General features: G+C 38.4%; 9 protein-coding genes across 15 annotated transcripts in view; 7 read left to right on the top strand and 2 right to left on the bottom strand.

Moving 5' to 3' along the window:
* Window positions 1-1,775, top strand: part of lcmt1 (leucine carboxyl methyltransferase 1) — an 11,904-nt gene extending 10,129 nt beyond the window's left edge. Inside the window, exons 9-11 of the mRNA XM_041815854.1 lie at window positions 376-467; window positions 864-961; window positions 1,175-1,775. Coding sequence (XP_041671788.1) covers window positions 376-467; window positions 864-961; window positions 1,175-1,197 — 213 coding nt within the window. The 3' untranslated portion in view covers window positions 1,198-1,775. The remainder of the gene's footprint in view (window positions 1-375; window positions 468-863; window positions 962-1,174) is intronic.
* A 7,871-nt stretch (window positions 1,776-9,646) lies between these two features.
* Window positions 9,647-18,392, top strand: LOC121528243 (aquaporin-8-like). The gene is made up of 5 exons (XM_041815573.1): window positions 9,647-9,970; window positions 10,364-10,490; window positions 13,207-13,415; window positions 13,837-13,971; window positions 17,766-18,392. Exons 1-5 carry the CDS (start codon window positions 9,717-9,719, stop codon window positions 17,806-17,808), a joined length of 768 nt encoding a protein of 255 aa, XP_041671507.1. The 5' UTR covers window positions 9,647-9,716; the 3' UTR covers window positions 17,809-18,392.
* A 4,298-nt stretch (window positions 18,393-22,690) lies between these two features.
* aqp8a.2 (aquaporin 8a, tandem duplicate 2) lies at window positions 22,691-26,371 on the top strand. The gene is made up of 5 exons (XM_041815574.1): window positions 22,691-22,950; window positions 23,103-23,229; window positions 24,673-24,887; window positions 25,867-26,001; window positions 26,124-26,371. The coding sequence occupies exons 1-5, from the start codon at window positions 22,691-22,693 to the stop codon at window positions 26,167-26,169; spliced, it is 783 nt and encodes a 260-aa protein (XP_041671508.1). The 3' UTR covers window positions 26,170-26,371.
* A 94-nt stretch (window positions 26,372-26,465) lies between these two features.
* On the bottom strand, window positions 26,466-27,545 carry hbae5 (hemoglobin, alpha embryonic 5). Its single transcript, XM_041815575.1, has 3 exons — window positions 27,381-27,545; window positions 26,959-27,166; window positions 26,466-26,689 (listed from the first exon to the last, which is right to left on the bottom strand). Exons 1-3 carry the CDS (start codon window positions 27,473-27,475, stop codon window positions 26,561-26,563), a joined length of 432 nt encoding a protein of 143 aa, XP_041671509.1. The 5' UTR covers window positions 27,476-27,545; the 3' UTR covers window positions 26,466-26,560.
* A 4,893-nt stretch (window positions 27,546-32,438) lies between these two features.
* Window positions 32,439-33,373, top strand: LOC121528668 (hemoglobin subunit beta-1-like). The gene is made up of 3 exons (XM_041816204.1): window positions 32,439-32,594; window positions 32,678-32,900; window positions 33,141-33,373. The coding sequence occupies exons 1-3, from the start codon at window positions 32,503-32,505 to the stop codon at window positions 33,267-33,269; spliced, it is 444 nt and encodes a 147-aa protein (XP_041672138.1). The 5' UTR covers window positions 32,439-32,502; the 3' UTR covers window positions 33,270-33,373.
* A 564-nt stretch (window positions 33,374-33,937) lies between these two features.
* Window positions 33,938-34,829, top strand: LOC121528666 (hemoglobin subunit beta-1-like). The gene is made up of 3 exons (XM_041816202.1): window positions 33,938-34,096; window positions 34,178-34,400; window positions 34,613-34,829. The coding sequence occupies exons 1-3, from the start codon at window positions 34,005-34,007 to the stop codon at window positions 34,739-34,741; spliced, it is 444 nt and encodes a 147-aa protein (XP_041672136.1). The 5' UTR covers window positions 33,938-34,004; the 3' UTR covers window positions 34,742-34,829.
* A 136-nt stretch (window positions 34,830-34,965) lies between these two features.
* LOC121528667 (hemoglobin subunit beta-2-like) lies at window positions 34,966-36,273 on the top strand. Its single transcript, XM_041816203.1, has 3 exons — window positions 34,966-35,382; window positions 35,481-35,703; window positions 36,063-36,273. The coding sequence occupies exons 1-3, from the start codon at window positions 35,291-35,293 to the stop codon at window positions 36,189-36,191; spliced, it is 444 nt and encodes a 147-aa protein (XP_041672137.1). The 5' UTR covers window positions 34,966-35,290; the 3' UTR covers window positions 36,192-36,273.
* Window positions 36,274-39,644: 3,371 nt separating this feature from the next.
* Window positions 39,645-47,554, bottom strand: zgc:163057 (uncharacterized protein LOC563335 homolog). Of its 2 annotated transcripts, XM_041814878.1 has the most exons (4): window positions 47,072-47,554; window positions 46,245-46,355; window positions 43,797-44,001; window positions 39,645-39,932 (listed from the first exon to the last, which is right to left on the bottom strand). In XM_041814878.1, exons 1-4 carry the CDS (start codon window positions 47,161-47,163, stop codon window positions 39,804-39,806), a joined length of 537 nt encoding a protein of 178 aa, XP_041670812.1. In that variant the 5' UTR covers window positions 47,164-47,554; the 3' UTR covers window positions 39,645-39,803. The 2 variants fall into 2 exon arrangements, with proteins under 2 accessions (XP_041670812.1, XP_041670813.1); XM_041814879.1 differs by lacking the exon at window positions 46,245-46,355 and having other exon boundaries at window positions 47,072-47,542.
* A 7,685-nt stretch (window positions 47,555-55,239) lies between these two features.
* LOC121527970 (myoferlin-like) lies at window positions 55,240-105,050 on the top strand. 6 transcript variants are annotated; one of them, XM_041815022.1, is made up of 55 exons: window positions 55,240-55,483; window positions 56,268-56,323; window positions 56,616-56,707; window positions 68,245-68,353; window positions 68,431-68,524; window positions 68,625-68,782; window positions 70,473-70,601; window positions 70,766-70,828; window positions 70,913-70,963; window positions 71,067-71,097; window positions 71,850-71,965; window positions 72,056-72,182; window positions 72,717-72,820; window positions 75,117-75,185; window positions 75,546-75,589; window positions 76,079-76,161; window positions 77,763-77,801; window positions 78,104-78,228; window positions 78,349-78,462; window positions 79,981-80,158; window positions 80,263-80,387; window positions 80,577-80,686; window positions 80,895-81,087; window positions 81,211-81,366; window positions 83,003-83,134; window positions 85,722-85,885; window positions 86,689-86,803; window positions 88,609-88,711; window positions 88,908-89,050; window positions 89,196-89,366; window positions 89,628-89,721; window positions 89,818-89,895; window positions 89,988-90,169; window positions 90,257-90,415; window positions 91,626-91,727; window positions 91,818-91,979; window positions 93,699-93,864; window positions 93,963-94,039; window positions 94,174-94,230; window positions 97,052-97,063; window positions 97,157-97,255; window positions 97,385-97,513; window positions 97,645-97,800; window positions 97,890-97,981; window positions 98,078-98,248; window positions 99,371-99,519; window positions 100,559-100,698; window positions 102,419-102,507; window positions 102,578-102,673; window positions 102,909-103,050; window positions 103,170-103,269; window positions 103,355-103,548; window positions 103,793-103,902; window positions 104,012-104,159; window positions 104,392-105,050. In XM_041815022.1, exons 1-55 carry the CDS (start codon window positions 55,396-55,398, stop codon window positions 104,425-104,427), a joined length of 6,222 nt encoding a protein of 2,073 aa, XP_041670956.1. In that variant the 5' UTR covers window positions 55,240-55,395; the 3' UTR covers window positions 104,428-105,050. The 6 variants fall into 6 exon arrangements, with proteins under 6 accessions (XP_041670956.1, XP_041670957.1, XP_041670958.1 ...); XM_041815025.1 differs by lacking the exon at window positions 55,240-55,483 and adding an exon at window positions 56,030-56,106; XM_041815023.1 differs by lacking the exon at window positions 77,763-77,801.
* Window positions 105,051-105,798: the final 748 nt, after the last annotated feature.

The raw sequence follows: 105,798 nt of genomic DNA, 5'->3' as shown, positions 1-105,798 counted from the left end.
CATCTGGAAAGGCACTGGAATGTATAGAGAGGTTTTAGAGCAGCACAGGCTCCCATCCAGGCAACACCTCTTTCAGAAAGACCATGCTAAACCACATACCACCCACATCCATCACAACAGCATGGCTTCACAGTAGAGGAGTCCAGGTGCTGAACTGGCTAACCTCCAGTCTAGAACTTTCACCAACAGAAACATCAGGACTGTTAGACAGCTAAAATCCTACTTCACAGCTGCTGCTTTAAAATTCAAAATGAGCTAATATTTTTCATGAAATGGTAAGATTTCTGATATGTTGTTTATGTTCTATTTTTTTCAGATTCTGGGTTTATTAGATTTATAAATAAATTAAGTTTTTAAATGCCTTATTGTTTGCAGAAAGAGCGCTTTCTGAAGACAGGCTGGGAGCATGCCGATGCTCTGGACATGATGACGGTCTACAGTATGCTTCCTCAGGATGATGTGGCCAGGTAACAAAGGCCAAACAACAATCAATTTTTGCCACAAGTATTGCTTACAGTTAAAATGGCATTAAACTAAGCTGAACAGAAAACAAAGGGTTTTTAGTGACAAACTTCGATATCTTGTTGAATTTTCTCATTTACTAGAAGTTTAACTTTTTGAATTAAATCAGAGCAAAAAAATGAACTTTTTTATGGTATTCCTTTTGTTTTAGATGCACCTGTACATTGGTTTTCTGCTAAAAAGTGGTTTTGGGGTATAATTGCACTTCAGACACCAATGTAAAACTATAGATTTGTGACAGCTGGCAAGGCCTTTACAGGCTTTTAAATTTACTACTTAACTATTAGTCTTTTTCTTTGATAGTCTGTTAAATACAGATTACAGTTTTTTTGTGTTTTCAGAATTGAGAGTCTGGAGTTTCTGGATGAGAGGGAGCTCTTACAGCAGCTTCTTCAACACTACAGTATCTGCTGGGCCACTAAGGACAAGCTCAACCTGGGTAATGTGAAACTGTACGATAAAAGAAATGGATTTGTTAGATCAAAAGCATCAATGCATAGTGTCAAGTGCCCAGCATGGCGCCATGCTGTCTGTTAGTTTGTTTGCTTTGTGTTACTCATATGCATTAGATTTTTCATATTTCCATTCATCTGTCCAATTTGAATGTCTGCTGAGGTGATTTACCAGAACAGGTCATTTTCTGTTTCCTCAGGTCTGTCACAGCTGGGATTTTGAGCACGAAACTGCTCCACTGTTGGACTTGCTTCACATTGCGCATATGCCAAAATCAACAACTGGAGAAGATGTGTAAAAGGGAGTAATTGGGAAAGAGGAAACCACCTTTCTCCATGAAGCTCTTGTCAGGGAGCCATTCTGGTGTGAAAACTCCCAACATCAGCAGAATGTGGTTTTTCAATGAGCGTCTTCCTGTGACCCAGAGCATGCAGAGGACAAGAAGTGATTATGTAAAAGCTGTGATGAAGTCAAAGCCTACACTGGCACTGAATTGTCAAATGTAAAGTAAATCGTTTGTTTTATCCGTTGAAAGAATGTATGAAGTTTGAAGAATGCAAATATGGGGTATTTGTCCTTGTATGGTTTTATGTGCCATTCTGATGTTATTTTTTAATCAGCTGTACCTTCCAGACTTCTTTAAAAAAACATACTGTACATGCATGCAGTAGAGGTGGCATTTAATGGCAAGAAATGCAAACTGCTTAATTAATATTTGCCTGTAAAACATTTTCTAAGAGGACAGTACAGATTAGTTTTGTGACGGACTATTTTGAGGGTGCTGGCTAAGTACAGTTGAATAAAACTGTCTCTTTGTGTAAGATGGAGTTACTGTGGTCATTTAAGTACTCTGTTATGAAAGCCTTACATTGTTAGTGTGGTAATCTTGTATAACGGACAAGCAAGGGCAGTTATACTGAGTTATGTATCTATTTCTGTTTCGTGTTGTTGAAAGATCCTTTCATAAAGAGACCAAGGTTTGAATCAGAATCAGCTTTATTGGTAAAGTATGCTTACGCGACAAGGAACTCGACTCTGGTAGCCTTGCTCTCAGTGTACAGGGATTGTGACTGCTGAATGGTCATCAACTAACTCTGTTAATATTGAATGGTCATCAGAGTAACTCTGGCTGTTGAGTGGTCATCAGAGTAACTCTGATTGTTGAGTGGTCATCAGAGTAACTCTGATTGTTGAATGGTCATCAGAGTACCTCTGATTGTTGAGTGGCCATCAGAGTAACTCTGATTGTTGAGTGGCCATCAGAGTAACTCTGATTGTTGAATGGTCATTAGAGTAACTCTGATTGTTGAGTGGTCATCACACCAAGTCTGACTGTTGAGTGGTCATCAGAGTAACTCTGACTGTTGAGTGGCCATCAGAGTAACTCTGATTGTTGAGTGGCCATCAGAGTAACTCTGATTGTTGAGAGGCCTTCAGAGTAACTCTGATTGTTGAATGGTCATCAGAGTAACTCTGACTGTTGAGTGGCCATCAGAGTACCTCTGATTGTTGAGTGGCCATCAGAGTAACTCTGATTGTTGAGAGGCCTTCAGAGTAACTCTGATTGTTGAATGGTCATCAGAGTAACTCTGATTGTTGAATGGTCATCAGAGTAACTCTGATTGTTGAGTGGCCATCAGAGTAACTCTGATTGTTGAATGGTCATCACACCAAGTCTGACTGTTGAGTATTCATCAGAGTAACTCTGACTGTTGAGTGGCCATCAGAGTAACTCTGATTGTTGAATGGTCATCAGAGTACCTCTGATTGTTGAGTGGTCATCACACCAAGTCTGACTGTTGAATGGTCATCAGAGTAACTCTGATTGTTGAGTGGCCATCAGAGTAACTCTGACTGTTGAGTGGCCATCAGAGTAACTCTGATTGTTGAATGGTCATCAGAGTAACTCTGACTGTTGAATGGTCATCAGAGTAACTCTGATTGTTGAGTTGTCATCAGAGTAACTCTGATTGTTGAATGGTCATCAGAGTAACTCTGACTGTTGAGTGGCCATCAGTGTAACTCTGATTGTTGAATGGTCATCAGAGTAACTCTGATTGTTGAGTGGTCATCAGAGTAACTCTGATTGTTGAGTGGCCATCAGAGTAACTCTGATTGTTGAGTGGTCATCACACCAAGTCTGACTGTTGAGTGGTCATCAGAGTAACTCTGATTGTTGAGTGGCCATCAGAGTAACTCTGACTGTTGAGTTGTCATCAGAGTAACTCTGATTGTTGAGTGGTCATCAGAGTAACTCTGATTGTTGAGTGGCCATCAGAGTAACTCTGACTGTTGAGTTGTCATCAGAGTAACTCTGATTGTTGAGTGGTCATCAGAGTAACTCTGATTGTTGAGTGGCCATCAGAGTAACTCTGATTGTTGAGTGGTCATCACACCAAGTCTGGGTGTTGAGTGGTCATCAGAGTAACTCTGATTGTTGAGTGGCCATCAGAGTAACTCTGATTGTTGAGTGGTCATCACACCAAGTCTGGCTGTTGAGTGGTCATCAGAGTAACTCTGATTGTTGAGTGGTCATCACACCAAGTCTGACTGTTGAGTTGTCATCAGAGTACCTCTGATTGTTGAATGGTCATCATAGTACCTCTGATTGTTGAGTGGTCATCAGAGTAACTCTGATTGTTGAGTGGCCATCAGAGTAACTCTGATTGTTGAGTGGTCATCACACCAAGTCTGATTGTTGAGTGGTCATCAGAGTAACTCTGATTGTTGAATGGCCATCAGAGTAACTCTAATTGTTGAGTGGGCATCAGAGTAACTCTGACTGTTGAATGGTCATCAGAGTAACTCTGATTGTTGAGTGGTCATCAGAGTAACTCTGATTGTTGAGTGGCCATCAGAGTAACTCTGATTGTTGAATGGTCATCAGAGTAACTCTGATTGTTGAGTGGTCATCAGAGTAACTCTGATTGTTGAGTGGCCATCAGAGTAACTCTGATTGTTGAGTGGTCATCACACCAAGTCTGGCTGTTGAGTGGTCATCAGAGTAACTCTGATTGTTGAGTGGCCATCAGAGTAACTCTGATTGTTGAGTGGTCATCACACCAAGTCTGGCTGTTGAGTGGTCATCAGAGTAACTCTGATTGTTGAGTGGCCATCAGAGTAACTCTGATTGTTGAGTGGTCATCACACCAAGTCTGACTGTTGAGTGGTCATCAGAGTAACTCTGACTGTTGAGTGGCCATCAGAGTAACTCTGATTGTTGAATGGTCATCAGAGTAACTCTGATTGTTGAGTGGTCATCAGAGTAACTCTGATTGTTGAGTGGCCATCAGAGTAACTCTGATTGTTGAGTGGTCATCACACCAAGTCTGACTGTTGAGTGGTCATCAGAGTAACTCTGATTGTTGAGTGGCCATCAGAGTAACTCTGATTGTTGAGTGGTCATCACACCAAGTCTGACTGTTGAGTTGTCATCAGAGTGACTCTGATTGTTGAGTGGCCATCAGAGTACCTCTGATTGCTGAGTGGCCATCAGAGTAACTCTGATTGTTGAGTGGCCTTCAGAGTAACTCTGATTGTTGAGTGGCCATCAGTGTAACTCTGATTGTTGAATGGTCATCAGAGTACCTCTGATTGTTGAGTGGTCATCACACCAAGTCTGACTGTTGAGTTGTCATCAGAGTAACTCTGATTGTTGAGTGGGCATCACACCAAGTCTGACTGTTGAATGGTCATCAGAGTAACTCTGATTGTTGAGTGGCCATCAGAGTAACTCTGATTGTTGAGTGGCCATCAGAGTTACTCTGATTGTTGAATGGTCATCACACCAAGTCTGACTGTTGAGTATTCATCAGAGTACCTCTGATTGTTGAGTGGTCATCACACCAAGTCTGACTGTTGAGTATTCATCAGAGTACCTCTGATTGTTGAGTGGTCATCACACCAAGTCTGACTGTTGAGTATTCATCAGAGTAACTCTGATTGTTGAGTGGCCATCAGAGTAACTCTGATTGTTGAAAGGTCATCCGAGTACCTCTGACTGTTGAGTGGTCATCACACCAAGTCTGACTGTTGAGTTGTCATCAGAGTACCTCTGATTGTTGAATGGTCATCAGAGTACCTCTGATTGTTGAGTGGTCATCACACCAAGTCTGACTGTTGAGTTGTCATCAGAGTAACTCTGATTGTTGAGTGGGCATCACACCAAGTCTGACTGTTGAATGGTCATCAGAGTAACTCTGATTGTTGAGTGGCCATCAGAGTAACTCTGATTGTTGAGTGGCCATCAGAGTTACTCTGATTGTTGAATGGTCATCAGAGTAACTCTGATTGTTGAGTGGCCATCAGAGTTACTCTGATTGTTGAATGGTCATCAGAGTAACTCTGATTGTTGAGTGGCCATCAGAGTTACTCTGATTGTTGAATGGTCATCAGAGTAACTCTGATTGTTGAGTGGCCATCAGAGTTACTCTGATTGTTGAATGGTCATCAGAGTAACTCTGATTGTTGAGTGGCCATCAGAGTTACTCTGATTGTTGAATGGTCATCAGAGTAACTCTGACTGTTGAGTGGCCATCAGAGTAACTCTGATTGTTGAATGGTCATCAGAGTAACTCTGATTGTTGAGTGGCCATCAGAGTTACTCTGATTGTTGAATGGTCATCAGAGTAACTCTGATTGTTGAGTGGCCATCAGAGTTACTCTGATTGTTGAATGGTCATCAGAGTAACTCTGACTGTTGAGTGGCCATCAGAGTAACTCTGATTGTTGAATGGTCATCAGAGTAACTCTGACTGTTGAATGGTCATCAGAGTAACTCTGACTGTTGAGTGGCCATCAGAGTAACTCTGACTGTTGAGTGGCCATCAGAGTGACTCTGATTATTGAATGGCCATGAGAGTTACTCTGATTGTTGAGTGGCCATCAGAGTTACTCCGATTGTTGAGTGGCCATCAGAGTAACTCTGATTGTTGAGTGGCCATCAGAGTAACTCTGACTGTTGAGCAGTCATTAGAGGTACCCAGTGACTGTTAGCTATTCAACTGAGTAACAGCCTGGTGTACACAGCTCTTTCTGTGTCGGGTTGTTTTGGCGTGCAGCGCCCTTTAACGCCTACCAGGAGGGAGGAGTTTAAACAGTTTGTGTCCAGGGTGTGTAGTGTCGACACTGTTTAATCATGATTAGCATCCTATAGTGGTTCTAGCCATTCGTAGGCCTCATGCAAAGAGCAACATGAGGCCCCTCTTCATTTTGTGTAAAATAGTTATCAGGGATGCACCAATGATCAGTTTAACATACAGTAGATATCATGAATGAATATATCAGTTATAAAGGTTTATTTGTTGTTTCCCATCAATTTTATGCTTGCATCTGATGTGTCTAGGTGCCGAAGACGTGTGATGTTTTTCATATTTCCAGTTTGAACGTCAGCTGAGGTGGTTTTCAAGAACAGGTCATTTCCTGTTTCCTCAGGTTTGTCTCTGCTAGGATTTTGAGCACGAAACGTCTCCAACGTTGGACTTGCCTCCCAATGTTTATGTGCCAAAATCAACAACTAGTGAAGATGTGTTACCTTTTAACACATCAAGGAGTAATTAGGAAAGAGGAAACCACCTTTCTTCACAAAGCTCTCATCAGGGATACTTCGCAGTGTGAGAACTCCCAACATCAGCAGAATGTGGTCTAAGGAGCATCTTCCTACGACCTGTAGCGTGCAAAAGAAAAGAAGTGATTATTTTTAACCTGTGATGAAGTCAAAGGCCACACTCCCTGATAGCAGAAGTCCCTTGGCTCGGATATGGTCCAGATGGACAGCAAAGATGTGGCCCGCATTGGGGAAGTGAATGACAGCCAAAATCTGGCCCAACTCATGACAGCAGTATCTGAAACACAATAAACCAGACCTCTGTTACGACTCCACCAAATAAAATAGTTGATATGGCTCATAGGCCGGCCTCATATGGAAAACCTATTTGAGATATCAGCTTTTAGTAACGTAGCACATTTAATTTCCATTCTTCACTGTATGCAAACCTTTTTCGACATCTCAGGTATTGAACTTTGGTGTTCTGAGTTCTTTGGCGTTCATCTGATAGCTGATAATAAACAGATATGCAAGGAAGGTTGTTGTCAGGGTCCTTGGGTTCACTCACACTGTAAGGGTCATCTTGACATTGCATAAGATTAAAGGAAGACAATTGTGTTTCTAATGATGCATGAGTGGTTAAAAACTAGTTCAGTCTTTTCATAGCTCAATGTCTAAATTCAAAGGAATTACCAATTTTAGATGGGTTTCCCAGAATATAAAATCAGCAAGTCATAAACTGGTTGATTTTAATAACACTGCATTCAGAAAGTATTCAGACCCCTTCTCTTATTTTTCAATTATGTGTTGTAGCCTGATTCTATTGTCATTTAAATTCATTTTTATATTCATTTATCTACACTCAGTACCCCATCATGACAAAGTGAAAAGGGGATTTTTGAAAAATTTGTTTGCAAATGTATTGAAAATAAGACAACTGTAATATCACATTGACATATGCATTCAGACCACTCGAAATTTGGCTCAAGTTGCTCTCATTTCTACTGATCTTTGCTCAAATGTTTCTATACATTGATTGGACTCCACTTGTAAATTGAATTGATTGATCTCTATAGAAGGCCTCTTAGCTGAAAATCCATATCAGAGCCAAAACCAAGCCATAAGGTCCCAGGAACTGCCTGCAGAGTTTAGAGACAGGATTGCTGCAAGGCACAGATCTGGGGAAGGCTTAAAAAATTTCTGCTGCACTGAAGGAACCTTAGAATGGAACAAGTTTGGCACATCCAGAACTCTTCCAAGAGTTGGTCGTCCTGGCCAAACTGAGAAATCAGGAGACAAGGGCCTTAATAAGTGAGGTGACTTGGAACCCAGTGGACTAGAGTCCTGAGATGGAAGCCTCTCAGTGCAAACAAATAAAGGCCTGCTTGTTTTTGACATGGATTTTTTTGCAAACTTCAGGCGCCCCCTCTTTCAGACCACGCCGTTGCCTCTGGCAGGTTGGACATACATGCTTAAACTTTCAAAATAAAACTGGATTGGACAGCTGGTTAGGTTAGGGTAAGGGTTACAGTAAAGGTAGGGATACCAAAAGCTCAAAGTCAGAGACCTGACCTGCAAAACCTGATTAGAAATTCTTTAATAAAGCTGAGTGAACAGTCTGCTTACTGAAAAAAGTTCTTCCTCCATGAAAATATTCTAACGCAGTAAGCGTAGCTTACATAGCCTTGTAGCTACACAAGTTAGCTTTAGCTACGTTTGTTAAAGTTCACATTGCAAAAGCTAGATTAGACATACATAACAGAGCTACAGAACTAACAGCTGAAGCTAAGCTCACAAGGCAGCTGTGTAAGCTACACAGATATATTCTCTACATAGCTATATTAGCAATGTTTGCAAAAGCTCATGTGGCTAAAGTTAACTTAGGTGCATTGGCTTATGTAGTAACATTAATTACCTAGCTAGTGTAGCTATGTTAGCTTAATGCTTTTCTCTGTTTTGTTTATGGAATCTTTCTTGTCTGTAGTCTTTGCAGTGTGGTCATTTAGCTGCCAAACTTTATTAATAAAGTTGAAGTTTGAACAAAATAAATAAAATTCCAAACTGGAAACTTTGTACTGGGAAATTATGGCAGTTCCTGTCTGAGATACACAGCGTCTCAGATGAACGGTCTGCAGCCAGACCCGTTTCCCATGAAAACTGATACAGTTAACATGTAGCTAATGTTAAAGCTAAATAAGCTACGTTAGCTACATAGGTACAATAGCCAAGGATTGTATACCTGTTACAGTTCTGCAAATGTCATAAACCCATATTTTACTATAGTTACATAGCTATCAAAGCTAAAGTGAATGACGTTATGTTAGAAGTTGTTTTTTGTTTTCCAAAGCTAACTAAGCTATGCTAACTACATGACCTACATAGCTTATGTAGCTACATTAGCATTAGCTACATTTGCTGAAGCTCATGTTGCTAAGGCCAAAGCTCCACTGGTTTACATAGTTACATTAACTAGGTAGCTAGCATAGCTACTTTAGCTAAAGCTAGCAAAGCCACTGTTTACGTAGCTACTCTAAAATGCGTCTACATACATACTTTAATCTCTGATCTGACCTCTGACCTTTACTTCTGTTTTATTCATGGACTCTGTCTTAGCCTGCCATGTTTGCAGTGTGGTTGTTTCATGAATGTAACCGCCTGTTTATGATAAAGTTGAATTGAGAAGAACCAGATGCCCTTTGCATTTTTAGCTAAACCAGAGGCATGGCAGGGCTTAGGTTAGGTTTGGACCCACAGGACGTTTTGTAATTTTAACATTTAATTCCTATTGTGTTAATAAGTTATGATAATGGGAACATGTCAAAAATCCGTTTAATTAGGAGAGTGAATCTTACACAGTCTCCATGTGTATCAAATGAATGTAGTGATAGAAAACTAAAAGATGTATCACCAGTTAAACCTGCTGACAAGTGATAACACTTATCTGTGTGTTCCTCGTCATCCGATAACAGTACTCATAATTTTATGATCCTTACATGATGGAGTGTCTTGGGAGTATAAACAATAGCAGGAAGGTGGAGCATCAGTGATGAAAAAATGGGGATGTGCGTGTGTCCGTCATTGTGAGAATGGCTTATATACCAAACTGTACGTCCATCACACCAGGTAGTCACAGGCTCAGCTGCACCAAAGGGACAAGTACACCTGCAACATAGTAGAGTTTAGATTCTAAGCCAGCATGTCAGGGGAAGAAACCAAGGCTGAGGTCTTCACCATAACTGAGGAGACAGAAGTGAGACACATGAGCAAGAAGAGCTGCATCTTTGAGAAGTTTGTGCAGCCCTGCCTGGCCGAGCTGTTCGGGACCAGCCTGTTTGTGTTTGTGGGGTGTGCGTCTGTTGTTGGAAATGCAGGGACTGTGGGTGTCATCCAGCCTGCTGTGGCACATGGACTGGCGTTGGGGGTGCTGATCATGGTGTTTGGGCAAATAAGGTAAAGGCTGAAGATATTTCATTTTGCAGTTTGTTTAGAATTTGGGATAAATTGTTGCTTTGTGGCTACATTTTTCTTCTTACCATATTTACAAGATCTAATATTTTGAAAATCCTTCTTCATTCACTCTCCTTAAGTTTGTTAAAGTTAAAATTTCCATTAAAATGTTAGAAAATTGACTGTATTATAAACAGAATTCAACTGACAAGCACAAAAACATAGTTTCATGTTTGTTATAATTTTTAGTCAATCATTGATTCTGCTACTCGACATGACAAAGTTAAGTACACATACCAAGAATTCTGTTAATCCCATCACAGATAGGTGTTATCATTATCTGTTCAAAACATCCCTGGAGGGATAAAGAGTAAAGTTTATCTGGTTTTATTGCAGCGGGGGGCACTTTAACCCCGCCGTGTCTCTGATGGCGTACCTGTGTGGAGGGATGGAGCTGCCTCTGCTGGTGCCTTACATCATGGTTCAGATGGTCGGAGGGATGGCCGGTGCTGGTTTGACCAAGGTGAGGAAAGTGTACGGAAGCCCAGTCCTGCCAAAAAAGGAGCTTGTGAAAGAACAAAGCAGGGCTCTAATAGTTTTGGATTTTTCATTAGTCTTCATTTTATTTAGTCTTTACCTTTGTTAAAATTTCAGTTTAGTTTTTATTAGTTTTTACTGCTGGTTTGTTAGTTAAGTGTAGATTTTTATTTTGCAAAAATGCTTTGTTTTAGTTAAGTTTCTTTTAGTTTCAGTGTTAGTTTTACTTTTTTGGGAAACATGGGATACTCTTCAGGGCCCTGACCCAAAAAGGGTCTTCACTTTTCCTTTAATTTATTTAATTTTAGTTTCTGTATAACACCTAAGACCTAAAATTAACCATTGTGTTAAGTCTTCTAAAATCAAATCGGGCCACTCTACTCTCTCCAGGCTTAGTCAGTCTGCTGCTGGCAAAGACTAAAACTAAGGAGATTTTCTCTCTAATTATATTTTATTTTAGTTAGTCTCGTCAGCACAGAACTAAGTTTAAGTTAGTTTTCATTTTTCTTGTAAAGCTTAGTTTTTATTTTTTAGTTTTGGTTATTTGGTTAGTTTTAGTTAACTATAATAACCTTGGAAGACAGGAAGTCTATCCACTTCAAAATATTAAATAATAAAATTTTAGTTAAAAATAATTTTTAAAAAATATTGACACAACTGTCTCAGTTAAGCTTTAATTTTTATGCATTTTTAAAATCTCCTATTTATTTGAGATAAGCAGGACATGATAATTATGATAACTGAATATTGTTTTTTAAACAAGTAGTTTTGAAAATGTATGTCCTCATATTTTACTAAATAACAAAGGAAAGACAATTTTTAGACACTGTTGGCAGTTCTATAAAACAAGAGTAAAACTGAGTTGGAAATATTCTTAAATAAAAAACAAAAAAAGTTCCTATTTTTTAAAAATGTCTGCATATCCATAAACACTTAAGGTACACATTTTTTTTCTTTTAACAATTTTTTAAACTTAAATCTTGCTTTATATTTCCACATTTTCCTAATGTTTTTGTCTTCAAATTCTTCACTCCTGACAAATTTGTTCTTATGATGACATTTTTGTATGATATTTTTAGTTTTTAAGTATTATGTTACTTAAAAACTAAAAATTTAGTTTTTTATGTTATTGTTATGTTATGTTTATTATGGTTTTCTATTTGTAAGTACATTTTTTGTTGTAAAGACATACATTTATTTGAACTGGTTTCAAAGTCAAGGGTTCATTGGTTTGAATCCACGTTTAATTAAAATAATTTAAAGTTAAAGTAGCAACAGCACTGTTTCAGTTGTGACAGCAGTTATGGTAGAAATAATAAATGTGTTTTTACTAGGGCTGTCAAGATTAATCAAGTTAATTGCAATTCACCGAGGGCTACAATTAGTGAGTTTTTAAAATGGTGATTGATCGCAGGATTTATTGTCCCTTTCAGCACACTTTTGTTAAGTCTCTGCAACATCTCTGTGCAGTCACAGTGCCACCGAGATGTAAAATAAATCCACCACTGCTTCTTAATTTCTCACGTCACTTTTCTGTTCCCTTATTTTCCTGTTTAATCCATAACAAGCTCCTTTTTCAATGGTTAAGTTCATGGCATAATCCTTGTTCTACCTATAAAAGCAGGTGTGATTCCAGACAGGAAGTCAGTGACCTTCCATTACAGACAAGAACATTTCTGAATGCAAATAGTGGAATTTTAAAATGCTATAAAAAGGGTGCGATTAATCATGATTGACAACAGAAATTCTAAGATGAACCACAAATAAAAATTGTAATCTTTTGACAGCCCTTGTTTTTTCCTTTTTTTTTCCTTTAAAACACATCAATTAGGTATTTTTAAAAAGTGCAACATAAAACTTTGCAAAATTTTTATTTTTATTTCTTGATACAACAAGTTTACTTTTTTGTTAAAATTTTATCAAGTTCTTCAAAACAGTAAAGTATAGTAACCTTCAGTGGAAACACATTTGTACATTGTAATTTACTCTGTTTTCCCATGATGGTTTTTTTTCTTCACGTTTATTACTCATTATGTTGGAATAACAACAATAATATTCCTCCAATAAATAGTCAATTTAAGTTTTTTCTTACTCAAGGTCCCAATAATTGGATTGAGAACCCTGGTAGATGATCTTGGGAAAAGAACCAGAAAAACAGAATGAAATCTAATGAATAGGAGTCCACTTAGGACTTCCATACAAGAATGTGTTGAATTTTTATACTTAAATTATGAGATAATATTTAGTATTTAAGTTGCTTTCTCCTTATTTTCAAAGTAAGGGGAAATCAGAGTAAATAACTTAAGAATACTGTCTTAATGATTAGAAATATTGACTTTATTGTCCCTTTATTCTGACTTTGAAAGTTAAAATCACAGTCATGAGGTAACTCATGTTCATGGCCTCTTTTTTCATTTGAATTTTTCACCTTTTAAAACAGTCCCCTGTGTTTTAAATGAAACATCTGTCATGCTTTGACCAAAATATAAAAAAAATGAATATTTTAATATGGACTGTAGTCCAGAGTCCTTGAATTTGTAGCCAACCTCTGGTTCATGTCTACATTGGCTTCACTTTTGAACACTGTTGCTCTACTTTCTGTGTTAAATTGGCATACTTTGCTGACTCAAGAGTTAAAGCTGAAAAGTTTCCCTGTATTCAAGCTAATCATTTACTGAAAGCTTAATTTTCTCCCTTTCCAGGCGATTTACCCTGATAGCGTGTATGCTGCTTCCCTTGGAGGAGCCTTTGGCGTAACCGCCAACACTCAAGCTGAAACCACGCTGGCAGAAGTGATCATGACGATGTTTCTCACCATTGTAGTGTGCATGGGGGCCATCAACAGCAAAACCAGCTCACCATGGGCTCCTTTCTGCATCGGCCTCACTGTGACAGCCAACATACTTGCAGGGTAAGAGCTTCAGCAGAAAACCTTCTGTGATCCTATTAATGCTAAACAGGTCATAGAAACTGTAGTATGTTTTAAAAGATCATGACAGCAAAGGGTTGTTTTTTCTATTAAAAGCATTGTTGCTGTTAAATTATATTTTCTCCAAGTTTTATTGAGGTTTTATTGAAAACTACAAGTGAATACATTCTAAGTGTCTCTGAGCGTTCTCTCTTTTAAACCTTTTTTATAGACTCAGTGATGTGACAGTGCTTTATAGGTTTTGGCTGTTACCTTTACAGGGCTGGCTGAGGATCAAAAGAGTTTATGGTGCATTTATCACGCTTTGCATTATAAACCTGTTTGATACAGGCAGCAAACCCTCTATTTTGATATATAAATGCAGGTAAATTGTGTTGTTGATCTGTGCTCCTTGTCGTTTCAGAGCAACGATATCTGGAGCTTGTATGAACCCTGCACGAGCCTTCGGTCCTGCAGTGGTTGCAAACCACTGGAGCCATCACTGGATCTACTGGGTGGGACCAATTTGTGGTGCACTGCTCACTTCTAGCTTTATCAGGTATGTATCATGTAAACCACACAGTAGACAATGTTTCTCTGTCTTCTTTTGCTATAAAAAGAAGTCAAAATACCCCCATGGGCACTGGTGATCTAATTTAGATATTGTGTCATTGTGTCACATCCACTGCTTTATAAAATAAAAAATAAACAATGAATTAATTTCTCAGAAAAAATTGAAACTGAACAAACCCAGCATGACACTTAAGGTCACAGAAGAGTCTGGGTTGGACACAAAAATCTATTTAACATTTATTTTAATTCTATGCTTTGACCCATGTACTGTACCATCTCTACCATCAGGGATCATAAACTAGCCACCTGGGGTCCAAATCAGGCCCCCCACGTCTTCCCATCTGGCCCCCAGAACATTATGATTCAAAACGTGCAGAAGAAAAAAAAATTGTATTTTTTTACTCCATATAAAACAACCCCAAAACAACTGAGATTGCAAAAATGTAATCAGGAATGGCTTTGTTTCATCCATTTTTCAGAAATCTACCCGTCAGCCATTATTTTCAAATATAATGCATGTTAAACACGTATTTATCAGTGCATTTTTTATTGATAAAAACCTGCTGTTTTCTGTGGAAACAGGTTTATCTGAAGTGCAGTTTTTCTGCTTGGGCTTTTCACTTACCACCACACAGCATATTAGCATCAAACCCAGTGAGAGACAACATGACAGCTGCAGCAATATTCAACTAAAATAACTCAATCGTCCCCTTGTGGCTGGCTGCTGATCTCAACGTTAGAGCCTAAAAAGTACATGCATTTGAAATAAAATACAAATGATATGTCGACTAGACTATTTTTAAAATTTATTTGTTTTAAATCGAGAGTCCAGACCCCCAAAATGCCTGATTAGGAAAAAGCTGGCCCTTGTACAAATGTAGTTGATGACTCCTGGCCCAGGGTGCGGTCCAGGCTGGTAATAGGGTTGCTTCCAGCCCATGTTCATACTGTAGATGTTCCAGGACCTGAAAAATGGTGGCATATCACTAGGGTTGAAAAAGCCCAGACAAAAGAAATAATGTTGAACTTCACCTCATGCGTCAACATGTGTTAAGCTTGACTCTGGCTGCCCTTAAACTCTCTCCAGGTTTATGGCTCATCGAGCCATGTGATGAATCCTGAGGGCCCTACATGTGGAAAACTTATTTACATAACTACAGTTTATGTTTTTGCATGCAGAAAGCAAATATAAATACATTGCAAATATTCATGAAAAATTTAACCCAATTAACTGATTTTATCAAACCTTGATGATACTTAACATCTGGTTTGGTGAGAAATATTAACCATAAAAAAGCAGGCACCCATAAACAGAGGCTACAGTCCTCAATGCACAGGTTGCGGGGCAAGACAGGAATCAATTCTGTGAAAACTTCAACCCCATAAAATAAGATAAAACTCAATTAAAACTTGAAGCAGAAAGTGCACTGTTAAAAATGCGTTTTTGAGAGAGATTTAAAACAGTAGGGATCCTGTAAGCCTGACCTCTTAGAGTAATTTTGGTAGGCTGGCCACTCCTGCGAAGGTTCACCACTGTTCCAAGTTTTCTCCATTTGTGGATAATGGTTCTCACAGCAAGTCCTGAAAGTGCTTTAATAAATTTTTTTTTTTTTTTAATTTCTACAATAGAGTGGGAGGCAGTGAAGGGAGGCTGAAATAGGAGTTATATGCTCTTTCTTTCTTGTTTTGGTGAGGAGTTGCATTGTAGAGCAGCTTTAAGGCTTTGTCATCAAAATCAAGGATATACATATATATACATATATATATATATATATATATATACGAGATACGAGATATATACGATTTACAGTCGTCCAGATGGGAGGAAATAACAGGGTTCATTCCAGAGTAGTAGAAACGGTTGTAAAAAAGTACAGATAACATGGTTACTAATATGCATATGTCAGGGGACAACAGCACAGTTCATTCGTCATTGATATCATTATTCAGCACAGAGAGGTTTCCAGTTTTCAGTTCATATGCTTCACATGATGCTGAAAGGTCAGCGTTCTAGGTGACTGTCTTCTACAGATAGAGAGGAGCTGATAACTAGCTGGTTCTAACCTGAAAGTTATGAAGCATATTCATCCCATATGTTGTCTCCAAGTATCCACTGAGCTTCAGTCTTACAGTACACACACAAACTGTGATGCTTTAGCTCCACCCAATGAGCTTTGGGGTTTATGACAGCCTGACCTCCTGCCTACTAAGTGTGTTGCCTGCCTTGTGGACATTGTTTGTATCTTTGTAGTCAGTTTGTGTCTCTTTAAAGCTTTATGTCTCTTTTGGGTAGTTTTAAGTCTTTCAGTTGTTATTTAAATCTACAGGTGATTATTTGGTGTCTCGTTTTGGCTGTTGTATACCTTTTTGAGTTTGTTTGAAACTGCTCTGTAGGGTTTTTTTTTCTCTTTTACAGCATCTACAACCCCTTGGTTAGTTTACCTTTTTGTTGACTTCATAAATCAATCATGGCTAATAGAATTTGTTGTTTTGACCCCAAAATTAAAAAAAAAAAAACCCACTGCAATATCAAAGTGGAAACAGGTTTATACAAATTAATGTCAGTTAAATGAAATAATGTAAAATAAGTCGCTGCATAAATATTTATCTTCTTTAAAGTGACTTACCTAATTCAACAGAGGTCCAGCCACTTACTGCCAGTAGTCTCACAATGATTAACAAATGTGTCTCAAGTGATTGTAGTATAAAGACACCTGTGTCTGGAAAACCCAGTCACTGGTTAATCAGTATTCCTAGCTGCCATTACACCATGAAGACAAAACAACACTCCAAGCAAGTCAGGTAAAAGGTTATTGAAAAGTATAAGTCAGGAAATGGAACCAAAAAAGTTACAAGGCCCTGAACATCCCCTAGAGTTCAGTTTAATCCATCATCAAGAAATAGAAAGAATGTGGCACATGTGCAAATCTGCCAATATCAGGCCGCCCTCACAAATTGAGTTACAAGCTTCAGCAGCTGAGATGGGAGAGACTCTGCAGACAACAACTGTTGCCCAGGTTCTTCACCAGTCAAAAAGCTTTTTAGGAGAGTGGCAAAGAGAAGCCACTGTTGAAGAACTTACTCTAAATCTGGAGTATAGTTTGCCAAAAGGCATGAGGGAGACTCCATGGTCAAGAGGAAGAAAGGTCTCTGGTTTGATGACACCAAAACTGTGCTTTTTGGCCATCAGACCAAAGACACTGTTGGGTAGACACCAAACACTGCACATCCCCACTGTGAAGCACAGTGGTTGTAGCATCATGCTGTGGGGATGCTTCTCAGCGGCCGGCCCTGGAAGGCTTGTGAAGGTTGAGAGAAATATGAATGCTGCAAAATATAGGAAAATCTTGGAGGCCAATCTTATTCAGTCTGCAAGAGAACTGCGGCTTGGGAGAAGATTAATTTTCCAGCAGAGCAAAGTAAAACATCCGAGGGGGTGAATTCTTTATTGGTACCATTTAGTTGTTGAACATCTTTATGTTGTTATTTCATCCCTGTCTCTGTAATTTGACTTTAACATCCACGGGTAGTTGCGTTACACCTCACTTTTCCCTTTTTTAAACTTCATGTTACTATGTTGTATATTTTGGGGTCATTTTGTTTGTGGCCTTTTGTTGAGTTTCCAATCAAATAATGATTTCAAAACAGCCCTGGGCCTGTTCCTCATACACGCCTCTTCAGAAAGCCTTGTTCTATTATGGCTCATGCTGCTTAGTTATATTAACTAAGTGTCATTTTAAATCAAATATAATAAATTTAACAATTTTATTTTTCCTGCAGGTTGTTGTTTGGTGACCAGAAGACCCGAATTTTATTGAAGTAAACAACTTATTAATTGAAGAAGAAGAAGAGCAAGAGGACCTCTCAACTGATATTTTATAACTTTTATTTTATTATTCATACATCTCTCTATCATTAGGATGTAAAATTGAACATTTTAAGAAAAATGCACAAATATAGTTTTCTCATAGGACTAGATTGGTCTGATGATGTCTCTTTGACTGTCATACTTGTAATTTGAAATGTATTTTTTATGATTTTTTTAAGGATTTTTGTGTTTGTTGATGTGCCTAACATTAAGTTACTCTTAAATATAAATTATGTCAGTTAGAAAATATCCAATGACATTTGATAATAAATTCCATACATAAAATTTAATAGGACTGATGACACTTTGTTATCTATTCACTGTCTTTTTGTACCCAGTGTTTGGGTCAAAGTCCTGATGGGGAAAATATACTTTAATGGCTTTATTACTTGAAAAATGGGGCAAGGACAGGACACTGAACTATACAATAAAGCTAGGTAAGAATCATTAACAACTTAGTTTCCATAATCTGAAATAAAATGCTGTAAAGTATCCTAAAGATATGTATTTTATCATTGAGATTTAAAATATAAAACACTGAGAAATAAGGCTGCAATAATGATGAATTGATTACAGTGAATGTGCAGCTGAAAGACTTCAGCATTCTCACAAAGAGACGGCATATCACAGTTTTTGTGAAATTAAGAATGAGTGATAAAATGCCATGGTGGTGTAAAAGAAATGAGAAGGTCATGGATGTCAGGATGAGAAGGGGGGAATGACTCCCTGCAGAAAGCTTAGGGTTAAACCTTAGATGCTGTGATAAAGGTCTGAGTCTTACATTTATTAAACCAACACTTTAACAGGTGAGCAACAAGCGCATCCAGATCTGGATAAATCACAAAGCAAAAAGCTAGAAACCTTTTTGCTACAGGTTATAAAAAAAGACTTAAATTATTACTGTTGCCTCTAACACAACCTACAAAAGAAGACAAGACCTTCCAATGACAGGACTGATCTTTCCTGCTGTTGAATTACTGAAATCACCTCCATGCAGCAGGTGTCAGATAAAAGAACTTTAAAATACAGCTAGTAGGGCCTTTCAGTCACTAGACATAAGCCCAACCAGCGTGAACCTTTTTAGCCCTGCTAACAGAATGTCTGTCGCTGTAGGTTTGTGCTAAAAAAAAAAATCCTAACTGGCTTATACGTGTATCGATACAGATGTTACAGAATTGGTATGGCTGCAAATGCTGCAGTTACAAAATAAGCATCCCCTATAGTGCGTTGAGCAAAAAAAAGCCAATAGGTGGCAACAGATGTAATGCTACATGATGCAGTGCATGTTTCAGATCAATACGGGCCAGCATGCAGAGAAAGTTAATCTCCTGGAGGCAAAGATAAAAGATAATTTCAGGTTCTTTTAAAAGCAGAAAGCTGGTTGTAAGACATGAGTCATGCAATATGAAAGTGGTGCAAAAGCAAGGTAAAATCCTGCAGCAACACAAACATTCATTCATTCTACGTATGACAAGGCACCAAGCTAATTAGCAGTTAGCAACGACAGCCATGCTCACTACACTGGGCTGATTTGTGCTGTCACAACAAGCACTGCATGATGCAGTATTGTCAAAATTTCCCTAAACTTCCAAACAAGATCAGAAAATCATAGCTGCCCTTGAACACCTCATTTGTAAAGACTTGAGCCATATAGCATGGCTCCTGTCCACAGGAGCAATTTGGCACTTTAAACCCATTGTTGCCATATTTTGCATTTGTCCTACTTTTTTGCCACTTTCTGTCCATCTTTTTTTTTTTTTTTTTTTACTTTTCTGCCTCTGTTAACCCATTTTTGCTGCTTTTTATCAATTTATGCTGCTTTTACCAATTTTTCCACACTTAACCAATTTTTGCTACATTTTTGCCACCTTTATTTTTTTTTTGCAGCTGTACATTCATCTTTACCACTTTTTTCCCACTGTTTATTCATTTTTACTGCTTTTTCCAGTTTTTTAATCCCTTTGTGCCTCTTCCCCCCAACTTTTGCCACTACTTTTGGTCATTTTAACCCATTTTGCTGTTTTTTTTTTCTTTTGCTTCTTCTTTTTTCCACTTTTAACTCGTTTTTGACAGTTAATTGGCACTTTTATCCTGTTTTGCCATACTGTGCCCATTTTGGCCCCATTTTTTGTCACTTTTAACACTGTTTTGCTAACCTTGCAGAGCAAATGGATCCGCCCATTTCCTCATTTTTCACTGGCAAATCCATCTTGCAAAGCTCCCGTCTGAACTGTTTGAGCCCGGTTAGAAAGTGACAGGACCAATCAGTGACGAGGGGCCGTATTCTCTGGCGTGGCGGAGTCGTGACATAAGCAAGCAGCAACAAGAGGCCAGACATCAGTGACATCAGTGTGGATGCTGCTAAAGCGCCAGATTTATCAGAACCTGATGACATTTCTTTGTTAAAAGAAGAACAAAGAACAGCAGTGACAAAAGTTGTGTACTGACATGTCTATAGCGGCCATGGTTCGTGTTACTTCTTGGTAGCTGCGCACGCACACCTTGATAGCGGCTACATCACATGTTTTGTTGCTCTGGTGACCCGTCAAAATGTGACAGACAGAACGTTCATCCAATCACACTCCTAGTGTTTTTTCAAATCCTCTGCCCTTTACCAAACGCTTAGTATTAAAGGTTTTCCAAATGGATGTGTGAAACACATCCATCTGGCGTGTCAGGTTACTTTTTTGCTGCTTTTTGCCATATTTCTAAAATCAGTTTCTGCTGCTTTAACTATTTTTGCCACTACTTTTTGCTACCTATTTTTGCTGTTTGTGGACCTTTTTTGCCTTTTTTTGGCCACTTTAACCTTTTACGCAACTTTCCTCTAATTTTTTACCACTTTTCACCCATTTTTGCCTACTTTTGCCTTACATTTACAATAATCTTATTCATTTTCTATTTAAGTTGTCTCAGTTTTTCTGCTGTATTGTCTGGCATCATGATATTTGTTCACGTCATGGTTTACCTTTGAACTCGGTTGCTTTCATTAAGTCCACTTTGGCTGAAACAGCGAAGGATGGTCTGTTCTGACACTGATGTACCTTGACCTTGGAGTTCATCTCTAATCTCTTTGGAGTGGTCTCTTTGGTTACCATTTGTTTTTTTCAGTCTCTTCAATTTGTCATCAATTTTCCTCTTGCAGCCGTGTCCAGAGAGCCTGGCTACAGTCCTGTGGACGTTAATCATCTGGATAATATGTGCAGCTGTTGTCACAGAAAGATCAAGCTGCTTGGAGATGGTCTTACAGCCTTTACTTTTAACATGCTTGTCTATAATTTTCTTTCTAATCTCCTGGGACAACTGTCTCCTTAGCTTTCTGTGGTCCATGTTCAGTGTTGTACACAGCATGACACCAAACAGCAGTGACTACTTTTCCCCCTTAAAATAGGCAGACTGACTGATTACAAGTGTGAACACACCCCTGATGCTAATTAGAGGACACACCTTAGATTAACATGTCCCTATGGTCCAATTATTTTACAGCTTTTTTGGGGGTACCATCAATTTTGTCCAGGCCAGTTTCATTATTGTGTTTTTTAAAATGATTCCATTGAACCACAGTTAAAAATCAATGTCTGATTTTCATGAGTTCATTTTCAGTCATTTTTTATTAACTTCAAGTTATTTTAGTGAGCATTGTGGGTTTTCTTTCTTTAACCAAAGGGTCCCATAATTTTGTCCATGTGTGAATAGTGAATAATTAACAGTTGTAAAGTAAACGCTTATGCTTAATATATATGATAATCTGACTGTTGCTCTAATAGGGTTTATGGTTGAAGTAAATAGCATATAGAATGAATGAACTACTAGCCTTCTGTATTGTGTTTGCATCAAAACTAGTAATATTACTGTACCCTTTAAGCCATTATGTTTTTTAAAATTCTCACAGTGCCTTCACTGGCTGCGCCTTCTTTCATTTAAATGTGTCTATGAGGGGAAGGTGTGCAGGCACTACAGGTGTTTGATGAAAGTGCATTAGCACTCAGAGACCTTTGCTTTTTGGGTGCCAAAGTGCACCAAAAAAATCAGCAAAGAGGTACATCATTGTGTTTTCCACTGGTGGGCTCCAAAATTAGTGCTAACTGAAAGCTCTTTACAGGGGCTTTAAATAAATATAGAAAAAACAATTAGGATATTTATCTATTAATATTCTTATAGAGGAAATGTTAAGTCAAATAAAATCAAAATCTACAACTATTTAAAAAATATTTCAGTTTACTCTTTACATGTGGGGCTTTACTTTAAAATAAAATAACATATTCTAATGTTGGTGAGTGCAACCTGCTGAGAACACACGTGGGTCTTCAGAGTGAAGATTACAGAGAGCTGTGAAGTCTATGGTCCAGCTCTTATCTAAATGTAAGTAAGCTAATGGTGTTAACTCTAGGAGGGCCTATGAACTCCAGTGAAAAAAAAAATCGATGATTATATGGACTTCTTGAACCCCTCGAACTCATCTGGCCTCACCGATTGAGGTAAAAAGCATTTTTATCATACAGATCTCACAGGCTCTCTCCTTGAGAATCTGGATTACCTGGCTTTACTAATCTACAGGTGGAGCAGTGCAGGTGACAGAGAACTTGTTTGGGCGGAGATTGTTATGCTAAAAGGAATCATAAAAAAATCCTTCACCTTTAATGTTTTATGGCGCTGTGAAGCAATTCAAGTTCAGTGTTACAGGTACTGGTGATAATTTTAAATGACCACAACAGCTCACAGGGACCTTGACTTAGTCTGCTGACTGAACACCGTTGAGGTACCAGAGGTGCAGTTAGACTGTCTGCGGTATTAATCCTGTTACAGAAGTCCCTCATAGAAATTCAAACAGACACCAATGGGAATCCAGAAAATGGAAATGGAAGACACAGATGCTACTCTGATGGAGAAGGGAAGGAAATCAGCAGCGTCCAAACCTCCAAACAAATATGAGAGGCTGTTTCAACCTTGTCTGGCTGAGATAGTGGGGACCATGTTCTTCGTATTCATCGGATGTGTGTCAGTCATTGAGAATGTGCCTGCAGCTGGACGGCTACAGCCAGCGCTGGTGCATGGACTGGCTGTTGCTGTGATGGTAGCCATCATGGATAAGATAAGGTAATTTTGTAGTAGTTTTAGTGTGAGTATTTTTTGTGCTTGCTTTGTTTTTTGTGCAAAAAATGCATCATATTTGACATATTTCAGACTGCTCTGACTGTTATATTACCCAGTTTGATTTTATATTTTCTTTGTTTCCTCTCTACCTAAAGTGGTTCCCATTTCAACCCTCCCTTCACTATTGCCATATACCTGTGTGGAGGCATGGAGCAGAGGCTGGTGATACCCTATTTGGTTAGCCAGCTGATTGGAGGAGTGCTGGGAGCTGGAATGGCCAAGGTTAGAGTGTGTGAGTGAGTGAGTGAGTGAGTGAGTGAATTGAGTGGACTTGAGTTAAGTTAAATTAAGATGAGTTGAGTGGAATTGAATTGAATTGAATAAGGAAAGGTTAAGTTAAGTTTAGTTAAGTTAAGTTAAGTCTGGTTTGATTAAGGTGAGTTGAGTTGAGTTGAAGTTGAATTGAATGAGGACAGGTTAAGTTTAGTTAAGTTCAGTCTGGTTGAGTTGAGTTGAGTTGAGGTAAGCTACGTCAGGTAAAGTTGATCTGCGCTGAATTGAATTAGGAAAGGTTGAGCTAAGTTTAGTTAAGTTAGGATAAGTTAAGTCTGATAAAGTTGAGCTGGGTTGAATTGAGTTTAACTGAATTAGTAAAAAGGTTAAGTTAAGTTTAGTTGAGTCTGGTAAAGCTGAGTTGAGTTGAATTAGGAAAGATTAGGTTAAGTAAGTTAAGTCTGGTTGAGTTAAGTTGGTTTAAGTTGAGTTTAGTTGAGATGAGTTGTTGAGTTGAGCCGAGTTGAGTTGAATTGAACTAGTAAAGGTTAAGTTTAGACTGATAAGTCTGGTTGAGTTGTGTTTTTAAGTTGAGTTGAGTTAAGTCAGGTAAAGTTGAGTTGAGTTGAGTTGTTCAGTTGAATTTAATTAGGAAAGGTTATGTTTGTTAAGTTTAGTCTGATTAAGTTGAGTTGAGTTGAATTAGGAAAAGTTTAGTTTTGTTTAGTTAAGTCTGGTTTAGTTGAATTGAGTTGAGTTGAGTTGAGTAAAATGAGTTAACATAAATTTAGTCCAGTTTACCTGCATTGTGTTGAGTAGAGTTGAGATGAGTCAAGTTGGGGCTAGGTTAGGTTAAGCTAAGTCAAGTCAGGTGAAGTTACTTAAAATTAAGTTCAATAAGATCAGTTAAATAAAGTTGAGTCAGGTTAAGTTAATTTGCAATGAGGTGATGTTTGTTGAGTTAAGCTGACTTACGTTAAATTAAGTTGAGCTGACTTAAGTCAGGATTAGGTTAGGGGTAGGTTAGGTTAGTTTAGGTTAGGTTAGGTTTACTCTAGTCATGTTAAATTACGTCAATAAAATCCAAGGGATGTCAAGTTGAGTTAAATCTAGTTAAGTGGAAAAAGAGCCAGCTCATTTTAGGACAGGCTAATTATAGTAAAACTAAGTTAATTCAAGTTTAGTCAAGTCACATTCAATAAGTTGGGCTAATCAAAATTACTGTATGTGAAATAATATTAATTTAAGATAAGTTATATTAGAGAGAGTCATATAACATTCTTTACTGTTCCCTGTTGCATGATGAACATCTTTAGTTGTTCTTTAACTTGCTGTGGGCACCCACTGTGCAATAACTCAAACTCTTGGCTCTTTTGGACACACATAGTATGCAATGTTGCATGTCCATTAATACCTTATTGATTAAAAGCTCACCCCACCTTCATTTCACAGGTGATGACCCCAGCAGAGCGATACATGAATGCCACAGGAGCAGCATTTGATATCATCAAATCAGAGAGTCAGCTGACAGGGGCCATCTTTGGGGAGGTGGCCATGACCTGCCTGGTTACCATGGTGGTGCTGCTGGTGGCAGTCAACCGCAAGACCAAAACCCCACTGGCTCCTTTCCTTGTGGGCTGCACTGTCATCATTAACATCCTGGCAGGGTGAGATAAAGGAGGGGCTCATCCATTGTGCGTCAGTCTTGCCTTAAGCTGTTACACTGGACTTTAGTGAAGGTCAGTTAGCAGCTACTTTCACTCAGAAAAAGCATAGTGTGCACGCAGAATATCATCTATTGCAGAAATTTATAATTAAATATAAGGGGGGAAATGTATGTTTTACAAAGGAAACTCAACTTGAACATGAACTCTGACCTTAACTGAGTCAAGATGATCTAAAACCTTTAAGTGTGACTAATACAGTGCCTGTGAAAAGTATTCACCCCCTTGGATATTTTATCCTATTACTGATTTTAGAAACCAATTATTGTCATATGGCTTAAATGTTTCAATGATAAGTTATTTCTTTTTGTGTTTTAGTGCTTTTTAGATGCGGTATTCAAGGATATTTAAAATCTTTTTTTTAAGGAATATTTCTTATCATGTCATATGTAAAGTATTTGATAATGATTTAGATTATATTATATTATATTTAGATTATATATCCTTTAAACTTTTGCTTTCGATTTATTTATTGATTGTTTAGGAGGATATATCATTTTATTTTTTGTTTGTTTTGTATTATTTTAATTTATCTTTTTGTTTTAGTTTTGTTTGTTACTTTTTGTTTATATATTATGTATGTTTTGTGCTATTATATTCTGTATAAAAAGATATTAAAAATCTTTTAAAGGGAATATTTCTTACCCGTGTAATACAATAATGTGAAAGATTATTTTCAGAATGTATTCTGTAATAAATAAAACTTCATGTAACTTTATTATTAAGATAATCTTTTTTAACTTTTGCTTTCAGTTTATTTATTTATTGGTTAGTAATATATATTATTTCAAATTTGATTTATTTGTTTATTTTGTATTTATTTTTATTCATCTGTTTGTTTTAGTTATTTTTTTTCTTTCTTTTTTTATTAATCTATTTATTTTTTAAGTCTGTATTTATTCATGACTTTATTTTTACGCAGGGGTGACGTTTCAGGGACGTGCCTGAACCCAGCCCGAGCTTTCGGTCCGGCTGTGATGGTGAACTACTGGACCTATCACTGGGTTTACTGGGTGGGGCCTGTGGGAGGGGGTCTGGTGGCCGCTGCTCTGCTCAGGTGAGAGAGACCCCCCCCCCACACCACCACGACCACCACCTATTTTTCTGTCCGTTTGAATAAAACCAACATTGTCTAGTGAGCTCCACACCAACGTTAACAATGTGTCTCTTTGTTTTCAGGCTCCTTCTCGGGGATGAAGAGTTACGAGTGGTTATGAAAACATAACAGCCTGCCTGTGTGTTGACTTTTTTATATGGAGACGTCATAAAAACTGTAAACTGTCTGTGTAATGATACAACGGAACGCAGTCGATCCATGCAATGATGACATGTGATCACTGTGATTTTCTTGTCTTTTCTTTAAATGTCAAACTTTATTCGATCCTTATCTTGTGGATTCTTTGTTTTGAATTAAAGTTGTGAACACATATAGTTTTTTATTTGTGCCCTTGGCACTAAAAAAAATGTGCATGTATGAAGACGCATGACAAAAGACACAAACGACAGTAGGCAGGGGCAGTATGAATTTTAGGCGGCATGCAATTTGATTTTTATTTCATTTTCAAAACGATTGACATGCTCAATTGTTGCAGTCTGCATCCTGCACTTCTGGCAGTTTAGCGGTATTTATCAGAGAGAGCCAGAGAGACGCAGGTCAGGAATTTATCCAGGGAACAATGGACCTCAGGGGTGAAGTCATTCGGGTACATCATGGCCATCACCACAAGAATGCAGTGGGACAGGATCTGCGGATAGAAAAAAAATGTCTTACAGCCCGAAATCCAAATTTTGAGAATCATCTTCTCAATATTTAAAAAAAAAATGAAATTTCCCCTCAGTTGTTTACATTAAAATGAAATAATTTTCTTCCATAGTTCAAATTTCTTTAATACAAATGCGTAATTTGTGCGTAAAATCAATTCTGCTCGTGCGTAAATCACATCGATAGGCGCATTTATAGCCCGGATCTCAGTCATGGAGTCAGAGTAAAGGATTTAATATGTCACTGACTCACCCTGAAGTTGGCCGGATCCACCTTAATATTGAAGGCGTGCTGCTCGCTCAGGTCCAGTAAGCCGCTGGTCAAGTCGTCTATCTTGGACACGGCCAGAGCAATTCCACCCATCACCTTCTTTCCGTGGGTCTTCACGGGGGCAGAGTTGTAGCTCAAATCGGGCCAGTGGGAGAAGTAGGTCTTGGTCTGGGGATAGACCCAGAACATCCTGTGGGATTATCATTAGTAGTAGTATTAACAAACTATAAGGATAGGAGTATTTTCCTTCTCTCCATTGATAGTTGACTTCAAATTATTAAAATTTACATCAAACGCATTCACCTGATTGTAAATTTATAAAAAGAAAAAAAAAAGAAATAACATTACCACATATCAATTTAAAAAAAAAAAAAGATAACAGACGACATGAAGGTAGCACGTACCTGTTAAGACCCTCAGTGCCGATGGCATCTGCAGACTTGGAGATTTTGCTCCACAGTGCCCTGACTGTGGCCTTGTCTTTTTCAGTCAAACTCATGTTGTCTCGGTTGTCTTGCCTGAGTCGTATGGTGATCTCTACGGCCACTTTGGACCTCCATTTAAATTCAGTTGCTTCACGAGTCCCACCCACAAGAAAGGATGCCAAGCCGCGCGCGTTGACGCAGATCGGGGCCTTCTGCGAGTCTGATAGAAACTATCAGCAGCTCACATCGTGGGTGGCGATTGGCACAGGCTTTAATGTATGACGAGTCCAAAAATTAAAGATTGTCAGGAGTTAAAGGAGTGACGCAGAATTTCTCTGAGGGTATCTCAGGTCACCGTAGACTCGTGCAGAAGATGTAACTGCGTAAAATTACGCACCAGATTATAACTTCAAGTTTTATATTGATAACTCTCATCAAAAGGGTAGATCACAAAATTGATCATTTACAATAAGTAAGAAAAACACAAAATCGTGAAACTGATGAAGCTCTTAGATATACAGTGCTTAAAACATTTATTAGACCACCCTAACCCTAACCAAAGTAAGGTTTATGCCACAGCTGCTCTAAATTAACAGCATTGGTGATTACCAAAATCATTTTTGATGGTTCTGCAATGGTTAATGCACCAATATGTAGAAGCTCTTTAACCAAAATGATATTTTTAATGCTAAAATAGAATTAATATTGTTATCCATGAATTTTCAAATTGACTGATTTGCAAAAAAACCTGAAAAAATAGTAAAGCACATTAATATTTCTTGATGAATATGTCAAATTATAGTTATTTACTTGCATTCCTGAACAGAAAAATGAGTTTTAGTGGTTGAATGTTATGCTTGATTCATTTCTGACTTCTCAGAGAAGCCCAGTGAGCCGGCTTTGATTTGGGTGAATTCAGTTTGAAATCCCTCATTCCTGTCCAAAATGGTAAAATGTGGAGAGCTCACTGAAAATGAAAGAGTCTGCATTAAAGGTGCAGTGTGTAATATTTAGCCTAGTAGCATTTAGTAAAACAAACAAACTTGGTAAAATGAAACATGATGTCTATAGGTAGGTCTATCCTAATCAGTGTTTATCCACCTGAAAAAAATGTGTTTTTTTAATATTAACTCAGAATAAGCAGTCTATTCATACATGGGGAGGGTCCCCTCCAGGGGCGCCGCCATCTTGAATTTTTGCATTTTGCATGTTTCTCTGGTGAAAATTGTGGCAACCGGTGGGATTTTTAAAAAAGAGTATCTGTGATTTGGTCGCTTCTGTGGCGCCATAGAAACATGCAAAATGCAAAAATTCAAGATGGTGGCGCCCGTGGAGGGGACCCTCCCCATGTATGAATAGACTGCTTATTCTGAGTTGATATTTAAAAAAAACACACACATTTTTTTCAGGTGGATAAACACTAATTAGGATAGACCTACCTATAGACATCATGTTTCATTTTACTGTTTGTTTGTTTTATTAAATGCTAATAGGCTAAATACTACACAATGCACCTTTAAAGCACTTCATGATGCTGGATGGTCTTTGGACAAATATGACAGCTGGTCTAATAAATTTGTTGAGCACTGTGTGACATGTCATGAAATATGCATAGAATTTCAAAATAAAGCGCCATTTCAGTTTCAAATGTAAACATGAATGTGCAAAAGTCTCAGGCCACCTTTGTCGCACCATTCTTTCTGGAAAGAGCCAGAATGGGAGTGGTTTAATTTTCAAGCACGACCAAGACCAAGCAGACAGCTAATGCCGTGTGTATATAAATTTATATATATCTATATACACACACTGTCAAACAATATGAAATAGTTCTTTCAAAACACTGCATTGCTGATTGTAAAACCTCTTCTTTGGCATTTGATTTTGCAAATATCCTTACTTCCTAAAGCTGCAGATATTCAGTGACTGTTAGCAAAGGCCCATTTAGAGGTGAAGTAAACGTGGGAGATGGTCTTAAATGTCATTGTTTACAGCACAGGCTGTTGATCTTTAACTGGATGGGTCACTCACAGTTCCCACCTTAAATTCTGATTTTTTTTTTCTTTTCTTTTTCTGTAGACAGTTGAAAATTAAGAATATAGATTTTGGGGTTGTGATAGACTGCATAATTATTTAATTGTAACATATGTTGTTTTTAAAATTTTAATTTGTATTTTGACTCTATTAGTTAATTTGTATGTTGAGGGCCCAAATTTCTCATACTTTATGATGTGATCATTTTTGTGTTTAATATACAAAGTGTTTACTTTTCTTATTTGACTCATTTTGATATAATTATTCATCATTGCTTAAGCCGTCTTCAAAAACTGAGCAACTATACGAGAAGGTGTCTAATGAGAGAGACCACCAAGACACCAATGACTACTCTGAAGGAGTTACAAGCTTCAGCAGCTGAATACAACTGTTGCCTGGGTTCTTCACCAGCAAAAGCTTTATGGGAGAGGGTCAAAGAAAAAGCCACTGTTGATGAAAACTCTGTTTAATTTTGACTGGAGTTCACCTAAAGGCATGTGGGAGACCCCATGGTCAAGTGGAAGAAAGTTCTTTGGTCTGATGAGACAAAAATGGTGCTTTATGACAATCAGACAAGGCACTTTGTTTGGCAGACATCAAACACTGCACATGACCACAAACACACCTCTGTGAAGCTTGGTGGCGGCAGCATCATGCTGTGAGGATGCTTCCCAGCAGCCAGACCTATCCACACAGACTTAGTGCTGTGATTACAGCCAAAGGTGCATCTACTAAATACTGACTTGAAGCGGGGCAGGGGGCATCCAGGAAGAGGTGCTTATCCTAATAAAACCCAAGCATGATTAGTGGGTGCATTTCCACATCCACTTATAGGCCGAGGCTGCTCTGTGCATGGGACATTTAACCGGCTTTGTCCAATAAAAGGCAGGTTAAATTCTGTTTAAGGCCCTTTTGCTTTAATTTTGACCCCTTATGGTGGTGTTAATATTTCCAGGAGTGTGTTGCACATGTGAAAAGGGCTTGGAATTATTTCATTGTCATGCCGTGATTAATGAAAAGTTTTTAAAAAGACCAGACACATAAAACCTTCAGTTTTAAGTTGTTACATACAAGAATAAATTGCTTGCAAAAACTAACTGGTTACATGTTTTCTTCCAAAAACACAGTTTATATCAAACACACCTTAAGGAAAACCAAACAGTTGTGATGCAATTTCACTCTAAGACAGTGTTAATCAACCCTGCTCAGCCAAAGAGCCTAATTGTTGAAAAATACCTTTGCAAGACCCACATTGAAAGTGGTGGAAAAATGAATTATAGTGGTAATAAAAATAAGTTAAAGCTGGTAAAAGAGCGGTAGAAATGTGGCTAGAAATGGGTGACTGGAGAAAATAGGCATAAAATGGCAAAAACTGGGTGAATAGTCACAAAAAAATGGAAAGAGAAGTGGCAGAAATGTGTGAGAAGTGACAAAAAATGTGTTATAGGTGGCAAAAATGGTCATAAAGTGGCAAAAAAGTTGGCAAAAAAATGAGTGAAAAGTGTTTAAAATGGGCAAAAAGCAGAAAAAAGGTGAGGGAAAGCGATATTTAATAGCAAGAGGCAGCTTAAAAGGGAAAAATGCAAATTGCAAAAAGCAGGATACAAGTGGCAAAAAAAGGCAGAAAGTGGCAAAAAGAAGAGGCAAAAGTGGGCTAAAAGCAGCAAAAAATGATTAAAAGTGACAAAAAATGAATTTAATGGCAATGGAGACATACACATAATAAAGGCTGACAATTAAATTTGACAATTAAAGCCTTCTGTATATGTGTGGGAAACAAACTGATTAATGTGACCTGCAATGGATAATTTCTGAGGTCAAAGTTCACCTTTTTAAAGGTTTCCTGGGGGGATAATATTTAAAATTAAGGCATAAAAGAGCCACAAATCATGACAAAAGAGCCACACGTTCTCACGTGCTCTACGATATTTTCATTTTAGTGCCTCAGGGCATCTTGTGGTTAAATGCAAGCATTTTAACAGTACACCTGCAACATAGAGCTTTAAGGATAAGAGAGAGGGGACTAGAGTGAGAAAATGAGAAATATTGGATGTAGTGGAAAAAGTCACAGCAGAGAGGAAACCCACCACCTCTTTTTTATTTTTTGCATTTCTTGGATTTAGCTGAACTTTTTGGCTAAACTCAGACCCCCTGGACTTTGAAGCTGTAGGACTAACATACACACTTGTTTGCATTGTTGTCTCATCATCTACAGAGACGATTTACTTTATTTTCAGTAAGTTCAAAACAAGTTTGAACTTTGGAACAGGGCTTTCTCTGTGTCTGCAGTCATATTTTTATGGGGCTAAATGTTACTTTCGAATGAAAAATTATATGCATAACCTTTATCAGCAGCTAAAAGTCCACTTGATTAAACATATGTGGGTTTTGGCAGTGCATGCCTGGGTGGAGGGGGCGCTGCTGCAGATAACACCAGTGTGCTTCTTCAGATAACACTGGCATGAAGGACTGCTGCTGCTGCTTGGCAAATTCAATTGCATTAAGTGAAGTTTAAAAATGACATAGGCATAAATGGATTAGAGCAGGCCTGATGATTCCTACCAACACATATTCATGGCTCTAACAAAGTCTGCAAACTAGAAAGATGAGATCATCTAAACATGACTGAAAACATTGTTTAGAGTCAATAAATAATGCTGGCAGTAAAATCAAATCAAATAAATATATAAAGGACAGCAATCACATTGTATAGCGTCTATTGTGGCCCTGTTATGACATGAAAAGTTTGCTAACCTTCATAGTTTCTTCACAATCACAGGAGTTCAATCCAACTTGTCCATATATAGCTCATTTAAGCCGTAATTGATACGGCATGCTTTTAGAATTAGAATAATTTTAAGAGAACCAAAGAGTGGACACCAATAGCTGGCGTTTCTGTGAATATTAAGGATGATAATAACAAAAGGTTCCAGAAATTTCTCGAGGGGTCAAAGCGTTATCAGAGACCCTCACCCTGGGGAGGGGTTAGCTTCCAAACATTTAAATAGACGGGGGTCCCACTGTGGTAGCATTCAGTCTTTTCTTCTAAGTCTGAGCTCAAATAAACAATATGGTTGTGTGGACGGAGCAGGAGCGCAGCATCATCAACGGCATCTTTGGCGGCTTGAACTATGAAGACATCGGGCCCAAGGCTCTGTGCAGGTGCGGCACAGCTCCAACAGCTTTGATTTGAACAGGAACTTTATATGTTTACAATAATTGTTCTTTATGTTCTTCCTCTCCAGGTGTCTGATCGTTTACCCCTGGACTCAGAGGTATTTCGGTGCCTTTGGTAACCTCTACAACGCCGAGGCCATCAAGACCAACCCCAACATCGCAAAGCACGGCGTCACTGTGCTGCACGGTCTGGACCGGGCCGTGAAGAACATGGACAACATTAAGAGCACCTATGCCGAGCTGAGCGTGCTGCACTCCGAGAAGCTGCACGTGGACCCCGACAACTTCAAGGTGAGGATTTTTTTTTTTTTTTAATTTACGTTTTAAACCACTTTCCATCTCCTTAAATCCAATTTATAATTTCATCCCCAAATATGAAGATGCAAATATAGCAAAGGATATTTTTCTATTCTACAATCATTAAAACCTACAGATTTCACCTTTAACCATAACTGATATCACAACTGCATTAAATGCAATGCACTTCTAAGATTGCAGTACATAAAGAGAGGATTTTTATTTCTTTTTCAGCTCCTGTCTGACTGCCTGACCATCGAGATCGCCGCAAAAATGGGAAAGGACTTCACAGCAGAGACGCAGGCCGCCTTTCAGAAGTTCCTGGCTGTTGTGGTGTCCGCTCTGGGAAAACAGTACCACTAAATGTGCAACAGCAGAACGCCCAAAGGAGGCCTAAAGTGTTTTCTGTGTCTCTTGTTGTCAAAAAATAAAGGCACACTTAAGCAAAACTACTTGTCGCTTGTCTATTGTTTTGATCCAACTTGTGCGTAATTACGCACAGCACTTTATTACACATGTAGGTTTTGCAGTATGAAAACAAGATGCAAAGCAAAATCACACACTCAAACAGTATGTTTTCCTTTTCATAAAGGTAATCATTTTCAAATAAATAAAAAATGAGCTCATTATTTCCCTTTATATGACTACAGTGAATTTGATTGCTATCCTTAGGCGTCATTTTACGTAGAAGATTAATTTAATTCATGAAAACAAAGTATTCTAACATCACGTGTCCATTAGAAGCGAATGCTTAGATCCCAGTGAGAATAAATGATCTTTAATATTTGTCAGAATAAAAAACTTGATCCTTCTGGAGCTTGAGCTTGAGCCAGACTTAATGACCATGCTGACACGCCTAAAACTCTTGATTCGAGTCCAGCTCCAGTATTTGGCACCCTTATGGGCCTGTAACAAACCGATAAAACATTTCTGGGGGAATTTCAGATTAATCTCCAACTCTTCATCTCTAGCCTATCACAGGCCACAACACCCTCAGAATGGTCAGCGTTTAAAGTATTTAAATAGATGGTCTGTAGTCATAAAAAAAAACATTCAGCCTTTTCTTTCGAGTCTGAAGCAAAACAAAGAAGAGTCACCATGGTTGAGTGGACTGACAAGGAGCGCAGCATCATCAAAGGCATCTTTGGCAGCATGGACTACAACCAAATGGGGCCGAGGGCTCTGATCAGGTGTGAAAGCCATCCTCTACCGAGCTGGTAGGATTTCAACAGCCAACCTTTGCCCTAAAACTTTATTTTCCTCCTCCCCAGGTGTCTGATCGTTTACCCCTGGACTCAGAGGTATTTCGGTAGCTTTGGTAACCTCTGCAGCATCGATGCCATCAAGTCCAACGACAAAATCGCAAAGCATGGCGTCACTGTGCTGCGCGGTCTGGACCGGGCCCTGGACAACATGGACAACATTAAGAGCACCTATACCGAGCTGAGCGTGCTGCACTCCGAGAAGCTGCACGTGGACCCGGACAACTTCAAGGTGAGTTTTACAGATTTCTCTCGCTTTAAAATGAGCACATGAAAAACATCCACAAACATGTGTGGTGCAACCTAAAGACACAAATCCACCCAGAGAACAAGCATGATCTTAAATGGAAATCATGTCAGCATGTGCATGAAAACAAACGGCAAAAAAGGAAGAAAAATATTCATGATGCCATAAAATAAAATGCTTTTCATGATCATTTTCAGCTTCTGTCTGACTGCCTGTGCATCGAGATCGCTGGAAAAATGGGGTCTGACTTCACAGCAGAAAAACATGCTGCCTATCAGAAGTTTATGTCTGTTGTGGTGTCCGCTCTGGGAAGACAGTACCACTAAACTTGGCAAAGCAATACAACAAGACGGCAGCTCACGTCTGTCATGTGTCAACTGAATAAAGAAATAAAAGCAAACTGAGGAAAAGTTATGTCGTTGTCCCTTTTTTTCTTTAATTTGGTTTATGCGTAATTACGCACGATGCATTGAAAGAAAGAGATGACGACAGCTCAAGGCTTTACAAGACACATTAAAGTTAGTTGTTTAAAAAATATCACCAGCTGCAAAATAAATTAATATATGTATTGTAATGTCAATATATTCCACCTTCTGCAAAAATATCTCACCTAAAAGGAAAACTAATAGTGTTACCTTCCGCAAGAATTATTTGGTATTTAAGTGGATATGAACATTTGTTATCTTAGATCTGAGTAACCAGCAGGCCTTTGGAGAATTTCTGGGTTATCTACTCCTCATTTCAGACCTAAAGCATCCCCCTCCCTGTCGCCCATTCCTTCAGGGTGGGGTACACTGATAGCTTAAATAGACTGGTGTGGAGCTGCACGAGCATTGAGCTTTTCCCTTCAAGCTTGAGCTTAAACAAGAGTCATCATGGTTGAGTGGACTGACCAGGAGCGCAGCATCATCAACAGCATCTTTGCCAGCTTGGACTATGATGACATCGGGCCCAAGGCTCTGTGCAGGTGCGAAAACCAACGATCATGAGGAGAACAACAAGTTTCACACGAGGAGTATTCAACATTAATGAAGTGTTATTAACGCAGTCGTTCCTCCTCCCCAGGTGTCTGATCGTTTACCCCTGGACTCAGAGGTATTTCGGTGGCTTTGGTAACCTCTACAACGCCGAGGCCATCAAGTCCAACCCCAACATCGCACAGCATGGCACCATTGTGCTGCACGGTCTGGACCGGGCCCTGAAGAACATGGACAACATTAAGAACACCTATGCCGAGCTGAGCGTGCTGCACTCCGAGAAGCTGCACGTGGACCCCGACAACTTCAAGGTGAGGTTTCATGAAGCATTATCTAGAATTTTCTAAACCACTTCCCATCTCTAAAAAAACGAGCAATGACGCAAATACACGAACGATGTTTTTCTTACTTTCCTTTCTGAAATCCTTAAAAGGGGGAAATGTCTGAATCCTCGTTTTACCTTTGAACATGATGACGTCACTGAATATGAAACAAACTTAAAAATACATTGAATTGAAGAGCAGGGAAACCATAACTCATATCAACAAGCAAAAGTTGCAAAGCATGGGGATTTTACGCTATTTTCAAGGACGCCTAATAAACCCATACACGTTCCATGAACGATAACACTCCTATGAAGCATTTCTTCTATTTCGCTCATCTCCTCCAGCTCCTGGCTGACTGCCTGACCATCTGCATCGCCGCAAAAATGGGTAAAGACTTCACAGCTGAAACGCAGGCTGCCTTTCAGAAGTTCCTGTCCGTTGTGGTGTCCGCTCTTGGAAGACAGTACCACTAAATCTTCAACAGAGTGACTTCAAAAGGAGACCTGCGGTCTTCTTTCACCTCAAAACAAAGAAATAAAGCCACAGTGAAGCAAAGCTTGTTCTTGTCTCTGTTGTTTTCCTTTGTTGGTGCGTAATTACACACGGCGCTCGATTACAACAATGCTTTGGCATCGATTCAAGCTAGAAATAGGCATAATCATTGTGTTCATTAAAAACATTATCAGAAAAAATGAAAAAGTGAGCAGGTTGTTTTCTATAATGGGGTTAATTGAGGGAAAACAGTGCAGGAATTCAGAAATCTTTGCGTAATTTTTGCTGAGAACATGATTCTGATGGAGACGATCCAGAATTTCTCCAATATGAGTTTAGAAGAAAGTCTTTGGTGTCAGCTGAGGACGGAGAGGTTATCAGTATAAAGTCTTGTTTTTCCTGTGATGTTCCATTTGACTATCTTTGACTGCAACTCGAATATAAACTAGATAAGCGCCTCAGCTGGAGGGGTGGCACTCAGAGCCACATAAGGACACTTACTCACTAAAATAGGCAACGTGACCTCATTTCAAACGGCAATACTTAACCACCACTCAAGCGTACATAGAAACAAAGACAAAAGTCATTTCATTAGAAATAAATAAATAAACATATACGGTGCTTAACAAATGTATTAGACCACCCTAACCCTAACCAAAGTAAGGTTTATGCCACAGCTGCTCTAAATTAACAGCATTGGTGATTACCAAAATCATTTTTGATGGTTCTGCAATGGTTAATGCACCAATATGTAGAAGCTCTTTAACCAAAATGATATTTTTAATGCTAAAATAGAATTATTATTGTTATCCATGAATTTTCAAATTGACTGATTTACAAAAAAACTGAAAAAATAGTAAAGCACATTAATATTTCTTGATGAATATGTCAAATTATAGTTATTTACTTGCATTCCTGAACAGAAAAATGAGTTTTAACGGTTGAATGTTATGCTTGATTATTTTCTGACTTCTCGGAGAAGCCCAGTGAGCCGGCTCTAATTTCGGTGAGTTCAGTTTGAAATTCCTCATTCCTGTTCGAAATGGTAAAACGTGGAGAGCTCAGTGAAAGTGAAAGAGTCTGCATTAAAGCACTTCATGATGCTGGATGGTCTTTGAGACAAATATGACAGGTGGTCTGATAAATTTGTTAAGCGCTGTATATGTATGTTTTTCACAAAACTTTCACATTCACTATGGTTTGTTCTTTTTAATGTTCTGCATAAAAATAGACAACATAACACAGTTGCCATCAAATAAGACCATGCAAGCTGATTTTTCTACATGCATGCATTCTTCAATATTTTTTTAAGACATTTTTATCAACTACATGGCAAATCCAGCAGGGGGCTGTCACACAGGCGTTATAGATTTTTTTTCCAAGAGATAGATTTTATCTTGACTCACTGCACAGTAAATTTGCCTGAGTAGATTTTACTCAAATTGAGTACAATTTTACTCTGAAAATATAACATTTGGTCCCAGCCTATTTGGAGTGAAATTCACTCTGCTTGCAGAGTGATGTTTTCAGAGTTGTTTTTACTCTAAAAGGTGTTATTTAACTCTAAATGATGATTATGTACTCCACGATGAACATAATAAAAACAACTCTTCGGCAATTGTACTCACTACAGAGTAATTCAGACCATATTTTATTCATTATAGAGCTGTTTTTTCTCAATTTAGTGTTCTATTTAGTCCTTTCAGAACTGTTTTTCATTCCTTATAGAAATGTTTCTACTCATTACGGAACATTTTCTACTCCATATAGAATTGGTTAATGGTTATGTAGAGCTGTATCTTACTCTAAATAGACTGATCTTCCTCTTTATATAGAGCTACATTTTCCTCTTAATAGAAATTTGCCTTTCCATTTATAAATGGCATAACAAAATAGGTGTTTTTGCCTATACATATCAAACAGTGTTCTAATATTACAGAAACAATTGTGATGAACATATGACTAGAACTCAGGAGCAGAGCAGGAGACAAGGTGGTAAAGTTCAAGAAGTTTATTTGAAAACAATAGTGCAAATGATGGTGAATAGCACTGGCAGAGAGATGGAGGTGCTGCAGAAAAAGAGGACAAATGAAGTTGGACAAGGCAAAAAAAAAAAAAAAACACTGAAAAATTACCAGTTTTTTCAAAGGTTGAAGATGAGTTACCTGACTAGAAACTGTAGTACAACGGTGTCTGAAGGTTCATCACCAGGTGTGGAGATCTTGATTGCCAAGGATTATCTGCAGCTGGGACACCTAATGAGCTGCAGCTGTTACCGTCAATGAGTAACGCCAGCTGAGCTGGAACTTAAGTGGGTGTGGTTAAAAGTTTTACTCCAGCAGAATTTACTCTGTGTTTTTACTCCAACTCTCAGGGTGGCTGGTTATTTTTTTACTATTTTTGAGTAAAATACTTTTTACTCTGGAAAAATAACTCCCCACATTTTCCTGTGTGGTGGACTCCAATATCTGCCTATTTTTTCTTTCTCAGTTAACCTATTTTTGCCAAGTTAAAGCAATTTCTGCCATATTTTAACTCCTTTTAACACTATTTATGCCCATTTTCCCACCTTAAGCCATTTTTATCAATTTTTTTGCCACTGCCAACCCATTTTTGCTTCTTTTAAAAATCCAATTTCAACACCTTTTCCACCATTTTTTGCCATTATTAACCCATTTTAGCCATTTCTATTCAATTTGAATTCTTTTTTTAACAAAAGGGATTTACATTGTTAAGAAGGTTATTTACTACATGAATGGTTAAAAAAGATATTTCTTTCTTTGATTAGAGTGGTTATTTTTTAAGGTTAAATATGAAATATGGATATCAGCTTAACTTTACAATGGACCATGGTTTTGCTGACCTCCATGGGCCCCCAGTTTGGCTGAATGCCAGAAAGCTCTCCCATTCATCCCTCTTTATGGACGGCCTTGTCTGCACATGACTATTCTAAATTGTGCATGGCTGTGTTCAACCACCTTCAGGTACAGTGGGGGTCCTCGGTCTCCTGCACCTTTATTTTGGGGGTCAGGACTCTAAAAAGGTTGAGAACCACTGCCTTAGAGAATGCCTCGGTGTTTTCTGTACACACTCAAATGGCCCTGTTAATGGGCACCATTGGCAGAGCTAAGCGGTGGCTTAAAAGGCTTAAGCCCTCATAAGTTTTTTCCTTTTAAATCTTCAGGTTATTAATGAAACAAAAAAGGATGATGAAAAACAACTAGACCTAATAAACAGATAAATAAATAAAGACAAACACATCATACACTGTGGAGGATTAACCATCTCTGAAAGGAGATGCTCATTAATCCTATTTGTCTTCTAAAGAGGAAATAAAAAACATAAAGACTTTGATCAGTCCATAAACTTCGTAAAATATTTTGAAATGATCGTCGGGTTACTGTCATTGAAAAATGAGATAAACCCTGAAGAACTGATTCTGCACTGCTTTATTTAGTAACCCAACAGAAACAGAAGAAAAGCTGTCTTAATCGCACACTTTTATTACTAGAAAACATTGCACTGTAACATCCACACATACACATTTACTACACATCATAGAGCACTGTAAACAGTGTGTATACACCTGGGCCTCATCTGTATTTCTCTGCAAGCACAGCTGCAAAAGCTGACAGGAACTTGTCCATTGCTGCATGGTGAACTTCTGTGAAGTCATCACGGAGGTGCACAGCCAGAGCCACGAGCATACAGTGAGAAAAGAGCTGCAGAGAAGAAAAAGAAGGTGTGTTACTGGATCAGTGCTGTATTAGGCTTTGATGTCTGCTAAAAAAACATTTGAAATGTTAAGCTTTGCACCATGGGAATATACTGTTTTGTTGTTAGTTGTGTATTTTAATCTGTTTTGACAGTCCAAACACTTCTTGGTGCCTTTGCTAGAATGACTTGTGAGAACTGTGTGGTCTTTATGCTACTAAAACAGTTTCATAATGCAGAAACTCTGAACAAACCTGTCAATGCAAAGAAAACATGACTGGGTATAAAAGGGGAATTTTCGAGAGGCAGAGTCTCTCAGAACTAAAGATGGGTAGAGATTCACCAATCTGTGAAAAACTGCATCAAAACATTGCAAGGGATGTGATGTTTTGGCTCTCAGGCGATACTGTATTAAAAACAGGCATTATTCTGTACAGGAAACCACTGCACACACAAATAACAACACTGTTTGCTGTGCCATTCCCAAATGCAGGTTAAAGCTGTATCATGTAAAGAAGTACCCATATGTGAACACAATCCAGAAACACCCCCATCTTCTCTGGGCCAAAGCCCAGACTGAGACAAAATGGAAAACTGTTCTGGGGTCAGATGAATCAATATTTGATAGTCTTTTTGGAAACCATGGGCGCTGTGTCCTGTGGACTAAAGTGAGGGACCAGTAGGGCTGAACAATTTGCAAAAATAACCTAATTGTGATTTTTTTCACCCAAATATTGCGATTGTGATTTAATATGTGATTATTCTTAGGTCAATCTTGTGTATTTTTTTAACAAATTCAAGCAATAAATAATTCTATAAATAAGACCATTTGCATTGAAAACAATGAAATTATTTCAGAAGAATCTGAATATGGGGTGCAACAAGCTTTAAGCTATTAAGGAGGTGGCTGGAGTGGGGGAGGGGAAGCTGGCTATCAGCTGAGGTTTGCCTTTTGTGAAGTAAAAGACAAACACTAAGTAGAGTGTACATAGGGAGGCAGGTTAAGGAGAGACTGTAGGCTGTGGTGATAAGGTGGTGCTTGAGGAGTTTTTTAAACATGGAGCTTAACAGATGTTTTCAGGTAGGGTGTTACAGAGGATGGGGGCTGTAGTCCTGAAGGCTCTGTCTCCATAGGTACCAAGTTTGGCAGTGGGATCAGTGAGAGGGCCAGTGTCTGATGAGCAGAGGCTCTGGGCCAGAGTGTATGGGTGAAGAAGGTCAGTCACAACTAACACCATTTAACTGTAGGGTATGTTTTATCACTTAAATAGGTTTAATTTATTTTCAACCACAGTGTGGCTGCAAATGAATACTACAAGTCAAAATTAATCTGCACTTTGAGATATCAAACATTTCACTGTTTTAATGGCCCCACTTGCTATTTTTGTTACTTTTCTATCCGTAGCAAATTCTTTTTTGATCTATGTGAGGGGTGTTCTTTTGTTTTAAAACATAATCAGGTTTTATCAGAACAGGTAGTAAGTTTGCTTACAGACCACACTGGTGTAACAGTGCAGCACTCATTAGCAGAATGAATATAAAAGTTAAATCACAAAATACATCTCTTTATATTTATTTGATTAACAAATCAAGACGCTGGTAGGTTTTTTGTCATGATGTCAATATGGACTTTAAAAAAATCACATCTTAAAATGCTAAATAAAAGAATATTTAAATAATTGATTAAAAATGTTATTATTTGCATTTGCCACTTTATTTTTAGGAAATGTAGATTTTCAGATAAGAAGTAGTGATAAATACATTTTTGGCGTATTGACCTCTGTCAATAGCTATTACTAGACTCCCTCACAATACTAGAGTGTATTAATATTGTAAATGCTATTTATGCAATGGAAATAATTACTTTTTGTTTACATCTGCAAAAAGATCTTTTTGTTAAACTATGGACCAACTGGGTTGAATACGTCAAACCCATTCAAACAGATTTTTTGGAGGTGGCCATCCAAGGACCTTGTGGTGCTATGTAATCTTAGAAAACTACATAGTTGTGTTTTTTTTGTACTTTTATCCCTCTGGAGACTATTCGTGGTGTCTTTTTGGTTGATCTTGTGTGCACACTTTACCTCTCTAATGTTGCACTTAGTTCCTTACACCTAAATAAGAAAAAGAAAGGACTGAATTGTAGATGAAACTCAGTTTCTTTTCCATATATATGATGTGTACTGATCTCTGCCTTTCAGAATTAAAAAATAAAGAATTTGAAAAAAAAGAAAAGTGATTAATTGCAATAAAAGATTAAAACTGAGCAATTGAAAGTAATTTTGAAAAAATTACTAATGGACATCCTTGCAGTAAATTAAAACTCAGGGCATTTGGCTGCAATGCATTTAACTTTGTATGAACTGTATTTTGGAAAACATGCATAAAATATTGTTTTGATTAGCTAAATCCTGAATTAAACTTAAAAAAAAAAACATTTATGTGAAATAAAAATAACTGGGGGGAAAAAAAACTCTTTAAAACTATATTCAACAGTAGCTTATGATCCAGTCTGGTCAGTTACTGTATTTTGTGGCCATAAATGATAAATATATATGCTAGTTTCATAAATATTAACAGTTTGGCTGTGTGAGCTGTGACAGACATGCTAGCTTTAAAGCTATAAACACTTACTGATGTTAGAGGAATTTGATCTGATAAGGACTCGAAGTGATGTCATAGTCAAACTGACAGCTCAGCAGGTTGGGCTTTGTTTATCTTTATGTTTTTAACGTGTGCCTTCAAGCTCCTGTGAGCAGTTCTGGATGATTTTAGCACCTCCTTTGGGTGAAGCTGGACGATGTATCTCTTTGTTGAACTTTTGTAAGTGTACTGTGCATTCAAAAAGTATTCAGACATCCTCCCCTTTTTCAGTTTGTTATGTTGCAGTCTGATGCTACAGTTGAAACATAAGTATTTAGATTCTTAGCTCAGGTTCCTTCTATTTCTCTTGATCTCTGCTGAAATGTTTCTACACCTTGACTGGAGTCCACATGTGGGAAATTAAATTTATTGGATATGATTTGGAAATGCACATAGCTCTCTATAGAAGGCCTCACATTTGACAATGCATATCAGAGTAAAATCCAAGTTATGAGGTCAAAAGAACTGCCTGCAGAGCTCAGAGACAGGATTGTTGCTAGGCACAGATCTGGAGATGGCTACAAAGTTTCTGCTGCAATAAAAGTTGCCAAGGGCACAGTGACCTCCATAGTTCTCAAATGGAAGAAATTTGGTGATTAGGCTTCAATCTAGCCACTCTCTAGCCACTCAGGTTGGTGAGGGGATGCAGGAAAGCTTGTCGTTCTGGAGCTTTGTCCCATCTCCACACAGGATCTCTGGAGCTTAGTCAGAGTGACCATCAGGTTCTTGGTCCCCTCTCTTACTGAGTCCCTTCTCCCTGATTTGCTCAGTTTGGCCTGGTGACCAGCTCTTGGTTTTCCACCCTAGCTTTAGGTTGCAACATAATAAAACTTAAAAAAAAATGGAGGGGGCGTGAATACTTTCTGAAGGCATTGTATATGTTGAGATTTTGGTGTAAAACACTCAAACCTTACTTAGTTTAAAAGTTAAACTTTAAAGTGTGCTGTTATGAGTCACCCCCTGGCAGGGATGATAGGTATGATATACAAATAGTCTGTCCTCTCTTTCATGGTCTGGCTTGCTTTTGTCAGTGATAAAGTAACAAAATTATTGACCAATTACAAACTCCTGGCAGAATATTCAAAACACATAAGAATTTAAAAAGTCTAATCCCCCTAAAGCTTTAGGTCAAAATGGGTTATACAAAAAGTGTCTTAAGGAAAACAAATACTGATAAATTCAAAGTCTTAAGACTAAGCGATAATGGAAATATCCCTGAGTAAAGTCACCTTGAAGTTAGTGGGGTCAATCCTGAGCTGGTAGGCATGATAGGTCTGCAGAGGAGCCAGGGTGACGGTTAGCTGGCTGATGTCTTTGGCTCCCTCGGCTATGGCCAGAACAATCTTCTTCCCATGAGAGCGTAGGTTAGGTGAGTGAGGACTGATGTCCCAGTGGTTGAAGTAAGTCTTTGTGCCTGGGTAAGTGGCAAACATCCTGTACAGGAAGGGAGGAAGTATTGAAACTTTTACTCACTCTCTTATCTAAAACAGAAGGTAACACATTTACACTATGTGGAACATTTAAAAACAGATTTACTGTGCTTGTGGTTTGCAAATACTGTGCATGTGATATTTGCTAAACTAAGGGATGAGACATTTCATTACAGATTCAGCGAAAGCATTAAACAGGTATTTAAAGACTGATTTTGGATAATCATCCTTAAAATAAATTTAAAATTATTTGAAAGCCCATTTAAATGAGGATGCACGATTCATACGATGGTCTTTTCCTTGTTACGACATTTACCTGACATTAAAGGGATAGTTCAGAATTTTTGAGGTTGGGTCGTATGAAGTACTTAGCAATAGCATTAGTCTCCAGTGATTTTAGTGTGCATTGCCTTTAAGAAGACTTGTTTGTCATACTGGCAGGGAGCCTGGGCTATACAGTGCAATGGATGAGTACAGTTATTTTAGGTAAAAATGGGACAAAAAAAGTTGGCTCAATTGTGTCCTATACTGAAAATTTTAGAAGCGTTTCATATTTCACCCAGAGAGTCGCTGTGTTTGGCACTATTTTGCAATGTGAACGACGCCTCATTTCCTGTGGATACAAGGGGATACTATTATGAACTGGAGTACACAGAGTAACAATAGATGGAGGCTCAGCTGGAAGACAGAGAGAGAGAGAGATAAACTAAAGATAAACTTTAGTGGAGACTGGTTAGTAGCAGAGATCCCATGTTACCCGGTAGCGTAGGTGTGTCATCTGTGAGCCCCTGAACATGAAGAGATATTGTTGTCATGAGTCAGACATCGCAACACTTCTTCCGGACATTTCTAATCGAGGATAACAGCTCACAGACTGCATCACTCCCCATCCAGAGTTCCCTGCCTAACTGACTGCCGGTGTTTTACAGACCTTCTTCAATGTTCCATGGATGGATTTGGGAAACTGATCCAAATCAGAAGAGCTGAAAGGAAATTTGCCATCCAAGTAAGTTAATGACTTTATTCTTCCAATGGCTGATACTTGACAAGCTACAGTTGGCAGGATATGTTAGCCTTATGAAAACGATTCATCAGTTGTTGAGCTGTTATAGCTAGTTTTATGTTAGTTTGTTGTTTTCTCTCGCAGCTGATCAGATGCACTGAGGCCGAGGAGCATGTAGCCGAGGCTTGCTTTGCAAAACAGTGCCAAACACAGAGGTTTCTGGGTGAAAAACAAAACAATTTAAAATGTTCCCATTTAGTGCACTATTGAGCCAGCATTGTTTTTTTTTTTTTACCATTACTACATTAAACTTTTTAGATGACGTGGAGTGCTGTATAGCCTAGCTTCCCCAGGCCCATCACGCTTCAAGGGGCAATGCTTGTTAAAAATCACTGGAGGCTGATGGCACTATCACCAAGTTCCTTCAAGACAGTCTCTCTCTGTCAGAGCGGAAGTGCTGTAGTTTGCCAGGACAACATATTTTGCAGTTTTAGATTTTTTTTTCAATTCAGTTTTATTCATAAACAAAGTCTGTCAGTTACGTTCCTGAGATTAACATGTTGCAAACATTACAGACAAAGCAACATTTCATAAATAGAAAATGGTCTAAGGAGCTACGTGAACAGTGTCTCTCTTAACTTCATTAGCTAGCTAAAGTTAGCTAATGAAGTTAGCTAAAGCCAACATAGCTATGCTAGCTCTGTGGTTAAAGTTACTACTAAGCCAGTGTGATTAAGTTAGCTTTAGCAATGTGAGCTTTTGCAAACATAGCTATGTAAGCTACATAAGCTAACATGGAAGATATCCATGAGCTTTACTAGCCTAAGCTTTAGCTAGGTTATATCTACGTAGCCTGCGCAGCTTACAGAGGTTCATTGGCTACATTAGAATGTTTTTCATATGAGGAAAAGCTTTTTTCCTTAAATCAGTTTAGTCTAACCTAGCAAAGCAGTTGGATACGCCTGTTTCCATGTTTCTCACTGGCGAATCCATCTTGCAAAGCTCCCGTCTGAACCGTTTGGGCCTGGTTAGAAAATGAGAGGAAAAAATCCGCAACGAGAGGCAGTACCTTCAGGCGCAGCAGAGTCGTGATGTGAGCAAGCAGCAACAAGAGGCCGGAGCAATTATGGCGGAAGACATTAGCGTGGATGCTGCTAAAGCATCAGTTTTATCAGAACTTGATGACATTTCTTTGTTAAAAGAAGAACAAAAACTTTTCAAAACGACAAAAGTCGTGTACTGACATGTCTACAGTCGCCCTGGTTCGCGTTAGGCAGTTCTGTATGGAGTTTACTCCTTCAGTAGGGGTGCAGCTTGGTAGTGGCCATGTCACGCATTTTGTTGCTCTGATTGGCCTGTAAAGATGTGACAGACAGCACGTTCATCCAGTCACCCTCCGAGTTTATTTCAAACGCTCTGCCCTTTCCCAATCACTGTCTATGAGTGGTTTCCCAGATGGATGTGTGAAACATATCCATCTGGCATGCCAGGTAAAGTTTAGTCGGCTTTATTAAGAGTTTTAAAATTAGGTTTGCAGATCAGGTTTTTAACTTTTGATATCCTGATTCACACACCCTAACCCTAACCCTTATAGTCTAAATGTCTATTTTATTTTGAAAGTTGCGCGTACATTATGGCTTTGGAGCATCTCACACTAACGGTCTGCAATAGGGGGTGTCTGGGGGTTATGGTCTGCAGCCAGACCCCTCTCAAATCACTGGAGGCAACTACTATTGCCATGTACCTGATACAACCCAACTTCAAAAATATCAAAATATTCCTTTAAACTTTGTTTTATAGTCAAGGATTTGAAAAAAATCTGTGTTATAAAATGGATTACTGTTAATTCCCATATTTTTTTTTAAAAAATGGGACTGTAGTAGAAGTGTAAAAGCTGACCAAAGGTTTGGTCCAAAGGGGCAGGAACTTCCATCAAACTTTCTCAAGCAACAGAGGTGCTTTATCTATTGTACCTTTCGTTTTAATGCTTTGAAATAATAGATTCTCATGTGATAAGTCACAGTTTCATTTAAAATACAAGAAGAGTAAGTAAGTTGGAGTGTGTACCTACCTAAGAAGTGCATCTGACCCAACATCCTCTGCCACAGGAATAATTCTCTCCCATATTTCTACAATCATCTCTCTCTCCTTCTTTGAGAGCATCGCAGTCTCTCAGGAATGTGACTGCAGCTCGGTATCCACACTGAGACGACGTTTTACGTCAGTTACATCAATAAAAAAGGCGACGGATTGTGCGCGTAAAAGTCTTAGTCGACCATTTTACCTCCGAATTTAACGATAAATATAAATATATGTTCAGACGAAGTGATACTCTCTTTGAGAGCAAAAACAAGATGTCATTGGTAGAGTGTTGATTTCTTCCTCTTTGTTATCGGAGAACAGGCAGGGTGGGGTGGGGGCTCCGCGCCAGCGCTGCTCTATCTGCAGCGGGACTGACGTGCGTCACAGCGGGTATTCCTGCTGTAGTCACTGTGGCTGACCTCCTCAATCAGCAGCTAGCTTCCGCTGCTGGCTGGACCTTCAGGTGCAACATTTTCAGCTAGCTCTTACTTCACTTTATACCGGTAAATGTACTAGGACAGTTAGTTTTCATTGTGTCCACGCCTTTGGCTTCACATGCTCAACCCATTTTTTTCTGTTTTTGTTCATATTTCTAGCTTAACAGAGTCAGAGGCTTCCCTGCAGTGTAGAGGAGATAAAGTTGAGCTGCTGCTATCTGCAGCTCCATAAGCTGCTGGTCAAGACAGCAGATTGAGGCCAGTCTGTTTGAAATATGCAACAAGGTCCATAGAAAGGATTCTACCTCTGCTGTAACACTCAATGCGTCTTTAAATGGAGCATCAGAGCAGAGACCTGACAGGTCCAATCAATATATCCAATATTTATAACATCAACAGAAAGCAGCATGTGACATAAAAATAGGACCAAGTGTTCACATGGGGTCTCTCTTTAAAAGCAGGGTCTCAGGGTCAGGAGGTCCTGCCTGAGTCTCAAACATGTTATTTATGGATTAAAGTGGTACTTTTTCTTCCTCCCAAAAGTCTTTTATTGATGATTAAATAAAGAAAAAAATCAAGTGCATGGAGAAATACACCTCTCACCCTATTAAAGACAGCCCACATATGGCAGAACATTAAAACAAACCACACCACCTCTCATTGGCGTGCACAGACTTTTTCAAGGGCAGTGGCAAAAAGAAAAAAAAGGGCACCTACAGCGCATTCTTGCCACTGAAGAGGGCAATAGGTTTCGTGTGTTTTCGAGAGCACTTTAGACATGTTTATATGTTTTGCAAATAGCACATTATATAGCCTTATAACAGACTAACTAGACAGACTACTCAAGGTAGTTTGTAGTTAGGATCAGCATCCACAAGAACTGTGTAGATTCAACGTTGGACTGTGAAGAACACACAGAAATAGATAAATAAATCCCTAGAGGGTCTGGGTGTCTTCCCCCAGAACATTTTCAATTAAGCAGATGCAATTTCCTGTATTATAGGGCATTTTAACACCATATTAGCACCAGATAATCCAAACTGGTTCTGTGAGATATAGTTCTGGCTCAATATAGATTGAGAAAGGGCCCAACATAAAAGGCAATGCAAAATTATGTTTCATAGTATTTCTTGGTCCTAATGGTCTTCCGGAGTTTAGTGTGTTTTTTCCACCCAAGAGGACAGTTTAGTATGTGTTTCTGTTCTAAAGAGGGCACTTCAGCATGCATTTTGCCTCCCAAGAGGGCACTTTAGCTCGCATTTTTCAACAGTTGGGCCACGAGGGTTTTTGTATCCATCCCCTGACTTATAATTTTCAATAACCTTTTCTCTGAGTTGCTTGGAGTGTTCTTTTGTCTTCATGATGTAATAGTAGCCAGGAATACTGATTAACCAGTGACTGGTCCTTCCAGATTCAGGTGTCTTCATACTCAGTCACTTTAAAGTGGGTGAATGTTTATGCAGTCACTAATTTTACCTTACTTATTTTAATTCAGTTAACATTACTTTGTAGAAATCTGTTTCCACTTTGACATTAAAGATTTTTTTATCAATAAAAGCAAATCATATCAACTGTGATTGATTTATAACATCAAAAAGAAGGTAAAACATTCAAGGAGGTGAATACTTTTCATAGGCTCTGTAGGCGCTTGATTTTATACACCTGTGGCAACAGGTCTGATTGAAACACCTGAATTCAATCATTTACAGACATAGTGCATATAACATAGTATTTATGGTAATCTATAACTCCAGTTGTGCTTGATTTTTTTAATCAATGAAAATCTCATGTCATTATTTTCTGAAAAATCACATCTCCCCAAAGGCCTTGCAGTCCAGATGAAACCTGCCTGCTGACTGAACTAGAAGACACCCCCAATATGAAACATCAAAGTTACACCATCAAGCAGGATTCACTGTGCTGTGTAGCTGTGGTAGAGTTTTCTGTCAAGCAAACAACAGCACAAAAAAAAAAAAACTTTCACTCCAAATCCCATCCTTCACATAAAGATCTGGCCTTTATTTCATGGCTTGTTCAGGAGCGACCACTATTTTCTCTGATCCAGTGACTGAGACGGCTCAAGCTGAAATTTTTTGACAGGTTAGAACCTGGGGATAGGCCAAACTGTTGCTTTTCCTAAGCACAGGATAAAATACCACATATTGAGCATGGAGTTGTGTGTCTCCAAGCTCATGTATCTATCATGTTTGATTTTTGACCTTGCCTTTAAAAACACACATGAAATAACTCTGATCAAATCTGTTAAATGAGGAAAAAAACAGTATTTTTAAATAGAAAATTAATAATGCAAAGAAAATTTGGGAAAAATAATAATTTTCAATGTCAAAAATGGCATTAAGAAGTCCACATGATGACCAATTTATTTGAAAACATTAATATAAAAAATACTTTTGATCACTTTGGGATCCCATACATAAAAATGACATAAGAAGTGCTAAAAGGAAGCACACGGTCTGATTTTTGGCTCAGGTTTGGTATTGTAATGACCCTGGATATGTGAGTTTCTTAGAGACACACATTGCATACTTGGGCATAATAAAAAGGAAAAACCAAGTCTGAAGACAGAATGATAAAAGACTGGAGTGATTATTTTTTCAGTGGAACAGTTCTGGCTGGCATGGGTGGAGCACAGTGGGGAAATAGGTTACGGATTATCCAGGTCCACAGAAGGGAGGGGCCTTTGAGAAGCCTGCAATAAAAAGTGTGTTTTTATTTGTTTTCATAGCAATTACTGACAATATTGAGTCAAAAGCAATAAAATCAGTTGGTCGATAAACTGAAATTTGCATCAAATAGAGTAAAATATAATACTGGGGGTCCACTGCTCCTCCCTTAAAAATGCCAATATGGTCTAGTCCAGTGCTGTGATATAATGCAAGTTAATTTAATTTAACCATAGTAAAAATATTGCTCATAGATGGGGAAATACATTAAAATGCATAGACATTTGTAAAAATGAGGCAACATTTGCTGCTTTGCTAGCCAGCTGAGGGGGGCCCTGTGTAATATTCTTTCTGGGGGCCCAAAATCCCTAGCTACTTCCCTGCTGACTGGAAGTGGGTTTTTTTGCAGGAAGCAGAACAGATTGTGAACAAACAGATGAAGGAATAACATCAAGTTTGCTGAGGATATTTGTGTAAAGGCAGAGGAAAAGCTTAGGGTTGGGTAAAGTGAGGTTATCATGATGGGTCCTCCCATCAAGGCTCTCTGGAAATGATGGGGACCTTATGTGACCCTCCTCCACCCTAATGTGCAGCATGAATACTAACATTTAGCACAATAAACTTCCTGTATGGTTTCAAACCAATAATGGTGGTAGTTTTTTTTTAAAGCACAGACAATTATAGTTCTAATTTCATTATTTTTATTATTCACTCCAGTAGCACAGCACTGAAAAGGCATTTCTCCTCACTTAAAATCATTTATAGTTACATATCAATCAAAAACATCATAGCCTACACTGTTATATACTAAAATACTTTCTAAAGCTGTCATATTTAACTGAAAATGCAGTTATGTCACATTCTTTCAGTTTCTGGTCAGTGGTAAGACAGCCTTACTCAGCACATTTTGAGGAGATCAGTACTTAGTTCGACAAAAATGCACAGTCATGCTCTTTGCCTGAAGGTGGTAAACACAACAATGTGGTGCAGACGGATTAGGTTCAACATTTTTTAAACTTTAAACCATAAACAAATGTTTTAGACATAGTCAATTGTTATTGTAGAGGTGTAAAATAACAAAATGACTTATAAGCAATCAAACAGGCGTAGCTCGTAAAACTCTTATTCAAAGCTAAAGGGGTTTTAGCTGGTAATGAAACAGAGTAGTGATGCTTCTTATGACTCATTAAAGCAAAGGAAAACTTCAGAGGAAGCACTGATTATTTCCACAAAGTTATTCTAAACCTAACCAAAATGTAAATACATTTGTTTTTGGTAAATTATTTCTTTGTTGCGACAATTATTCTCTGCAATAAATCTTATACCACTGGAAAGCCTGTTTATTACCCTTTTAAATGGTGCCACATTTGTAAGGAACATGCATTGTTTGGATGAGCAGCAGAGCTGAGTATGTGGGTTGCACCCCTTAAAAATGTGTCAAATCTTCTCTGCAAATACTGAACAGCTTATCTTGCGGTTGCGATTGACTCTTGTTTGACACCCCAAAAAGACTGTTTCCTCACCCTGTCAGCACTTAGGAGCCATAGGCTGGTTAGCTGGCCAATCTCAAGTCTCCCTGATAAAGTAACATCTTTTGGTGGAGGCAGTGTGATGTTGTGAGGCGGCATCTCCCTCACTGGATGAATGAGACTTGTTGTCATTGGAGGCAATCTCAATACAGAGAGATATCAAGATGAGAATCTGCAACCAGTGGCAATCCCATACCTCTGTAGTCTGGAGAAGTCCTCAAAGTTAACAACGCTCGCCCCCACAGAGCGGGGTTTACCAGAGACTGTCTCCAGAATTTGGGAGTGGAGAGGATGGAACGGCCTGCCAGTAATCCTGACCTCAACCCCATTGATCACTCGTGGGATCAGCCACATTGGCTGACTTGTGACGAATGCTGGTTGAAGAATGGGATGCCATCCTACAGCGGTGTGTGACCAGGCTGGTGACCAGCATGAGGAGGAGGTGCCAGGCTGTTGTGGCTGTGTATGGTTCCTCTACACATTAATGAGGCTCCTGTTTGTTAAATGAATGAATTGTTAGATTGCCAATAAGTCTTGTTTCTTCAGACTTCAGTCATCCAATCCGCCAAAAAAAACATCAAACAAGAGTCAGTGGTAGAATAAGCCAAGACAATTTGACAAATTTGTGATGGGAGCAACCTACAAACTCAGCTATGCTGCTCGTCCCACAAATGCTTGTTCCTTACAAATGTGTTGTCTAGCTACTTACACTAGGTACAACAGATTCCAGCTGCATCTGTCATACAGTCTGTTTACCAGGTGAAACACTGTAACTTCTAATGAAATCTGTACTTTTACATTACAGGAATATGCATAATATTTCAAAGGGTGTTCACTTTTTATTTTTTTCAACCACATTTTGATTTATGAGTTGATCCACTATAAAATGACTTTTTAATTTCATGTTTTTCGTCCTAGTTTTATTTAAAACTTGCTAAATTAGTTATGAAACTGTACCCACCTGCAGTGCTATATAGCTTCCCTGACTCCCATTACGTTTAAAGTTTAAACCTTACAACATTATTAGCAATTTATCTTAAATGTACTTCTGAAAGCATCCTTATTTTATTTTAACTTGTAAAATGACTTCATGCTATTGTAACGTGAATAATAATTCACATTCAAACACTGAATAGTACCCATTCTTGTTCAAATCATGACTTTTTTTATATTTCTTCTATTACTCCACAAGAGGGAGCTATCACCTGTAAAAGATGGCAAACAAGGACCCCCCCCCCCCGTCATGACGTCACACTGAGCATGCTGTCAGTTTTATGCTTTCCAGACGTAGGAGGACCACAAACAAAGGTCTGGGTTGGCTTATTTCAAATTTTGTCCAGATAGCCACATAACCTTATGTGCAAATAAAGTAAAAGTGGGCTTTTCAATGACATGCTGCCTCAAAAATGCTCCAAATACTTCAATTTTCAATAACCCTAAAATTCATTCAGTGTAATGTGTATTGTTTATTACGGTGGCCTGGAGGGGCAATACAAAATGACAAAGCCTGAAACACTTTTACAAAGCTTGAAACAAATACACATTCAACAAAAGATTTTCATAAATTGTAAAACAAATGTACATTAGAAAAACACTTTAACAAATGACAAAACATTTATCATTACATTTAACAATAAAAATTTACTAAAAGTCCAATACAGATTACAAAGCCTGAAAAAAGAAGAACAACACTTGAAACAAACTTACAGAGTCTGATGCAAAATTAAAAAGTCTGAAACATTTTTTTTACAAAGCTTGAAACAAATCTACATAATCACATTTTCTGTGAAATGACAAATGACAACAAATTTACCAAAAGTCCAGTACAAAACTAAAAAGTTTGAAACACTTTTAAAAATCTCTTGTGTAAAACACGGCTACGAAACTAATTTAGAAAGTTAGATTTAAAAAAGTAGAAGTCTAAAACTCTTTTAAAAAAACATGAAACAAGTTTACAGTCTGAAACATAATTACAAAACCAAAAACACTTTTAACAAGCTTAAAACAAATTTACATTAGCAAAACACTTTACAGAAAAAAATGCATTTTACAATAGAAATTTTAAAAAGTCCAGTACAAATTACAAAATTTGTTATACTAATAAAACTTGAAAAAAATTCTAATGCTGAATTACAAAGCCTGAAATACTTTTAAAAAGCTTGAAACAAATTTACATTTACCATTTTCTGTATTTCATAAAACAAATTTACCTTAGCAAAACACTTAAAAATGACAATCAAATTTATATTTACAGTACAATTTTACCAAAAGTCCAATACAAAACTACAAAATCTGTTGCTTTACAAAATGACAAATTAAAGAAATATAGTTCTGTTAAACGTGTTTCAGGCTTTGTCATTTGGTACTGGCCCTTTTGTAAGTTTGTTTGGTCAAGTTTTAGTTTGTTCTGTCATTAATAAAACTGCTAAATTTGTTTCTATGAAATGCAAAAATGTTTTGGTTACAGTAATGTGTCCTTTGTGAATGAGCTGGTTCAAGAAGCCAAGAGAACCTTGATGCAGACAAGATGGCTGACATACATCCAATCCATACCGGAAGTCTCAACCGGAAGTCCGTACGTCTAAGGTTAGGCTTAGGCATTAAAACCCAAGTGGTTAGGTTCAGGGTAAGACAGTGGGGAAGGTGATATATTTGAGATCCAGTACCAAGGGTTAGGCTTAGGCGCTGGCAGGTGAGTCTAACAAAAAGGAGAAACTTCCACTTGGGACTTCCGACATGGATTGGATGTATCGCGACGCCCATGTCGGCCATCTTGACTGCAGTTTGTTCCCTCTCCAAGAAGCTGGCTCTTTAATATAAACCAAGATCTAAATCATGAATTAGAGTCGTTTTGTATCATTATTATTTTACTGTAAGATTTTGTTTGTGTCTCTGTGTTATATGACTGATTGACAGGGATTATTGTTTCTCCTCACTACTCTACCATGACAAAAACGAAGCACTCATGTTTAATAGTGTAACGTTAATATTTTCTATCAGATTTGTCATGCAGCCCAGCCGATGAGCAGATTTTATCTGAACCGCGGTTTTGGGGAGACAGGATGTTTCGGAAAATATTTATACAATATTTTCATTATTCAAAAAAGTCAAGCATAATAGTTGTAAAATACCAGAACAAATATCAATCATATATTGCTAAATTTGGCAGGTCAAATGAAGCCAAAATGATAACGATATGAGCCGTTGGGGAGCTGAAAGAGCCGGCTCTTCTTGTTTAGACAAATGACCCGGATCACCAAAAAGAGCCGGAATCCCCATCACTCTCTGCTTGATGTCAATTTGTTTCAAGCTTCAGAAACGTGTTTCAGACTTTGTAGTTTTGTATCGCAATGGTAACTTTAGATAACATCTTTTTAACTTTGAAATAGTTGTGGGTTGAATTCTACCGTGTCTTCTCACACGGTGGCAGCAGCAGACAGCTAGCTTTGACTCAAAGGTAATTACACCCCCGTGATCCGCCCTCCTTTCCCCCCTCTTCTCTGTCTCACCAGCGGGACCTGGACATAGACCCGGCCCGCAGAGCTCAGTGATGGAGGAGTGAGGATGCCGCAACACCACAGTCCCGTTTAAACTTTTTAGGGCCTTTCTTAACTTCCCTGTTTGGTTTTATTTTAATAGTCCTGTTTTAACTCTGGTGGTGCCATGTTGAGGGTAGCTGTACAATCGGCTAAAAATCTGCCTAAAAAGAAGGTTGGAAGTCCGGACCCCATTGCCTCCGTGATTTTTAAAGGTAAGTCCAATTTAAAATATTTAAGAAACGTTCTCTTAAAGTTTAGCTTGTGTCTAAAATAACAATAACAAAATAGTTGGTCAAAGATATCGAAGGAAAGGTGTCTTGAGAGCTTAAAAGTAACTTTATAGCAACTTTAAGCTAGCATTACGCCACTCAGTAGACCCAGTACTGTGCTATTATTTATATAGTAGTTCATTTACTTATTAAACGATGAAGTAAAGCTTTTTACCACTTGTAGCTCAGCACTTTTAGAGTTTTACTCTTTACATGCATTACTTTTGAAATGCAAAGCTGGATAAAACTGTATTGCACAATTTAAGCCTCCTACAACATGTCACAGCATCTTCAGATTGCAAAGATAGCTTGGTAGGGATCATGCCAGGGCATGCAGAATACATGAGGTCAGACAGAAAATATAAAGATAAGTCTAGAGAGATAAGTCTAATGAAAGGTATCAGACTGGTATTTGCCTCTGTAGAGGGATAAAACAGTCCTGGCAATCAGCCCTAGTCGCCCTCAGCTGTTTTCTTTGTCATCATCAACCACAGGTGTGGCAGCTTCTCTTTTCCTGCTTCCCTGTAAAGGCTAAACTGTAACAATAACCTTTCAATATCAAATGGGTAAATAGTTTTTAGGTGGTTGGATGAGCTTTGTTTTCCCCTAATCTAAAGATATTGTGTACCAAAAATTGCCTTCAAAGTACAGAATAGCTGATTTTATGTGTTAAGGAATGTCAGACAATCTGTTGTGTGATGCATAAATATTCTGTTATTCCTTTCAGATGAGAAGAAGAAAACAAAATCAATTGACAGTGAGGTGAATCCTGTGTGGAACGAGGTAAACCGCTCATGCAAACTCATACTAACATGGCCAAACATGCTTTAACTTTAATTTTAATCAAAGGTGGTTAAAATAGGACGCAAAGCCAAGCAGCAGTAATGGATTTACTTTGTACTTACACATCCTCTTGTAATGTAAACTAATAGACATCACATGGTTTTATACATGGCAATCATATGATCCTCACTATGCAAAGGCACCATGTTAACTGATTTGTGTGCAATGCATGTAGGTCTGAGAGTTCTGCACCATGTCTCATGGGCTGTGTCCCCCTTTCCTTGTCTTGCAGGTGCTTGATTTTGACCTGAAGGGCCAGGCGCTTGAATCCAACTCCTTCATAGACGTGGTGGTGAAAGACTATGAGACTATTGGGAAAGATAAGTAAGTGCAGAAGCTGAGACTGTCACTGATCTCCCTGTTTGCCTTTGTGCAACCGAGGGATTAAGGTGATAAAAAAGGAGCTGCATGCCTCTTCTCTCTGAATCACAGAGCAAATCATTCTTGTCCGAACACATACTTTTGGGGGAATAAGTCTGTGTAGCTAAGCAGTGGGTTTTCTAGAATTAGCAGAGGCTTGTGTGTCATATCTACAGTGTAATATTTGTACGATAATAGATACGAATAGTCCACATAAATACAGACGACAAGCGCTTTTGTAGTACCTTGCCTGCAAAATAGTCACTTGTTAAAGCCCACACCCACTGGCTATGTCATTATCAACTGATACAGAGGGAAAATGAGCCTCATAGTAACATAGTGTTTGAGATGTCTGCCACTACTCCCTCACACCCTGCCTGCCATGCCAGGACTTGCCGGGCTGTGTGGGATGAATAGCCCTGATTGGGCAACATGGATGGATGAATTGTTGTTTGTCTTCTCTCTGTGTGCATGAAAAATGTGTGGCAGTATCTCACTCAGCATGGGGGAAACTCTGCAAGGAAAAGGCTTTTTGAGGCCTTTACAGAGCAGTAGTATAGAAGAAGTGCTGAAAACTGTGCTGAATGAATGCACCTCAGTTGCACCAAAATGCTTGAAGGCTGTTGCTTCTAAATAAAGCCGTAATCACATATGGGAGCAATCTAGTACAACCACAAAGAATGTCTCCTAGACATCACTAATTACAGCGATCAAAGTCATGTCTATGATAAGAAAACAAGCCTTTAAAAGTGTATCTGTCTGTATAATTTATGACAAAGTCCATAAAAATGTGAATAATTTCCTTGTTCATATGCTCTGCCTGGTAAAAGTTTCCCCCTCTGTGCATGAGACAGTCATAACTGTGGGAGGAGCTGTTTCCAGCTCGAGTCCACGTTAAACTGAGTAAAGTTTTCCACTGGGCTGGCCCGTCTGACACACTCCCTAAAGATCTACACACAGGGAGCAGAAATAGGATCTCTCTCTTTCTCTCTCTCTCTCTCTCTCTCTCTCTCTCTCTCTCTCTTTCAGCTAAATAGTTGCACAGCTGCTGTTATGGGTAATCCCTGTCGTTGTGGCAACTAGTAAGGAAAACGTAATCAATGTTTATCTGATGTAATTAGATTTTAGGGAGGAATCAGATGATAGTGAGTCCTCTGTGTAAACAGCAGCATCATCCCGATCATTAAGTTTTCCTATAGTCAGTTCAATGCATTTAACCATAGACATCCCCCCACACTGTTCTTTGTAAGTGATCCAAGCCTTGGTAATAACTATTTTGCTCAAATATTTTACAAGATTTAGAAAAGTAAAGCTGTTTTACATACAGTGAACCTGTTGTTAAAGCATGTTAGAGAAGCCAGAAAAGACTATAGCAGTGTTAATTTGTAGGCTGAAACTATGACTCGTTGACCTCCTTTTTTCCGTGAGGAAGACAAGACTAAGACTAGCGTCAAATTAATTTGAGGAGACAAATTTTGAGTTAAGTTTCAGCAAAATGTTAGTGCTGGAGATTCAAACTCCATGATATTCCTCCACTGTATAAAATACACTATATGAACAAAAGTATTTGGCCACACATAAATATTGAATCCAGGTGTTTAATTTAGACCCCCTGCTACAGGTGTGTAAAATCAACTAGCCGTACAGTCTCCATCTGCAAACGTTTGTGATACAAAATAGGTCGTTTGGAAGAGCTCATTGACTGTAAGTGTGGTACTGTCGAGTGGTTTGTGAGATTTCATCCCTGCTGGATATTCCACAGTCAACTCTGAGTGATATCATAAAAGTGGAGGGGTTTAGGTTTAGTGTTTCAGACCAGTGTTGATTTTGACAGCTATTTTTAATTTTAGTCTCAGTCTTAGTCTTTAGATAAAATGCCTTTTAGTCTGTTACATTTTAGTGATTTCTACCCTTTATAGTTTTAGTCTTGTTTTGGTTGCTAAAAAATCAAAGACATTTTAGTCTAGTTTAAGTTAGGGCTGAGTGATTTGCGAAAAAAGTCTAATTGCGATTTTTTCCCCCAATATTGCGATTGTGATTTAATATGCGATTATTTTTAGGCTCCTCATCTTATGGACTGTTCAGCAAACCCAAGCAATAAACCATTTTATATTATATCCAGCACAATGTTGGATAAATTAAACTAGGGATGAAAGATTTGAAGAAATATCTAATTGTAATTTTGGCTTATATAGCAAATTTGACATCAATTGCAACACTGAAGGGAATGATCATTTTTTGAAGTTATTCCCATTTTGATGAAGAAAATAATATACATGAACAGGAAAGGTTGTATTTTTTTTTTTTAACAATTCCAAGAACAGTCATTTGAATGTATGCATGATGTGAAGAGCATAACATCTCTGCTGCAACAAAAATTGTATCAATCTGTTTTTTTGTCATATTTCAGGTCAAGGAAATATTGCAATGTCTGACATTTGAAAATTACAGCAGGCCATATGGCGATTTAATCTCATTTGGGATTAATTGCCCAGCCCTAGTTTTGGTCCGTAAAAAGTCCTTATATTTTAGTCTTTAATTTTAGTTCAAGCATTTATTCTCGTGCCTGATTCTGGTACCAAATCATGGTAGTGTTTTCTACGCACTGCCAAACATGGGATACCTGCTTTCTACAGCTGAGAGGCAGAATAGATACAGATACATTGTATTTTGACAGATTTACCCACAGTGAAGAAATATCATGGATTTTAAATGTCCTACAAAAACTAAATTACATTTTATTCTAGTTTTAGTCATCTTGATGAAAAGTAAACTTATTTGAGTCAGTTTTAGTCATTAAAGATCTATTTTTAGCTAGTCTTCGTCTAGTCTCTCTCATGGAAAAAGGCTTTCAAAAAACATTTTTAGTTATAGTCAACAAAATTAACACTGTTTCAGACTCTAGGAACTGCTCAGGCTCATAGTCCAGTGTTTCCCACAGGATTTTAGGAGACTATGGTGTGGGACCCTGAACCTTCCAGAAGGATCTGGGGCATGCCTGGTTGAAATGTTTTTACATTTTGAAGTTAAATGCGCTAATCTTGTGCTTTTATAGAGCAAAATAAAGAGGCCTTATCTATGGAAATTTTGTTTTCTTTAAAAAAATCTCTTGTAGTAATTAAATCAGAGGTGAACTGATTAGGCTTTAATTTGATTGACTAATTACATTTTTACAGATTTTACCTTATCTTTCATGGATTTTTATTTCTATAATTCATTATAAAAATCCACTGTCTATAAATGTTTATTTAAAGATAAAAAAAGTCTGGGTTCACAGATAGTTGAATGGTTTAAGGCACGTCCCATGTACACAGGCGGCCCAGGCTTGAATCTGGCCTGTGGCCCTTTGCTGCACATCTCTCCTCTCTCTTGTCCATGTTTCCGAGTCTATCCACTCTCCTCTTCTTTCTAGTAAAGGCACAAAAGGCACAAAATAAATCTTAAATAAAAACAAGTCCTCCAACCTGTATCAGGTCATATGACCATCTCTGATTTTGACTTCAACTAATATCCACCAGAAAACTGTCACAGCTTTTATTTCCTCTATTAGTGTTTCCTCTGTTATTCATGGTGGAGTTGATTTTTGTTTGTTAGCCTGAGTAAGATAAAATCTGTTTAAATGATACCTGAAGTTAATTTCTGTTAAGTTTACATTCTAGAGAGCAATAATTGTTCATTATTGACACTCTGTCCCTTCTGCCTTGTTAATGTAACTAAGGAATTAATGGAATCACAGAATCACAGACCTTTACAGCAGCTGTATTCTCTCTAACTCCTGAATGAATTATTAACAACAAATAATTAACATCAGTGACTGTTTCACTCAGCTAGCACTGAAGATAATCTACCTAACTGCCTTTTTTCTTTCTGTACTATATAAGTGAGTAGAAGGAGTTTTTAACATGTTTTATATCCGCTAGTACTGTTATTATTTCCTGTAAAGTGCTACGTCTGACTGAAGCTCAGTCTTATCAATCACATGCTTGCTGGAATATTAAAGTAGACATTAGGGTAGCACAATACGCTTCACCTCAAGGCTTCTTCTTTCGTAGCTTGAGTGTCTGAAGCTCAATGGTGAGCGTTGGTCACCACACTCGGTTCACGTGCACGAAGAGTTCACTGCTGAGCAGGACAATGTAGCGTTAAAAGTCTTAAATGTTACCTGCCTGGCTGCATTGTGCCAACGGTGAAGTTTGGTGGAGGAGGGATAACAGTATGAGGCTGTTTTTCAGGGTTTGGGTTAGGCACCTTATCTCCAGCGAAGGCCAATCTGAATACTTCAGCTTACAAAGATATTGTGGCATTGTGTGTTTGTGGGAGCCCTTTTTGTATTCCAACATGACTGTGCCTCAGTGCACAAAGCAAGCATGGTTTGGTGAGTTTAGTGTGGGAGACTGGACCACATGAAGCCCTGATATCATGCACCTTTGGGATGAACTGGAACGAAAATTGCAAGCCAGGCCTTCCTATCCATCATCAATGCCTGACCTCATGAATGCTCTACGGAATGAATGGTCACAAATTTATAAATATCTTACAAGTTTTTGCAGAAGTCAATGGAGATATTTATTTTGATATGCCAGCTAAACCATTATATAGAGAGTCATAGGTTCAGCAGTGTCAGTGGGATTTGCATCCTTTGGACTGTGATTGTCCGTACAGGAATTTATGACAATTTCTGTTCAGACATGGCATTATTTGGTAGTATTTTGGTTTTTTTATGCCACATTCTTGTTGTGGATGAGAGTAGATGAGTAGATAGATGTAACGAGAGCACCTGTAGTGTTTGGTGATTAAAATAGACTGTTCTATTGGATTTTTAATAAAATGTATGCAGAAAGTAAAATCAATATAAAGTCAAATTCAGCACTTTTATTTTGAAAAGGACTTCATTCAATCTTTTACCAATAAATCAAAAATACATAAATCATGAAATACTCTGTGTTTTATAGTGTATGGAAAGTCCTGAAATGTTTTCTGTGTTATGTTTGCTATTGATGATTATAAAATGATTATTTCCTTCATTAAGGGTGAAGCAAACCTACACAAAACTCACCAATCCTGCATGCAGCCAGAGGCCAAAACCCTGCAGTCTAGTCCACCATTCAGACTCACAGCTGTGATTATATTAGTCCGCTATCTGTGCTGATGAATGCTGGACCAGTTTCTGACAAGTTCAAGACACGAGAGCGTCTTTAGACCTTATTCAACAAACTGTCCTGTGTGATCATGGGGGAAAAGCTTGTCTGGAGGTGGTAACATTTTAACTCCTTGTCGGTGTTTCCTTCAGAGCTACATTCACACTTCAGGCCTTAATTCTCAATTCTGATCTTTTCTCAGATCTGATTTTTTTGTTTGCCTGTTCACACGGCAGTCAACTTCCTCAAAATCAGTTACGTATCAGATTTTGAGCCACATTCGAAAGTAGCCTGATTCTGATTTGAAAAGGTCGGATTCAATGTGACTTGCGCTGTTCACACTGTCAGAAAAAAATCAGATACGAGTCTCATGTGAGCAAAAAAAATCAGATTCAGGTCACTTTTAACTGCAGTGTGAACATAGCCTTTTAGCTATGCATAACCACAAGGCTGTCTGACCCCTCGAAGTATTTGACCTATTTAGACCAATCTGTGGCTCTGGTGCTAGCATGACTACATTTTCGTTCATTTGAAAGCCTCTAAACAGGAAACTTTGTGAAATATATTTATTATTAGCTGTCTGGCTTTGCATTTAGCTGTTGAACCTTTTTTTTTTCTTACTTTCAAGTAATGTCTTACCCTCAGGTCTGCCTTTAAAAAAAAATCACAATTTCCCTCTTAAAGCTCTTTTAGGACATTGGATATATGTTGAAATATTAGACATGGAAGAAGACTTATTAAACATGGAAGAAGACTTCTTTTTGGTCCTTAACTCCAGTCCTCATCATGTATAGCAAATGTGAATTTATTTTCATAATGTTAACCCTATAAATGCCAGTTTATTTATGCAATGCCACTTTTTAGCAGGTGCACCTGCATAAACAGGTGAATGCACATGGCTCTATTGTTTACACTCTGCTCTGCAGGGATTGTCTGCTTCTTGGTTTTCAAAACTTTTATTTATGATGCAGACATGGTTGCAAAGGTCATGTTTATGAAAGGGGTTTTTAACTCTCTAAATCTCTGTTACCCTGAAAGCAATATTTTGCACCATATAATGTAACCTACTGTAAATACCATATAATGTCTCTGCACATTAATCATATCAGAAATGAGTGAATCAGATTAAAAACCTTAAAACTACAACTTTGAAGCCATAAGTCAAATCAAATTGCAATGGCAGTAGAGTGAAAATAAGTGGTTTTAATGATAGTCAGTGTGGCCTAAAAGGGCTCCAGGAGGGAGTGTTGGGCTCTACAGCAGAGACTTTTAGAAGTAATCTACTGGATTTTTTTTTTCAATCTTATCACTTCATTCATTTTTACTGGATCTGTGCAGGTGAAAAGAGGGGTATGTTTCATTTGTGCCTCTTAAATGCCCCTATGGTAGATAAATGTAGTAAATTGCACTCCAGGGTGATCTTTATTAGATAAAATGTAATAAAGTGCCCTAAAGGCAGCACTTCCAGTGGACAAAACCTGATGAAGTGGCCCTTTAAGGGCACGTTACCAGTAAGCAGCATGTGCCATAAGCTCAAAGGTATTCAGATATTTTCACAGACATCCTCCTGAAATAAATGGATGAATAGTTCATAATTCCTAATCTGTTTGATTACAGTGGTTATACTTACATAGTAAAAACATTGAATCTTTGCCAGGGTTAATATTTCACTAAAATGGTGCCTTTTTTAATATTTGGCCCTGCCCCTCAAACATCCTGAGTCCACCTCTGCATGAGGGAATCTGGTTGGACAAATTATTTCACAGCTGAACCTCAGGGTATATTTTCATTTCCTCTTACAGAACACAGAATCAGACATCAGGTGGTCTGTCCAAATATTTCACCTACTTCCACCTAGCGAGTTTACAGGAAACATTGCCGCTTGACTTGCTAAAGCTGAGGCAACAGCTTTATTCAGGAGGCTGATTTTCACACCCTAGAGAAAGATCTGGGATGAGCTGTATCAACACACTCATCCATCCACATAGATCTGTGAAAGGAAATGAGTTATGACAGTAAGAGGGAGTAAACTTAATGAAATGAACACCAGCCAAAAGCTCCATGTGCTGAAATGCTCCTTCAGAGTTGTTTCTTTTAGATAAGGGAGTAGAAGGGGATGAAAAGTTCAAATTTTAAGCTTGTTTTTGAATGGGTACCCATATATGTCCAGGAAACTTTCAAAAAAGCAGATGTTGTTTTAATATTTTAAGACCAACAATAGCCCCACAGTAGACAAACTCGTGGTAATGTATGGCAAGTAAAAGTGGCAGGGAAAATTTACTTTTAAAGGACAGAAACCATTAACAGATCAGTCTCTTGTCGAACAGTTATCTGCTGAGATTATGGGCAGAGGATAGAAGCAGAGACTGAAAAAAGAGAGAAAACATTCAGACAGAAATAAACAGCAAAGCAAAAGAGAAAATAGACTGATAGTTGGATAACCAATAGTACTGATATGCCTACAATAAATATTAAAACTATAATAATGACAGAATACATCCTGATAATGAAAAGAATTATAGTAGTTGTTGGAGCTGAGCTGTTCCATGGCAACACGCTGACAACAACAGTGACTCACATCAACCTACAGTGCCTATAAAAGTATTCACCCCTTCGGATGTTTTACGTTTTTATTGATTTTATAAATCGGTCATGGTCAATATAATTTGGCTTTTTTGGACAAAAAATATACAAAAAACCTCTTGAATGTCAAAGTGAAACTGATTTCTAGAAAGTAATGCCAATGAAATAAAAATATATAATTTAAAGTAAGTGCATGGATGTTCACCCCCTTTAAGGTGGCTGACCTAACTCAACAGAGACCCAGCCAATTGGTGCTAGACACCTGAGTCTGGAAAGGCCAGTCTCCGGTTAATCAGTACTCCTGGCTACCACTACACCATGAAGACAAAAGAACACTCAAGACAACTTGGAGAAAATGAAAAGTGTAGGTCAGGGGATGGATACAAAACACATTTCCAAGGCACTGAAAATCCCCCAGAATTCAGTAAAATCCATCATCAGGAAATGGAAGGAATATGGCACATGTGTAAATCTGCCTAGATCAGGCCATCCTCACAAACTGTGTGTCCATGCAAGAGGAAGACTAGTAAGAGAGGCCACCAAGACACCTATGACTACTCTGAAGGAGGTACAAGCTCCAGCAGCTGAGATGGCAGAAACTCAGCATACAACAACTGTTGCCTGGGTTCTTGACTAGTCAAAGCTTTATGGGAGAGTGGCATGTTAAGGAAAACTCAGATTAAATCTGGACTGGAGTTTGCTTAAAGGCATGTGGGAGAGTCCATGGTCCATGGAAAGTTCTTATGTCTGATGCTTTTTGTCCAGCAGACAAGACTCTGTGTTTGGCAGACATCAGACACTGCATATCACCACAAACACACCATCCCCACTGTTGAAGCATGGTGCTGGCAGCATCATGCTGTGGGGATGCTTCTCCGCATCCCCAATCCCCAAATAGATCAATGGGCATGTTTACATACAGACAGAGGGAGAGCAACACAGGGGCTAAGCCTATGGCAGCATAACTAGGGGCTGGTACGAGACTGTGCCAGCCCTGACTACAAATACTATTAATATGTTTTAAGCCTACTCTTGCCACAGATGGGATATCAGCCTCCTAGACCCAGACTGACTGCTGATTCCACATAAGAGGGGCCTGCTAATTAACAGTTCTGCCTCCCATGCTACTTCAAGAGACTTAAAGAAGCATTTGAAATATAATTTTCTCAGACATTTAAAAGCTTAGTGCATGAGAACGATTTAAATTTCTCTTTAGATGTTATGGAGCAAATGCAGAAAAAATGTGCAGACAGAAAGCTCTCTGTCGTTTCATAGCTATCTGTCTATAAATGGAGACTCAGTCAGCTATGGTGGGATGTTTCCCTGTGACTCATCCTGTTGTGGTCATTGCACTGTGTTCGAGTACAGATTAATTTATCTTTTAGCTGAGTGTTTGCAGGGAAAACATTAAAGAAATTTGCCAGTCAAAGCATGCCGGACCATGTTTTCCCTATTTAGTTCACTCTGCTGACTTAAACTAAGCTCTACTAACTGTCTTTTTTGGAAGATGTTCAAGCTAGTGCCACTTCTAGTCAAAGTTTGATAAAACAAGCATAATATATAACTTAATCTCTTTTGAATTTGAATGCTCTTAATCTAAAAGCAGTCAAGCTGATAACGGGGGCTTGCAAATGGTTTACATGAGGAAGGCCTTATGTTTCAATCCAGCTACGTAGCCAACTTCCTGAATGTTTTGGCAAGATAAATAGTTGGCAACATTGTGCATGTCTCTCCACATCTTACCTATGCTCCTGTTTCACTAGTCCAAATTTTGATAACAGGAAATCCCCAAATGCCCTGTATGTTTTAGAACCACATACCAGGAGTCACGGACTCCCTGGAGAATCCCTGAGTCGGCCTCCTCTCTGATTCAGAGCGCTGAGTGCTGCCAAAAGAAATCTCCATTATTCTGCTTCCAGCAAAACTCTGTCCTACTGTTTGTTCAGTGATGAGAAGTACTTGTAACTTGATACGCAGCTGCTCTGAGTAACTGTATGTAATACATAGAAGTATGTCTCCATAAAAAGGTTTTTCATCAACATATATTTCTGTTGAACAAATCCTGTAATGATACAGTTTAAAATAATTGATGTCAATTCCGTCCACTTTGAAAACATGGCAGTTCACTGTCTTTTGAGTTTCTTTATCTAATATTTTTTCTATTCAGGCCTAGAAGAGTTGTTATTAAAGGAGAAAAGCACATAGTCTTGAATATTTGTGTATTTGTCCAAAGCTATAGCTAAGTTCTGGTCAGTCCTGGGTGAGTAATTAGATGATGTCATTTTTATGTTGCGCCTGTAGTGACTAACAAATTCTGTCTCTTGAAAATTCCTCCTCTATCCAGTAATACTGACTAAAGATAAGTCCACCCAAAGAATAAAACAATTTAAATGATGAATTGCATTCCAAACTGTTACTGTGGATACAATGCAGGAACAGTGATAAAAGAAAACACAATGTGTGGCTAGATAAGGTACTTTTTGCCAAACAGTTAAATGTGATTAAATGTGTTTGGGAAGTGTTGATTCAACCTACAGCTATGATCACTACATTACCCACAATCCCAGAGTGGTGAGCAACATCTCTAAATTGCTTTTAGCTGGAATTGAAAGAACCTTGAAATGCAAACAATTGGGAGTCTCGGTTCATTTCAGTTCCCTTCGCAGGAAGTCAAAGATGATCTGGACACGCTGTGAATGACAAACATGTAACTTCTGTATGGTACTGACTGTACACTGCCTCATGAGGTGCGTTTGTTTGACTGAGCAGGCAGGGTTTGTTAGCTCTGGGTGGTGACTTTCTGTCTTCCACTTTTGTGAATGTGACTTACTGAGCGCACACGCTGCATTTAATTCCTGTTTTGTCTGTAACTGGATAGTTGATGTGTTGGCCTGCTTGAAACAAAATGATTTTTTGCTTTGCAACAGCAATTTGATATCCAATTATTGTTTTTCAAGTTCCTTATTGTGTGTATTTTTTAACAGGCAATAAATCATTCTATAATATAAACAACACAATATTAGAATAAACCAGGGCTGAACAATTAAAAAAAAAAAATTAATTACCATACGTCCAGGTTGATCAGCAACCATGAAGACCCAACATCCAGAGAAGCATTAGGTCTTTCACTTGAGTTAACCTTTGAGTGACTGATGGTTTCAAGAATTGAAACCCCCTTCTTAGCTAACATTACATCACCCTTTGGGATTGTTGTAAGATGCACAAGGGTTTAACAGTTTTACATACATTATAAAACATATTTTATAACTATTCAGTGTGTTCCGAATCACTCAATTCTATATAATTCACTGCAGTATTCTTAAATGCTTTTCTACTTATTTTTAAAAATGAATTGCAAACAAGGATTAGGCAATGATTTATCCCAAGGGACTCATTTTCCACATGGGTGTAGAACAGGAGGGCTGATTACCCAGGCCTATGGTAGGGATCGAGATCAGGATGATGGAGGGGAAGAAAGCAGGGATAGAGAGCAACATGAGGATGATGGTTAAGAGATAGAGAGCAACATGAGGATGATGGTTGAGAAGAACGCAGGGACAGAAAGAAGACTACAAACACCCTGAGCTTAATATCAGAGAAAAATGGCTGCTGTGGGAGTATGTTGAATTGGGCTAAAACAAGAAATACCTGCAGGATTGTTAACGTGTTTTATAGCAACATGCTGGAAATTATACTCAGGTAATATGAAAGTATCTGAAAAAAATGTGTCGCAATTCTTTGTGTGTGTTTAATGTTTCCTTGCTGTGTTTTCTCTTGCAGATTCCTTGGATCAACTAAGATCTCACTGAGAGACCTTGCCACTGGTCAAGCAAGATCCTTACCGTCCAAAAATGTTCCTCTGGCCAATGAAAATGGACAGAATATTGGAGTGAGTGTCTTTTTTGTGAATAAAGCAATCTATCTCTATAAAGCAAATAATTTACCCTCAGATCATTTCCTTTTTAGGCTACAATCGATCTTGTGGTGAGCTATGATCCTCCGGCCGGTGCGGCCCCAAACTCCAGTGACCCTAACTCAGGAGACGCTGTGGTGGATGCTGGTGTGTTACTCTTAATGAACTTAACTATATTGTTGTTATAAATGGGATTTGAGGCCTGTCAGGTGTTTGATCTCTGCTCATCTTCATTTCTGCTGCTCAGGTGGTGGAGGGGAGGAGGGCGATGGGACTCATCCAGACGGGGTCCAGGGGGGCTCTGCTGGGACTCCACTGTCCCCCGGTCAGTCTGTTAACCTACGTAAGCGACTGGCCCGGGCCCAGAGTCGCCATCGACTGGTCAATAAACCTCAGGACTTCCAGGTCAGTCTGACAGTGTTAGCTAAGCTATACAGAAACATATTATCATGATTGGGTCAGAACTAATATGTGGGTAGCTGAGCTGAGCTTCATCAGACTTCAACAAAATGTGTGAAAGTGAAGCCATTATTCCCAGGCATCCCTGAAATGGAGAAATGTGTACATACTGAGTATCATGAGTGGGAAATTAGCACCCGCTACCCTCTAAATGCAGGTAATTTTTAGGAGTGTTGGGTGAATTTGTTCAACCTACCTGCGACTAGGGCAGCTATATTCAAAGTAATGTTAAATGCATGAATTGAATTCTGCTTTTCTGCTGGTTCCTACTGACTTTGTGAGCAGACCCACATGCTCAATAACCAAAGAGCCTGCCTCCGCCCTGTGTCAGAGCTGGTTTCAAATATTTATATTCAGCTGTGTGATGGGATGCTTTGACTCATTATCACACCTGTTTGTTAAAGGTGTGTTAGAACCGATGATCATATTAATCACTGCACATACACAGTATATGGACTTGGAACGGGTAAAATTACTTACAGTGTAGAGAATTTAGTTTGTAAATCATTTTGAAAACCACATTATCCTTCCTCTCATTTAAAAATCATGCACTACTTTGTAACGGTCCATAAAAACCAAATCAATCAAATCAGATTTGCAGTCAAAACAAGAAGAGTTTTGCAGAGCCTGAGCAGAATGAAAGCTTAAGCAAGGACTGTACCGGTCCAAAGAAAAGTTGAATAACCCAAACAGTGGATGCTTTTGTTTGAGGATTTAAAAGTCCAAGTATGCTTTATTCTTTTCATAACAAAAGATTGTTACCTTTGAGAGGCTTTTTTCATTCCTCTCAATCCTTTTATATGATTGCATGTGTCTGGATGTTTGAAAAACCTGCATGAAGAAAACAATCAACAACTTTGAAACAAGTTTTATTTTGATTTTGCCATTAGTAAGAAAAACTACTGTCCAAATGTTTCCCACTTTTTAATTCTAAATTTAAAGTCTAGGTTACTTTCAGATTGCCACAGCCTTAAAGGACACATATTTTACCCCTTTAAGATCAGTTTATATTGGTCTCAGAGGTTCCCAAAACATGCCTGAGAAGTTTGTTGCTGCAAAAACACTCTAGTATTAGATTTTTCCATGTCTAAAAAACAACCTCTGTTTCAGCCCTGCTCAGAACGAGCCCTTTTTTTGTCTGTGGCTTTAAATACAAATTAGCTGTCTGACTCCGCCCCTCTCAGGAAATGGATGTGGCTTAATGGATGAGGCTCTCCTGATCCTGAGAGGAGGATCAGGAGAGGAGGGCGGAACTTTCATCCAAGCTGGGAGGGCCAACTGAACCTGGGGGCGGGGCTAACTCCCCACATAACATCATGAGGTGAAAATCTGAGAGCAGCTTGTTTCAGCACAAATTTACTAAAAGGTGGAGAAAGAGAGGGGGGAGGGAATAAATTTTTCTTATCCTTGGGGGGGATTGTTGACAGGCTAGAGGCACATATTTTTGCTAGAAAAGCCAGTAAAGGTGTATTTTGCATAACATGTGGCCCTTAATTATTGCTTGATAAGGTAAATTTTTACTTTTATTATAAAACATAAACTGAATGGATTTGATCAGAGTGTGGTGCTGTCATCCTGTCATTACTTGTGTATTTTTTATTTATGCTCATCATGTCACTCTTTCTTTATTTTTAAGATTCGTGTCCGGATCATTGAAGCCCGTCAGTTGCCTGGAAACAACATTAAACCAGTGGTGAAGGTCAGTGTGTGTGGAGACACACACAGGACCAGGATCAGGAGAGGGAACAACCCGTTCTTTGATGAGGTACTCTTCTAACTCTTAAAGTTTGTATCCGTCACAGATTTAAATCAGTTTGGCACGGTTTAGAGCTCAGCCTTCCAAGACTAAGAGTTTGTCCTCAGGGTTCAAGTTTGAATTTGTTTCTTGTTTATCCTCATGAGAACATTCAAACTTTTATATTGTCACAGATGTTCTTCTACAACGTCCACATGCTGCCATCTGACCTGTTTGATAAGAACATCAACTTCCGGGTTAGTACACGTCTGTTTTAAGATCACACCCTCATTGAACATGCATGAATACAGCATTTAAACCTTTATTTGTTACTCTTTCAGATTTATAATTCCTATTCACTGAGGGCTGACAGTCTTATGGGAGAGTTCAAGGTGATATGAGTTTTTTGGTTGTTTCTGAGCTGTTTTGAATATTCAGAATAGTTGGGTTAATGTGTATTTCACTGCGACTAATCTGTTTTGTTCTCTGCCACAGCTGGACATCGGGTACGTCTATGATGAACCAGGTAAGCTCGTCGCAAACCACAGATTTGTGTGTCATTTACATTTGCTCACAGGATGCTGCTGTTTGGCGTGTCAAGGGAAGAGTGGGAGAGGGAAATTTTTGTGCTATTTTTAGTAAATACTTGTTAGGATCTGCTCAGAGTAGGAAATAATGATTGGTTATTTGTTAGGTCACATGCATGTTAAGGCACAAGATTGGCTTTGGCATGATATGGCTCTTAATAGGCAGCCAAATGACTACTTGTTAATTTTAGAGATTGATAGCACGCATTTTTCAGCCGAAATTTATCTTTGGGTGTTACTTTAGCCTTACAGGGACATTTAATCGAGCTCTTGTTGTCCTCTACCTTTTTGTTGTCATAGCTTAAGAGCAATCATGCATTTTCTCTGTTTGCCAGTTCTAAGCAGATAGTGGATCTACTGGAGTTTATCTGTAATATTACTGTTTTGTTTCACTTTTGTATGCTCTTGTACAGCAGGCTGTCTTTCAGCATCAGTTCTTTCATTCAGCAACTTAAAAATATTCCTTGTAAGCTGTTGGGACCAGAATAGCAGAAAACCAACTCATGTTTGCAGCCTGAAGCATGACTTAATGCCCTATGTGTGTCCTGTATTTGTAAAAAAGTGCTTGTAGCTGGCTCAGTACCTCACACTAGTCTGTTCATCTACACAGTCCTGCTTCAGGTATATACCTAACTACTTTTTAGGGTCTCTGCATTACACCTAATTTTTAAGTATGTTCTGTCTTTTGCAGCCCACTGTGTTATGAGGAAGTGGCTTCTGTTAAATGACCCAAATGACTCCAACTCAGGAGCTAAGGGTTACCTCAAAGTCAGCCTGTTTGTGGTTGGCACTGGAGATGAGCCACCGGTACGACTGAGAAACCACAGCGCTGTATACTTCCTGCCGTGCTGTTATGCTTCTCTCTTTATACCTCTGTGTTTCTTAAATCTCCCCCAGGTAGAGAAGAAGGAGGCTAATGATGATCAGGATGACATAGAGAGTAATCTGCTGCTGCCAGCTGGTGTAACTCTGCGATGGGCCACGCTGTCTCTGAAGGTGTTCAGAGCAGAGGACATACCCCAGAGTAAGACGAGCACAAGTTATTCTATCTTTAAGCAGCCCGTACAACATTTTTAACTCATCTTATTGTTTATGTTACATTATTTCTATGTTGTTTATAAACAGAGCTATAACTACTTAACTAATGCGTTAGTAAAGCATTTGTAAAGCTGAAGTCTTCTTCTCTACAGCATTATTGATTCATGTCATGTATAAACACAGCTATAAATGCTTTACTGATTTATAGTAAGGTATGAGTGGCCCTAAACTGAACCAAATTAATTTACTAGCTCTTTTGAAGCTTTTCTTATGCATCAATAAAGCATTTATAGCATATAAATGATTTATCATGCTTTATATTTGATGATTTAAGTAAAAAATGATGCTTTATTTATTCTTTACTAATGCTTAATAGTGTTTAGGGCTATAAGTATGTGGTCAGAGGACTTGAATGTAAAAGTTAACTTCTTGTTTGTCTTTTTCTGACTGCTGAACTTATTAAAGCAGAGATTATCATTTTTTGCCATACAGTTAAAATTCATTTATTTTCTGATTTTAGTGGATGATGCATTCATTCAATCAGTCAAAGAAATTTTTGGAGGAGATGAAAACAAGAAGAACCTCGTTGATCCATTTTTAGAAGCACGCTTCGCTGGCAAAAAGGTTTGTCATCATTTTTCCCTTTTTTCTTATTTTATTATGTTTATTGTACTTTTTCAAGGATAACAACACAGTATATACATATTTACAAGTCTTCGTGTATGCATATGCTTTACAAAGCCAAAACAAAATGAATGAAAGGACAAAAACATCCGAAATATGTTTTCTGAATAATGCCGAGTATCTCATAAAATGTGTCATGCGCTCTAGTATTTATATATTTTGGAAGGTGACTTTATGAGTCTCTATTCTTCCTGTGTTTTAAAAATTAATGCATTCAGGAAGTTTTCAGATTTGTATTATCATCAATATATGTGTAGTACCCGATCATGACAAAATGAAAACACAATTTAAGAATGTTTTGCAAATTTATTAAAAATAAAAAAATAGATTATCACATTTATTTTTATGCTCAACATATGAAAGCCTGCTTGCAGTCAAAAAAACTCAGCATGAAAGTTAAGTGTGCTTTGCACTGAGGAGGGCTTTTTTCTAGCCTCTCTGCTATAAAACCCGGATCAGTGCAGAGCTTCAGTGACGGTCATCCCTCTAGATTGTTGTCCCATCTCCACTCAGGATCCACTCAGTGACCATCAGGTTCTTGCTCACCTCTCTAACTAAAGCCCTTCTCCCCTGATGGCTCAGTTTGACTGGACAACGAGCTCTTGGGAGAGCTCTCATTCTCTCATTCTTCCTTCATTTGAAGATTATGGAGGCCACTGTGTTTTGGGGAACTTACAGTGCAATGTAATTTTTCTGTAGCCTTCCCCAGATCTGTGACTTGAAACAATCCTGTCTCTGAGCTCTACAGGCAGTTCCTTTGACCTCATTGTTTGTTTTTTCATGTCCAATCAATTTAATTTACCACAGGTGGACTCTAATCAAGGTTTAGAAACATCTTAGCAACAATCAAGAGAAATGCGAGAACCTGAGCTAAATAAAGGTGTTTTTTCAAAGGTTTCTGAATACTTTTGTAAGTGTAACATTTCTGTTTTTATTTGTAATAAATTTGCAGAACATCTAAAATTGTGTTTTCACTTTGCCATGATGGGGTACTGAGTGTAGAAAATGAAAGAAAAATGTTGGGTTTTTTTTCCGATTGTATCAACGGACTGCAACATTAGATAATTGAAAAGAGAGAAGGGATCTGAATACTTTCTGAATGCACTGTAGTGCTGTTATTTCCATTGAGTGGTGTCTGTAACTTTTTCATAGCCAGACATCTTAAAATGCTTTAAAGCAGTGGTATTCAATGAGCCACATGTGGCTCTTTGTCTCTGTCTCTTGTGATGATTTGTGGCTCTTCTGTGTCTTCATTTGAAATATCTTTTGCCCAGAAATCCTTTTAAAAGGCCAACTATGACCTCAGAAATTATCCATCGCAAGCTACATCAATCCGTTTGTTTCCCATTATTGTGCAGTTGGCTTAAATTTTCAACCTTTATTTTTTTGTCTATTTGTCTATATTTCCATTGCCCTTATTTGCATTGTCCCCTTATTTTTCCTTTTTTGCCACTTTTAATCAATTTTTCTACTTTCAATGCCAATTTTTGCCACTTTTATCCTATTTAGGGCCTTATTTCAACCAGTTTTTGCCTCTGGTATCCTGCTTTTTGCTATTTGCCATTTTTCCCATTTTTTCCAGTTTTTGCCACTTTTCATCCCTTTAAGCTGCTTTTTGCCAGTGAATGCCACTCTTGCTGCATTTTGGTCACTTTTCACTCATTTTTTGCCATATTTTTGCCACTTTTTGACCATTTTTGCCACCTCTAACTCATTTGTCACCCTATTTTTGCCATTTTTTACCCAATTTTTGCAATGTTATGCCTATTTTGCCCCTTTGAACCATTTTTTTTTTTGCACTTCTTTGCTGCTTTTTGACCATTTGTGCTACTTAAACTTATTTTTATTGTCACTTAAACTCATTTTCAACTCTTTTCACCACTTAGATTTGCACTGGTATTTTTCATCAGTTTGGCTCTTTGGTTGAGCAGGGTTGAGTAACACTGCTTTAAAGCATGTGTCCAGCTGTAGGTATCTCAGTGTTTTTCCAGGCTTTTATGTAATGTTCATATAGATTATAGAGTAGGAAACATTTTATTAATAGTTGAAAGTCTCAAATCAGGTGGAAATAGCTCAAGAATAAATACCCAGGAGCAGACAGGCAGTCGAAAAGAGATATCAGATACACTTTGAATGACCTTTTCTCAGGACAAACATTTAATTCTTAGCTGCTTTTGTTCATGTAAGCGTAGACATTTTAAGTTCATAAAAATGTGTTTTTATTTCGTCCCACTAGCTGTGTACTCAGATCATCGAGAAAAATGCAAACCCAGAGTGGAACCAAGTTCTGAACCTTCAAGTAAAGGTGAGTCTCCTTAGAAATAATCTGTGAACACAGCTAAATGGTTTTCTAGTCTTCATTATAAATACCTGTTTCTTGTGTTTTCTCAGTTTTGTCAAGTATGTACCTGTTTTTTTTTTCTTTCCTGGTGGTAAAACATAAATAGACTAGTGATACTCAAGAAAATCAATGGAAAAGAGAAAATACAGTGGTTTATATTAGGCTGTTTTTGTAGTTTATTATCACTCACGTTTGTTACCTTCCCACTATATTTCTTTTTTTTATATACTTTATAACTCTGTTCCTCTTTTTCCAAAATTATCTGACATCAATTCATCACTTTAACATCACCCTGTTGTGTCATCTCTTGTTTTATGTTTATAGTTCCCCTCCATGTGTGAGCGAGTCAAACTGACCGTCTTTGATTGGTGAGTCAAACATTTCTGAACGTTATCTAAGAAGAGGCCGTTTTGTTTTCGTCCTCAGGTTTGGCAAAGTGCACGACAACAGATGTGCAGTGTAGTCAGCTGTGTTTGTGTGTACATTTTTCCATGCCAAATCACCAACCACATGAGAATAATGCAGCAGCCTATGATTCATGCACTGCACGCCCCTCCCTTCCCCTCTGTTAGTAATCTGGGATCCTGTTGGCACTGTCCTGCAGCCATGTATTTTCTAACTGTGAGTGAATGAACAATCTGATAAGTCAGGTCCAGGAAGGCTAACAGGAAATCTGTGCAAGAGGAAAGGTTTGGAAAACACCTCAGAAGGTGCTGAAAAGACAGAGAGTTAGTGGAAGCACTGTTGAGAGATTATGTTTGTCTTTTCTACCCCGTACATTCAACATCAGTTGTGAAATTTCTGTTTCAGTTTAACCTATGAGCATACAGTGAGTCCAGATATTTTTGTGTTTACAGGGATCGTTTGACAGGAAATGATGCTATTGGAACGACATACCTGAACCTGTCCAAGATAGCCTCCTCTGGTGGAGAAATTGAAGGTATTTTTTTTTTTTTTTGGTTCCGTTTTGTTTTTACAGTTAAAGACTGAAAATATACAGTTACACTTGGCTGGAGATGAAGTGCTGAAAAGCCTCAACCACTGACTGTGTATTAAGATGGCAGCTGGCAGAGAAGCCAAATATATATAAAGCTCCACCACCTGACTGGCTGCAGTATAAGTCATACGCCTCCCTCCATGTTAACAGACAGGACATGAGGATAATATCAAGTTAGAATATACATAAAAAATGTTTTGTTAAACCTGAATTCTGCCATTATTGATATTGTCATGCTGATTTCAATAAAGTGATCATTTTTTAAATTAGTTTTGTTTTAAATCTTTAAAAAGAACTAACAACAATTGTTGAACTTTTCATAACTGAATGCCTCCTTCAAAATCAAAACTGGGCACACACCCACAAATCCATTAATCATTAATTATCTACATTAATTTTAGTTTCCAAATAAAAGGCATACCACCTTGTGTACCATTATTAATTATCATTATTATTATCATTTTGTATTTATTATTTATTATTAGTTATGATTTATTAAGTTAAAATGATTAATTATTATGTATTTATTTTTATCATTATTATTATTACTTATTATTATTAGATAATGAGCCAAAATAAATGCCGCCAAAATTAATGCCTCTGTCCCCGATCAGTTTTAATGTGAAATGATGCTCTAATAGAAAGTTGCATACTTCTTGAGCTCCACCGTAGACTTTGAGAATAAAAATGTCTGCAATTATTTGCAGATTTGAAACAGTCTTTGAGATGTTCATGGATACTTGTGCTGGATTTGGATTGTGTGGACTAGGACTGAACAATGTAAACTTTGCACAGAATGCAAGGAAATTTGTGTTTGATAGATTAATTCTTTGTTGTAATGATGCTTTTGGCAAAGACAATCTTAAACCGTTAGAAAGCCTGTTAACTTCCCTTGAAAATGTTGCCACATTTGTAAGGATCATGCATTTGTGCGATGTAAAAAGACAATGCATTTTTCTAGTTTAATTTCCTTTATATTAAGAAAAAAAATGTCAGTTTTTCCCAATATCATTTAGTCCTAGTAGGGACCCGTCTTGATGCAATAGGACTGTTTTTTGTTTGAATATTATGATCAGGACAAAACAGTTAAATTGCATTGTGTGACTGTCACTTGTCTGACAGATTTGTAGATTGAAGCTGCTTTGTTGATTTGATCTTTAAATGCTTAAAATCAGTGCGATTGGAGTAAAATTTTAAATACCTGTGCCCACCTCTGTCCATAACCAACACAAGACTCTTCTGCTGTTTTACTAGAAAGTTAAGTGTGCTTCTGTTGGCAGAAGGGGCACTGATTCTGCAATCCTACCAGCCAACTTCCTGGTAGAATTCGTCACTAATGCAATGTTTAAATGCCAATCACACTTTCGTACATATAAGGAGATAGAGATGTGTAATCCATATTATTATACAGTCAGTGTTTTGGGCCCAAAAGCATTCAACCAAATACTAGAATTGGATAACTGTGTACGAAAGATCATTTTGTTTATCTGTGTTTCTGGAAACCTGGAAACAGTACCTAAAATGTCTTTTTTCTCCTGGAATAGAGGAACATGCAGGAATTGAGGAAGTTCCGTCCTATGAAGGTTCACCTGCGCTCCTTGTTGCTTTGTGTTGCATGACATGTTTGCAAAGCTAGTATGCTAGTTTTGTTTATGTTGTGTATGCTGCCCTTTGCTCTCTTGACTTAAGCTTCCATTCGCATTAATTACTGTTTTGTTGTTTTAGCGCCTCCATTTTGCTTACCCAGCATTCACTGCTTCCATCTACATGTGTCCATCACCACCGCCTGAAATGCAGCATCACCAAGAAACTAACATTGCAGCTTTGCGTTGCTTAGCTCGAGTCCATCTATAAAGAGTCTAAGTGTATGTTCATTCCTTCTCAGCGAACACGGGACAGTCTGAGGTGGGTTTCCTGCCTGTCTTTGGGCCGTGCTATGTCAATCTGTACGGTAGTCCCCGAGAGTTCACCGGCCTGCCAGACCCTTATGAAGACCTCAATTATGGCAAGGTAGTGTTGAAGATGTTCATCAGTGTATCAGTAACCTTCAACTTTAAGTCTTTGTTTTTATTTCCATCTTTTTCCTACGCTCTCGTATTGTTTTGTCAAGAGTTTGTGCTGTCTTTGCAGGGGGAAGGAGTGGCGTATAGGGGCAGGATTCTGGTGGAGCTTTCTACTAAACTAGAGGGGAAAGAAGACAAAACAGTTGACAACATCAGCAATGATGACATCCTGGTGGTGCAGGTAGAGTAACTCATAACCCACTAAAAAAATCATGCTGTTGTATGGTCTAAAGTGTTGATTTGGAGTATGCTAAAAGGTGGAGAAAGCTGAAGTTGGATTCTGGATGGGATCATGCCTCTATGTTTTTACTGGTTTGGCCTCTCCCAGCAGTTCCTGTGTTGAAAGGAGGGAAATGGTGTTTGGTGGAGAAGGTCCCTTAAGAACTGAGACAGGCAAGAGAGAAGGGCTGAAGCAGGGTTTATGAATGCAGAAGAAATCTTATTAAAGAGGTCACAAGGGAAAAAGCTGATGGGACACGAGTGATTTAAGTTGTAAGAGTAGGAGCAGGTCCTAAACTTCTAGGCCAACTTCATCCAAGCTTGAAACCTTTTAAATCTGGTAGGGAAGTATACAGTTCAGTCTGTAAGTATTTGGACAGCAGCACATTTTCTTCTTCTGTTTATCACAACAGTGGATTTAAAAAAGATGAGATGTGACTGAAGTGTAGACTTTCTGCTTTAATTCAAGGGGTTTCATAAACATATGGCATTTTCCATTTAGAATAAAATTCAGCCATTTTATTCAAAGTATCTCCACTACCAGGAGCTCAAAAACATTTGAACACTTCACTGGGGAGCAGTTTCACTGTCTGATGTTACCTCGATACTTCAAGACAAATAAAGCCAAAAAAAACAACGAGGTGTGAAACTATTAGAAAGCATGCCAAAATGCACTAAAGATGAAGTAAACAGCTGGGTTTCTACACAATATTAATTTCTAGGGCTGCAGGATTTTTTTCCTGAAATCAGATATGCCGTTTTTTTTTGTTTTTTTTTTACAAATTACTCCAAGCTGATACCAATATCAATACCCATATTTAAATGTAGTTCAGACCTAAAACTTCAGAACTTTAAACACACAATTTAAAGTTTGAGGATGAAGCAATTAAGAAATTTCAGTCCTTAAAACCCACTTCAAAGTGTAAGAAATGATAAAAAAAAAATAAAGAAAAAGACTTCAGCAGATGTACGTCTTTTGGTCCAGCCAAAAAGCCCACTAACTTATTTGTTCCTATAGCCAATATTTACAGCTGATAGACGCTCTTAATAAATCAGCAGAAATTTAGATATCTACCCAACCAATAATTCAATTTTTAAACTGATACCTGCCTGTACCGATATCGTACACATAATATTGTCATCTCCATTAATTTCTTAATACTTTCTAAGTTGAAACATTGGTGTTCTCTTGTTTTGAAGTTAATATTGATATGTTTTCATTTCAGTCTAAAAATACTGCAGGTTTGTGTTATCCTAACCAGTTGGACAAACACAGTGGAAATATAGGAGCTGCATTTTACTCATACACAAAATAGCAGAATCAGACAAAGCACTGACATCTTATTGGATTTTTTTAAGCTTTTCATAAAGCTATTAGAAAAAGAAAGTAAGAGAGGTTCAAACAACGTGACTATACATTTCTGAGAGTAAATAGCAAAAATCAACATGTAGTTTTATTATATTTTTTTCACTACATTAGAAGTACCAGCGGAGGAGGAAGTACTGTCTGTGTGCCGTCTTCCACAGCGCCTCGATGATCCAGGAACCAGGAGAGCCGATCCAGTTTGAGGTTAGCATTGGTAATTACGGCAACAAACTGGACACTACCTGTAAACCTCTGGCCTCCACCACTCAGTTTAGCTGCGCTGTGTTTGATGGTGAGAAGGATGTAATCTGATGATTCACTGAAGACTTAAAAGACATGAATTTTAACCTCTTAGCTCATGTTGAAGATTTTTAAAGGCTGTTTGAATTTGTCCAGGTAACCACTACTATTACCTGCCCTGGGCGGGCACAAAACCAGTGGTTGTGGTTACATCATACTGGGAAGACATCAGCCACCGTCTGGACTCTGCCAACATCATCCTCTACATTTATCACCGCCTGGTAAACCTACATTATCCTCTTTATCCTAAGATTGATGGCTTTTTGTGCAAGCCTGAGTTTGCCAGGTTGTTTGCTGTCTTTAAAGAATTTTGTATTGGACTGAAGTCTGACACACGTGTGCATTCGAGTCTATAATGGAAGGTTTATATGAGAGTACTTATCCTCACTTCTGTTGTGTTGTTGTTGCAGCAATCAAACCTGGAGGCATTTAAAACTGGCATCTTGGCAAAAATGTCTGACAACGATCTGGTTGAGGTGTGGCTGAAGCTGCTGACTCAGCTAATTGAAGACCTGGAAAGGTAAATAGAGGATATGTTTTTTTTTTAAATGCAGCTAGATGAATCCAGTTGTTTTTATGTGTTTCTGAATGAAATACAAGCCTGATAGAATCACTAAAATGAGTCCAGTGTGTTCAGAACAAATTAACATAATACAATGGGATTTCCAAGTTAAAAGGCTAAATATTTTATATGACTGCAGCTTGATTTTGTGTATGCACTCCTACAGTTTCCCCATGCCTGAACTGGAGGGCCGCTCCAACCTGACATCTCTGGACGTCCAGATCAAGAAGCTGCGAGACAGCGGGCTGACAAACATCAGGGATGGCGCCCGACGCATGAGAGAGGAGGCTAGAGAGATCAGAAACACTCTGTCTGATCTCGAGTCCTGGGCTGAAAAACTGAAAATGCTGGCTGAGGAGGTGAGGAAGATAAGGTTTATCCATACAAACAAGGCTGAAACATCATCAACCGATGACTCATACTCAACATATTGTTAGTTTTTTCTGCATTTGTTACCATGATTTTCCTGTTATTGTGTACAGCCTCAGAACAGCATGCCTGATGTGATCATCTGGATGTTACGGGGAGAGAAGAGAGTTGCCTACTGTCGTATCCCAGCGAACCAGATCCTCTACTCCACGTACAGTGAGCAGGCCTGTGGCCAGCACTGCGGCAAGATGCAGACCATCTTTTTGCAGGTACTCTTATTCAGTAAAATACAAAGACAGAAAAGTTGGAAAACTTGGGGCCTGATTTCTCTAAAGTATTGCACAGCTTTTATGCCAGCTAAACAATACAAATTATTTAAAAATACATCAGGGAATCCACATAGAGGGGAATAGGATGAGGAGTTTAGACATCGAGGGAGGGCTACAAGTACAGCTGCTACTCCTTCGCATTGAAAGGAGCCAATAGAAATAGTTTAAGTATCCGCTCAGGTTTTCTAAGCATGTCCAGTTGGAAGAAAACCTCAGGGTACACCCAGGACTTGCTGGAGTTTTAATATATCCTGTCTGGACTGGCAAAGCCTTTGGATCCCCCAGGAGGTGAATGAATATTTAGACAGGGAGAGAAATATCTGGGATATCTTGTTAAGCCAGATGAGTAAAAATGGATAGATGGATGCATGCATGGATGGATGGATAAATTGATGCATGGATGGATGGATGGATGCATGGATGGATGGATGGATGCACGCATGGAAGGATGGATGGTTAGATGCATTGATGGATGAATAGATGCATGAATGGATGCATGCATGGATGGATGGATGGATGGATAAATGCATGGATAGTTGGTTGTATCAATGCATGGATGGATATGTGCATAGATGAATTGATGCATGCATGCATGCAAGGATAGATGGATGGTTGGATGCATGAATGGATGGATGCATACATGCATATATGGATAGCTGTATGCATGCATATATGTATAAATGGATGATGATGAATTGATGTATGGATGCATGCAGGGATGGATGCATGCATGGATCAATCCATCAATGGGTGGGTGGATGGACGGTTTCATAGATGGATTGATGGATACAGGGATGGATGGATGGATTTCCCCTAGCTGTGCCTCAGACCAAATGACATTGCTGTGCACCAGAGCTTTTTGCACTTATTAAAATCAGACCTTAAGTAGTCATTTGGGAAAATATCTGACCCTTTCAAAGGCAAATCTCTGCTGAGTGGGTGATCATGTTGTAATGCATTTATAGGGATGCCATACACAAAACATGCCTGATTGGAAAACAATCCTGCTTCTGTATGACTTAATTTGATGAACCATAAAAGAAGTATATAAATATTTATGTGGCATTGCTTTTATTGATATAATTAGGGGGACACTTCATTCAATTGGGCAGCCCCTATGCACAATATGGAGGTGATTGTGTTTTTTTTTACTTCAAGTTGTCCTTGCCTTGCTCCTTTTGGGGAGAAGCTTTGTTTTAAACAGTGAAACACAGATCACACTTTTCATCACAAGTCTGGCTGCACAGAAACTTGAAAAAGTGTTCAGTTTAATCGTCTTTTTTGAACAAAATTGAGCTCTGTCAGCATGAGAGTAAAGGTGCAGGCAGCTTCACTCTTCAGACGAAATGCAAAAGCAAATTGCGTAGTTCAGTACAACTTTACTGGCAAGTTTTTGCTGGGAAATCACTAGCCTTATGCTTTGTGATTTAGACATTGTGACAGGTTTAACAGCTTCAAGTGTCTGGATGAGTAAATGAATGACTGAAAACTCTGGGGAAATGTTTTAATCATTAAAAACAAAGAACGTGATTTTTTTCTCTAAAATCCTGATGCAGATGTATTTTTTCCCCCTCAGTACCCCATGGACAAGTCAAAGGGCCTGAAGGTCCCGGTTCAGATCAGAGTGAACATGTGGCTCGGTCTGTCAGCACACGAGAAGAAGTTCAACTCCTACTCTGAGGGAACCTTCAGTGTGTTTGCAGAAATGGTATTTCACTCTAATATACAACAAGCAACATTTATCTTCCTGCCTTCCTCCTGTCTGTCTTTCTTTCTTTTGAACATAAAATTAATAGTAATATTGAATAGAGGGTAAAGAAGGGAGATGGCAATTGACAAAGCTGCAAAGACTGCAGCAGCAGTGATAGACACAAAAAAACAGTGGCATGGCCTGGGGAGAATTTTTTTACATGCATATTTTTAGAAGTTTTGTTATTGCTTTAGAAGGAAATGCAATGCAATCGTATGCTCCATTAGCTTCTGTGTTTAACACAGTCATACAAGTATAGAGCTTGCATACACCAGGTGAAACTTTCAATCAATCAAACACAAACCTCATCTCAGCAATAGACTTGCTAGAGTAATTTTCACACCCAAAACCAGACAGAATGTTCCCTTAAACAAAACTAGAAGAAACCTGCTGCACTTACAGGGGCTTTAAACAATCACAATCTCATCAATTCATGTAAGTTGGCATGAATCTGTTTATTTCTACATGCATACAGCTGCAATGACAAGTAATACAAATTAAGCATTACATCTACACCCTACTGGCAGTGTATTGTTGTGGCTATTTACTATACAGAGTGGCTAGCTAGCAGTGCTAAACAGCAGTGTTCCCACATTTCTCTCATTCCGCTTCCATTTTTCTTCTTTGTCATAATGCTAGTTTTGTAATCATTGTGTTGTTAGATTGCATTTTATTTCACTGCTGTAAGGGCAATTTAGTGAAGTTGTTATCCACTTAAACTAAAAATCTTCTGTCACCACGCCAGTGTTGTTATCTGTGGTCTGAGGACAGTCTCCTGTTATTTCATGTTAGTCATGTTGATGCCATGCTGTGATTTGATTAGTGTGAAGTCAGAAGGAAGCTGCATTCTCTTGGTAGAGCTCTGACTAATCACAGTGAGGCACTGACATGACCCTAGTCTCATCTGATTGTCTAATTTGTAAAAACAACAAAAAAGAAAACTTTAATAAAGGGATGCCAACTTCAACTAGCTTCCTCAGAAATGTCAAAAGAGCAAATGAGTTCATGGCCACACATCAACCACGTAATATTTAGAGGGGTGCTGTTTTACACATATTGGGAAGTGAAAACGGGAATGATATGAAATACAAGGAAACTCACTTAAACTCTCAAATGCACCATTTGGGGCCAGTATTACTGAAGGACCTCTGGTTATTTGTAATAATCATGCAGGATGTCTGTGCTTTAATCCCTTGCGAATCATCCATGTCTATAATTTACAGAGTAAGAATTCCACAGAAAATTACCTACCATATTTGAGCTCATACATAGCTCCACAGGTAATTCTGATCCTGTGTGAATCAGCATCTCTGTAGGGTGTTTAGGGTTTTCTGATTTAAAAAATATTAGAGGCTGCGTAGGAGATTGTCAGCAAAGTTTTGACACATATAGTTATGAATAGCACTTCACTGTCAGTTAATTTTTAGCTAATGTGTAAAAATGGTTGTATTTTACTTATTCATTTAAACTCTGCTTTCTAGATGTTCATGCATGCTCTGCTGCTTTCTTCACATGCACAGCGCTTCGACAATGCTTCCTGCAGTTTCTCTTTGCAAGTGCCTTATATTATTTTTATTATACATTTCAACAAAATTTATATTCTGAAATGTGTCGCTCAACATTCAGTGATTAGGCTGCAACAGCTTATCTGCGGGTGGAGGGTGGTTGTGCACCTGTAACGATCCTGAATTTATAGAGCACAGAATAACAACAACATAAAACACAAACAACATGAAAACTGTTGAAGGTAACAGGAAAGGTTCATTTTGAACATTAGAAGTTTCCCTTTCTCATTCAATAACGGCAGGGATGCTCAACTTTCTTCCTCTGTTTGATCAGCTGCATATGTGCACAGGTGGCTTACACAACCTTAATGCATAAAGAAGACTTAGATGAGATAATTCACTAGTTTATTAGTCATGGAAAGCTTGCTATGGATTTAAAAATGTACATGATTTCTTTTGGAAGTTGGTAAACAGTGCATAGAGTACATACAGGAAACATCACCTGCAGAATGCAATGTGCACATTGAATTTTTTGTGTGAATTTTAGAAATAAAACTTCATTGTTTGCTTGCAGACATGCAGCACCTTCACTTGTCTGTAAATTTGAATACTTTAGACTTTGCTTATCCTCTGCAATTGCACCACAACAAACCAAAGCAGAGAGTGATTCACAAACTATCAGAGATCTACAGGTCATACTTGTCCCGTGTAAGACAGTTTTTTATTGAAATGGCATTCACAGTCTGAAAAAAAACGGGGGAGCCAGGCTACCCTTGGCTTCAGAGAGGAAATCCCACTGAAAAATACAAACCAAAAATAAAATTAAAAACGCCAAGGAAACATAAACAACATCTGTTTAAGTCTATTTTGTTCTAATTTTATCATGATTGCGTATTTCTAACCTTTTCTGTGTTGTTTTTGTTTTCCAGTGGAAAAACCTTATATCTATTAAACTGCTGCTAGTAGACACTGAAAAACATACTGTTTTTGTACATCGTAGAGCCTAACCTATGGTAAATAACTCCTCATCATCTTCACAGTATGAGAACCAGGCCCAGGTGTTCGGGAAGTGGGGGACCACAGGACTAGTGGGACGCCACAAGTTCTCAGATGTTACGGGAAAACTGAAGCTGAAAAAGGAGTACTTTATGCCCCCCAGAGGATGGGAGTGGGAGGACAACTGGTTCATTGACCCAGAGAAGGCGTGAGTTCAATTAAAAATTACCGTTTGGTGTCTACTCCTACTTCTTAGTACATTTTTATTTATGAGTGAGGGCTGGTGATTATTTTGGTCAAGTGTATGTTTTTTTTTTTCTCCTGAGAACCTGTATTTTGCAGAGGAAGTGGGCTAAGTCTGCTCTCCACCATTTACATTCCTTTCATGCCATAGACATGATTAAATGACAATGTACTGGACTGTTCCCATAAGCTGAAGGTTATTTACTTTAACTAACAGTTATCTGTGTCAGTCTTTAGTCCCAATTAATAGGCAGAATTATTTAGTTTTCTATGCCAACATCATTAGGATATTTCAGTGAGGGAGTGCTGCTAATTACTGTATACTAGTTCTGTTAAGATAAGTGAAGATTAAGGCTGTGCAACATGAAGAAACAAGAACAGATGCAGATAATTTCATATTTTTCATGCATGTAAGGAAATCGTTGCATCTCTTCTCCTCTAATGTGTCACACATTTACAAATCAGAAATAGACCAGTGGAGAAAAAGGAACATTGCCTCTGGGTAACTTGATTTGAATAAAAATGTCACTGGGGTATGGCAAACAGTTTGGTTCCTCCCTACATGTAAACACAGTCACTGTAAAAACAAACCTCGTCTCTCTCACGCTGCACAAACATCTTACAGAAGTTTTGGCACGCGTTGCTGTGGTTGGGTGTCTTTATCAATGTGGCCACTGGAGGGAGCCAAATTAAAAATGCAGAGGCCCCTTTGTGAATTGTGTATTTTCTCTTTAACACATTGTCAGTTCATGTGTTATGATTTCTCAGTTTGTTAACAGAAGCCGACGCCGGGCACACTGAGTTCATGGACGAGGTGTTCCAGAATGAGACTCGTTTCCCTGGAGGAGAGTGGAAAGCTGCTTCTGAGCCCTTCACTGATGTGGTGAGAACATCAGACATCTGACAACAAATCATGCACACAAGTTGGCACCAAAAATGCAACTCACATTTGTTACAATCTTTGAGATATGCAAAGTAAAAACCTTCAGGGATGTAATCCACCTCCACAGGTTTACTATTGCTCATAATTTTTTTTACAAGCTCACTACTATTCTGGTTAGGATCCAGTTTTTAAGTTAAATGATAATATGTCATTCTGGTGTGATTTTTATATCATAAGGATGTCCATTGAACATCATATCCTGGTTTCAGGAATCTGGGTAAGACCTGGATATTAGGGATGAACGATGTTTGCAAAATAATCATATTCTGACATTTTTGTCTCCCCCAATATTGCAATTTAATATGACATTTTTTTGTTCCTCCTCTTGTCTGTTTTTCAGCAAACACAAGAAATAAATCCTTCTTTATCATAACTAGCACAATAGTTGAGTTGACTTCTTGCGATATTGCTACTCATATTGCAAATTTGATATAAATGTGGTATTGAAGGAAATATCATTTTTACACCATTCTCATCTTGATTCTTATAACATACAAAAACAGGAAAAGTAGGAATTTTTGTAAACTATTGTAAATAAGATTATTAAATATTTGTATAATGTGTAGAACTTGATATCTTGGCTGCAAAAAATGTATTAAACTGGTATGTTGACACATAATTCAGGTTAAACAACAATTGCACTGTCTACTATTTGTAAATCATAGACATATTTAACCCAGCAAAGCAGATGGATATGCCCATTTCCGTGTTTCTCACTGGTGAATCCATCTTGCAAAGCTCCCGTCTGAACCATTTGGGCCCGATTAGAAAGTGACAGGACCAATCAGCAATAAGGGGCAGTACTTTTCGGGCACGGCGGAGAAGTGACGTAAGCAATCAGCAACAAGGGGCCAGTGCAATAATGGTGGAAGACATTAGCGTGGATGCTGTTAAACCGCCAGTTTTATCAGAACTTGACGACATTTCTTTGTTAAAAGAAGAACAAAGAACAACAGTGAGTTGTTTCCTTTTCAAAAACAACAAAAGTCGTGTACTGACATGTCTACAGTCGCCATGATTAGCGTTATGCAGCATTATCGCTGGAAGCTACATAACATGTTTTGTTGTGCTGATTGGCCCGTAAAGATATGACAGACAGAACATTCATCCAATCACCCTCCGGGTTTTTTTTTTTTTCTTTTTCAAAGGCTCTGCACTTCCCCAAACGCTGTATATGAGTGGTTTTCCAGATGGATGCGTGAAACAAATCCATCTGGCATGCCAGGTTTTTTCATTGTTTATGTGGAATAAAAGACCAGCAGAAGGAGATGGATTTCCGGTTTTAACATCTTTTATGCCTTCTTTTCTTCTTGGTCGCCATTTGTTTGTGATGACAGCGCCCCTACCGGGCAGAGGTTGTAGGTGTTCCAACGGTTTGGTCCATTTGACCAAGAGCAGTGTGAATGCGAACCAAACCAAAGGAAAGTGCAAGAATCTTGCAGTTTCCGCTCCAAAACAGACTGAGTCCCCCGGACTATCAGGTGTGAAAACAACCTAAGTCATGGAAATATTTTATGTCACTGTGAATGCGGGGAGACATTGGCAGGATTTAACCAAAGGGTGCTGGAAGAGACAATAAAACATGCGATTACTCGGAATTAGAAAAAAAATTAGCACACTAATTGTGGACCTTGATTATCACGATTAACTCAATTAATCTTGACAGTAGACATAGAAAAGAAATACACAAATTAGGGAAGTATAAGGTGTTCTTAAGAAGTAAGCTTGAGGTTTTTGTTGCACAGAATGGTGAGAAGAATCGTAACCCTGGAGAGTTTGACTGTCCTCCTGGTTGGGTCTGGGAAGATGAGTGGACTGTGGACGTCAACAGAGCTGTGGATGATGAAGGTGCATATATTTATCTTTCCAGTAATAATCCAGAGAGTAGTTTTTTTTCAACCTCCTGGAGGCACAACTACTGTTTCTATTTTAGATAGCTTCATGAGACCAAACCATCTTATGTTGTTTCTTTCTGACATTTCTTCTTGATTTTAATCACAAATTCGACAGAAAAGTGTTTTCAACTCCAACTTGCACTCTTCAGGTTGGGAGTATGGAGTCACCATCCCTCCAGATGACAAACCTCGGTCCTGGGTCCCAGCAGAGAAGGTTTACCACATCCACCGCAGAAGACGACTGGTCCGACCTCGCAGGAGGGCTGCCGTTCCTGCAGGAGGAGCTCAGGCGGTCAGCATCAGACGATTTTATTGTCCTTGTTGCTTTTTTTTAAAAACCGTAGAAAAATTACTGTGCAAAACACATTTCTGTCACAGTTGCCTCCTATTATTCAGTGTTAACATTTTTGAAGAACTTGTCCTTTTAATTCTTACAGAGGCGGGACCAAGGGGACCCTGAGGGCTGGGAGTTCTCTTCTCTGATTGGCTGGAAGTTCCACAGGAAGGAGCGATCATCGGATACGTTCCGGCGGCGGCGCTGGAGGAGGAAGATGGCACCAGAGGACCGGCTCGGAGCTTCTGCCATCTTCCAACTAGAGGGGGCACTGGTGAGTTAAAATAAAGTAAAATCTACCTTCTATTTTGTTTGCCAGGATCATGTTCTGTGACATTGATTTTTGTCAAAGTAGCTAAGGAAGGGCTGAAATGAAAGCCTGAACCGGATCTGAGCTCACTGAGTCACCTAAGATTTCAAATATTTGCTCACGCATTAAACACATCTTCAGTGACATGGTGTGTGTTTTTATTTGACTGCATGTGACGCATGAACAGTTTGATCTCTGAGCTGTCTGCTTTGGTTTACTCTGCAGGGTGTTGATACCGAGGAGAAAGAGAAAGGCTCCAAAGCTGATGCCACAAAGCTGTTCGGTGCCAACACGCCCACTGTGTCCTGCTCTTTTGACCGTGAGACTTATATTAAGAAACATGAGTTATCTTACAAATGCAGACGGACATCCCCAGGTAAGTGCAAGTGCTAATACATATGATACTCCTCTGCAGGGTCACACGTGTACCATCTCCGTGTCTACGTCTATCAGGCCCGAAACCTTGCGTCTATGGACAAAGATAGCTTCTCTGGTAAGATTGTATAAAATAAAATAAGTCATTAAAATTGTTACGATGGATTACAAAAGGAGGCTTTTAAACTTTGGGTTGTCTTTACTTCACAGATCCGTACGCTCACATCTCCTTCCTTCATGTCAGTAAGACAACTGAGAAGATGGCATCAACTCTTAACCCAACCTGGGACCAAACTCTTATTTTCCATGATATAGAGATCTATGGAGACCCTAGAAATGTCGCTCTCCGCCCACCTGATGTTGTTCTTGAGTTCTACGATCATGACCAAGTGGTAGGTTGTGACCTTGGAGATATATCTGAGTAAAAATGATATTGAAAAATCTATATTTTACACAATGACATGTGCTCTTTGTCCCAGGGGAAGGACGAGCTGCTGGGCCGCAGTGTTTGCGCACCTGTAGTGAAGCTGAATCCGGGCATGGATCAGACCCCCAAACTGCTGTGGCGCCCAGTCATCCAGAACGGAGTGCAGGCCGGAGAGGCTTTGGTGGCTGCTGAGCTCATCCTTAAAGACAAGGTTTGCCTTAGAATAGAGATACCTGGTAACATTTAAGTTTTACAGGATATTTATGGGAGGTTTTGGCTGGGGGGTGCAAATATGTATGAGTCCCACAGGTGTAGGTTCAGCATTAGTTTTCAAGTTTGGTGGAGACACATACATTTATTTAGTGTGAGGAGGTGGCTGGGGTTCCCTTCCCCTGCAAATTTTGATTATTTGTGCATTTTATGAGTAGACATTTGTAAAAAAGAAAAAAAATAAATAAGCTCATATTAATCAAAAAGGTTTTTGTGTTTCATGCACATTATTAGAGAGAGGAATAAAGGTCCACACACCAGTACCCATTTATTGATGCGCGTGTCTTACTGAATGTTTTATCACGGTATTAAACAATATGGAAAAACACACCAGACATTAGATACGCATTTTAGTCCATCGTTTTTGTCTTAACACACTGGATATGTTGGAATATGGTTGCTGTTAACGTGAAAACACTAAGATCTACTTGTGACTGAATTCTGGATTTAAAACCGTTACAAAGTTTTTCACCTCTTTCCTGGATGGGCTTTATTTGGGCGAGGCAAATATGAGGAATGATCCCGGCCCCTAGTACTATAATATAAAGTCACAGAGCAGTTCATCTCAGTCTGTTCTAAGCTGATGCCACTGCCTTTACTGAAAGTTAACAGTCAGTTAAATGTTTTTTGTTCATTGTGAGGTAAATTTGCCACATCTATCAACTTCAGTGGTCTATGATCATTTAAAGTGTCATAAAAGAGAGATCTGAGCCAGAAAAAAGGACTTTGTCTCTGGCACAGAGCCAGGCAGCTGCACTCTGATCATAAGGTTAGTCTTAGTGGGTGTGGCTTCAGCTCAACAGTCACGCCCACACTATCCTGGAGCAGATTTTACTGCCTCATTTTTCATGATTTTGAAGCCTAACCATAGAAGATCTATTAGAATATATGATCAAAATAATAGTTAGGAAATAAATAAATTAAAAGGAAATAAATAAACTAGCAAAATACATAATAACAAAATTAACAAATCATCAAATTTTTTTCTTTATTTTAATATTCTTCATCTTGTCTCATAAGGTACAATGAAGAAAACTCTTTGAGAGGTCTAATAAACAGCAAAGAGGTCTGACTCATAGAAGGAGAAATGAGTTTAATATTGAAAAAACCATAAACGTGAACGTAACACTCTCTTTTCTGTGTCTCTGTAGTCGTCTGAGTCCGATCTCCCTCTGGTCCCCCCTAAGAGAGCAGAGAACCTCTACATGGTTCCTCAGGGCATCCGGCCTGTGGTGCAGCTCACTGCTGTGGAGGTAAAACACCACCTTAGATGCTGTCCTTTTGAACTGATACACACAAAGTCTCTTAATTTGTCCTTTGTCTGTGTGTGTGTGTCTGTCCAGATCCTGGCGTGGGGGCTGAGGAACATGAAGCCATTCCAGCTGGCCGCTGTGTCGTCGCCCAGCCTGGTGGTGGAGTGTGGGGGGCAGAGAGTGGAGTCAGCCGTCATCAAGAATATGAAGAAGAGCCCAAACTTTCCCAGCTCTGTGCTCTTCATCAAAGTGGTGAGGAGATTTTTTTAACTACTGTAGTGGGTTTAAAAGTAAAAGAGCTTTTCACTGATGCATGCATTCTTAACATTATGGTCTCTGCTTGTATAAAGCCATGACCAGGTTTATTGAGGTAGTAAATTATTTATGCCATTTTTTGCTGTTTATTTTTCTATAGAAATATGTTTTTGTCAAACTCCAGACAAAGTGGGTTAAATGTGCAAAGACAGGTCACTATAGACAGATTTTTTGGGAAGTTGCCAATAAAGGACCCTGCATGCTGTCTTATCTCAGCAAACCTCTTTTTCTTTATTGCTAATCTCTTTCTCGAATGTTTTGATAACTCATTTACACACTTGACCTCTCCCAAATTGTATTAAGTCACCATAATCTAATAAAATAAAACTGATGACTGCAGAGGAAATAAATCTGGTGTTGTCTATAAACTCTTGAATATGAACAGCTGTCCAAAAATGAGAAGAATGTTGAAAAACACTGCATGAACAGTGGACTATAATCACTGATTGAGGGTCTAGAACAGTGGCTCTAAGCACACTGGTGTGCCTAGAGCTGGGTCTTGGTGTGCTGTAGGAAAATGTATAACCAAAAACAATTACTGCAACTATTCATTAAATTAAGTTCAGTCTGGGCCGCTTTAAGAAACACACTTGATGTGTGGTTCTAAATTGATTTCTTTATTAGCAGTTATAAAATTGCTCTCATTGCTTTCATGCATATGACTGTTTTGAGATCCTTCTGCCCTTCCATGAGCCTACATGGATAGCATCAAGCAGGAACAACACATACCTGCCTTTCCTGAGCCTTCGAGAAAAGCCTTGGGCAGGAAAAGAAGCAGCAAAAAACTCAAAGCAGGGCAGGCATTATGATAACATAGTGACACTCATAAAGTCAGAGGCAGAATAAGGAGGGGCTAGGGTGGAGGAGGGTTGTAAAAGGTGGCTTACAGAAGGAGCAGCAAAGCGTAGCCAGGCAAGAGCAGTTTAAATATGAGTGCGATTTGCCAGTAGTGTGCTGAATGAATGAATCAGCTTGCCACCAACTGCTGAGGGCTTGCTGAATAAGCTGATTTCAGTTATATGGCAGTGCTTGACTCTGTGGCCTGCATGGATTTACTGTAACATGTAAGAGGATATTTTGTATAGATGTGGTTTGGTGTGCATGGAAATTTTGGCCTGACCTTGGGTGTGCCATGGGCAAAAACGATTGAAAACCACTGGTCTAGAATCATCTCAGTTTTCCTAACATTTATATTAAGATTGTTATAATCACACCATTGAACAGAGGCTTGAAATGTCTGTAATGTAAATCATGCAATATCTGTAGGCACTATGCTCGGTGGGATTTTTTTGCAGATTTGTTTAGTGTTGCTCAGGAGATCATGTTTTTTGCTTTATTAGCTTGTTTTGAAGAGCATCATCAGCGTGGTACAGTAATCCTTTTGTTCAAATGAAATCTAAGCTTGCTTGTCTGATGCAGACAGTTGTGTGAATTGTAAAGAGACATGATGACATTAGGTTTGAAGTTTGTCATCTGTAATGTGTAAAATGTTTTTAAACAGGTTTGCTGCTGTTAATATTTTATATATAGTCTTGAACATTCAAACTAATCAATAATAGATAAAGTTTTTATAGAATATATGAGCATTGTAAAACCTATTCCTCATAAAGATTTTACTGTTGTTAAAATAATGGTATTTTTAAACATCTTTTCCAGCTTCTTCCAAAGGATGAGATGTACACGCCTCCCATCGTGCTCAAGGTGGTCGACCACCGTCCATTCGGCAGGAAGCCTGTGGTTGGTCAGTGCACCATCACCTCTCTGGAGGACTTCAGATGTGACCCGTATGTTGTAACTGCAGAGGGAGCCATGTCATCTAAAAGTAAGGACACATGCAAAAAACTTTCTCCAAATATTTGGACTGAAAGAAATGACTAGAGAGAGGATTGTCTTGTTTCAACTTTGCTGCACCATTTCCAGTGGCTCTGATGGCAGCTTCACCTTCAAAACACGTCTCTATTAACATGGAAGAATCAAGACCACTGCTCGAGACTCAGGTAAGGTTCACCTCCTAAAACCGTTAGGGTCCTTTTGTTAGCAAGTCTTTTAAACGCAGATTAATGAGTGCATAATTTGACTCATGATTTGAGTCAAATTTGACAGAGTTCTGACAAGTTACTCTGGCTTACAGTTCATGTACAGCATGTCAGCTGCTGTCAACAAATTGGCTTCCCCTACCTTCCACTTTGTATGTATGATTATGTATTAAAGCTTTCTAATTCACCACGCTGAGCACCAATGACACTGAAGGGCTGAGATCACGCAATCCACCATGCCACAGCAAGCTTGGCTCAAGCCTCACAGTGTTTTCACAATACCTTTAATCGATGTGTAAATGTCACCGTAACTGATATATTTAATTCAGCCACCGCTGATTTAATGAGCACATTTAATAATTTCTTTGACAACAGGGGTGTAACATGAAATGGGTCCTTTTTTAGTTAAATAAAATAGCTACCTGGCACATTTTTTAGAAGATAAGAGCAAAAGTATTCTTCTCACACTAAAACATTTTGGGAAATGTGTGTTTATGACTCACAAGCCTTTACTAAAATATTGATACTTTTAGAGTTTTGCCAAAATGTCTGTAAGTCCCCCAGAATTCGGGCTGTTGCAAACAACTACCAGACATATGATTAAGATCACATGTGACTGATAACCTGCATTTAACAGCAAGAAAACCGAGACACTGTGATACAGCTTTATCACAGCACTAAAAATAAATCAACCCAAGTCCAAGACAGTAGAAACGGAGCTAACTGTAAACGTGAGTTGTCGTTACCCTGTTATTACAACCTGCTTGACACACCTAACCAATGACCAGACCTTGGAAACGACTGCGGAAAGACACAGGTCTTAATGTAAGTTGTGTAAACAAACATAATAAAAGCTGTGAGCTGTTCCTTACATCACGCCATCAGTTGCACAATGTATGCCTGCAGTAAAATACTTAAACAGCAGTTCTTAGCTTCCTGTTACCACCATTAGCTCTGAGAGCACATTAGCTGTTACCATAACATAGCAGTTTACAACAGCCAAATACCATCCTCCACTAAAAACACCAACAAATCCTGCCTACAAATAACTTACCAGTACCATAAACTGGACACCACCTTAAAACTCAGCATCTCAAATTAAAAATGAGCCTTACTGTCAATTGTCACCATCAATTTTCTAATATTAGTCTGTATAAAAGGATGAACCCAGCTGTAACCACTGCCAAAACAATACAATCCAACCAGTTGTGGTATAGAAAGAGAAAAGCATCCACTGTTGATGGCTCTTGCCACAGCTGAAGTAGTGTTAGCTGCTCCTGCTGATTAGCCAGAAAGCCCAGAGCTAATACTCTCAGGCTCTAGCTTTCAGCCCTAACGATCCACGCCTTTCTGTATGACATAATTCTGCGTTGAATACAGTTCATTTGAGAATTGGTCATTGATAGATTTACCCACTCTTCTAAGTCCACTACAACTCTCTGCTCTCCTCGTCCTGCTGCATTGGTGTCTGTGCCTCTCAGCTACATGTATTTTCCTTTGTTTTAGTGTCTTTATTTCCTGCAGCAAAGATTCAGAGTCCTTCCATACTGTCAATTTCCCTGCATGTTTTTTCAGTAGCTCTACACCCTCTAAGAGATAGGCTTTGTTTGACATCATCCACGTTAATAAAATGAATATTCACCACCTATATTAGCCATATGCTGTTATGTATGTACATAAACAATCTACACTAACAAACAGGAAGTAGGTACATACATTGAGTTTATATTCTTGTAACATGTATTTTAGCTAACACAGTATATTATATGCTATTATTCACTATTTATTTATTTGGCAACTGCCTTCTTTTTTTATCCAAACATTTTTGCCGTGGATATGTTAATCTGACAAACATCCACCCATGTCGAATACCAGCCAACAGAAACTCTGGGTGCCATGCTGAAAAATAAAGCTGATTGTAGAAAAAGATAAACTTTGCTTCCCAGCACCATCAGAGCTAACTTATTTGATTCATCATATGTCAAAGAGAAAACGTTTAGGTGTGTGACCAAGCACGGCAGACACTTCTTGAGTCTTTGTCTTCAACTCAGTCAGTCTTTGTTTGTGTAGCGCCAGTTCATAACAGAAGTTATCTTAAGACACTTTACAAAGAGGGCAGGTCTTTTGACCGTACTTTTGATTTATTATTATAAAGACCCAACGCTTATCACCATAAGCTCAGCACTAGAAACATTAAGCATTTTTACAGTGGTGGGGAAAATCTTCCCTCTACTAGGCAGGAACCTGCCTAGTAGAGGGAATCGGCCAAAGTCGGCCAAAGTCATGCTGGGTTGGAAAGGGGTCAGAGGGTAGGGGATGGGGGAGAATCGGGAAGGGAAAAGAGGGAAAGGCAGATGAGCCAACCATATGGGGAAGGTAAATATATGGCTGCCGTGGCCATAAACGTATCTTCCATTTTGTAGTATATGGTTATACCATCAATAATGATGGGAACAATATGTGACGATTAAGCAATAACAGCCATGATCGATAGAAAGCAGAGCTATTAAAATAGGTTAAAAAAGTAATTTGATTTTATTAAATGTAGCCCAAGAGGTACTACTAAAAAAAATCCCTGACAAATCAGTGCTTTGTTTTAAAAGACAGGAGTATTGTCATCGTTTGATTCTCTGTAACTTAAGGCAAGATAAAAAAACATTTCACAGATGTTCATAAAAAGCCAGTTTGTGCTCATGGCAGGCATAAATACCACAGAAACACCATAGCCATTATACATGTAGAGAGGCAGCTGGAATGATGGGACCAATTTCCAATTTTCCAACTCCCATTTGTTACACCCTTGTTTTTTCACATTTATCACTTTTCAAACCATATTTGTCATTAATTAATTTTTTACCTTATTGTCAGTATTTGTCTCCTTCTGTGTGTTTGTGTTTTTGCATTTATGTAACTGCTGTGAACGCTTTTGTATGTTTTTTTGCTGTTGTCCCGTGGCATCCTGTTCATCCGTAGATTGCAGAGAAGGTGAGAGCTATAAACTAAATATTAATTCAGATGTATTTAAGCAAATGTAAAGCCTTTAAGACAAATAGTCAAATTATACAATTTATTTTTTAGGAAAAGGAGACAGTGGATTGGTGGAGTAAATTTTATGCCTCTTTGGGAGACCAGGAGAAATGCGGCCCCTACCTTAAGAGGGGATACGACACCTTAAAAGTAAGTTGGATCTATTTCCCCTAATACAGTTCATGGATATATGCCTAGAAATGATTGGTATTAAATTTATTGAATGGTACAAAAGCCTCTTTTGAGCTCTAGCTGACCTGGGTGTGGCTATATTCTCAGTTGTATGAATGTGATCTGGAGGACGTCCCAGAATTCAAAGGGCTGACTGATTTCTGCAGCACCTTCAAACTGCAGCGAGGGAAGAATGAAGACGGAGACGAAGACCCCACAGTGGTTGGAGAGTTGAAGGTACATTACCATCACAAACATTGTATTAATATTGAAGCTACTATATTTTAATAGTTTATTTTCAACCCTGAAGATTTCCCAGACAAAAAGCTTCATATGATAGTGTGATTCATGCGTTTTTATACCTGCAGGGTTCCTTCAAAGTGTACCCTCTACCAGACGACCCAGGTGTGGCTCCTCCACCCCGACAGTTCAGAGAGCTGCCAGAAAGTGGACCTCAGGAGTGTCTGGTCAGGATTTATGTGATCCGTGGCATAGACCTGCAGCCCAAAGACAACAATGGCAGAGTGAGATTTAAAGTGTTTGACTAGAAATAAAAGCAGCTCAAGTAAATCCACTCAAACTTCTGTTGAGCTAATCTGTTCTCCTTCCTCAGTGTGATCCATACATGAAGATTTCCCTGGGAAGAAACACGATTGATGACAGAGATCATTACTTACCCAACACTACCAACCCTGTGTTTGGAAGGTAAACACTAAGAACTGGAAAAGTAAATAAATACAGAAAATAACATCCAGGTAATATCCAAAAAAGCTTCTAACTCCCACTTTTATTTCTATTTAGGATGTTCGAGATGACGTGTTTCCTGCCCCAAGACAAAGACCTGAAAATCTCTGTCTATGACCATGATCTCCTGACTCGTGACGAGAAGGTCGGTGAGACAGTGATCGATCTGGAGAACCGCTTCCTCTCCAGATACAACTCCTACTGTGGGTTGCCACAGACCTACTGCACGTAAGGACATGGCGTGAGGCCAAAATGCCTTGAAATTAAGAAATATAAGTTATTCATTAAAAAATAATTCTCCTAAGACTCTGCACTTACATATGAGAACATTGCATTTTGGCTTTCCTACATCATAGTAATAAATTCTGCTTAGGATAGTTGATCGAATTTCCATAGAATTTCATGGAATTTGCTTGGGATGTCTGGGGAATTTAAGGCATTTTCATCAAACTTTTGGGGATGTTTGTACATTCTAGAAAGTTAGAATTTAAGTTCAGGGGTTGCGTTAAGATTTTTTGGGGAATTTTAGGAATTTTATCGAAAATTGGGGTGAAGATTTTCCTTCAAAATTTTCCTGGATTTTTTTTATGTGTTTATTAATTTGGAGGAATTTGTTTGGAAATTTTGCATATTTTTCCTTGGACTTTTGGCAGAATCCATTTGTTAATACCAGGGAATTTGCCTAGAAATTTTGATTGGAATTTGCATTAAAATTTTGGGGAATGCATTTGAAAATGTTTCAGGAATTTCCATGGAATTGTTGGTGAATATCTAATCAGATCTTGAGTTTTTTTCAGAAACTTTTATTAAAAGGTTTGGATTGAGGACATTTTGGGTTTTTTTGGGATTAAAACATATCATTTTTACAGAAATTTCCTTTACGTCTTGGGGTTTTTGGGGGATTTTGGTGGATTTTTAATGTTTTGGAAACCCTTTATAATTTTCAAGCAAACTTTTTAAGACCTTCAGAACTTCTGGTGGAAGTTGAGTTCATAGTAAGAAGGCTGTAAGAAGTTTTTATGGTCCTTCATCAGGTGGTTAAAAACCAACTCATCCAGAGATGTGTTGGGCTGTTTACAATTTTGTCTTGGAGCAGCCATCTTTAGCATTTTAAAAACATTTTCTATGTTTAACTAATTCTAACAAGCAAAGAAATAATATTTTTATGTGTGTTTACACTAAGAAAATCCTATTATCATTATATATCATTTTGTTGAAAACGCCTTCCTATTCAAAGACAAGACTTAGGTTTCACACTTGGACTGATCCCAAATATGTAGGAGAAACTAAAATTCATTCTAAACAAAAGTTCAGCTTGATTTGTCTAAAAAAGTCTCTTTCTTTACTCAGTTCGGGGATAAACCAGTGGAGGGACCAGCTGAAGCCCTCTGAGATCCTGGAGAACCTGGCGCGTCTAAAGGGTTCGTCCAAACCCAGGACTGAAGACAACGGCACATCACTCACCTTCAACGGCACAGAGTACACGCTGGCTCAGTTTGGTAATGTCGAGGATTTAAACTCTAATAATATGAATAAGTCTCACCAAATCCTGTTGCAGTTGAACTATGGTTAGTGGGGATAATTCCTCAAGTCCAGATCAGTTCCACTGTTTTTGTTTGTTTAGCCTCAAGCTAAAAAAAATAAATAAATCTGAATGTGACCCCACACATTAACACACTGCCTGCTACACAGCAGATACTTCTTGCTTCCTGCTAGGACTGTTATGTTACACAAAGATCGCTGTTAGATTTAAAAAATCCAACAAGGCACGTAAATTTGTCCCATCTTGTGTCATTTAGAGCTTTCTGTGATAATTGCTACCACCTTTAGTGTAATAAACAAAAACACACATTTCCGGTTGGAACCACAGAGAATCAGCGAGCATTAGTCTAGCAGTAGGTTGTGTGCAGATGATCCAGATTGCAGCAGCACATCTGGTCTTCAACCAATCCAAAACAACACATCATGTTCACCTTCTTAGATTAGAGCAAACTGTCTCATAGTTCATTACATAAAGCTTTATATGCAGATTAGGCAGCATATGAAAAAAATGGAGAAAGTCAGGATGTTCAGATTTATTCTAAGAAGGGGAAGTTAAAGTTTGTGCCAAATATCCCTCACAAAACATACAATATTTGTGGTATTTGTCCATATTAACAGACATTCTCTCCACTTAGTCCATAAAACACCCCGTTTTTACAGTTTACAGTAGTATTGTTTGAGTATTCTAAATGTTTACTTTCTTTTGGTTTGATTTTGCCAGTTTTTGACTGTATTTACTATTTGTAAGATTTGCGTCATTTTGTTTGGTAGTTGAAGGTTAAAGTGGACTCAGTGGTTAAATAGGTAGACAGTTGGAGGATTTTTTTTTTTTTATTATTATTATTTTTTTATACCAGAACAAAAGTTACAGTTGACTCTGTTTCCACTGTGCATCACCAACCCTTTGATTATGATTGCTATAAATGTGTTTTCTACTAAAAATGGCTGTTTAACTTAAACTTATACCACTTCTGACTCTGATATTTCATCATCCAGAGACTAACAAAGAAATCCATCAACACCTGGGTCCAGCCCGAGAGCGACTCTGTCTGTACGTGCTCAGGAAACAAGGCCTCGTCCCTGAACACGTGGAGACCAGGACCCTTTACAGCACGTTCCAGCCCACTCTCTCACAGGTAATGAGCCGCAGTTCTCACATACTCTACCTGACTATATCCACACCCAGCTTATTTGTAAAGATGTACAGTCATGGACGAAAATATTTGCACCCCTGGAATTTTTCCAGAAAATACATCATTTCTCCCAGAAATTGTTGCAATCAACAAATGTTTTTGGTATACATGTGTTTATTTCTTTTATGTGCATTGGAACAACACAAAAAATCTGAAGAAAAAAGACAAAATTGACATAATTTTACACAAAACTCAAAAAATAGGCCGGACAAAATTATTGGCACCCTCAACTTAATATTTGGTTGCACACCCTTGTAAAAAAAATAACTGAAACCAATCGCTTCCTATAACCATTGACTAGCTTCTTACACCTCTCAACTGGAATTTTGGACCACTCTTCTTTTGCAAACTGCTCCAGATCTCTCAGATTTGAAGGGTGCTTCTTGCAACAGCAGTTTTGCGATTTCTTCATAGGTGTTCGATGGGATTTAGATCCAGACTCATTGCTGGCCACTTCAGAACTCTCCAGCGCTTTGTCTCCAACCATTTCTTGGTGCTTTTTGAGGTATGTTTGGGGTCATTGTCCTGCCGGAATACCCATGACCTCTGATGCAGACCCAGCTTTCTGACACTAGGCCTTACATTACGGCCCAAAATTTTTTGATAGTCTCAGATTTCATGATTCCTTGCATACAGTCAAGGCACCCAATGCCAGAGGCAGAAAAATAACCCCAAAACATCTTTGAACCTCGACCATGTTTGACTGTAGTACTGTGTTCTTTTCTTTGAAGGCCTCATTCCGTTTTCTGTAAACAGTAGAATGACGTAATTTTCCAAAAAGCTCTACCTTAGTCTCATCTGTCCACAAAATGTTCTCCCAGAAGGATTGAGGCTTACTCAGGTACAATTTTACAAACTCCAGTCTGGTTTTTTTATGTCTCTCTGTCAGCAGTGGGGTTCTCCTCGGTCTCCTGCCATAGCGCTTCATTTTATTCAGATGACGACGTATGGTCCAAGCTGACACTTTTGCACCCTGAGTCTGCAGGACAGCCTGAATTTTTGTGGAAGATGACTGAGGATGTTTATCCACCATTCCAACTATCCTGTGTTGCATTCATTTGTCAATTTTTCTCTTCCATCCACGTCCAGGGAGATTAGCCACTGTTCCATGGGTTATAAACTTCTCAATTATATTACGCACAGTGGACAAAGGAATTTCAAGATCTCTGGAGATGGTCTTGAAACCTTGAGATTGTTCATATTTCTCCACAATTTTGCTTTTTAAGTCCTCAGACAGTTCTCGGCTCTTCTTTTTCTTCTCCATGCTTGGTGTGACACACACAGGCACACAACACAAAGGTTGAGTCAAGTTTTAGACATTCTAACTGGCTTCAGGTGTGATTTTTATATTGCCAGCACCTGTTACTGCCACAGGTGAGTTTAAATGAGCATCACATGCTTGAAATAAAATGATTCACCCACAGTTTTAAAAGGGTGCCAGTAATTTTGTCCAGCCCATTTTTTGGGTTTTGTGTAAAATTATGTCAATTTTGTCTTTTTTTCGGATTTTTTGTGTTATTCCAATGTACATGAAGGAAATAAACACATGTATACCAAAATTTTTTGTAAAATGCAACAATTTCTGGGAAAAAAGGTGTATTTACTAGAAAAATTCCAGGGGTGCCAATATTTTCATCCATGACTGTATCTCACTTAAATTCAGGGACAACTCCAAATGTGGGTGGACGTTTTCCCCAAATCCATTGGCCCTCCAGGACCTCCGTTTGACATCACTCCACGCAAACCGAAGAAGTAAGTGCCATGCAGCTTTTTATCACAGTTATCATCCACTAGCAAGCTAACACTGACTGTGAATGTATAGGTATTTCCTACGAGCTATCATCTGGAACACAACAGACGTGACTTTAGACGAGACAAGCATCACAGGAGAGCGAATGAGTGACATCTACGTCAAAGGGTATGATATTAACTTAGCATTTTAATTTTTTGTGATTTCAATGATTTTTATTGTGAAATTTGATATTAAAAAACTACTGCAGATAGTTGTTTGATGATGCTGCAGAAGTGCCTTTATCAGTCCTGTTTTACTGCTGTACTTTTATTTTATGTAATTTTTCACAGTGAAAAATGCACAATAGCTGAATACACTGGACCAGAATAATGAACATTTAAACCTGTTGTCTCTTTACCAGCTGGATGCCGGGCATGGAGGAGGACAAACAGAAGACAGACGTCCACTACAGATCTCTGGATGGAGATGGAAACTTCAACTGGAGGTTCATCTTTGACTTCGAGTACCTGCCAGCTGAACAACTCTGCCTTGTGTCCAAGAAGGTGAAACTCATGAGAACCCGTACAAAACTTGCTTAAAGATGAAGTATATTTTTTAAATATCAAAACAGAAAAGTAAGGCCCATGCTGCTCTAAAACATGTTGTCACATCTGTCTACAAGGAGCGCTTCTGGAGTCTTGACAAAACAGAGTTCAGGATTCCCCCCAAGCTGATTGTTCAGATATGGGACAATGACAAATTCTCATTGGATGACTACCTAGGTAAGATATTTTAAAACCATTTTCAGAGTGATGTTTTACTGCCAAAAATTAATCTAAATTAACTGTTGATGTTTAATACTCACAGGCACTTTGGAGCTGGATTTGCGTAACCTGGTCCCTCCTGCAAAGACCCCCGAAAAGTGCTCTCTGGAGATGATGGATGATCTGGAAATTGGAGCTCCACAAAAGAAGGAGAACGCCAAGTCTCTGTTTGCTCAGCAGTCAGTCAGGGGGTGGTGGCCTTGTTCTATGGAGAAGGATGGAAAGAAGGAGCTGGGGGTGAGTATGAACTGAAAGTGCACTCAAAGAGAAGTGAATGCTTTATTTTTTCTTTTTGTGGAGAAGTTAAATGGCATGTTTAAAACTGTTCTGTTAACTAAAAGTGTGCAAAGCAGGGCTCTCATAACACCTAATAGTTTATATTTTAGCCTACACATGTTGGATTTATAGTTTAGCTCTTTAGATTATAACAAATGTCTTTTGTTGTGTTTTTCTTGTGGTGTATTCTTCCTTGTGTTTACAGGGAAAAGTGGAGATGACCCTGGAGATCGTGAGTGAAGCAAACGCAGATGAAAGACCTGCAGGAAAAGGCCGGGACGAGCCCAACATGAACCCCAAACTGGACCTTCCCAAGTAAGAACCAACAGAGAATGATGTCAGATTTCAACATTCTGCAGCTTCCAGCTCTTCAAACTGAGACAGTTAACCTGTTAACATCAATAATGATCTTCTTTTTCATCAGACGCCCTGATACGTCCTTCTTATGGTTCACAAACCCATGTAAGACCATGAAGTTCATTGTGTGGAGAAGGTATAGGTGCCTCTTTATCACACTCATCATCCTCATCATAGTTATCCTCTTCCTCGCCATCCTGTTGTACTCTTTACCGGTAAGGACCACTAGAGAAAATTTGTAATAATACTGACATTATGTGACAAAGACAGCAGCAGATACAGTTACAAATGGATCCAAACCATCCCTGTTATTTTTACCTTAAAGCACTGCTGAGGTTTACATTGCTTTATGTTTTGTTTTGTTATGCACATTATGTTTATTTAGTGAGATCTAGAATCCACACTATAAATAAAATAACAATGATTTTGTTTTCTTGCCTTTTCCAGAATTACATATCAATGAAGATTGTGAAGCCATTTTAACTCTGTAAAGGAGGAGCAGAGGAACAGTAAAGGACCGTCAAACATCTCCAGTATCACAGTGGCTATCGACAAATGTTTCAGAATATTTTTCAAACTTTTAGTTTTTTTTTATGAACTTTTAGGGTCTGGGTGCTTGCACATTTGCACTATGTCATCACATTTTCATCATGAACATATTTTCTACACTGCTTTATGTGACAGACACATTTGTGATGTTTTTAAACCACTGCTTTTAACCCAACGCACACATTGAGTAATACAGAAAAGGCAGCACTTGTGTACATTTAAATGCAACCAACAGTCCTGTAAACAGCACTTAAAATGATCAAAAAAAGCATAATAAATGTGGGTTATATGTCTATGTTTGGGTAATTTTCTATTTGACTGCACATTATTGGTGGTTATTTCTAATATTACAACACACTTTTTTAAAAAAGGCACTTCACAAGAATTTGTCATCAAAATTTGCATTTTGTTTTTATTTATTACAGGACTGTTTGATTGCATTTCACTGTACATGGGCTTTTTCTGCTTCCTGAAATGTAACCTGCAAAAATCATGTCTGTTTGCCTTTTGTGTATTAAAATTTTAAAGATTTTTTTAAATTAAATATAAAACTATTACTAACATGGTGGTTCTTTTTTATAATTAAAAAAAGAAATGTTCAGTGTGTATAACAGCATTGATCAACCGCAGTAGAGGAGCACTAAAAAAGTAAGTTATTATCTTTAAACAGCCAAATGTCTATATTTACATTTACGCAGGAGAGTTATTTAATATATTCTGTAGGTTTCTGTGGGGTCTACTTACAGCAGGATAATGCACCATGTCACAGAGACAGTGAGTTCACTGAACTCCAATGGCCTCCACAGCCACCAGATATCAGTCCAATAGAGTGCCTTTGGGATGGTGGAATGGGAAATTTGCATCATGGATTTGCAGCCCAGCACATGTACCATAATTGTATGATGCTATTATGCCAATATGGACCGAAATCTCTGAGGAATGTTTCCAACACCTTGTTGAAACTGTGCCACGAAGAATTAAGGCAGCTCTGAAGCCACAAGTACAGTGGTACTCAACCTTATTCTACCAAAGAGCCAAACTGTCTTAAATAGAGCCACAATCCAAACTGGGGATGTAAGGTAAATTACAGATCAGTTAATCCGTAGTTAAAGTGAAATGAAACGGTGAATGATTGTGAGATTAAATGAGATGCAATAGGCTAAATAAAAATGTCTGTACAGCATCAAAAGAAACAATGTCACTGATATTGAGCATATATTTATCGCTGATGCCTGGCCAAAACTAATTGTGTCTCAATTTTTCATGATTTAATCTGTTTTTATAAATCAGTGCTACTGGTCACCC

Source organism: Cheilinus undulatus, linkage group 20 (genome assembly GCF_018320785.1).
Source record: "Cheilinus undulatus linkage group 20, ASM1832078v1, whole genome shotgun sequence".
NCBI lineage: Eukaryota > Metazoa > Chordata > Actinopteri > Labriformes > Labridae > Cheilinus > Cheilinus undulatus.
Note: the sequence above shows the minus strand (reverse complement) of the source record. Positions and strands in the feature narration are given on the sequence as shown.

Excerpts from the sequence above, each read along its gene's own strand:
- LOC121528666 (XM_041816202.1), top strand. The coding sequence starts at position 34,005 with ATGGTTGAGTGGACTGACAAGGAGCGCAGCATCATCAAAGGCATCTTT. Across the intron at positions 34,097-34,177 it reads GGGCCGAGGGCTCTGATCAG|GTGTCTGATCGTTTACCCCT; the intron begins GTGTGAAAGCCA and ends CCTCCTCCCCAG. Across the intron at positions 34,401-34,612 it reads TGGACCCGGACAACTTCAAG|CTTCTGTCTGACTGCCTGTG; the intron begins GTGAGTTTTACA and ends GATCATTTTCAG.
- zgc:163057 (XM_041814878.1), bottom strand. The coding sequence starts at position 47,163 with ATGCTCTCAAAGAAGGAGAGAGAGATGATTGTAGAAATATGGGAGAGA. Across the intron at positions 46,356-47,071 it reads GGGTCAGATGCACTTCTTAG|GCCAATCAGAGCAACAAAAT; the intron begins GTAGGTACACAC and ends ACATCTTTACAG. Across the intron at positions 39,933-43,796 it reads TTGACCCCACTAACTTCAAG|CTCTTTTCTCACTGTATGCT; the intron begins GTGACTTTACTC and ends TCTTCTCTGCAG.
- LOC121528243 (XM_041815573.1), top strand. The coding sequence starts at position 9,717 with ATGTCAGGGGAAGAAACCAAGGCTGAGGTCTTCACCATAACTGAGGAG. Across the intron at positions 10,491-13,206 it reads CCGGTGCTGGTTTGACCAAG|GCGATTTACCCTGATAGCGT; the intron begins GTGAGGAAAGTG and ends CTCCCTTTCCAG. Across the intron at positions 13,972-17,765 it reads CTCACTTCTAGCTTTATCAG|GTTGTTGTTTGGTGACCAGA; the intron begins GTATGTATCATG and ends TTTTTCCTGCAG.
- LOC121528668 (XM_041816204.1), top strand. The coding sequence starts at position 32,503 with ATGGTTGTGTGGACGGAGCAGGAGCGCAGCATCATCAACGGCATCTTT. Across the intron at positions 32,595-32,677 it reads GGGCCCAAGGCTCTGTGCAG|GTGTCTGATCGTTTACCCCT; the intron begins GTGCGGCACAGC and ends CTTCCTCTCCAG. Across the intron at positions 32,901-33,140 it reads TGGACCCCGACAACTTCAAG|CTCCTGTCTGACTGCCTGAC; the intron begins GTGAGGATTTTT and ends TTTCTTTTTCAG.
- LOC121527970 (XM_041815022.1), top strand. The coding sequence starts at position 55,396 with ATGTTGAGGGTAGCTGTACAATCGGCTAAAAATCTGCCTAAAAAGAAG. Across the intron at positions 80,687-80,894 it reads CTAATTGAAGACCTGGAAAG|TTTCCCCATGCCTGAACTGG; the intron begins GTAAATAGAGGA and ends GCACTCCTACAG. Across the intron at positions 102,674-102,908 it reads AGTGACATCTACGTCAAAGG|CTGGATGCCGGGCATGGAGG; the intron begins GTATGATATTAA and ends TCTCTTTACCAG.
- hbae5 (XM_041815575.1), bottom strand. The coding sequence starts at position 27,475 with ATGAGTTTGACTGAAAAAGACAAGGCCACAGTCAGGGCACTGTGGAGC. Across the intron at positions 27,167-27,380 it reads GGCACTGAGGGTCTTAACAG|GATGTTCTGGGTCTATCCCC; the intron begins GTACGTGCTACC and ends ATAATCCCACAG. Across the intron at positions 26,690-26,958 it reads TGGATCCGGCCAACTTCAGG|ATCCTGTCCCACTGCATTCT; the intron begins GTGAGTCAGTGA and ends TTCTATCCGCAG.
- LOC121528667 (XM_041816203.1), top strand. The coding sequence starts at position 35,291 with ATGGTTGAGTGGACTGACCAGGAGCGCAGCATCATCAACAGCATCTTT. Across the intron at positions 35,383-35,480 it reads GGGCCCAAGGCTCTGTGCAG|GTGTCTGATCGTTTACCCCT; the intron begins GTGCGAAAACCA and ends CCTCCTCCCCAG. Across the intron at positions 35,704-36,062 it reads TGGACCCCGACAACTTCAAG|CTCCTGGCTGACTGCCTGAC; the intron begins GTGAGGTTTCAT and ends CATCTCCTCCAG.
- aqp8a.2 (XM_041815574.1), top strand. The coding sequence starts at position 22,691 with ATGGGAATCCAGAAAATGGAAATGGAAGACACAGATGCTACTCTGATG. Across the intron at positions 22,951-23,102 it reads GCCATCATGGATAAGATAAG|TGGTTCCCATTTCAACCCTC; the intron begins GTAATTTTGTAG and ends CTCTACCTAAAG. Across the intron at positions 26,002-26,123 it reads GTGGCCGCTGCTCTGCTCAG|GCTCCTTCTCGGGGATGAAG; the intron begins GTGAGAGAGACC and ends CTTTGTTTTCAG.